Raw genomic sequence first — 144179 nt, forward strand, 5'->3', positions numbered from 1 at the left:
GTGGTTTTCTCAAACTATTCCTTGTTTGAGTTTAGAAAAAATTAGAAGTGTTGTCTTTGACCCTTCAGTTAAATATGAAGAAACTTGGAGACCATTTATTCAACATTTTCATATGAGCTAAACTGACTTTTCCTAAACCTTACTTTTATTATCCTTAATTATTCGGATGGATGTGCGGAGTTATTGACGCTACTGTGTATAATTGATATAATGCAATGGCCCATGTCGGTTAGGTTTTTTTCATTGGGGCGGGGTTCTTATTTTCTACATTTCTTGCAACCACTATGAGTTTGGGAGGTTTTTATCATCTATTTGTATTTATACCTTAACCTGTTAATTATGTACTCTCAAGCTCTTTGTATTCATGTTTCATTTATGTTTGTTTAAAATCAATAAAAAGATTTAAAAAGAAAGGACTATTCTGAGGAAAGGGTGGAATAGGCGCAACGGGCCGAATGGCCAGACACGCTCCTGTTACTTATTTTCTAAAGCACGAATTTACCTTTGCGCCTTGTTCTCCCTTGGTTTTCAGCCGTTCGGATTGCACAGGGGAGCGGTGAGAGCTCCGGAGATCCATCGGCAGCCGCTGCGGGGCAGCTCCCGTCTCCCAGCAGGAAGGGACGGGTTTGCGAGACAACTCCAGACAACAGGCCCCGATCCTCGGCGGGGAAAGGCCGGGCGCCCTCCGTGTAGCTGAAACATCTCACGGAATCTCCGCTGGTCTCTTCAGCTCTGCCTTCGAAAGGATTCACGACCCGCCGGTGGTGCAGCCGAAACCCGAGGCGCAGCTCCCGGTCTCCGGCCTCACTCGGTCCCGCTTCTAAACTGCAGCCCGGCCGGGCGCTCAGCGTCCCGCCCACTGACACCCCTCAGCCAATGAGAGCATCCCTCTCCCAGCGGTGATCACTGATTGGTTGTGAGTGTCTGAGGACGGGCTGCTGCTGGGAGCTGGAGATGTCAATCACAGTTTTTTTCTCAGAATCAAAGCAAGTTCCCCGAAACTCAAACTTAAAAGTAAATTTTATTATCAGAGTACAGATAAATCACCACATACAACCCCGAGAAGCATTTTCCTGCGGACATACTTAGAAAAAGTATAGAATAGTAACCATAACAGAAGCAGGCAGTGAAAGATCAGCCAGAGTGCTGAAGGTAACAAACTGTGCAAATGAAAATATGGAGAAACAGGATAAATAACAAGAGCATGAAATAACCGCAGCGGCTGCTGATGGATCTCCGGATCTGTCACCGCTCCCCTGTGCAATCCGACAGGCTGAAGGCCAAGGGAGAACAAGGTGCAAAGGTAAACTCGTGATTTAGAAAATAAGAATCAGGAGCGCATCAGGTTGGATTTGGCGCTAATAAATGTTGAACAATGGTTAATTTTAGTGACATTACTGCAACGCAGAAAAGAGAGACTTAGGAGGAGATGGTATGTACGACCATTGAACGGATTGAGGCAGAAGGAAGGTGAATTTTCTGTGCTTGTCCGGCCACTGAGAGACATGGACGAGGAAATGCATTTCAAGTGTTTTCGGATGTCGGGAGCAAGATTTGACGATTTGGTTCATCGTCCCCAACCATTTATTTCGCATCAGTGTCCACACAGTATGCATATAGACAGGAGGAAATGCGGTGCTACCAAGCGGACCAATCACAGTTGTTGTGGTCTGCGTTGCCGCGACGCGCAGTTACGTTATTGGAGAGGTGCCCGTCCGGCTATGGCGTAGGGTACAGTGTAGGATACGGGGCTACGCCGAACCTACGGTGTTCATTTAACGCAGAAGTATAAATCGGCCTTTAGACAGTCCATGACGCGTATTCTTATATGTTGCCCGTTTAATGTGTTTTTTGATCCCACACTAAACATAGAAATGGCCAGAATTTCCACTGAACACTTCCAGCAAAACCTTGTTCATTCCCCGAGTCTGCAGCGCGCGTAGTGGACAATCGTGGTACTGCAGGGGATCAGCAGCTCCCCGAAATAGAAAGCATTCTGAATCAGGAAGTGCAAACACGAGGAAATCTGCAGATGCTGGAAATTCAAACAACACACACAAAATGCTGGTGGAACTCTGGTGCTCCCCTCCCCCTCAACTTCTTTCTTTCTCCTGAGGCCTCCCGTCTCATGATCCTTTCCCTTCTCCAGCTCTGTATCATTTTCGCCAATCACCTTTCCAGCTCTTAGCTTCATCCCACCCCCTCCGGTCTTCTCCTATCATTTCACATTCCCCCCACCCCCATTACTTTCAAATCTCTTACTATCTTTCCTTCCGGTTAGTCCTGACGAAGGGTCTCGGCCCGAAACGTCGACAGTGCTTCTCACTATATATGCTGCCTGGCCGGCTGTGAAAGCATTCTGAATCAGGAAGTGCTGGGAGTTAACATGGCTTCAAAAGGACCGGTCGAGAGTTTGAGCGAGGAGGTAATTTGTCCCATCTGCCTGGATTTCTTCACCGATCCGGTTACACTAGAGTGTGGACACAACTTCTGTCGCTCTTGTATCACACAGTGTTGGGAAAGGGGGGAGAGAAACTCCTGCCCGGAATGTAGAGAGGTGTTTGCTGACCGCACCCTCAGGGTGAATCGGGCCTTAGGAAATCTGACACAAAAAGTTCGGAATCTAAACCTGAATCCGAAAGGGAAGGAAAGTAAACGTCACTGCGTGGAACATGAGGAAGAACTGAAGCTGTTTTGTGAAACGGACAAGACACTGATCTGTGTGGTCTGTGCAGTGGCGGAGGAACACAGAGAGCACCGCTTCAAGCCGATTAAAGAATCTGTTAACATCTACATGGTAAAAAAAAACTAACGTTAGTTTAATACTTAATACATTTCCTTTGTCCTACATAGCATCACACGAGCCTTCATAACCAACACATCATTCTTTGCAACTTGCGCCATCTCCAACGGGATTCTAACATCTCCGTCCCACAGCCCACCGCCGCACCCCGCAACTCTCCGCTCTCTATACGGATCGCGCACTATGTGCTGTATCGCCCTGATCCACTCGCTCCTCCCCACTGATCTCCCTCCTGACACTGATACCAGCAAGCGGGACAAGTGCTACACCTGACTCCTAACCTCCTCCCTCGTCACCATTCAGGGTTCCAAACAGTCCCAGTTCCTCCCGTTTCTTTCATGGTCGATTGTCCTCTCGTATTCACTCCTTCTTCTCCAGCCATTTACCTCTTCGACCTGTCCCCTCTCAGCTTCTCACTTCATCACCCTTCCCCACGTCCCCCTTCATGTTGTCTCACCCGTCACCTGTCAGCTGGTTCTCATCCCCAACCTTTTTATTCTGGCTTCTGTCCCATTCCTTCCTAGTCCCAATGAAGGGTCTCATCTCGAAACACCGTCTGTTTATTTCCCTTGAATAGATGCTGCCTGACTCATTGAGTTCCTCTGGCATTTTGTGTGATAATCGGGTTTAATCACCTGTTTCTTATGATGCATCTTTGTTTCTATTTCCTTCACTCTCTGACTTCCAGGATCAGCTAAAATCTTCCTTAGACTCTCTCACAAAAAAGAAATCAGACTTCCAGGAAAAGGAGCAGCAACAGAAAAAGAAGATTTCTGGAGTTCGGGTGAGGCTTCCTGAGCGGAATTTCTGATATTACTGTCGCGTTTTACTCCATTTAATGCAGAATAGCCGAGTATCTCAGCTCCAGTGACCTGGGTTCGATTCTGACCTCTGTTGCTGTCTGTGTGGAGTTTGCATGTTCTCCCTGTGGCCATGACATTTTCAGACACATCCCAAGGACGTGCTGGATGAATGGTTAATTAAAGTTAACCCTGTGAGGGTGGGGGAGGGTGATGTGAATCAGGTGGGAGTAAATGTGTCAATGGGGAGAATAGGTTTCAGGAAAACGTGATGGGATTGTTTCAGAGCTGGCATGGACATTAATGGATCAAATGGTCTCCTTAATGTCATCAGGAAATACGCACAGCAATACAGTAAATTAATCTTCACCTTTCATTCGACAGGAACAGTCACACAGCCTTCAGTCCCACATCACATCCCAGTTTGCCGAACTGCGCCAGATTATCACTGAAAAAGAGCAGAGCTTACTCAAGGATCTCAGGAAAGAAGAGAAGAGGATTCTCGACACAATGGAGAAAAATCTTCTAGCTCTTCAAAAGAATATAAGGGTTATTCAGGAGGAAATCAGTAAGTTAAAGGAACCGATGGATCAAAAAGACAGTGTGATATCTCACAAGGTGAGGGATTATATTTCAATTTGTTCCTGTCAAAGGGCACTAAATGAACAGTGGTATATTTGAAATAAACACAGCACAGCGGCCAATTCTAACAAATCAATTGCCGCTGCTGGTGTCCTCACACAGATTGTTCGACCTGTATGACGCACACGTCAATCACACGAATAATCACCTTCCAAAATCTCGAAGATTTGTATTCGATCCTTTATCTGCAACAGACAATCATGAAGCAATGAAACTTCAGCGTAATTAATCGTAAATTAATCAGCAACTAAGCGGTTAACAAACGATATGATATCCATCCGTCCTCAGCTCAAAACTGCCCAGAACAAAGCACGAATATGTAACTTATTCCCTTCACTATTACCACACAACCCCCACACGTGACTAGTTACCATAACAATCACGTGCCACGGAATACAATGCAGACAATACTACCAAAGATAGAAAACAGATGCGTTGATCCTACACACAGCATTTACAAATGGCAGTAAACTGTTTTTCACCAGACAATTGATGCAACTATTCAGGGTTGTTGTTGTCCCAAAACTGGACTTCCACAACTTCTGTACATCCCAGGACAGAATGTAATCTTTTTGAAATCATTTACTCTGATTATAACACAGAGCTACTAATTGTGTCCTTAATTATCACATTCAATATCCTCTAAAAATCCCATTAACACCCAGTTCCAGTCACAGGCTGTGAGTGTGTCTGGTGTGGTGGGGTCTCTCTGTCAATCCGTGAGAACAAAGAATGTGACCCACACATCAAATATCCTGTATATCAGGTTTTTGTAAGATTAGGGAAACTTTCAATGTTTCTTTAAATTTTCAGATAAGTTTCACATTAGAAACGTGGAAATATAAACATTGAAAACCTACAGCACAATACAGGCCCTTCAGTGCACAATTCTGTGCCGAACATGTCCTTACTTTTGGAATTACCCAGGGTTCCCCATCGTCCTCTATCTTTCTGAACACAATATACCTATCCAGGAGTGTCTTAAAAGACCCTATCATATCTGCATCCTTTACTGTTGCCGGCAGCCCATTCCACTCACTCACTCAGCACTTTCTGCGTAAAATTATTACCCTGACATCTTCTCTGTACCTGCTTCCAAGCACATTAAAATTGCGACCTCTCGTGTTAGCCATTTCAGCCCTGGGAAAAAGCCTCTGACTCTGATCAATCTTCTCACCATCTTATACAGCTCTGTCAGGTCACCTCTCATCCTTTGTCGCTCCAAGGAGAAACGGCCGAGTTCACTCAACCTACTCTCATAAGGCATGCTCCCCAATCCAGGCAACATCATTATAAATCTCCTCTGCACCCCTTCTATGGTCTCCACATCCTTCCTGTCGTGACTCAACCAGAACTGAGCACAATACTCCAAGTGCGGTCTGACCAGGGTCCGATATAGCTGTAACATTACCTCTCGACTCCAAAACTCAATCCCATGGTTGATGAAGGCCAATGCACCGTATGCCTTCTTAACCACTGAGTCCACTTGTGCAGCAGCTTGAGTGTCCTATGGACTCGGACCTCAATGTCCCTCTGATCATCCACACTGCCAAGAGTCATACCATTAATACCATAGTCTGCCATCATATTTCACCTGCCAAAGTGAACAACTTCACACTTATCTGGGTAAAACTCCATCGGCTACTTCTCAGACCAGTTTTACATCCAATCAATGTCCTGCTGTATACTCTGACAGCCCCCCACACTATCCACAATACCCCCAACATTTGTGTCATCAGCAAGGTTATTAACCCATCCTTCCATTTCCTCATCCAGCTCATTTACAATAATCACAAAGAGAAGAGGTCCCACAACAGATTCCTGAGGCACATCACTGGTCACCAACCTCCATGTAGAATATGACCCGTCTACAAACACAATTTGTCTTCTGTGGGGAAGCAAATTCTGGTTGAACAACTCAATGTCCCCTTGGATCCCTAGCTAAATTCCATATACACTACATCTACTGCTCTACCTTCATCAATATGCTTTGTCTGATACTCAAAAAAATTCAATCAGGATCGTAAGGCACGACGTGCCTTTGACAAAGCCATGCTGACTATACCTGATCATATTATGCCTCTCCAAATGTTCATAAATCCTGCCTCTCAGGATCTTCTCCATCAACTTACCAATCACTGAAGTAACACTCACTGGTCTATAATATACTGGGCTATCTCTACTCCCTTTCTTGAATAAGCGAATGACATCTGCATCCCTCCAATCCACTGAAACCTCTCCAGTTCCCATTGATGATGCAGAGATAATCGCCAGAGGCTCAGCAATCTCCTCCCACAGTGGCCTGGGGTACATCTCGTCCGGTCTCCATCAGAAACAGTCTCCTCCCACAGTGGCCCGAGGTACATCTCGTCCGGTCTCCATCAGAAACAGTCTCCTCCCACAGTGGCCCGGGGTACATCTCGTCCGGTCTCCATCAGAAACAATCTCCTCCCACAGTGGCCTGGGGTACATCTCGTCTGATCTCCATCAGAAACAATCTCCTCCCACAGTGGCCTGGGGTACATCTCGTCCGGTCTCCATCAGAAACAATCTCCTCCCACAGTGGCCTGGGGTACATCTCGTCCAGTCTCCATCAGAAACAATCTCCTCCCACAGTGGCCTGGGGTACATCTCGTTCGGTCTCCATCGGAAACAGGCCATTCGGTCCATCATCTTCTATCAATTTCCTTGCTTCAGAATTCTCCTCTCACCTACTCACCACACCCAGCAACAGAGTCCCGAACTCGATGGTCCCTCAAGTGTTTATCCAGTTTCCCCATTACATTCAATCTCTGCTGTTCTGCTTCAACCACTCCTGTGGCAGCGAGTTCCTCTTCACTAAATTTCTTATGGGAATTATTAAAATCCATCTGGAATTTCATCTCCCACAATTCTTCCCATAAATACAGGTACATCACCCCCACCTCTCACAATTAAATCCATCACTGATCTTAAATTCCTACATCTTATCACCCTGATGTCGTATCCAGATGAAAATGGACAACCTGTCCTGTCTTCCCTGTAAGTTTCATCCTCTCAGTAATGGTCTGACATTCAGAAACTTTCCCTGTAATTTACCCCGTGGTTCTGTATTGTCCGTGTCTGTGAGAGTGACTGCAGGAGTGGGAATTTTCAACACCCTGTAATGATTTGGATGAAATACAGAATATGGACAATAAGTCCAAGTCTAATCAGATTTGTGTTTGATTTATTTCAGGAGGAAGCTCGTCGAAACAGGAGGTAGGACATGTTCTTTATTGAAAACCTGTATAGTTCAAAATTGCAGTTTATAACCAGCAGTTTAATATTTACAGGATTAATGACGATGTCCAGGAATTGTCAGTGACAGATGAGGCCCTACCGGTTGAAAAATTCGATCACCTTTATTTGTTGAACACAGTGCTGAGAGAAACACTTGATGCCATTAATCGAGGTAAAACTTACAAAGATTCATTTCTCCTTGTGCAATTAAGTTCCAAGTTGAAGCAAAGATTGGCTGTGATAATGGACTGAAGGGGAACTGAAGTTTATTTCACATCAACCGCACCGACTGGGAGGCATCACTGTCACATGGTCAGCTGGAGATGTCAGACCCCTGGACACGCCAGCACAGGGTCACAATACAACCAATACACGGGACTGTCAAATGAACCACTGTGTTCCAATCCCAAGCAAATGCACTAACACGCCAAGACATGAATTTGAATCCTACCACAGGAGCTGGGAATTTAATACTGACTTGATGATATTGTAGGGAATAAAAGCGGGTATCAGTGCGGTGACCGGGATTGTCAGGAAAATACACAAGTCCTTCGTGCGGTGTGAGTGCAGACTCTGACTGACACAGGTCGTCACCCCACCCCTCCTGAACCCGCAACTCTCACTGATGTTAGATGGAGAAGTGGGGAGCTGTAGTGACAGGGGACTCATTCATCAGGGGACTGGACAGGACAATCTGTGGACGTGAACGGGACACCCGAATGGTATGTTGCTTCCCAGGTGCCAGGGTGGGACGACTCGGATCATGTCCACAGCATTTCCGAGAGGAAGAGAAAACAGCCGGATATCTTGGTACATATTGGTACTAGTGACACAGGAATTAAAAGCAAATTGGTCCTGAAGAGAGAATTTAGAGAGCTCAGTAGAAAGCTGAGAAGCAGTACCTCCAGGGTTGTAATTTCTGGAATGTTGTCTGCCCCACGTGCCGGTGTGGGTAGGAACAGGACGTTTTGGCAGATAAATGTGTGGCTGAGAAGCTGGTGCAGGGGGCAGAGCTTCAGCTTCTTGGATCATTGGGATCTCTTCTGGGGGAAGTACGACCTGTTCAAAAGTGACGGGTTGCACCTGAACCCGGGGGGGGGAACAATATTCTCTCAGAGAGGTTCGATACAGCTGTTGGGGAGGGTTTCAACTAATTTGGTGGGGTGGTGGGAACGAGAGTGAAGGAACGCTGGGTAGGACTGATGGTAAAAATACAAAGATAGCGTGCAGTTAGACTGTCAGATAGGGCGGACAGATGCGAGTACAGAATTGCAGTCAGCAGGGTGAATATCAGTGCATTAGGGACACAGAATCAAAAAGGGTAGCAAATACAGAACTCAAAGTGTTAGATCTCAATGCATGGAGTATAAAAATAAGGTTACAGATTGTCGGGTGTGATGTTGTAGCCATCACGGAATCGTGGCTGAAGGATGGTTGCAGTCGGGAGCTGAATGACCAAGGTTACACAATGTATCGGTGGTACAGGAAAGTAGGCAGAGGGGGGTGACATGGCTCTGCTGGTAAATCAGTAGAAAGTTGTGACATAAGATATGAAGATGTTGAATCCTTGTGGGTTGAGTTATCAAGCTACAAATGTAAAAGGACCCTGATGGCAGTTATATACAGTCACCCCAACAGTAGCTGGGATGTGGACCACAGGTTACAACTGGAAATAGAAAAGGCATGTCAGAAGACAATGTTATGTAAGTCATGAGAGATTTGAACATGCAGGCCAACTGGGAACATCAGGTTGGTAATGGATCTCAGGAGAGTGAATTTGTTCAATGCCTAAGAGATGGCCTTTTAGAGCAGTTTGTCCCTGAGCCGACAAGGGAGAAGGTGCTCAAAAAGCTGAAAGACCTAAAGGTACGTAAGTCACCCGGACCAGATGAACTGCACCCTAGTGTTCTGAAAGAGGTAGTGGTAAACAATGTGGAGGCGTTTGAAATGATCTTTCAAAAATCATTGGTGCCAGAGGACTGGAAAATTGCAAATGTCACTCTACTCTTTTAGTAAGGAGGAAGGCAGCAGGATGACAATTATAGACCAGTTAGCCTCACCTCTGTGGTTGGGAAGAAGTTAGTGTCAATTGTTAAGTCTGAGGTTATGGAATACTTGGTGACACTGGACAAGATAGGACAAGTCAGCATGGCTTCGTTAAGAGAATATCTTGCCTGACAAACCTTTTGGAATTCTCCCACCTCCGACTCTGTGGGAATGTTACCCCATAGATCACTCATAATTGGTACATTATGACAGGCTTTCGGGTACATGGAGGCACATGACTAAATAGGGTAAAGACAGCATGCCTTCCCTTAAAGGGAAATCTTGCCTGACAAATCTGTTGGAATTCTTCGAGGAACACAAAGCCAAGATAGACAAAGAATGATTTGGATGACAGAATTGTTGCCTTTGTGGCCAAGCTTGCAGACGATATGAAGATAGGTGAAGGGGCAAGTAGTGCTGCAGAAGCTCGGAATCTGGGGAAGGACAGAGACAGATCAGGAAATGGGCAAATAAGTGATAGATGGATTATCGGGTAGGGAAGTTGTGCATGCTCTTTGGTAGAAGGAATAAAGGCATAGACAATTTTGTAAACAGGGAGAAAATTCAATTATCAGAAATGCAAAGGGACTTGGGGCTTCAGTTGCAGGATTCCCTGAAGATTATCTTGCAGTTTGTGTCAGTGGTGAGATTGGCAAACTCAATGTTTGCTTTCATTTTGAGAGGATTAGAATACAAGGGCAAGGATGTAATGCTGAGGTTTTATAAGGCATTGGTCAGACCACACTTGGAGTATTGTGAGCACTTTTGGATCCTTTCTGTCGGAAGAGATGTGGTGGCATTGGAGGGGGTCCAGGAGGATCACAAGAATGATTCCGGGAATGAAAGAGTTAACACATGAGGAGTGTTTGATGGTTCTGGGCCTGTACTCACCGGAGTTTAGAAGAGTGGCTGATTTATTATTTCCATCAATCCTATTCTCCCGCCTCCTCCCCATAACTTTTGAGACTCTGACTAATCAAGAAGTTTACTTACCAACTTCTGCTTTAAAAATCAAACAGGAGAAAATCTGCAGATGCTGGTAACCCAAGCTACACAGGTCCTGATGAAGGGTCTCGCCAGATCTCCCTGACACCTGTCTGGAGAGAGTTGATGTTGGGAGGATGTGGGTGGGTCGAGAACGGTAAGCACAGCCTCCGACTATAGGGATGTCCATTTAGGATAGAGATGAGGAGGAATTCCTTTATCCACAGGATAGTGAATCTGCCACAGGCCAAATAATTGAGTATTTTTAAAGCGGAGTGACACATACACAAATTGTTGGGGAAACAGCTGGCCAGGAAGACTCTATGGAAAAGAGTAAACAGTCGACAGTTCAGACTGAAACACTTCATCAGGACCTGTGATGCTTAAGGGTCCCTGCAAATTCATCCCACTTCCTAATGAGGGGCTGCGGGAGATGGGGTTGTGGGAAAGGGGCAAAGTGATCCCCATCTCCCATCTTTGCCCCCTCCAGCTTCTCATTACGTCTACACACACAGTTCACCCACAGGCTTTCCACCCCTCCCCCTCCTGTTTCAATCTGCCATTCATCTCTCCCCTACTGGTTCCCATCATCACCTCCTTTGCTGTCTCTAACCTCCACACTCCCCCACTTCACACTCACAAATGAATGTGAACATTGAATGAAGGGTCTGTTCCTGTGCTGTACTGTTCTCTGTTCCCTGTTCAGAAGAATGAGAGGAGATCTCAGGAAAACACAAAATTCTTTCAGGGCTCGACAGGCAGGAGTCAGCGAGGATGTTTCCCGTGTCTGAGGAGTCAAGGGTCAGGAGTCACTGTTTGGAATTCTCAGCACCCGTGGGCGTGGAGGGGGTTTGGGGGTTCTTAGCCATTCAGTTCACGGAGCCATCGCTGTACAGCATAGAAATGTGCCCGTCGACTTATCACCTCTGTGCTGACCTATTTATCCATCTACATTCATCCCATTGGCCAGCATTAGGTCAGTCTCCCTCTGTGCCTTGCCTATTGAATCGTCTGTCCTTGTGTCTCTTACACACAGAGGACTGGAGGCCATTGACCTGCAGAGGTCGGTGCTGGGGCAGGGTTGTTTGTCATTCATATTAATGATTTCGATGAGAATGTAAGTGACAAAGTTGGTAGGTTTGTGGGAGACACTAAAAATCATGGTGTAGTGGAGAGAGAAGTGGATTATCTAAGTTTACAACGGGCCCTTGATCAACTGTAGAGGTGGGTACAGTGACAATGTTTTAAAATACATCTTGCCAGGGACGTGTATCGGAAGGTGGAAAGGAATAATGGGCAAATGGGACCAGCTCATTAAAGCAAGCTGGTCAGCACGAACAAGTTGGGCCGAAGAGCCTCTGTGACCTCCTGTTTAAATCCATTCACTCACCCCCTTCCCATCTTAATCCACCCCTTTCCCGCACTCGTTTCTGCTGTCCATCTCCCCTATTTATTTCTGCTCTTGAGGGAACATGTCGACCTGAAACGTAGACTGTCCATCTCTCTCCACACATGCTGCCTGACCCGCTCGGTCCCTCCAGCATTTTGTGTCTGTTTGATCGGGAAATCTCTGCCCTCCGTCCCGCGGAAAACCAACGGGGAGACATTAATTGTTCATCCGCTTTCGTCGGGTCAAACCACGGGAAAGGTTCGTGTCGGCAACCCGACTGCGCCTGAGGCCCAGCGGCCTTTCCCCGATCTCGGGGCCAAGCTGCCCGAGTCTCCCCACGGTCCACGGGGCCGCGCTGCCTATATCTTTCCCCGATCACCAGGTCGCGCTGCCCGAGTCTCCCCCCGATCCCCGGGTCGCGCTACCTGAGTCTCCCCACGATCCCCGGGGACTCTCTAATTCTCTGCTTCTCCCCCCAGTCTCTGTCACCCTGGATATGAAAACAGCGAATCCGCGGCTCGAGGTATCTGAGGATCGGAAGAGTGTGAGACGGACCGGGATCTGGAGGAATCTCCCTGACACCGGGGAGAGATTCACAAGCTGGGCTTGTGTGCTGGGATCGGAGGGATTCACATCGGGGAGACATTACTGGGAGGTGGACGTGACGGGGATTCGGGACTGGTGGCTGGGGGTCGCCGCAGAGTCTGTGCAGAGGAAGGGAGAGTTCAGTCTGAGACCGGAGTCCGGATATTGGATCATTAGGCGGTATAATGACGTCTTACATCGGGATTGTGATGTGTTCGGTGATCTCACCTTCCGCAAGTCCCGTCTCCCTGCTGGCCCCATCCCCGGGAGGGTGGGAGTTTATCTTAGTTACGAGTCCGGGGCAGTTTCATTTTACAATGCGGAGACCAAGTCCCATCTCCACACATTCACTGGGAATAAATTCACGGGGAAACTTCATCCTTTCTTTGCGACCTGGGATGGAAACCAGTGGCTGAGAATCTGCTCCGGTTCCGCTCCGGGTCTGTAAACGGGTCGGGTCCCGGGACCGGCATCAGGATTAAGTCCCAGTAACTATAAACGTGCGGAGAGTTCAGCTAAATACGTGGCTAAGGAGATGGTGCAGGAGGGAGGGCTTCATGTATCTGGACAATTGGGCTTTGCTCCCAGGAAGGTGGGACCTGTTCCGACGGGATGGTTTGCCCCTGAACTGGAGGGGAACTAACATCCTTGCGGGTAGATTTACTAGTGCTGCACCGGGGGGGGGGGGGGGTTAAACTAGATTTGGAGAGGGAGGGGAACCAGAGTGTTAGAGCAGATAGTGAGGTGGAGGAGGATAAAGGTCATGCGAGGACTGCATGTATAGACAGAAATCAAAGGTTTGTACATTAGGTTGTAAATTAATTTTCAGAGCTTTAGATATTGTAGAAAATAGATTTCCAAAAAGATTTTAATGAAGAACATGACCAGAACATATGTGAAAAAGTGGCTACTTCAGTTTTACACCTATCACAATAATTGTCTATGTTAGGAAATATTTTGGACAGTCTCTCCTTTGTTAAATAGTAACAGTGAACAATTTTGAATTGAATTAAACACTGATTGGCACATATTAAAGAAGAATTGACCATCTTCATTAACAAAGGTCATATTAAGTTCTCTCTCCCAAACTTGTTTAATCTTTAGTTATTAAGGGGATCTGTTTTTTTTTGCAGATTTATTTATTTTTATTTTCATTTATTTTGTGATGGTCGATTGATGACTTTTGAAGAGTTAATTAGCAAGTATTCTCTCTCTCATACTTACTGCAATATCTTCAGGTTAGACATTTTTTACAAAAATAATTATCTAAGTTTCCATATATGCAAGAATCTGATTTGTTGGATAATATTGTGAATGAGAATCCTTTAGTAAGAGGTTCCATTGGTAGAATTTATAATTTATTTTTAATACATTAATACAAAAAGATAACCTCCCACCTATGGTTTATTTATGATAGAAATATTTGTTGTTTCAGACATGATAGAGGGGGGGGGGGGATGAAAGGGGGAGGAGTGGCATTACGAGTCAGGGAAAACATCACAGCTGTGCGTAGACAGGACAGCCCGGAGGGCTTGTCTACAGAGGCCATATGGGTTGTGCTGAGGAACGGGAAAGGTGTGACCACACTAATAGGGGTGTATTATAGACCGCCCAATAGTCAGAGAGAATTGGAGGAGCAAATCTGTAGAGAGATAGAAGACTGGTGTAAGAAACAGGAAGTTTTAATAGCAGGGGATTTTGACGACTGGGACTTGCACAGTGTAAAGGGGCTAGATGGCTTGGATTAAATGTTTTCAGGAAAGTTTTCTAAATCAATATATAGAGGTACCTACAAGAGAGGATGTAATACTTGATCTCCTGTTAGGGAACCAGACAGGTCAGGTGACAGAAGTATGTGTAGGCGAACATTTTGTGTCCAGTGACCATAATGACATTAGTTTCAAGTTAATTATGGATAAGGATGGGTCTGGTCCTTGAGTTGAGGTTCTAAATTGGAGAAGGGCCAATTTTGTGGAAATGAAAAAGGATCTAGGAATAGTGGATTGTGATAAAAAAATTTCTGGCAAGGACGTGTTCAGTAAGTGTAAGGCCTCAAATGGCGAAATTTTGAGAGTGCAGTGTTTGCATGTTCCTGCCAGGATTAAAGACAAAGTTAACAGGCATAGGGAACCTTGGTTTTCAAGGGATATTGGCGATCTGGTTAAGAAAAAGAGAGAGGTGTATAGCAGGTAGAGGCAACAAAGAGCAAATGAGGTACTTGAAGAGTATAGAAAATGTAGGAAAATTCTAAAGAAGGAAATCAGGAAGGCAAAAAGAAGACATGAGGGTCTTCTATTTACTATTTACTATCCAGAGTAAAAGGATAGTAAGGGACAAAATTGGTCCCGTAGAAGATCAGAGTGGTCGTCTGTGTGTGGAGCCTTACGAGATGGGGGAGATCTTAAACAGTTTTTTTTTTGCATCAGTATTTACTCAGGAAACTGGCAGAGTGTATATGGAAGGAAAGGAAACAAGCAGTAGTGTCATGGAACATTTAGAGATTAAAGCGGAGGAGGTGCTTGCTGCCTTACAGCGAATAAAGGTAGATAAATCCCACGGGTCTGACGATCTTTCCACGGACCTTGAGAGAGACTAGTGTAGAATTTGCAGGGGCCCTGACAGAAATATTTAAAATGTCCTCAGCCACGGGTGCAGTGCAGGAGGATTGGAGGGGAGCTCATGTTATTCTGTTGTTTAAAAAAGGCTCCATTAGTAAACCAGGTAATTACAGGCCGGTGAGCCTGACATCAGTAGCAGGTAAATTATTGGAAGGTGTTCTGAGAGATCAGATATACAAGTATTTGGACAGCCAAGGGCTGATTAAGGATAGTCAGTATGGCTTTGTGCGTGGTAGATCATGTTCAATGAAATTTCGAGGAGGTTATCAAGAAATTAGTTGAAGGAAAGGCTGTGGATGTAAACTACATGGACATCAGCAAGGACTTTGACAAGGTCCCACATGGGAGGTTAGTTCAGAAGATTCAGACACTAGGTATCCAGGGAGAGGTTGTAAACTGGATTTGAAATTGGCTGTGTGGGAGAAGACAGAGAGTGGCAGTGGGTGATTGCTTCTCAGACTGGAGGCCTGTGACTAGTGGTGCTTAAAGTACACCTGCACTTAGAGAGGTTAAATGGGACAAGTGGGGGCGGTGCTGACCGGAAAAGACAGTGAAGATTGTTCATTAAGTTCATCTGCCATTTCTTTGTCCCCCATTACTACTTCACCAGCATCATTTTCCAGTGGTCCAGTATCAACTCTCATCTCCCTTTCACTCTTCATGTAACTGAAAACTAAACTTTTAGTATCCTGATTTATATTATTGGCCAGTTTGCCCTCATATTTCGTCTTGACCATTCTTCTGGCTTTTTTCGTTGCCTTTTGTTGGATTTTAAGAGCATCCCAATAATCCAACATCCCACTCACCTTTGCTGCCTTATATGCCATTTTCTTAGGTTTAACACAGTCCTTAACTTCTTGTCAGCCACGGATGTCTAGCCTTGCCATTTGAGAACTTTTTCTGTGGGACACGTGTATTCTGCGCCTTGTAAACTATTCCCAGATACTTCAGACACCTCAGTTCAGCCATCATCCATGCAGAATTCTCCTCCAATTCACTCGGCAAGTTCCTCTCTGATGCCTCTGTAATTCCCTTTATTCCATTGCGAGACTGATACATGTGACTTTTCCAAATCATTTTGCATATTGAAGTCCCCGATACAATTGTGACACTACAATTATTACATCCGTTTTCCAGTTCAAACTGTGAATTAATTTAAAGTCAGTCCCATAATTTATTAAAGTTTTTATCTGAAAACTATCTACCCTCCCAAAGATTGTACTGAAGACTGCATTTGATTTTTCTTCAGCCTTATACACTTTACCTTGAAATGGTATGTGTTCCGACAGTTTCATAATGACAAAATATACACGACACAGAATGGTTTTCCAATTAGATACAAGGCATAATTAAGCATTGTGTGGGCATTTCTAAGTTGCGTCAATATCATTCCTTCCCTTGTTTTAAGCCCTTCTTCTTTAAACCCAACAGGTTTACGTATTCTGTAAAAGTGTCTGTCCTTATATCCATTATCCTACAAATCTTGCTGTAAGCCCCTAATTCTTAACAGTACCAACCCTTTAGGTTCTGATTTGCTAAGTGGAAGGTCTATATCCACAGCTTAACATTTATCAGCTTTTGTTGCTAAACAGTCAACCCCTTCATTTCCCTTAACAGTGTGATGTGCAGGATCCATAATGTGCAGACATATAAATCAAACTTTATATATGAAATACCGTTTGAAACAAACAAACAAACAGCAGGTGGATTTCGATCCTTCCAGTAGCTCTCCTAGCTAATAAAGTTGTAAAAGCTATCATACGTTGAGCGGAAGCAGGAATATTTCCAATTGCAATTGGAAATAAATTGGTAGTAAATAGCAATTACAACCTCTAATCTATAAAGCTATATCATCTGAATTTTGTCATTTACCCAGGGTATCCCATTTTCCCATCTCAGAAAATATCATTTACCATAATATTAAATAATGAAGAGCTACAAATACTGCCTTGTGGGATCCCATTCTCTATCTCATAGAAACACAGACATAACATGCTGACCCGTACTTACACAGTCCGTCGAAATAAAAAAAAACGCAGAAATCTTCCCCCTCACGCCTAATTTCCATAATTTAATCAAAAGTCCTTCCTTCCACAATATATCATTTCCCTTTTCAGTATCAAAAAATACTACTATTAAGGCATCTTTATTTAATTCTGTTTTCCTAATATCATCTTCCAAACCTAAAACTGAATCTAATGTCATCTCACCCTTCCGAAATCCACGCTAATAACACACTCTTTCCAAAATATAACTCAAGCGCTTGATTACCACACACTCCATCAGTTTACGTAAATAAGACATTCACGATATCGGCCCAAACTAGAAGGATCAGATGGAGATCTGCCAGGTTTTAGAATAGGCACGACTGCTGCCATTTTCCATTAGGAAAGTAGATGACGTAACCTCCAAGCATGATTCAAAAATTTAATATTTTCACAAAAGAGAATTATATACAATTACATTTACATATCTCACCCTTTCCTGGGGACATCTGACCTGCATTATTTATTTTAAACTTTTTTTTATTGCGTTTTCAAGTAATTACAGAAATAAAAGTATATGAACAAAATATATATATTACCCATCCCCCCTCCCCTTAACCCCTCCCCCCAACATCCCTATAGAAAAAAAAGAAGAAAGAAAGAAAAAAAAAGAAAGAGTGCCTGGATATTGGAAGATCCCCACATGCTCCACGGAGTTCGTAATAACTTTAGTATATATATTTATTTCTTTCCCCAAATAACCAATTATTTCATCTTCGGAGGACCTATATATTAATAGACTTCTTAAATTCATACAAAGAAATCGTACATCAGTGATACTATCATTGCTACAGCTGATAATTTACTTATTATTATTTAATTATTTATGGTATTATATTGCTAAATTTCCTATTCTTGGTTGGTGCAACTGTAACGAAACCCAGTTTCCGTGTGGATAAATAAAGTATGTCTGTCTGTCTGACTTCCAACACATCTGGGTATACACTGAAAAACATATCCCTACATTGTTTAACTTCTTCACTTAAATTATCCTGATTATGAATCTCAGCAAATGACACAGTCAGTAACACAAACTTCCCTGTTTCAGTAACAATCATTTTGCCCTCATTAATCAACACTGGAATATTATGATCCCCACAAATCCCCCCATTTTCCAAATCACATCCCAAACAATTCCAAGTTTGATATCCCTTCCAATATTATCTCCATATAACCTCCAGTAAATCACCTCCTTCCTCACCACGGCCTTTGCCCTTTTATTGTTAATAATGTAACTCGGAGTCTGATGCACCAACACATAAAAACTCACATTTCTCCCAATTTGCTTCTGGTCCCCGAAATAAATCCAAACTCAAACTCATAAAAACATGAAGCGTGACTGACGTTCACATAAAATAATCACCGTGTGAGTTCCCCTTTGACCGACAGCCACGTCAGCCAATGATGGAATTTTGAACACAAAATATAATATTAATGATAAGACTCTTGGCAGTGTGGGGGTCAGAGAGATCTTGGGGTCCGTGTCCATACGACGCTCAAAGCTGCTGTGGAGGTTGGCAGTGTTGTTAAGAAGGCGTCTGGTGTGATGGCCTTCATCAACCGTGGGATTGAGTTCAAGAGCTGTGAGGTGATGTTGAAGCTATATTTCTCCAAACCTGTACATAAGTAATTGTACCCCAACACAGCAGGGCTGTGGGCTTAGTTGGACCCCACTTGGGAGTCCTGTGTTCAGTTCTGGTGGCCTCACTACAGGAAGGATGTGGATACTATAGAGAGTGTAGAGTAGATTTACAGGGATGTTGCTCTTGGATTGGAGAGCATGCCTTATGAGAATAAACTGAGTGAGCTTGGCCTTTCCTTCTTGGAGCGACGGAGGATGAGAGGTGACCTGACAGAGGAGTATAAGATGATGAGAGGCTTTGACCATGTGGATAGCCAGAGGCATTTTCCCAGGCATGAAGTGACTAACACGAGGGGACGTAGTTTAACGCTGCTTGGAAGTCGGTATCGAGGGAATGTCAGGGGTAAGTTTCTTACACACAGAGTGGTGGGTGCTGGAATGGACTGCTGGCAACGGTGGTGGAGGTGGATACAATAGGATATTTTAAGAGATTCTTAGATAGGTACATGGAACTTAGAAACATAGAGGTTTAAACTTTGGAGAAATCCTAGGCAGTTTCTGGAGCAGGTTAAGTGGTCGGTACAACATTGTGGGCTGAAGAGCCTGTTACGTGCTGTGGATTTCTGCGTTCTGTGTCAAAGGCAGGCAGAGGGATTAGTTTAAATGAAACCTGGGACAGAATGGATAGGTTGGGCCGAAAGGCCTGTGTTAGTGCCGTAAGGGAGGGGTTCTGCCCCAAACATCGACTCTATTCCCCTCAATAGATGTTGCCTGACTTGCCAACATTCTTGAAAACTTTCATTCATTTCTGCTAAGCATTCTATACAAAGGATGTTTTGTGTTGGAAGAGTGCAGAGGAGATTCATCGTGACTGACGGAGCTTGTGTCCAGGGACCTTCAGTGATAGGAGCAGAATTAGGCCATTCAGCCCATCGAGTCTGCCGCCTTTCCATCATGGCTGATCCCAGATCACACTCACTTCCAGATATCTGACCTCCTGCCATATCCTTTGATGCCCTGACCGATCAGGAAACGATCAACTGCCGCCTTGAATATACCCACACACTCGGCCTCCACCGCAGTCTGTGGCAGAGCATTCCACAGATCCAATACTCCTTGGCTAATAATAAAAAAAAGCTGCTTACCTCTGTTTGAAAAGGTGGCCCCTCAACTTTGTGGCTGTGCCCCACCACAGGAAATACCTTCTCCACATCCACCTTATCCAGTCCTTTCAACATTCGGTAGGTTTCAATGAGATGCCCCCGCATTTTTCTGAGTTCCAGTGAGCACAGGGTCAACGCTGCCAAGTGCTCCTCATATTTTAACTCCTTCATTCCCAAAATCATCCTCGTGAACCTCCTCTGGACTCTCACCAATGACGACACATCCTGTCTGAGATGTGGGGCCCAACACTGTTGACAATACTCCAAGTGCGGCCTGACTAGTGTCTTATAAAGCCTCAGCATTTTCTTTTTGCTGTTACATTCATGGGGCGAGATTGGACTGTGTTGATCGACAGGGGGATCTTGGAATCCGAGTTCATAACTCCCAGATAGTGGTTCCAGTGTCAGGCAGTTATGTTGCATCTGGAGAATTGCATTCGAATACAGGAATAATGCGGAGGTTTTGGATGGTGAGTGGAAGAGGCTTAAGAGGATGCTGCCTGGATAAAGTGAGATCAGACAATCTAAGGTAACTTTCTCCGGAGTGGCTGAGGCTGAGGGAGGTCTGACAGACGTTTACAGGAATGTGAGAGGCACAGACAGAGTGGACAGCCGGGCTTTTTTCTCTAAGGAGGAAATGTCCAATGCCAGTGGGCATGCACTTCAGGAGAAAGGGGGAACACATCCTCATTGGACCTTTTTGCACTATTTAACTATTTTGTAATTTAGTGTAATTTTGTATCTTTTCTCTGCATAGCTGCTGTTGAAAAAAATTAGAAAAGTCAATGATGTTAAAAACCTGACTCTGAATGTTTAAAGGAGATTTGCGTTTCAAGTTTTGTTTTTCATTCCCATAGTGGTGGGTGTCTGGAGTGAATATCGGGTGGTGGTGGAGGCAGATGTGATAGAGGCTATTAGATACCACGTGAATGTGTGGAGAATGGAGGGATGTGTTCCTTGTGTAGGCAGAAGGGATTGGTTTAGTAAGGCATGAAGTGACCAGTTCAATTGGTTCAGAACAACACAGTGAGCAGAAGGACCTGTTCAAGGACAAGTACTGCAAGCAGAGCAGGAAAACTGGATAAAGTGATCCCACTCAGAGAACAGACTGTGACGTCAGTGAATATACGTCGTCATCACAGTTCTCTCACCAAAGACACTTCACTGCTGGATAAAATGAAGTTTGTGATGTTTATAACCAATGTGGTGAATTGTACTGCTCAGACATCTCATCCTGCTGAGGAAATTAAAATTATTGTGAAAACTGCAGAAAGGTATCTCGGTGTAACTGGTGTTTTGTGGGAAGCTGTAAATGAAGTTTTGTTGGGTGGGGTATCTGTATCGCAGTCTACTTGTGAACATACATAATATTATTAAAATATGTCAAGGAAATGCAATGAATCTGATTTATAATGGTCAAGACTTTAAGAATTTTATTTCTGATTTGTCAGATTCTTCTGATGTTATATCTGTTCAGGAAACCTGCACATTTTAAGTTTTTATTCCTGTGCAGGATTATATTGTCGTTTGGCTTGACAGGTTAGTTGGTAGAGGGGTGGTGTTGCCAGTTCTATAAGGAAAGGGGCAGGGTATAGAGTTGTGAATGGGACTAAAATGTATGACGCACTTGTAGGAGAAATTCTTGATTCAACAGGTATGTATGTAATTTTCTTGTGTGGAAATATTAACTTTTCTTTACTCATGGAAAATGGTTGTTGTAGTACCCATTCTAAAACCTGGAGCTCCCCGCCTGATGCTCCTTGTTATAGGTCAATATCATTAACATCTCATTGATGAAAACTTCTGGAATGTATGTTAATCGAGAGTTTGAATTATATTTTTTGATAAAAGAGGTGATTTCACGTTTTATCAGAGGGGAATCCGGAAGGGTAGAACAACATTCTAATCAGTTTTGTGGTTGGAAGATCACATTAGGAAAGCACGGTTAAATAAAGGTGTTGTAATAGCAATATTTTGTGATATTGAAAAGGCAAAATGATATTTATTGCAGGACGGCCTTCTGATTAATTTTTGAAAATGCAATTGAGGGGGCTATTGTACTTTTTTCTGATTTTATTTGGACGTCTTGTAAAGGTATGGGTGGGGAAGCATGACATTAAATTGATTTTTATCTTTGGAAGATGATATTAGGAAAGCACAGTTAAAGATAAATGTAGCAGCAGTATTTTTACTGTTCAAAAAGTCCGATGGTATTTATGGAAGGAAATAATTTTTATGAAATTGTGGAAATGAGGATGGAGGAGGTGATTATCTAATTGTGTAATTGGATGTATTGTGTCAGTTATGGGTGGGCAAGTTATAGTCAGGTCGTTATGAGATAGAGATTGGGATCTCACAAGGCAGTATTTATTACTTAATTTTATAATTAGTGATATTTTTCTCTGAGATAAGTTTTGGAGTATTGAAATCACTATTTGCAGATGATGGCGGTTTATGGATTAGAGGGAGAAATTTCAATTTTACTGGATATAGGATGCACTCGCAATTAATAAGGTCGAACAGTTGGCAAATAGATGGGACAAGTTATGTGTTTTACAAACAGGATTAATGAACCTGCATTTGATTGGAAATGATAGGAACTGATATGGTCAAACTCTTTAAAAGGTGTCAGTGGTAAGATTTCCAGGTATGTGGATGGATAATAAGCTGACATGGAAGCACCGGATCAGAAAATAATTGATATATATAAAGAATCGTTAAATATTCTCAGTTATCCCTGTGGGTATGCTGGGGTGTTACATGAAAATATTTGTTGACCAATCTTGTTTGTTTAATTGGATCTGTTCTTCATTATGGTTGTGGTTTATCGATCAGATTCATCTTCAACTTTAAATTGTTTGGGTGTGATACAAGCACAGGCTTTGAGATTGTGTTGTGGTGTATTCAGGTCTGTTTCAGCTTTACTGGTTGAAATTGTGGAGTTTGAATTTAATGTTAACATACTGGATTAATTTAAGGGGGAAAAATTATCATGCTGTTAAAGGTGTGTTGGAGGACTGTTGGGAACTTCAGAAGAAGAGTGTTTTTAGTTTTGCGTGCCTGGGTTCTTATCACATTTGAAATATGTGTTCGTTGGGTTGTGCAAAATGTCCCACAGTCACATTCTCGGTAAACCCACCTTGTTTCTTTCAATGCCTTTAGTTGATTATAGGATACACGATTTAATGAAGTCTAACAATTCTGATATTCCTGAGAATTTCAATATATATTAAGGACATTATTTAAATAGCTTAACCATTTTTCCAGAAGGATCAAAAGATAATTTAACTGGGAATGTTGGTGTTGCTGCGTTATGCGTGTATTATTGATAACAATAAAGAAACGACCTACCAGCCATTTATCAGGATTTACAACAGAATCGCTTGCCATCATTTCGTGCTTACAGTGGGTGGAGGAAATTTGTCCATGTAAAGTTTTAATTTGTTAAGAGTCCCTTTCGGTTTTGAAGAGTCTTAAAGAGTCTTAAAGAGTCTCGCAGCAGGTCAAATTTACTGCTGGAAACTCATCAAACATTGTTTCGTATTCGAAGGATTGGATTCGGGATCTGCACTGATTTGGGGTGCATGAAGACACGGTGAGCAGTCGGGTCCGGAGGAGTCGGTGGACCAGAGGGATCTGGGAACACAGATTCATAATTACTTGAAAGTGGCGTCACAGGTAGACAGCGTCGAAATGAGAGCTTTTGGCACATTGGACTTCATGAATCAAAGTATTGAGTACAGGAGATGGGATGTTATGTTGAAGTTGTATAAGACGTTGGTCAGGCCTAATCTGGAGTATTGTGTGTAGTTTTTGTTACCGGCCTGAAGGAAAATTATCAACAAAATTGAAAGAGTGGAGAGAAATTTACAATGCGTTTGCTGGGACTTGAGGACTCGAGCTTTAGGGAAAGGTAAGGACTTTATTCCCTTTAGTGTTGGAAAATGAAGGGGGATTTTGCAGATTTGTACACAATTATGAGTGTTGTTGACAGGGTAAATTGCAGACAGGATTTTTCCTCTGAGGTTGGGTGAGATGGGAACTAGAGGTCGCAGTTTAAGGGTGAAAGGTGAAATGTTTGTGAGGAACCTGAGTGGGATTTCCTTCACTCAGAGGGCGGTGAGGGGGTGGGAAGAGCTGTCAGTGGAAGTTATGGATTTCACTGCAGAGAAGTTTGGATCAGTACATGGACGGGAGGGGTATTGAGGGCCATGGTCCAGCTTCGTTTATAACAAATTCGGTACGGACTAAATGGGCAAAAGGGTTTGTTTGTTTGTTGTAGTGCTCTCTGACTCTGGCGGTGTGCTGTAATGGGAGAGATCCCGCACATCTGCCATCCCCACCACCCCACTCGGGATACGGTTCCCTTGTCCTCACCTACCACCCCACCATCCTCCTGGTTCAACGTATAATTCTCCGTAACTTCCGCCACCTTCAACAGGATCCCACTACCAAGCACATTTTTCCCTCCCCGCCTTTTTGCTTTCCGCAGGGATCCCTCCCTACGCAACTCTCTTGTCCACTCACCACCCCCCCCCCCCATCCCTTCCCACCGATCTCCTTCCTGGCGGAACAAGTGCTACACCTGCCCTTACGCTTCCTCCCTCACCACCATTCAGGGCCCCAGATAGTCCTTCCAGGTGAGGCGACACTTCACCTGTGAGTCGGCTGGTGTGGTATACTGCGTCCGGTGCTCCCGGTGTGGCCTTTTATATATTGGTGAGACCCGACGCAGACTGGGAGACTGTTTCGGTGAACACCTACGCTCTGTCCGCCAGAGAAAGCAGGATCTCCCAGTGGCCACACATTTTAATTCCACGTCCCATTCCCATTCTGATATGTCTATCCATGGCCTCCTCTACTGTCAAGATGAATCCACACTCAGGTTGGAGGAACAACGCATGATACACCGGCTGGGTAGCCTCCAACCTGATGGCATGAACATTGACTTCTCTAACTTCAGTTAATGCCCCTCCTCCACTTCGTACCCCATCCCTGACTTATTTAGATTTTTTTTCTCTCTCTCTCTGCCCATCTGTCTACCTGTTCTCCATCTCCCTCTGGTGCTCCCCTCCCCCTTTCTTTCTTGCCTGGCCTGCTGTGTTCCACCAGCATTGCGTGTGTGTTGCTTGAATTTCCAGCATCTGCAGATTTCCTCGTGTTTGCCATAACTTAAGAAAGCTTTTAAATGAAAACAACACGATCCAGCGTAATTTTTTCCAACATGAACGAATAGTGGCACAGTGTGCCAAATTCTAAGTCATATCACTGTAATAGATAGATAGATAAATACTTTATTCATCCCCATGGGGAAATTCAACATTTTTTCCAATGTCCCATACACTTGTTGTAGCAAAACTAATTGCATACAATACTTAACTCAGTAAAAATATGATATGCATCTAAATCACTCTCTCAAAAAGCATTAATAATAGCTTTTAAAAAGTTCTTAAGTAGTTTACTTAAATACATTAAATACAATCGACCCCGGCACTTTAACATATCTTACTCCTGGCGGTTGAATTGTAAAGCCTAATGGCATTGGGGAGTATTGACCTCTTCATCCTGTCTGAGGAGCATTGCATCGATAGCAACCTGTCGCTGAAACTGCTTCTCTGTCTCTGGATGGTGCTATGTAGAGGATGTTCAGGGTTTTCCATAATTGACCGTAGCCTACTCAGCGCCCTTCGCTCAGCTACCGATGTTATATTCTCCAGTACTTTGCCCACGACAGAGCCCGCCTTCCTTACCAGCTTATTAAGACGTGAGGCGTCCCTCTTCTTAATGCTGCCTCCCCAACACGCCACCACAAAGAAGAGGGCGCTCTCCACAACTGACCTATAGAACATCTTCAGCATCTCACTACAAACATTGAATGACGCCAACCTTCTAAGGAAGTACAGTCGACTCTGTGCCTTCCTTCACAAGGCATCTGTGTTGGCAGTCCGGTCTAGCTTCTCGTCTAACTGTACTCCCAGATACTTGAAGGTCTTAACCTGCTCCACACATTCTCCATTAATGATCACTGGCTCCATATGAGGCCTAGATCTCCTAAAGTCCACCACCATCTCCTTGGTCTTGGTGATATTGAGACGCAGGTAGTTTGAGTTGCACCATATCACAAAGTCCTGTATCAGTTTCCTATACTCCTCCTCTTGTCCATTCCTGACACACCCCACTATGGCCGTGTCGTCAGCGAACTTCTGCACATGGCAGGACTCCGAGTTATATTGGAAGTCTGATGTGTACAGGGTGAACAGGACCGGAGAGAGCACGGTCCCCTGCGGCGCTCCTGTGCTGCTGACCACCGTGTCAGACCTACAGTCTCCCAACCGCACATACTGAGGTCTATCTGTCAAGTAGTCCACTATCCAGTCCACCATGTGAGAGTCTACTCCCATCTCCGTTAGTTTGTGCCTTAAGATCTTGGGCTGGATGGTGTTAAAGGCACTAGAGAAGTCCAGGAATGTAATCCTCACAGCACCACTCCCACCTTCTCCTTATACGCAAACTGAAGAGGATCCCGGGCGTGCCTGGTTTCTGGCCTCAGATTCTGTATTATCAGCTGTTCCATGGTCTTCATCACGTGCGACGTCAAGGCAACAGGTCTGAAGTCATTCAACTCCTTTGGTTGTGGTTTCTTCGGTACTGGGACAATACAGGATGTTTTCCACTGTCTGGGTACTCTTCTCTGCTCCAGGCTCATGTTGAAGATGCGCTGTAGTGGTTCTCCCAGCTCAGTCGCACAGGCCCTCAGTAATCGTGGGGAAACTCCATCCGGTCCCGCCACCTTGCTGGTACAGATCTTCCTCAGTTGACCTTCCACCTGTGCAGCCGTAATCCTGGGCGTGGGCAAGGTCTCCTGTGAGTGGCTATTTTCCTGTGAGGGAAGTAAGCCTGGTGTGGAGTTCTGCGGTGAGGATGAGATTGTGCTGTCCAACCTATTGAAGAAGTTGTTCAGCTGGTTCGCTTTCACCACATCTCCACTTATGTTTGCCCCCCGCTTTGCACCGCATCCGGTGATGATCTTCATCCCATCCCACACCTCCTTCATGCTTTTGTTCTGCAGCTTTTGTTCTAGCTTCCTCCTATACTGCTACAACAAGTGTATGGGACATTGGAAAAAATGTTGAATTTCCCCATGGGGATGAATAAAGTATCTATCTATCTATCTATCATTCTATCTAATTTGCAGGTTGAGTCGCTTGTCAGGAAGGCAAATACGGTGTTAACATTCACTTCGAGAGGACGAGAATATAAAACCAAGGATGTAATATTGAAGCTTTATAAAGCACTGGTGAGGCCTCACTTGGAGTATTCTGATCAATTTTAGACCTCTTATCTTAGAAAGGGTGTGCTGACATTGGAGAGGGTTCACAAGAGGTTCGCATAAATGATTCCTGGATTGAAAGCCTTGTCATATTAAGAGCCAATGTGGCTCTTCATCTGGTTTAAATCATGTGTAGAATCGCGTGATCTTGTGAACACACACACACACACACACACACACACACACACACACACACACACACACACACACACACACACACACACACACACACACACACACACACACACACACACACACACTGTCACATCTGCCTCCCCAGGTCTCCACTCTATTATGTGTTAGTTCAATATTCGGTTGGTTTCAATGTGATTTCATCCTTATTTTTCTAAACTTAACGAGTACAGGCCGAGAGTCATCAAACGCTCCTCATATGTTCATTCTTTTATTCCCTGTTCAACCTCCTCAAATGTATTGAGCAGTGTTACCAAATGTAACGTTTAAGAAAGAACCAGCAGCAATAGATTACACCTGGAGTCTGGTTTTGATGTTAAAACCATTATCTTTATTAGTAACCACTTGTAATATAGTAACTCAACCAAGATAAACAAAAGTTCACAATGTTGTGTGTGTGTATGTGTAAATATAACTCCCAGCTATTGAGCTTGGGGGAATAAGGCTCAGAGTCTTGAGATGGTAAAGTAGGAAAGTTCAGTCATCCACGGAATAAATGATGGGGAAGAGATATTCGAAATGCACATTGTACTGGAGAGAGAAGGCAAGTACAAAGTATTCCACAGGTTCCACGCTGGGGAAACGAGATAACAGCCGCCGTAGATCTTGTCCGTCATCGTTCCAAACCCACATACGAATTATCACCGAAAACGACCTGTCACAGGAATATCGTCTTCCAGAGGTTACCACACAACATACCCAGGCAAGGGTTAACACGTAAGTGGTCCCACAAGATATCCCAAAATCTACTCCTGTGGATTATACGAAGTGACAATCACACATTCTGGAGGAAACTTGCCCCGGTAGTTCGTAATTCCAAGTCTTGCGAAGACTGCCAGAGTAGCTGTTTTTTTTCTCTCTCTCCCTCCCTCCCTCTCTCTCTCTCTCTCTCTCTCTCTCTCTCTCTCTCTCTCTCTCTCTCTCTCTCTCTCTCTCTCTCTCTCTCTCTCTCTCTCTCTCTCTCTCTCTCTCTCTGTCCGTCTCTGTATTTTAATCTGCACACACCGCGACAGCCTGTCACTGACGTCATAGTCCCGCCTCACTCAAGCGCTTACAGCGACAGTCCACAGTAAACGAAACCTGCTGGTTGGTAACAGCAGAGACTCTCCGAGATCTCCCCTCTTCAGAATAAATCCCATGATATTGTGTATCCCTTACAAACAATGCAATGTTGTATAATTCCAACAATAACACAACATTTATTGAATTGTGATTTATTGTATTGTGTTTCACACAGCTTGTTGTCCAGGGACTGGGTTCTAATCACGCTGGGAATATGGGTTCGTTGGATTATGCAATATGTCCCACTGTCGCGTTCTTTGTAAACCCACATTGATTTTCTCAATGCCTTTAGTTGATTTAAGGATACACAATTCAATGAAGTCTAAGGATTCTGTTCTGGTTGAGAATCTTGATTCGTCAATATATTGTGGAAAATTATTATGATATCAAAACCGAACAGGCATCTGAACAAATTACAACTTCACATGAACAAATTTCCACCACCCACTCTAAGCCTAAATTGAGGGAAACAGATTCTACTATATATACTGATAAATGGTTGGTAAGTTGTTTCTTTATCATTACCTGTAATTCATGCATAAAAACAATCCCAGTTAAGTTGTAATTTGTTCAGATGCCTGTTCGGTTTTGATGAGTCTTAAAACAGGTAATTCTTGCAGTAGGACAGATTTACTGTTGGAAACTCATCAAACATTATTTAAGACGCAGAGTATTGATTTATATTTCCACTTCTTATGGGTCCCTGCACACAGCGGTTCAGTTACAAAAACTGTTAAAATTTCAACTAGCATATCAGAAGCTAAGCGGTTGGTGGGTTAATAATTATATCGAGACTGGTAGGATAAAGGACATCAACTGAGACACCCTTACGGAATACATACCTGTTGGGTTTATGGGAGATCGGGGGTAAAACAAGAAGGTAAGTAATCACGTTGACACGACTTAGAATTTGGCACACTATGCATCATTATTCCTTCGTTCGTGTTGGAAAACATTACTCTCTGTCGTTTAGTTTTCATTTAAAAGTTTTCTTAAGTAATGGCAGTAATTTTAATTTAATTCACGGTATTGTGTCTCGTTACGTACAATCTATAGGACTTTTGAGGGGTTATTTAGGTTTCATTTGTAAAAGGAAGCAGTGAGGGATTTATGTCCCAATTCTCTACACCACACTCCAGTACAGTTAGTGGAGTGTCAACCGTCGTTTATTCAAACCCGGCCCTCGTTCTTCACTTTAGCCAATCATTCAAGGGGAAGGCGGAGACTGCTGTGATTGACAGTAGATTAGCCATCCAGCATCCGAATAGACCGTTGCCATTTTGTGGCGTCAGGCAGTGAGTTCCGTGAGCGGGAATTGGAATATATTGACATATGTACAGACCAATGAGCGAGGGGCATCCGGAGTAGTTGTTTGACTGACATCTGACGGACCCAGTGAGGTATCGACACTCCAGGACAATCCATTTACACTCCCCACCCCCTCCACCCACACGATCCCAATGTTCCGCCGCTGCTGGTCAAAGGGACAATCCGCCCGGTTATAACACCTGGGAGATGAGGCGGTGAATGTGATGAGCTGGAGCCCGAACCGGAGACACTGCGGCCGCCTCTGCCGTGTGCTCAGGACGCGGCTTTATTAATGAACTGAAGCCCCGAGGTGACCGGATATTTCACCGGCTCATCACCTGATAACGTCTGATCGGCGCAATCCCCACGGTGACAGATTGTGATTACATTAATGAATTAATATTTAACCGTATGTGGGAGTCAGCTGTCTCAACAAAGGTGACTGATCAATTGAATATGCTGCCAGTGTAAATTTGCCTTGAGACTCGTCACAGCTCCAAATCTGCACACAGCCCCACATACACATCAAGTGCGAGAATCATTTCACGGAATGGCTGTCTCCATGAAAAAAAATCAAAAACAGAGGTCAAAGTTCATATTGCATTTATTATTGAAGTCTGTATAAAGGGAAAAACCATGAGATTTGTAACACCTCGAAATCCACCGGTTCCCCCAAGTCAGTGTTCAGCCCCGAATCCGCCAACACACCCACTCTTCACATATCTGCAAATCGGTGTGCACCCACAAATCTGTGCTCACCGAAAAAACCCCACATTCAACCCTCCAGTCAGTGTGCACCCCAAAGCAACCGACACACCTGTTACCAGCTCCTGTTTCCTTAACTCTGAGTGTCACTTTCAGAGGCTGGAGCTGGTTTCTGAGTGACAGCCGAAGAGAGAGAGAATATTTAAGAACTGTGTTCACAAAACAGCTGCCTTCTCCTGAAAAGTAGCAAGAACAAAGTTTAAATTTCAAACACACGTCCACATGCATAGTCCCCATATTCTAGTTGACATCCCCTTAAATCTACGCTCCTCCCCAAACCATCCTCACCCCGGTGTCAGTGGGTGCCCGCAATTCCACCAACACCCCCATATTCACTGACAAACCCCTATGTCTGCGCAAATCCCTGTGCGCCCCATATTCTCCAAAACGTTTCTAAGTCAGCACAATCCTCAAATCCGTGTGCAACCCCAAATCCGCTGAGACACTCAAATCTGTGCGCAGCCCTAAATACTCTCAAATCCCCGTGCACCCTCAAATGCCCAAAGCAGTGTGACCCCCAAATTCACCGACACTCCAAAATTCATATTCACCAACATACCCTGAAACCTTCGCACATCCGCAAATCAATGTGCAGACCCATTTCCATGTGAACCCCCAAACCTGCTGACATCCCCACAAGCACACTAGATTATCCCAGAGAAAGAATCATTTCAAACAGTTCACAAAATAGCTCTCTCCATCTTAAAACGATGAAAATGCAAACTGCATTCATTTTTAAAGTATTTCTGTATGTCTGCTTCTCTGTGTGTTCATATGCGTCCTCGTTTGTGTCTGCCTGTCTTTTCATGTGTCTGTGTGTGTTTGTGTCAGAGACCAGCTCGCAGACAGCGCTCGGTCTTTGTCGTGACGGCGTAGCTACTGAGAACACACGGCTATCCCGTCTACTCCACATCCCCTCCCCCGCCTATTCTGTAGCGCACAGAAAGGGAACAAACTGGCCTCTCCCGGAAACCACAAGCCTTCATCTCTGAGAGAACATTGCCGCTTTCCAAATAATGAAGAATTACACAACATCTATAATTCACTGTGAATGTCAACCGTCATCACAGTACGGGGTTGGGGGGGGATGTGGGGACGGGAGGGTGGCCGGGAAAGCGGGCGACAGAAAAGGGGGAAGATTAGGGAGGAATCTGTGGAGGAAAGAGTGGGGCAGTGTGGATGAGAACGGATGAAGAGAGGAAGAGAGGGAGAAAGAGATTGAGGCTATATATATTTAGTCTCTCTCTCTCTCTTTCCCTCCTCTCTCCTCCACACTCCCTTCCCCCGCCTATTCTGTAGCACACAAAAAGGGAACAGACTGGCCTCTCCCGGAAACCACAAGCCTTCATCTTCCGAGAAAACACTGTCACTGTCCAAAAAACGAAGAATTGCACAACATCAGACAATTCACTGTGCGAGTCAACCGTCATCACAGTGCGGGGTGGGGGATGTGGGGACGGGACGGTGGCCCGGAAAACGAGCTGTAGTAAAGGAGGAATTGGGGAGAGTGTGAGAGGCAGGGGAAGCTTTGGGTAGAAAGGGAGTAAGAGACAACAAGGTAAAGGAGGAGTGAGTGAGTGGGTAGGATAGGGAGGAATGTGCTGAGGACAAGGGTGTGTCAGTGGGGAAAGGAACGTATGAAGAGAGGAGAGAGACAGAGAGTGTGTGGAACAGAGGGAAATAGGTGAGGGGAGAGGAGGAAGAGAAAGAATGAGGGAGTGGGAGACAAGAGATGGAGAGAAAGAGACAGTGAGGGAACGGGGGAAGCAGAAGTGGCAAAAGTGGGAAGGGGTGAAGATGGGGGCAGGAGAGTGGGGAGAGTTTGAGCCAAAGAGGAGGAACGAGATATTTTTGGGAAGTGGGGTGAACGCCAATGTGAAGTTGAAGGGAGCGTGCGTGTGTGTGTGTGTGTGTGTGTGTGTGTGTGTGTGTGTGTGTGTGTGTGTGTGTGTGTGTGTGTGTGTGTGTGTGTGTGTGTGTGTGTGTGAGTGTGTGTGTGTGTGTGAGAGTGTGAGTGTGAGTGTGTGTGTGTGTGTGTGTGTGTGTGTGAGAGAGAGAGAGAGAGAGAGAGAGAGAGAGAGAGAGAGAGAGAGAGAGAGAGAGAGAGAGAGAGTGTGGGGGGGGGTGTATGTGTTTGTTTGTTTTCAACAACTTTACAATCCCTGGCTTTGATCGCCACACTTTGACCATGGATATCCAGTATCAATTCACTTCTATTCCCAGCAGGAAATCCTGAAAGCACATCGTTTGCTTCCCGACAACAGCCCCAACCAATTCCCCTTCATCTACACTTTATTTGGAGTCAGAGAGCACTATAACAAACAAACAAACCCCTTTTCTCATTTAGTCCGTACCGAATTGTTATTCTGCCGAGTCCCATAACCGCAGCTGGACCATGGCCCTCAATACCCCTCCCGTCCATGTACTGATCCAAACTTCTCTGCAATGAAATCCATAACTTCCACTGACAGCTCTTCCCACACCCTCACCACCCTCTGAGTGAAGGAAATCCCACTCAGGTTCCTCTTAAATATTTCACCTTTCACCCTTAAACTGCGACCTCCAGTTCCCATCTCACCCAAACTCAGAGGAAAAATCCTGCCTGCATTTACCCTCTCAACAACACTCATAATTTTGTATAAATCTGCAAAATCCCCCTTCATTTTCCAACACTAAAGGGAATAAAGTCCTCAGCTTTTCCTAAAGCTCGAGTCCTCAAGTCCCAGCAAATGTATTGTAAATTTTCTCTGCACTCTTTTAATGTTGTTGATAACTTTCCTTCAGGCCAGTAACAAAAACTACACACAATACTCCAGATTAGGCCTGACCAATGCAGTAAAGCCGAAACAGGGGATAACTTTACTGCACCACAACACAATCTCAAAGCCTGTGCTTGTATCACACCCAAACATAATAAAGTTGAAGCTGAAGCTGATCTATAAACCACAACTATAATCAAGAACAGATCCAATTAAACAAATGAGATTGGTCAACAAATACTTTCATGTAACACCCTAGAATACCCGCAGGGATAACTGAGAATATTTAATGTTTCTTTATATTTATCAATTATTTTCTTATCCGGTGCTTCCATGTCAGCTTATTATCCGTCCACATGCCTGGAAATCTTACCACTGACACCTTTTAAGGAGTTTGACCATATCAGTTCCTATCATTTCCAATCAAGTGCAGGTTCATTAATCCTGTCTGTAAAACACATAATTGTCCCATCTATTTGCCAACTGTTCGACCTTATTAATTGCGAATGCATCCTATATACAGTAAAATTGTAATTTCTACCTCTAATCAATAAACCTCCATCTTCTGCATATAGAGATTTACACAACGAAAAACCTATCTCAGAATTTTTTTTAAATTATAATATAAAATAATAAATACTGCCTGTGGGATCCCAGCTTCTATCTCATAACAACCTGAATATAACTTTACCACCCATACCTGACACAAAACGTTCAATTAAAACAACTCAAAGTTAGATAACAGCCCCTCCATCCTCATTTCCACAATTTCATAAAAATTCTTTCCTTCCATAAATACCATCTGCCTTTTGAATAGTAAAAATACTGCTGTTACAACATCTATATTTAACTGGCTTTCCTAATATCATCTTCCAAATATAAAAATGAATTCAATGTCATACTTGCCCACCCATACCTTTACAAGACGTACAAATAGAAACAATCAGAAAAAATTATACAATAGCCCTCTCAATTTCATTTCCAAAAATTTATCAAAAGTCCATCCTTCAATAAATATTATTTGCCTTTTCAATATCAAAAATATTGCTGTTACAACATCTTTATTTAACTGTACTTTCCTAATATGATCTTCCAAACCCAAACTGATTCCAATGTTATTTAAGGCAGAGATTGCTGGGTATCTGAGTAGCCAGGTGAGGAGGTGGGGGTGTGGGACTAAATGGGAGAATGGATCAGCTCATGATAAAATGGCAGAGCAGACTCGATGGGCCGAATGACCGACTTCTGCTCCTTTGTCTTATGGTCTTATTCTACCGTTCCAAATTCCCCTCTGATAAAACGTGAAATTACCTCTTTTATCGAAAATATAATTCAAACACTCGATTACCATACATTCCACAAGTTTACATGAATGAGACTTTAATGATATTGGCCTACAAGAAGGAGGATCAGACGGGGAGATCCAGGTTTTAGAATGGGAACTACTACAACCATTTTCCATGAGAAAAGTAGATGGCCAAACCTCCAAATACGATTCAGAAAGTTCATATTTTCACAAAAGAAAATTACACATACCTGTTGAATCAAGATTTTCTACAAGTTCCTGATACATTTTATTTCCATTCACAACACTATACTCTGCTCCTTTCCTTATAAAACTGACAACACCACCCCTCTACCAACTAACCTGTCAAGCCAAATGACAATATAATCCTGCACAGGAATAAAACTTAAAATGTGCAGGTTTACTGAACAGATATAACATCGGAAAAATCTGACAAATCAGAAATAAACTGCTGAAAGTGTTGACCATGTAAAATCAGGCTTCTTGCATTTCACTTCAATATTTCAATCCCATTACATATCTTCACAAGTAGACTGGGATGCAGGAACCCCCACAAATCAGAGCTTCATTTACAGCTTCCCACAAAACACCAGTTACACCAAGATACCTTTCTGCAACTTTCACAATAATTTTAATTTCCTCAGTAGGATGAGATGTCTGATCAGTACAATTCACCACATTGGTTATAAACATCACAAACTTCATTTTATCCCGCAGTGAAGTATCTTTGGAGAGAGAACTGTGATGCCGGCATATATCCACTGACGTCACAGTCTGTTCTCTGAGTGGGGTCACTTTATCCAGTTCACCTGCTCTGCTTGCTGTACTTGTCCTTGAACAGGCCCTTCTGCTCACTGTGTTGTTCTGAACCAATTGAGCTGATCATTTCATGCCTTACTAAACCAATCCCTTCTGCCTACACAAGGAACACATCCCTCCATTCTCCACACATTCACGTGGTATCTAATAGCCTCTTTCACATCTGTCTCCACCACCACCCGATATTCACGCCAAACACCCACCACTATGGGAATGAAAAACAAAACTTGAAACGCAAATCTCCTTTAAATATCCTGAGTCAGGTTTTTAACGTCATTGTCTTTTCTAGTCGTTTTGTTTTTCAACAGCAGCAGTGCAGAGAAAAGATACAAAATGCACTAATTACAAAATACTTCAATAGTGCAAAAAGGACCAATGAGGATGTGTTCCCCCTTTCTCCTGAAGAGCATGCCCACTGGCATTGGACATTTCCTCCTTAGGGAAAAAATCCCGACTGTCCACTCTGTCTGTGCCTCTCACATTCCTGTAAACGTCTGTCAGACCTTCCTCAGCCTCTGCCACTTCAAAGAAAATTACCCGAGATTGTCCAGTCTCACTTTATCCAGGCAGCATCCGGTTAAGCCTCTTCCACTCACCATCCAAGACCTCCGCATTACTCCTGTACTCGAATGTAATTCTCCAGATGTGGTTAAACTAGAGATTTATACAACTGCAGCATAACTGTCCGACAATGGAACCACTATCTGGGAGTTATGAACTCGGATTCCAAGATCTCCCTGTAGATCAACACAGTCCAATCTCGCCCCATGAATATAACAGCAAAGAGATAATGCTGAGGCTTTATAAGACACTAGGCAGGCCGCACTTGGAGTATTGTCAACAGCGTTAGGCCGCATATCTCAGACAGGATGTGTTGTCATTGGAGAGAGTCCACAGGAGGTTCAGAAAGATGATTTTGGGAATGAAGGGGTTAAAATATGAGGAGCGCTTGGCAGCTTTGACCCTGTGCTCAGTGGAACTCAGAAAAATGCGGGGCATCTCATTGAAACCTACCGAGTGTTGAAAGGACTGGATAAGGAGGATGTGGAGAAGGTATTTCCTGTGGTGGGGCACAGCCACAAAGTCGAGGGGCCACCTTTTCAAACAGAGGTAAGCAGCTTATTTTTTTTATTAGCCGAGGTGTATTGGATCTGTGGAATGCTCTGCCACAGACTGCGGTGGAGGCCGAGTGTGGGGGTATATTCAAGGCGGAAGTTGATCGTTTCCTGATCAGTCAGGGCATCAAAGGATATGGCGAGGGGTCAGATATCTGGAATTGAGTGTGATCTGGGATCAGCCATGATGGGAAGGTGGCTGACTCAATGGGCTGAATGGCCTAATTCTGTTCCTATGCTTTATGGACTTATGAACACAAGCCCCCTCAATCATGATGAATCTCCTCTGCACTCTTCCAGCACAAAACATCCTTTGTACAGAATGCTAAGCGGAACTGAATGTAACTTTTCAAGAACGTTGTCAAGTCAGGCAGCATCTGTTGAGGGGAATAGAATCGATGGTTGGGACAGAACCCCTCCCTTACGGCACTAACACAGGCCCTTTGGCCCAACCTTTCCATGCTGTCCTCCTGTCCATTTAAACTAATCCCTCTGCCTGCCTTTGACACAGAACACAGAAATCTACAGCACATTACAGGCTCTTCAGCCCACAATGTTGTACCGACCATGTAACCTACTCTAGAGACTGCCTAGGTTTCCTGATCGTATATCCCTCTACGTTTCTAAGCTCCATGAACCTATCTAAGAGTCTCTTAAAATATCCTATTGTATCCACCTCCAGCATCGCTGCAGGCAGTGCATTCCATGCACCCACCACTCTCTGTATAAGAAACATACCCCTGACATTCCCTCGGTACCGACTTCCAAGCAGCTTAAAACTACGTCCCCTCGTGTTAGTCACTTCAAGCCTGAGAAAATGCCTCTGGCTATCCACATGGTCAAAGCCTCTCATCATCTTATACACCTCTATCAGGTCACCTCTCATCCTCCGTCGCTCCAAGAAGGAAAGGCCAAGTTCACTCAATCTATTCTCATAAGGCATGCTCTCCAATCCAAGAGCAACATCCTTGTAAATCTACTCTACACTGTCTATAGTGTCCACATCCTTCCTTTAGTGAGGCCACCAGAACTGAACGCAGGACTCCCAAGTGGGGTCCAACTAAGCCCACAGCCCTGCCGTGTTGGGGTACAAGTACTTATGTACAGGTTAGGAGAAATATAGCTTCAACATCACCTCACAGCTCTTGAACTCAATCCCATGGTTGATGAAGGCCATCACACCAGACGCCTTCCTAACAACACTGCCAACCCCCTCAGCAGCTTTGAATGTCGTATGGACATGGACCCTAAGATCTCTCTGATCCTCCACACTGCCAAGAGTCTTGCCATTAATATTATATTCTGTGTTCAAATTTGACCTGCAGAAATGGATCTCTTCATCTGTGTTGAACTCCATCTGCCACTTCACAGTTCTGCATCCGAGGCGAGGAAATAGATTGCTGAGCCTCTGGCTAGGATCATTATGTCCTCATTGTCCACGGGAATGGTACCGGAGGATTGGAGGGAGGCAAATGTTCTCCCCTTGTTCAAAAAGGGTGGTAGGGATAGGCCGGATAATTATAGACCACTGAGCCTTACATCTGGGGTGGGAAAGCTGTTGGAAAAGATTCACAATGATAGGATTTATTGGCATTTGGAGAATCATGGTCTGATCAGTGACAGTCAGCATGGCTTTCTGAAGGGCAGATCGTGTCTAACAAGCCTGATGGAGTTCTTTTAGGAGGTGACCAGGCATATAGATGAGGGTCGTGCAGTGGATGTGATCTGCATGGATTTTAGTAATGCATTTGATAAGGTTCCACATGGTAGGCTTATTCAGAAAGTCAGAAGGCATGGGATCCAGGGATGTTTGACCAGGTGGATTCAGAATTGGCTTGCCTGCAGAAAGCAGGGAGTTGTGGTGGAGGGAGTACATTCGGATTGGAGGGTTGTGACTAGTGGTGTCCCACAAGGATCAGTTCTGGGACCCCTACTTTTCGTGATTTTTATTAACGACCTGGATGTGGGAGTAGAAGGATGGGTTGGCAAGTTTGCAGAAGACACAAAGGTTGGTGGTGTTGTGGATAGTGCAGAGGATTGTCAAAGATTGCAGAGAGACATTGATATGATGCAGGAGTGGGCTGAAAAGTGGCAGATAGAGTTCAACCTGGAGAAGTGTGAGATGGTACACTTTGGAAGGACAAACTCCAAGGCAGAGTACAAAGTAAATGGCAGGATACTTGGAAGTGTGGAGAAGCAGAGGGATCTGGGGCTACATGTCCACACAGTAGACAGAGTAGTTAAGAAAACTTATGGGGTGTTAGCTTTCATTAGTCGAAGGATAGAGTTTAAGATTCGCGATGTAATGTTGCAGCTCTATAAAACTCTGGTTGGGCCACACTTGGAGTACTCTGTCCAGTTCTGGTCACCTCACTATAAGAAGGATGTGGAAGCATTGGAAAGGGTACAGAGGAGATTTATTAGAATGCTGCCTGGTTTAGAGAGTATGGATTATGATCAGAGATTAAGGGAGCTAGGGCTTTACTCTCTGGAGAGAAGATGAGAGGAGAAATGATAGAGGTATAGTTGATATTAAGGGGAATAGATAGAGTGGACAGCCAGCGCCTCTTCCCCAGGGCACCACTGCTCAATACAAGAGGACATGGCTTTAAGGTAAGGGGAGGGAAGTTAAAGGGGGATATTAGAGGAAGATTTTATACTCAGAGAGTGGTTGGTGCGTGGAATGCACTGCCCGAGTCAGTGGTGGAGGCAGATACACTAGTGAAGTTTAAGAGACTACTAGACAGGTATCTGTAGGAATTTAAGCTTAGGGAGGCAGAGTTTAAGGATCGGCACAACATTGTGGGCCGAAGGGCCTGTACTGTGCTGTATTGTCCTATGTTCTATCTATTTCTCGCTGGAATCTCTCTTTTAATTTAATTTTTTATTGAAGGCACGACACAGTACAGAAAACGTAATGCATTACATTTTCCTCCATTTTGCTTTTATACCTTACCCCTAAACACCACAACGTCATCAGTGGGGCCTTCTGGGAGTTGTAGGCATTTCCTCGCACGCTCCCTGTCAAAGCATGTTCCGTCAGCCACCACAGACGTCACCGAAACAGACCCACCGAGGCGCGAAGGGGAATCACACCCGTCCTTATGGGCGCCGAGGCCGGCGACACCGACAGAAGCAATCATCCACTACCACTCTCTGTCTTCTCCCACACAGCCAATTTCGAATCCAGTTTACAACCTCTCCATGGAGACCTCATGTCTGAACCTTCTGAACTAACTTCCCATGTGGACCTTGTCAAAGGCCTTACTAAAGTTCATGCAGACAACAGCCACAGCCTTTCCTTCATCTACTTTCTTGGTAACCTCTTCGAAAAATTCTACAAGATTTGTTAAACATGATCTACCAGGTACAAAGCCATACTAACTATCCTTAATCAGCCCTTGGCTGTCCAAATACTTGTATATCCGATCTCTCAGAACACCTTCCAATAACTGACCTACTACTGATGTCAGGCTCACTGGCCTGTAATTACCTGGTTTACTTTTGGAGCCTTTTTTAAACAACGGAACAACATGAGCTACCCTCCAATCCTCCGGCACTGCACCCGTAGCTGAGGACATTTTAAATATTTCTGCCAGGTCCCCTGCAAATTCTACACTAGTCTCTCTCAAGGTCCGAGGAAATACCTCCTCCCCTTTAATCTCTAATTGTTCCATGACACTACTGCTTGTTTCCCTTCCTTCCATATACACTATGCCAGTTTCCTGAGTAAATACTGATGCAAAAAAACTGTTTAAGATCTCCGCCATCTCGTGAGGCCCCACACATAGACGACCACACTGATCTTCTCGGGGACCAATTTTGTCCATTACCATACTTTATCGCTTAATATACTTGTAGAAACCCCTCGGGTTTACCTTCACATTATCTGCCAAAGCCACCTCATGTCTTTATGCCTTCCTGATTTCCTTCTTTAGTATTTTCTTACATTATCTATACTCTTCAAGTAACTCATTTGTTCTTTGTTGCCTCTACCTGCTATACACCTCTCTCTTTTTCTTAACCAGATCACCAATATCCCTTGAAAACCAAGGTTCCCTATGCCTGTAACTTTGCCTTTAATCCTGGCAGGAACATGCAAACTCTGCACTCTCAAAATTTCGCCTTTGAAGGCCTTCCACTTACTGAACACATCCTCGCCAGAAAAAAAATTATTCCAATCCACTCTTCCTAGATCCTTTTTCATTTCCACAAAATTGGCCCTTCTCCAATTTAGAACCTCAACTCGAGGACCAGACCCATCCTTATCCATGATTAACTTGAAACTAATGACATTATGGTCACTGGACCCAAAATGTTCGCCTACACATATTTCTGTCACCTGACTGTCTGGTTTCCTAATAGATCAAATATTGCATCCTCTCTCGTAGGTACCTCTATATATTGATTCAGAAAACTTTCCTGAAAACATTTCACAAACTCCAAGCCATCTAGCCCTTTTACAGTTTGGGAGTCCCAGTCAATATGAGGAAAGGTAAAATCCCCTACTATTACAACTTCCTATTTCTTACATCGCTCTACTATCTTTATACAGCTTTGCTCCTCCAATTCTCTCTGACTATTGGGAGGTCTATAATACACCCCTATTAGTGTGGTCACACCTTTCCCGTTCCTCAGCTCCACCCACATGGCCTCTGTAGACAAACCCTCCGGGCTGTCCTGTCTACGCACAGCTGTGATACTTTCCCTGGCTAGTAATGTCACTCCTCCCCCTTTCATCCCTCCCCCTCTATCACGTCTGAAACAACGAATATTTCTACCATGTATAAACCTTAGGTGGGAGGTTATATTTTTGTATTAATGTATTAAAAATATATTATAAATTCTACCAATGGAACCTCTTACTAAAGGATTCATATTCAAAACAGTAAACAACAAATCAGATTCTTGCATATATGGAAACTTAGATAATTATTTTTGTAAAAAATGTCTAACATGAAGATATTGCAGTAAGTGTGTATGAGAGAGAGAATATTTGCTAATTAACTCTTCAAAAGTCATCAATCGACCATCACAAAATAAAGGAAAATAAAAATAAATAAATGCAAAAAACAGATCCCCTTAATCACTAAAAATTAAACAACATTGGGAGAGAGAACTTAATATGACCTTTGTTAATGAAGATGGTCAATTCTGCTTTGATATGTGCCAATCAGTGTTTAATTCAATTTAAGTTTGTTCACTGTTACTATTTAACAAAGGAGAGACTGTAGTGGTGTGGCTACACGCAGCGCTGCAATAAACGACACGGAGTCGATAAGCTGCAGTTGCAAAAGCGGTTTATTCAAACCGCAGCCTCGCTTTAAAGCCTTCCTGATCACGCCCTCCCCGGTAAAGCATCGACCCAATTAAGTTTAGTATCTGCACAAATTTTGTTCAGTTTGGCTTTCAGGGTTCCATTAATTCTCTCTACCAAGCCCTGCGACTGAGGGTGGTATACACATCCAAATCTTTGCTTTATCCTCAGCGCCTGTAGTACCAGTTTGACCACTTTCTGGATAAAAGCTGAACCGTTGTCTGAACTAACTTCTGTAGGTATTCCAAACCTTGGGATCACTTCATTTGTCCGGAATTTTACCACTGTCTTTGCCCCTTGATCTCTTGAAGGTACCGCCTCCACCTATCTGCTAAATCGATCAATTACTACCAGCATGTATCTTTTCCCTCTCACTGTCTTTATCATGTCTACGTAATCGATCACTAGATGTTTAAATGGTCCTTCAGGTACAGGAATGTGACCTATTGGGGTTGTAATTCCCTTCCGAACATTATTCTGTGCGCATACCTCGCACTGTGACAAAACAAAGTCCACTGAAGCCTGTAAATAAGGTGACCAAAAACCATCCTTCTTTATTTTCCTTATCACTTCCCCCCTTGCACAATGGTCCATCCCATGCGCTTCTGAAATCAGAATCGTCAGTAGAGGGGTGGGTGCTACCAACAAACCATCTTCCATGCTCCACAAGCCTTCCGGGTTCTGCTTGGCCCCCCTTTTTCTCCACATTGTCTGTTCTGCCAAAGTTGCCTTACCTTGTATTTCAATCAGGTTCTGGAGTTAGGCTTACCTGGGGGGCAATGACAGCTGATGTACATCCAGACGCTTTTCTGGCTGCCTCGTCTGCAGCTTGATTTCCCTTTGTTATTACATCGTTTCCCTTTTTATGTGCCTGGCATTTGACTATAGCCAATGCTTTAGGTTTCATTATGGCTTTTATTAAGTCTAGAATTTGCTGACAATGTTGTAAGGGATCTCCACTACTTTTTTAAAACCTCTCTGCTTCCACACTGCCCCGAACAAATGGCATACTCCGTGAGCATATGCTGAATGAGTATAGATGTCTACTTTCTCACCTTCCATCATTTCACACGCAGCTGTCAGGGCTTTGAGTTCTGCTAGTTGGGCGGAACACGGTTGGGGACAGGACTCCATCCTAATAATCTTATAGCGCGACTGATCCTGCTGCACCACTGAGAATCCTGCGTGATTTCCATCATAATCCCTATAACAAGAGCCATCTACGAACAGAACCTTTTTATCTATATCCTCTAGTGGTTCTGACCGTAAATCTGCTCTCAATTTGGCAAATGCCATCGTCTTCCCTATACAATCATGGGGTTCTCCTTCATAGTCTAAAGGGATAAAATCGGCTATATTACTGGTAGTGCATCTCTGTATAGTTATGTCAGGAAATGTCAATAGCATCTGATACGCTGCTATCCTGGCTGGCGTCAGCACAAATTTCCCTTTTTCCAGCAATTCTGCTACTTTGTGGTGTGTGTACAGAGTTGCAGGATAGCCCAGGGTTACCGATGATGCCTTTTCATATGCATAATACAGCGCCGCCAATCCCTGATAACAGGGTGGATACCCCTGAGCCACCTCATCTAGTCTCATACTGTAGTATGCTATCGGCTGCTTTGCTTTTCCTGTGCCTGTCTCTTGTGTTAGAACCGCTGTGACATAACCCTCCTGTCGGTTGGGTACATACAAATAAAAAACCTTCTCGTAGTCAGGCAAAGTTGCTGTGGCCGAGGATCGGGGGGGGGGGGGGGGGGAGGCAATCAGCGACTAGTTCAATGACTGTCTCAGCTTTGATTTGCAAATTAAAGTTTAACCCTTCTTGAAGAATCTTCTGCGTCTCCTTGTCATTTGTAAGGCACGAAAAACCACGACACCCTGTAGATCAACACAGTCCAATATCACCCCACGAATATAACAGCAACGAGATAATGCTGAGGCTTTATAAGACACGAGTCAGGCTGCCCCTGGAGTATTGTCAACAGTGCTGGGCCCCATATCTCAGACAGGATGTGTTATCATTGGAGAGAATCAAGAGGAAGTTCAGAAAGATGATTTTGGGAATGAAGGGGTTAAAATATGAGGAGCACTTGGCAGCTTTGACCCTGTGCTCACTGGAACTCAGAAAAATGCAGGGGCATCTCATTGAAACCTACCGAATGTTGAAAGGATTGGATAAGGTGGATGTGGAGAAGGTATTTCCTGTGGTTGGCCACAGCCACAAAGTCGAGGGGCCACCTTTTCAAACAGAGGTAAGCAGCTTATTTTTTTATGAGCCAAGGTGTATTGGATCTGTGGAATTCTCTGCCACAGACTGTGGTAGAGGCCGAGTGTGTGGGTATATTCAAGGCGGAAGTTGATCGTTTCCCGATCAGTCAGGGCATCAAAGGATATGGCGAGAGGTCAGATATCTGGAATTGAGTGCGATCTGGGATCAGCCATGATGGAAAGGTGGCTGACTCAATGGACTGAATGGACTAATTCTGTTCCTATGCCTTATGGACTTATGAACAGAAGCCCCCTCAATCATGATGAATCTCCTCTGCACTCCTCCAGCACAAAACATCCTTTGTACAGAATGCTAAGCGGAACTGAATGCAACTTTTGAAGAACGTTGTCAAGTCAGGCGGCATCTGTTGAGGGGAATAGAGTCGATGGTTGGGACAGAACCCCTCCCTTACGGCACTGACACAGGTCCTTCGGCCCAACCTTTCCATGCTGTCCTCCTGTTCATTTAAACTAATCCCTCTGCCTGTCTTTGACACAGAACACAGAAATCTACAGCACATTACAGGCTCTTCAGCCCACAATGTTGTACCGACCATGTAACCTACTCTAGAGACTGCCTAGGATTTCCTGATCGTATATCCCTCTATGTTTCTAAGCTCCATGAACCTATCTAAGAATCTCTTAAAATATCCTATTGTATCCACCTCCACCATCGCTGCCGGCAGTGCATTCCATGCACCCACCACTCTCTGTGTAAGAAACTTATCCCTGACATTCCCTCAGTACCGAATTCCAAGCAGCTTAAAACTACGTCCCCTCGTGTTAGTCACTTCAAGCCTGGGAAAATGCCTCTGGCTATCCACATGGTCAAAGCCTCTAATCATCTTATTACAATTACTTATGTACAGGATAGGAGAAATATAGCTTCAACATCACCTCACAGCTCTTGAACTCAATCCCATGGTTGATGAAGCCCGTCACACCAGACGCCTTCCTAACAACACTGCCAACCTCCACAGCAGCTTTGAATGTCATATGGACATGGACCCCAAGATCTCTCTGACCCTCCACACTGCCAAGAGTCTTACCATTAATATTATATTCTGTGTTCAAATTTGACCTGCAGAAATGAACCTCTTCATCTGTGTTGAACTCCATCTGCCACTTCCCAGTTCTGCATCCGAGGCGAGGAAATAGATTGCTGAGCCTCTAGCTAGGATCATTATGTCCTCATTATCCACGGGAATGGTACCGGAGGATTGGAGGGAGGCGAATGTTGTCCCCTTGTTCAAAAAGGGTATTAGGGATAGTCCGGATAATTATAGACAATTGAACGTTACATTTGTGGTGGAAAAGCTGTTGGAAAAGATTCACAAAGATAGGATCTATTGGCATTTGGAGAATCATGGTCTGATCAGTGACAGACAGCATGGCTTTCTGAAGGGCAGATCGTATCTAACAAGCCTGATGGAGTTCTTTTAAGAGGTGATCAGGTATATAGATGAGGGTAGTGCAGTGGATGTGATCTACATGTATTTTAGAAATGCATTTGATAAGATTCCACACGGTAGGCTTATTCAGAAAGTCAGAAGGCATGGGATCCAGGGATGTTTGACCAGGTGGATTCAGAATTGGCTTGTCTGCAGAAAGCAGAGAGTTGTGGTGGAGTGAGTACATTCGGATTGGAGGGTTGTGATTAGTGTTGTCCCACAAGGATCAATTCTGGGATCCCTACTTTTCGTGATTTTTATTAACGACCTGGATGTGGGGGTAGAAGGATGGGTTGGCAAGTTTGCAGAAGACACAAAGGTTGGTGGTGTTGTGGATAGTGCAGAGAATTGTCAAAGATTGCAGAGAGATATTGATAGGATGCAGGAGTGGGTTGAGAAGTTGCAGATAGAGTTCAACCTGGAGAAGTGTGAGGTGGTACACTTTAGAAGGACAAACTCCAAGGCAGAGTACAAAGTAAATGGCAGGATACTTGGAAGTGTGGAGGAGCAGAGGGATCGTGTGCTACATGTCCACAGATCCCTGAAAGTTACCTCACTGGTAGACAGAGTAGTTAAGAAAGCTTATGGCGTGTTAGCTTTCATAAGTCGAGGGATAGACTTTAAGAGTCGCGATGTAATGATGAAGCTCTCTAAAACTCTGGTTGGGCCACACGTGGAGTACTATGTCCAGTTCTGGTCACCTCACTATAAGAAGGATGTGGAAGCATTGGAAAGGGTACAGAGGAGATTCAACAGAATGCTGCCTGGTTTAGAGAGTATGGATTATGATCAGAGATTAAGGGAGCTAGGGCTTTACTCTCTAAGGAAAGGAGGATGATGAGAGGAGAAATGATAGAGGTATAGTTGATATTAAGGGGAATAGATAGAGTGGACAGCCAGCGCCTCTTGCCCAGGGCACCACTGCTCAATATAAGAGGACATGGCTTTAAGGTAAGGGGAGAGAAGTTCAACGGGGATATTAGAGGAAGATTTTATACTCAGAGAGTGGTTGGTGCGGGGAATGCACTGCCCGAGTCAGTGGTGGAGGCAGATACACTAGTGAAGTTTAAGAGACTATTTAACAGGTATACGGAGGAATTTAAGTATTGTGGGCCGAAGGGGCTGTACTGTGCTGTATTGTTCTATGTTCTATCTTTTTCTCGCTGGAATCTCTCTTTTAATTTAATTTTTTATTGAATGCACGACACAGTACAGAAAACGTAATGCATTACATTTTCCTCCATTTTGCTTTTATACCTTACCCCTAAACAACGCCACACCGTCATCAGTGGGGCCTTCTGGGAGTTGTAGTCATTAATCTCGCTCGATCCCTGTCAATGCATGTTTCGTCATCCACCACAGAGGTCACCGAAACAGACCCACCGAGGCGCGAAGGGGAATCACACCCGTCCTTGTGGGCGCAGAGGCCGGCGACACCGACAGAAGCTACACGCTGATCTCCGCCATGGCGATGGAGCGGAAGAGGAGGGGCTGATCATGGACCGATTTCATCCAGCCTATCATAACTCAGGCTTAACACAGACCCCTGCTGTCATTGGCTGCAGTGCCTGTGGCTCAAATGGGAACTCAAAGGGTGATTAGTTTATGTGAACGTCAGTCAGTCTTCCTGTCTTTATGAGTTTGGATTTGGATTGAAAACTGGACAGGAAGCAAATTGGGAGACATGTGAGTTTTTATGTGATGGTGCATCCGTCTCCGAGTGACATTATTAACAATAAAAGGGCAAAGGCCGTGGTGAGGAAGGAGGTGATTTACTGGAGCTTATATGGAGATAATATTGGAAGGGATATCAAACTTGGAATTGTTTGGGATATGATTTAGAAAATGGGGGGATTTTTGGGGATCATAATATTCCAGTGATGATTAATGAGGGCAAAATGATTGCTACTGAAACAGGGAAGGTTGTGTTACTGGCTGGGTTATTTGCTGAGATTCACAATCAGGATAATTTAAGTGAAGAAATTAAACAATGTAGGGATACGTTTTTCAGTGAATACCCTGATGTGCTGGAAGTCAGCTGTAGCAATGATAGTATCACATATGGAGAGATTTATTTGTATGAATATAAGAAGTCTATTAATAATGCTGGTCAGGTGTCCCCAGGAAAGAGTGATATTTGAAATTGTAATTGTGTATAATTCTCTTTTGTGAAAATATTGAATGTTTGAATTGTGCATCTACTTTCCTCATGGAAAATGGAAATAGTAGTGCCAATTCTAAAACCTGGCATATCCCCATTTGATCCTTCTAGTTAAGCGCCGATATCGTGAATGTCTCATTTATGTAAACATTTGGAATGTATGGTAATCAAGCGCTTGAGTTATATTTTGGAAAGAGTGATGATGAAGTGTTTTATTAGAGTGGATTTTGGAAGGGTGAAATTACATTAGATTCAGTTTTAGGTTTGGAAGATTATATTCGGATAGAACAATTAAATAAAGATGTTGTAATAGCAGTATTTCTTGATACTCAAAAGGGAAATGATATGGAAGAAAGGACTTTTGATTAAATTAGGAGTGAGGGGGACATTGTATAATTTTTCTGAGTTTTTTTTGATGGACTGTCCAAGTACCGGTCGGCATGTTATGTTTGTGTTTCTATGAGATAGAGAATGGGATCCCACAAGGCAGTATTTGTAGCCCTTCATTATTTAATATTATGATTAATGATATTTTCTCTGAGATGGGAAAATGGGATACCCTGGGTAAATCACAATATACAGATGACGTAGCTTTATAGATTAGAGGTATTAATTGCAATTTACCATTAATTGGTCAAACAGTGGGCAGATCGATGAGGATTTTAAGCTTTCAGTCGATAAAACACATTACGTGGTTTACAAACAGCATTAATAGACTTGCACTTGATTTTAAATTACATGATCAATGCCTTGAGGAAGTGTCAGTGGTAAGATTTTTCAGTATGTGGATGGATAATAAGCTGACATGGAAGCACCTATCAGTAAAATAATTGATAAATGTAAAGGAGCTTTAAATCTCCTTAGAAATCTATGTGGGTATTCTTTGGTGCAACATGAAAATCTTTGCTGACCAATTATATTTGTTTAATTTGATCTGTTCTTGATTATGTCTGTGTGGCTTATGGATCAGCCTCGTCTTCAAATTAAAAATGTTTGTATGCGGTACAATTACAGACTTTCAGATTATTTTCTGGGGCAGTAATGTTGTCTCCTGTTTTGGCTATACTGATTGCAATGGGACAATTGCCCTCAAAGTAACAGTGGTTCAAGTTGCTGTCAACATACTGGATTAATTTGCGGGGGCAAGGAAATGTTCATCCTGTTAAAGGTGTGCTGGAGGACGGTTGGGGACATCACAAGAAGAGTGTTTTTTGTTTTGGGTGGCTGGGTTCTTATCACGCTGGGAATACGGGTGTATTTGATGATACAATATGTCCCACTGTAGCTTTCTCTGTAACCACACCTTGTTTTTTCCAATGACTTCAGTTGAGTTTAGGTTACACGATCGGATTCGGTTCTGCCTGAGAGTCTGTTGGTTCATCAGTAAATTAATGAAAATTATTATCATACAGTAACCCTTTTTACAGATGGATCAGAAGATAATTTAACTGGGGATGTTGGTGTGGCTGTTTTTGTGTGCCTGCATTGCAGGTAATGATAAAGAAATGACTTATAATCATTTGTCAGCATAGAAAGCAGAATTCTTTGGCAACAGTTTCGGCTTACAGTGGGTGGAGGAAATTGGTCCTTATAATTTGCTTAGAATGCATTTCGGTTTTGATGTGTCTTAAACAGGTCATTCTGGCAGTAGGTCAGATTGACTGTTGGAAACTTGTCAAACGGTATTTCATATATAAAGTTTGATTTATATGTCTGCACATTATGGGCCCTGCACATCACACTGTTGAGGGAAATGATGGGGTTGACTGTTTTGCACCAAAAGCTGTTAAATGTTAAGCTGTGGATATAGACCTTCCACTTAGCAAATTAGAAGCTAAAGGGTTGGTAGTTTTAAGAATTAGGGGCTTATGGCAAGACTTAGGATAATGGACATAAGGACAGACACCTTTATAGAATACATAAACCTGTTGGGTTTATAGAAGAAGGGCTTAAAACAAGGGAAGGAATGATATTGACATGACATAGAAATGTCCACACTATGCTTAATTTATGTCTTGTATCTAATTGGAAAACTTCATTCTGTGTCGTGTACATTTTGTCATTATGAAACTGTCGGAACACATATATTTCAATGTGAAGCGTATAAGGCTGAAGAAAAATCAAATGCAGTCTTCAGTACAATCTTTGCAAGGGTAGATAGTTTTCAGATAAAAACTTTATTAAATTGTGGGATTGACTTTAATTTAATTCACAGTTTGAGCTGGAAAAGGCATGTAATAATTGTGTTAAACCTAAGGAAATGGCATATAAGGTAGCAAAGTTGAGTGGGATGTTGGATTATTGGGATGCTCTTAAAATCCAACAAAATGCAACGAAAAAAGCCATAAGAATGGACAAGACAAAATATGAGGGCAAACTGGCCAATAATATAAATCAGGATACTAAAAGTTTAGTTTTCAGTTACATGAAGAGTGAAAGGGAGATGAGAGTTGATACTGGACCACAGGAAAATGATGCTGGTGAAGTGGTAATGGGGGACAAAGAAATGGCAGATGAACTTAATGAACAATCTTCACTGTCTTTTCCAGTCAGTACCGCCCCCACTTGTCCCATTTAACCTGTCTCATTACGAGTGGACTTTAGGACCCGGGGCAGCTCAGGACCCGCCGCCCGCAGCTGCTGCTGAATCCCCGGTGTTTCTGTTCAGTTGACGGATGCGGTGAACGAGTTAAAATTAATCGATCGATAATTCTTATGTCGTGTTTATTTCACTCCATGGAACCCAGGCCGTAACGCTCCAAACCTCTCCCATCCATGTATCTATCCAATTTATTCTTAAATCTCCAATCTTAGTGTCATCAGCAAAATTGCTGATCCAATTGACCACATCTATATCATTGATATCGACAACAAACAGCAATAGTCCCAGCACAGATCCCTGAGACACACCACTAGTCACAGGCCTCCAGTCTGAGAAGCAATCATCAATTACCACTCTCTGTCTTCTCCCACACAGCCAATTTCGAATCCAGTTTCCAACCTCTCTATGGATACCTAGTGTCTGAACCTTCTGAACTAACCTCCCATGTGGGACCTTGTCAAAGACCTTACTAAAGTTCATGCAGACAACATCCAAAGCCTTTCCTTCATCTACTTTCTTGGTCACCTCCTCGAAAAACTCTGCAACATTCATTAAACACGATCTACCATGCACAAAGCCATACTGACTATCCTTAATCAGCCCTTGGCTGTCCAAATACTTGTATAACCGATCTCTCAGAACACCTTCCAATAATTTACCTACTACTGATGTCAGGCTGACTGGCCTGTAGTTACCTGGTTTACTATTGGAGCCTTTTTTAAAGAACGGAACAACATGAGCTATCCTCCAATCCTCCGGCACTGCACCCTTGGCTACGGACATTTTAAATATTTGTGTCAGGTCCCCTGCCTTTTTGTACACTAGTCTCACTCAAGGTCCGAAAAAATAACAAGTCAGGCCCGGGGGATTTATCTACCTTTATGCGCTGTAAGGCAGCAAGCACCTCCTCCCCTTTAATCTCTATATGTTCCATGACACTACTGCTTGTTTCCCTTCCTTCCATATACACTATGCCAGTTTCCTGAGTAAATACTGATGCAAAAAAAAAAAACTGATTAAGATCTCCCCCATCTCGTGAGGCTCCACATTTTGATCTTCTAGGGGACAATTTTGTCACTTACTATCCACTTACTCTCAATATATTTGTAGAAATCCTTTGGGTTTGCCTTCACATTATCTGCCAAAGCAACCTCATGTCTTTTTGCCTTCCTGATTTCCTTTTTAGTATTTTCTAACATTTTCTATACTCTTCAGGTATCTCATTTATTCTTTGTTGCCGATACCTGCTATACACTTCTCCCTTTTTCTTAACCAGATCGCCAATACCCCTTGAAAACTAAGGTTCCCTATGCCTGTTAAATTTGCCTTTAATCCTGGGAGGAACTTTCAAACTCTGCACTCTCAGAATTTCGCCTTTGAACTTACTGAACACATACTTGCCAGAAAAAAATGTTTCCCAATCCACTTTTCCGAGATACTTGTTCATTTCCACAAAATTGGCCCTTCTCCAATTTTACCGGAACATTAAGCTGCCAGTTCTGCCCCTCCTGCCACCAAGTCTCACTAATAGCAGTAATGTCGTAATCCCACGTGTCAGCCCACGCCCTAAACTCATCTGTTTTACCTACAATACTCCGTGCATTGAAATAGATGCACCTGAGAATATTTATATCATGCGTAAAGCATTTTTATTTCATTTCTGTCAATACATGCAGTCCTCTCATGTTCCTTATCCTCCTCCATCTCATTATCTGCTCTAACACTCTGGTTCCCCTCCCGCTGCAAATCTAGATTAAATCCCCCGGAGCAACACTGGCAAATCTACCCGCAAGAATGTTAGTCCCCCTCCAGTTCAGGGGCAAACCGTCCCGTCGGAACAGGCCCCACCTTCCCGGGAACAAAGCCCAATTGTCCAGAAACATGAAGCCCTCCCTCCTGCACCATCTCCTTAGCCACGTATTTAGCTGCACTCCCCGCACATTTATATTTACAGGGACTTTACTCCTGACGCCGGTCCGGGACCCGACCCGTTTACAGACCCGGAGCGGAACCAGAGCAGATTCTCAGCCACTGGTTTTCATCCCCAGTCCGGAAGAGAGGATAAAGTTTCCCCGTGAATTTATTCCCAGTGAAGGTGTGGAGATGGGACTTGGTCTCCGCTTTGTAAAATGTAACTGTCCCGGACTCGTGACTGAGATAAACTCCCACCCTCCCGGGGATGGGACCGGCAGGGAGACGGGACTCGGAGGAGGGGAGACCATGGGACACGTCATAATCCCGATGTAACACGTCATAATGCCGCCCGATGATCCAAAATCCGGTCTCCGAACTGAGACTGAACCATCCCTTCCTCTCCACAGACTCTGCGGCGACTCCCAGCCACCAGACCCGATTCCCCGTCACCTCCACCTCCCAGTAATGTCTCCCCGATGTGAATCCCTCCGATCCCAGCACACAAGCCCAGTCTGTGAATCGCTTCTCGGTGTCAGGGAGATTCCTCCCGGTCCCGGTATATCTCACACTCTTCCGATCCACAGACACCTCGAGATACGGATTCGCCGTTTCCACATCCAGGGTGGCAGAGACTGGGGGGAGAAGCAGAAAATTAGAGAGTCCCCTGGGATCGGGGGAAGACTCGGACAGCGCGGCCCCGGAGATCAGGGGGATACTCGGGCAGCGCGGCCCGGGACCGGTGGAAAGGCCGCTGGGCCTCAGGCGCAGTCGAGTGGACGACACAAACCTTCACCGTGGTTTGACCCGACGGAAGCGGACGGACAGCTAATGTTTCCCCGTGGGTTTTACGCCGGACAGGGGAAATATCCTCCCTCACTCCTACCTGTTGACCCCTGAAAGAAGTTTGTGTTTCCATGAGATCTCCTCTCATTCTTCGAAACTGGGAACAGAGAACATAGAGCAGTACAGCACAGGAACAGGCTGTACAATGTTCACTTTCATTTGTGAGTGTGAAGTGGGGGAGTGTGATGGTTTGAAACAATAAAGGAGGTGAGAATGGGAACCAGTAGGGGAGAGATGAATGGCAGATTGAACCAGGAGGGGGAGGGGTGGAAAGCCTGTGGGTGAACTGAGTGTGTAGACGTAATGAGAAGCGAGAGGTGGCAAAGATGGCAGATGAGGATGACTTTGTCCCCTTTCCCACAACCCCATTCCCCGTAGCCCCTCATTAGGACAGGGGATGAATTTGCAGGGACCTTTAAGCAACACAGGTCTTGATGAAGTGTTTCAGTCTGAACCGTCGACTGTTTATTCTTTTCCTTAGAAACTTCCCGGCCTGCTGTTCCCCCAACAATTTGTGTGTGTTACTCTGCTTTAAATATACTCAATTATTTGGTCTCCACAGCTGCCTGTGGCAGATTCACTATCCTGTGGATAAAGGAATTCCTCCTCATCTCTGTCCTAAATGGACATCCCTATAGTCAGAGGTTGTGCTTACCGTTCTCGACCCACCCACATCCTCCCAACGTCAAATCTCTCCAGACAGGTGTCAGCGAGATCTGGCGAGACCCTTCATCAGGACCTGTGTAGCTTGGATTACCAGCATCTGCAGATTTTCTCCTGTTTGCTTTTTAAAGCAGAACTTAATAAGTAAACTTCCTGATTGATCAGAGTCTCCAAAGTTATGGGGAGGAGGCGGGAGAATAGGTTTGATGGGAATAATAGATAGATAGATAGATAGATAGATAGATAGATAGATAGATAGATAGATAGATAGATAGATACTTTATTCATCCCCATGGGGAAATTCAACATTTTTTCCAATGTCCCATACACTTATTGTAGCTATCATAAATCAGCTATTCTGCTAAACTCCCGTGAGTACAGGCCCAGAACCATCAAACACTCCTCATCTGTTAACTCTTTCATTCCCGGAATCATTCTTGTGAATCTTCTGGACCCCCTCCAATACTCCAAGTGTGGTCTGACCAATGCCTTATAAAACCTCAGAATTACATCCTTGCTCTTGTACTCTAATCCTCTCGAAATGAAAGCAAACATTGAGTTTGCCAATCTTACCACTGACACAAACTGCAAGTTAGCCCTCAGGGAATCCTGCGCAAGGACACCCATGTCCCTTTGCACCTCTGATTTTTGAATTTCGCCCTGTTTACAGAATTGTCTCTGCCTTTATTCCTTCGACCACAAAGTCGTACCTGCCTAAGTTTGTACATGCCAACCTCTACCTGCGCTACAAGATCCTTATTACGTATACTGTTGCATTCAAATAAGACCATAAGACAAAGCAGCAGAAGTCGGCCGTTCGGTCCTTCGAGTCTGCTCCGCCATTTTATCATCAGCTAATCCATTCTCCCATTTAGTCCCACTCCCCCACCTTCTCACCATGACCTTTCATGCCCTGGCAACTCACATACCTATCAATCTCTGTTTTAAATACACCCAATGACCTGGCCTCCACTTCCGCAAGAAATTCACAGATTCACCACCCTCTGGCTAAAAAAAATTCTTCGCATCTCCGTTCTGAATGGGCGCCCTTCAATCTTTAAGTCATGCTCTCTCGTACTAGAATCCTCCACCATGAGAAACAACTTTGCCACATCCACTCTGTCCATGCCTGTTAAAATTCGACATGTTTCTGTAAGTTTCCCCCCATTCTTCTAAACTCCAAGGAGTACAATCCAAGAGCGGTCAAATGTTCCTCACATGTTAACACTCTCATTCCCGGAATCGTTCTAGTCAATCTTCTCTGAACCCTCTCCAATGTCAGAAAATCCTTTCTTAAATAAGGAGCCCAAAACTGCACACAGTATTCCAAGTGAGGTCTTATCAGTGCTTTTTTAGAGCCTCAATATCACATCCCTGCTCTTATGTTCTATTCCTCTAGAAATGAATGCCAACATTGCATTCACCTTCTTCACCACCGACTAAACCTGGAGGTTAACCTTAAGGGTATCCTGCACGAGCACTCCCAAGTCCCATTGCATCTCAGAACTTTGAATTCTCTCTCCATTTAAATAATAGTCTGCCCGTTTATTTCTTCTACCAACGTGCATGACCATACACTTTTCAACATTGTATTTCATTTGCCACTTCTTTGCCCATTCTCCCAATCTATCCAAGTCTCTCTGCAGACTCTCTTTCTGCTCAGCACTACCGTCCCCTCCAGTTATCTTTGTATCATCAGCAAACTTAGCCACAAATCCATCGATTACATAATCCAAATTGTTGATATACAACGTAAAAAGAAGTGGCCCCATCACGGACCCCTGTGGAACACCACGGGTAACTGGCAGACAACCAGAATGGGATCCTTTATTCTCACTCTCTGTTTCCTGCCAATCAACCAACGCTCTAGCGACGTATGTAACTTCCCTGTAATTCCATGGGCTCTTATCTTGTTCAGCGGCCTCATGTGTGGCACCTTGTCAAAGGCCTTCTGAAAATCCAAATACACAACATCCACTGCATCTCCCTTGTCTAGCCTACTTGTAATTACCTCAAAAAATTTCAATGGGTTTGTCAGGCAGGATTTCCCTTTAAGGAAACCTTGATAAGAGTTTGGTCTATCTTGTCACATGCCTCCAGATACTCGGTAACCTCATCATTGACAATTAACTCCGACAACCTCCCAACCATGTCAAGCGAATAGGTCTATAATTTACTTTTTGCTTCCTTGCACCTTTCTTAAATACCAGAGTGGCATTTACAATCTTCCACTCCTCCGGAACGATGCCAGATTCTATTGACTTTTGAAAGATCATTGCTAATGCGTCCACGATCTCCACAGCTACTTCCTTCAAAACACAAGGGTGCATTCCATCTGGTACTGGAGATTTAACCACCCTTAGACTATTCAGCTTCCTGAGTACTTTCTCTGTAGTAATTGTGACTGCACACACTTCTCTTCCCTGACACCCTTGAGTGTCCGGTATACTGCTGATATCTTCCTCAGTGAGGACTGATGCAAATACTCGTTCAGTTCCTCAGCCATCTCCTTATCTCCCATTACAATTTCTCCAGCATCATTTTCTATCTGTCCTATATCCACTCTCACCTGTTTTTTTATTCTTTATATAGTTGAAAAAGCTTTTAGTATCTTCTTTCATATTATTTGCCCCATCACCTGCCTGTCCTTCTTGACATCTTTACTGACCACTATCTTAGATTTATTTCTGTTTTCCCCCTCCTCCACTCTATCATTCCGGTTTCCCATTCCCCTGCCAAATTAGTTTAAACCCTCCCTAACAGCTCTATTAAACATTCCCGCTAAGGTTCAGGTGTAACCCGTCCTTTTTGAACAGGTAATACTTCCCCTAGAAGAGATCCCAATGATCCAAGAATCTGAAGCCCTGCCCCCTGCACCAGTCTCTCAGCCACGCATTCATCAGCCTGATCCTACTATTCTTGCCCTCGCTAGCACGTGGCACAGGTAGCAATACTGAGATTACTACCCTGGAGGTCCTGCTTCTCAGCTTAATTCCTATCTCCCGGAAATCTCTCCTCAGGACCTCCTCCCTTTTCCTCTCTATGTCATTGGTACCAACATGTACCAAGACAGCTGGCTGCTCGCCCTCTCCCTTCAGAATATTCTGGACCCGATCCGAGACATCCCGTACCCTGGCACCTGGGAGGCAGCACACCATGCGGGTATCTCTACCAGGCTCACAAATCTCCTGACTGTTCCCCTGACTATAGAATCCCCTATGACTACCGCATTCCTCTTCTCCCTCCTTCCCTCCTGCACAACAGCGCCAGGCTCAGTGCCAGAGACCCGGTCACCGTGGCCGTCCCGTCAGGTCATCCCCCTCAACAGCATCCGAGACGATATACTTGTTGCTGATGGGGGCAGCCACAGGGGTGCTCTCCACTATCCGGGCATTTCCCTTCCCTCTCCTGACAGTCACCCAGTTTTCTGACCCCTGTAGCCTAGGGATGACAACCTCCCTGTAGCTGCTGTCTATCACCTCTTCATTTTCTCTAATAAGCAGTAGGTCATCAAGCTGCAGCTCCACATCCCTAACACGGTCTCCGAGGAGTTGAATCTCGGTTCACCTGGTGCAGATGTGGCTATCAGTGAGGCTGGAGGTCTCCCAGGATTCCCACATCTGACACCCTGAGCAAAGCACTAACCCTGCAGACATGCTGCCTAATTCTACAAGAATGAAACAAAGAAAGATAGGTCTACTCACCCACTTACTTCGCCAAACACACGGACTTTTTAAACCGTTAGCTAATGTGCCCTGCTGTTCCCCCGACCGCCCAGGCCGATTTGCCAAGGGGAGAAAAAGAGTCGGTGCCTCGCTCTCGCCTCTTCCCGTTACCGCCTAAGCCCGTTGAGCCAAAGCCCTACACTCTGCTGCCACCCACTCCGCTGCCCGCTGTACAGGGTGGTCATCTTTTTAAACTCTCCGCGCTGTCCTGCGCAGTCTCGCCATTCTTGTACGCGAGGTTTTTATTTAAAAAACTGCCTTCCTTCAGAATTTAGCTCCCACGTCGCCCTTCTTGTTCCAATCTAATAAAACACCTTCAGTCCTGTACTCATCACCCTATTCCACACTGTCCACATGAAATTCAGCAAGGCCTTTGATGTCGATGATAGACCACACTTGGAGTATTGTCTGCATTCCCGGTTCCCGAATATGGGGAGGATGTCATTACACTGGACAGGAGGCTTCAGGAGGATGTTACCAGGACTGGAGGCTTGGGTTAAAAGCAGAGAGTGTATAAGCTTGGGCTATTCAGTTGTAGTGTCGGATGTTCAGGTCCCTTATCAAGGTACATAATTCATAAGGAGCTTAAATAACGTTTCTTTGTCCAAGAAACGGGAGTACAGAACCAGAGGCCTCAGATTGAAAGTGAGATGGGAATTTTTTCTGAGTGGTCTATCGGGTAACATTCTCATAGAGAGGGAGGTTGGTAAATGGAATTTGCCCTCAGACGCTGTAGAAACAGGTAAAAATAAAATATTTTAAAATAAATTGGGGCAGGTACACAGATGGGAAATGGTTAGCGGGATGGGGGGGGGGGGCAAACACACACAAATGGGCCATGCTCAAGAAGACATCTTAGTCTTGCAGATTGATGAAGTGGGTCGTGAGTTCAACATCCATCAAACCCTCCCAGATCATCCTCCTGAGGAATCTCACCCCGGAGTCTGTCTGTGAAGTGTTGATGTGACGTCACGTCAGAGGGCAGCTCAGTGCCACAGAACAGACAGACTGGGTAAGGACGGCAGAGTTCAATCCTAAATGGGACTTTGTGCCTATTTCTGTGGACGTGTGTCACACTCTGATAGTATATCCGCGTGTGTGTGTGTGTGTGTGTGTGTGTGTGTGTGTGTGTGTGTGTGTGTGTGTGTGTGTGTGTGTGTGTGTGTGTGTGTGTGTGTGTGTGTGTGTGTGTGTGTGGAATGTGGTAAATATCCGTGCGGTGTGAATACACATTGAAGGAGAGTGTGCACATTGAAGAATTTGTATGTTACAGTGTGTCATCACATGTCTGGTGTGTGTTGACAATGTGTGACGTGTTTGAGTTGTTTGAATGAATAAGTGACTGTTTCTGAAGAGATTGGTTTCCAAGTTACTGACGGGAATAACGACGTACATTGCTGAGGCTCTGACTACAATCTTCCAGTCCTTCCTGTGTATGTGTGTGAGGGAGCTTTGCCAGGCCGGTTATGCTGTGTGTGCTTCTCCCGAGATGAAATCTTCACCCATGTCAATGCTTGTTGGTGTGTCCGAGCTCATTCTCACAATCCTTCAATGTAGTGGTCTGATCAACATAAGACATAGGAGCAGAATTAGGCCATTGGCCTATCGAGTCTTCTCCGCCATTCAATCATGGCTGATCCTTTTTTTCCCTCCTCAGCCCCACTCCCTGGTCTTCTCCCCGTAACCTTTGATGCTGTGTCCAATCTAGAACCTATCAAGCTCTGCCTTATATACACACAACAAGTTCCACAAATTCACCAGCTGCTGGCTCAAGTTTCTCCGCCTCTGTTTTAAATAGACCCCCCTCTAGTTTGAAGCTGTGCCCTCTTGTCCTAAACTCACCATCATGGGAAACATGCTTTCCACATCTACTCTGTCTAGGACTTTCAACATTCGAAAGGTTTCAATGAGATCCCCCCTCATCTTTCTAAATTCCAGCGAGTACAGACACAGAGCTATCAAACGTTCCTCGTATGATAACCCTTTCATTCCTGGAATCGTCCTTATGAAATGAACCTTCTGCAATGCCAGCACATCTTTTCTTAGATGAGGAGCCCAAGTTCACAATACTCGAGGTGAGGCTTCACCAGTGCCTTATCAAGCCTCAGCATCACATCCCTGCTCTTGAATTGAATGCTATCTAAACCCCTTGAATTGAATGCTAACATTGGATTTGCCTTCCTCACCACTGACTCTACCTGCAAGTTAACCTTTAGGGTGTTCTGCAGAATGACTGCTAAGTCCATTTTCATCTCAGCTTTTTGGGTTTTCTCCCCATTTGAAAAAAAAACTGCACATTATTTCTACTATCACAGTGCATGGCCGTGCATTTTCCAACATTGTATATCATTTGCCACTTTCCTTCCCATTCTCATTCAAGTCCTTGTCCAGCCTAACTGTTTCCTCAACACTACCGGCCCCTCCGCCAATCTTTGTATCATATGAAAACTTGGCAACAAAGCCATCTTCTCTAGGACAAGAGGGTATGAATTCAGGATTGAAGGACGTCCTTTTAGAACTGAGATGTGGAGAAATTACTTTAGTCAGTGTGTCGAAAATCTGTGGAATTTGTTGACACAAGTGGATGTTAAGACAAGTTATATTTAAGGCAGAGATAGATAGGATCTTGTTTAGCCTGGGCATCAAAGGGTATGGGGTGAAAGCAGGGGAGTGGGGACGACTGGAAGAATTGGATCTGCCCATGACTGAATGGTGGAGCAGACTAGATGGGCCGAATGGCTCCTATAACTTATGGTCTATTCTATCAGCAAAATCTTGATATACAGCATAAAATAATGGTGTCCTAACACTGACCTCTGTGAAACACGAGTCACTGGTAGCAAACCAGAAAAGGATCCCTTTACTCTCATTCGCTGTTTCCTACCAGTCAGCCAATATTCTAACCATGCCTGTAACTTTTCTGTAATACCATGGCCTCTTAACCTGGTTGCCACCTTCATGTGTGGCACCTTGTCAAAGGCCTTCTGAGATTCCAAATATACAACATCTCCTTTATCTATCCTACTTGTAATCTCCTCAAAGAATCCCAACAGGTTTGTCAGGCAAGATATTCCCTTAATGAAGCCATGCTGACTTGTCCTATCTTGTCCAGTGTCACCACGTATTTCATAACCTCATACTATCACCATATAACCATATAACAATTACAGCATGGAAACAGGCCATCTTGGCCCTCCTAGTCCGTGCTGAACGCTTACTCTCACCTAGTCTCACTGACCCGCACTCAGCCCATAACCCTCCATTCCTTTCCTGTCCATATACCTATCCAATTTTACTTTAAGTGACAATATCGAACTTACCTCTACCACTTCCTCTGAGTAAAGAAGTTCCCCCTCGTGTTACCGCTAAGTTTTTGCCCCCAACTCTCAACTCATGTCCTCTTGTTTGAATCTCCCCTACTCTCAATTGAAAAAAGCCTCCACGTCAACTCTATCTATCCCCCTCATAATTTTAAGTACCTCGATCAAGTTCTCCCGCAATCTTCTACATTCCAAAGAATAAAGACCTAACTTGCTCAACCTTTCTCTGTAACTTACGTGCTGAAACCCAGGTAACATTCTAGTAAATCTTCTCTGTACTCTCTCTATTTTGTTGACACCTTTCCTATAATTCGGTGACCAGAACTGTACACAATACTCCAAGTTTGGCCTTACCAATGCCTTGTACAATTTTAACATTACATCCCAACTCCTATACTCAATGCTCTGATTTATAAAGGCCAGCATACCAAAAGCTTTCTTCACCACCCTATCCACATGAAATTCCACTTTCAGGGAACTATGCACCATTATTCGTAGATCACTCTGTTCTACTGCGTTCTTCAATGCCCGACCATTAACCATGTATGTCCTATTTTGCTTTGTCCTACTGTTACATACCCGTGGGTGTCTTGTACCTGTCGCATGACCATGCTGTAATTGAGGCTATGCTGGGCATGATGTAATGGTCTTATGCTGGTGGAGTGACGTTATTTTTCCCGCCAGTGGGAGGTCATGTGATAGTTTTTTTCAACAGGGTATAAAAGGAGAACCCCTCCTTGTGAGGTGGGGCAGTTCGTGGCTGAATTCGCCACTGACTCCATGTTGCTGCGTGGTCGATGTTATGATGCAGTTTTGTTTAAAAGTGTAGTTTTACTTTCTGTGTTAACCCTCAACGGTTATTGCCAGCAGTTTTGCTACAATACTGCCAGTTAAAATCAAGTCGGAGAGTGAAGATTCAAAGTTCGGGAAGCTGAAAGATCGAGGAAAGTTGATGTCGGCTGTAAAGCAGGTTCGACCGTTATTTAATCTTCGTACGAAGAATTAGTAACTTGTGTCCAAGATAACTCCTACTTTGCCCCAAAAGAGCAGAAAGAGTTGGATGCAGAGTTTCGCCAAGGAAAGGTCAGTGCCTTTAAGCCGTTTTATTTCCTTCAATCGTAAATCCCTCGGCAAAGCCCACTTCAGCTAGGATCAGCAGTAACGTCACGAAAGAGAATTTATTATCTCAAGGAAAGCCTCTCCTAAGTGACTGTATAAACATTTGGACTTTCGCATTCCTACTTCTAAGAACTGTTTTTGCATTATCACTTTAAGAACTGAGTTCGCGTTTCTCGCTTTAAGAACTGTTCGAGCTGCCGTATCGCAGCCGACTTCCGGTTAAGTTAGTCTTTTGTTTACTTTTGGTTTTTTTTTTAGCAGTGTTTAATAATTTTTTTTAATTTGTTAACAAAAACCTGTCTCAATTATATATTAATCGTTGCTGGATCGTAACACTACCAAAATGTAGCACCTCACACTTATCAGCATTAAACTCCATCTGCCATCATTCAGCCCACTCATCTAATTGGCCTAAATCTCTCTGCAAGCTTTGAAAACCTACTTCATTATCCACAATGCCACCCACCTTAGTATCATATGCATACTTACTAATCCAATTTACCACCCCATCATCCAGATCATTAATGTATATGACAAACAACATTGGACCCAGTACAGATCCCTGAGGCACACCACTAGTCACCGGCCTCCAACCTGACAAACAGTTGCCCACCACTACTCTCTGGCATCTCCCATCCAGCCACTGTTGAATCCATTTTACTACTTCAATATTACTACCTAACGATTGAACCTTCCTAAATAAACTCCCGTGTGGAACCTTGTCAAGGGACTTACTGAAGTCCATATAGACATCATCCACTGCTTTACCCTCGTGATTGTGCAATGTGCAATTTATAGTAATTTGTGATAAATAATATGTGCAACATGCTAGTCAATATAACATAGAAATACAGTTGTGTCAACATGAGTTAATCAGTCTGATGGCCCGGTTGAAGAACCTGTCCCGGAGCCTATTGCTCCTGGCTTTTATGCTGCGGTACCGTATTCCGGATGGTAGCAACTGGTACAGCTTGTGGTTGGGGTGACTCAGGTCTCCAATGATCCTTCTGGCCTTTTTAACACACCTGTCTTTGTAAAACAAGCTGGCAAATTGTTTTTCAAGTATTGTAAAAAAGTAAAACAGATGAGAGTGTTAATGAGGCCGGATATATAATAACGGGGGATAAAGGGATGGCAGATAAAATAAATATTTTGCATCAGTCTTAACCGTGGAAGACACCAGCGCTATGCCATATCATGAACAGTGTGAGGGAAGTGAAGTGAGTGCAGTTACTGTTACAAGGGAGAAGGTGATCAAAAAGCTGAAAGACTTAAAGGTACATAAGTCACCGGGACCATCTTAACAATTGACACTAACTTCTTCCCAACCACAGAGGTGAGGCTAACTGGCCTATAATTTCCTTTCGGTTGCCTTCCTCCTTACTTAAAGAGTTCAGTGACATTTGCCATTTTCCAGTCCTCTGGTTCCATGCCACGGTCCAATGATTTTTGGGAGATCATTTGAAATTCCTCCACGATGTCTATTGCTACCTCTTTCAGAACCCTAGGGTGCAGTTCATCTGGTCCGGGTGACTTATGTTGAATTCAGTCATGTTGTGAGCACTGCCTCCCAAGGTTTCTTTTAACTACTCACCTTTGGTTCAATACATAACACCCAATCCAGTAGAGCTGTTCCCCGAGTAGGCTCAACGACAAACTGCTCTAGAAAGCCATCACATTGCATTCAACAAACTCACTCTCTTGAGATCCTTTACCAACCTGATTTTCCCAATTGACCTGCATGTTGAAATCTCCCATGATTATCATAACATTGTCCTTTTCATCAGCCTTTTCTATTTCCAGTTGTAATCTGTGGGCCTCAACCCACTGACTGTTGGGAGGCCTGTATATGACTGCTGTCAGAATCATTTTTACTTTTGCAGTTCCTTACCTCAACCCACAAGATTCAACATCTTCCAATCCTATGTCACATCTTGCTGCTGATTTACCAGCAGAGCCACGCCACCCCATCGGCCTTCCTTCCTTCCTCCGATATATTGTGTAATCTTGGACATTCAGCTCCCAACTACAACCATCCTTCAGCCACGATTCCGTGATGGCCACAACATCATACCTGACAATCGGTAATAGTGCAACAAGATCATCCACCTTATTTCTCATACTCCATGCATTGAGATATAACACTTTGTCTACTGTATCTGCTATCCTTTTTGAATCTGCATCCTTAATGCACTGATACACCCTGCTGGCTGCAATTTTGTCCTTGCAAATGGCCCTATCCGACATTCTGACTGCATATGTCCTTACATTGTTACCATCAGTCCTATCCTTTCACTGCTGTTCCAACACCCCACTAAATTAGTTTAAACCCTCCCCAACAGCTCTATCAAACCTCTCTGAGAATATTGTTCTCCCTCGGGTCCAGGTGAAACCCGTCCCTTTTGAGCAGGTCATTCCTCCACCAGATGAGATCACACTGATCCAAGAACCTGAATCCCTGTCCCCAGCACCATCTTCTCAGCCATGTTTATCGGTCAAATTATCCTGTTTCTACCCTTACCAGCACGTGGCACAGGCAGCAATCCAGAAATTACAACCCTGGGTGTGCTGCTTCTGAACTTTCTACCAAGCTCTCCAAATTCAATTTTCAGGACCTCTTTGCCTTCACTTCCAATGTAATTGGTCCCAAAATGCACGAAGATATCTGACTGTTTTCCCTCCCACTCTAAAATGCTGCAGACACGATCCGAGACGTCCCTGACCCTGGCACCTGGGAGGCAACGTACCATTCAGGTGTCCCGTTCACATCAATAGATCCTCCTGTCTGTTCCTCTGATGATTGAGTCACCTATCGCTACTGCTCCCCTCTTCTCCATCTAACAACAGTGAGAGTTGCCGATCCAGAAGAGGAAAGACCATGAAGAAAGAATTTATGTCTTGGCGTGTTAGTGCAGTGTGCCTGGGATCAGGACACAGCGGTTCATCTGCCAGTCCCGTGTATTGGTTGTATTGTGACCCTGTGCTGGTGTGTTCAGGGGTCTGACATCTCCAGCTGACCATGTGACAGTGATCCCTCCCAGTCTGTGGAGTTGATGTGGAATAAATTTCAGTTCCACTTCATTCCATTATCACAGCCAATCCTGCAGCAACATAAAACTTAATTGTGTTTCATGAACAAGGAGAAATGAATCTTTGTAAGTTTTACCTCGCTTAATAGCATCAAGTGTTTCTTTCAGCACTGTGTTCAACAAATAGGGATGATAGAATTTTTCAACCGGTAGGGCTTCATCTGTCACTGACAATTCCTGGACATCATCACTGATTCTGTAAATAATAAATTGCTGGTTATAAACTGGAATTTTGAAGTATTTTACAAATACATACAGGGTTTCAGTAAAGAGCATGTCCTACCTCCTGTTCCGATGAGCTTCCTCCTGAAATAAATAAAAAAGCACCAATCTGATTAGACTTGGACTTACTGTCCAAATCCTGAATTTCATCCAAATCATTACAAGGTGTTGAAAATTCCCACTCCCACAGTCACAAACACACACCAGCAATACGGAACTACGGGGTAAATGACAGGGGAAGTTTCTGAATGTCAGACCATTACTGAGAGGATGAAACTTACAGGAAAGACAGGACAGGCTGCGCATTATCATCTGGATAAGATATCAGAATGATAAAATGGAACAATTGAAGATTGGTGAAGGATTTGATTGCGCGAAGGTGGAAAAAGTACCTCATTGTGGCGAACATGAGAGGACACAGGTGTTTGGAAGTAGTACGGAGGAGATGTCAGGGGTACGTGTTTGGAATGGGTGGAATGCGCTGCCGGCAACGAAGGTGGAGGTGGATGCGACAGGGTCTTTCAAATGACTCAAACATAGGTACATGGAACTTAGAAAAATGGAGAGCTATGGCTAACTCGAGGTAATTTCTAAAGTAGGTAGATGTTCGGCACAGCATTGTGGGCCAAAGAGACTGTATTATGCTGTAGGTTTTCTTTGTTAAACATAGAAACATAGAAAATATGTGCACGGGTAGGCTATTCAGCCCTTCGAGCCTGCACCGACATTCAGAATGATCATGGCTGATCATCCAACTCAGAACACTGTACCTGCTTTCTCTCCATACCCCCGATCCCTTTAGCCACAAGGGCCACATCTAATTTCCCCTTAAATATAGCCAATGAACCGGCCTCAGCTGTTTCCTGTGGCAGAGAACAGGAAACAGAATCACCACTCTCTGTGTAAAAAAGTTTTCCCTCATCTCGGTCCTAAAAGGCTTCCGCTTTATCCTTAAACTGTGAACCCTCGTTCTGGACTCCCCCAACATTGGAAACAATCTTCCTGCATCGAGCCTATCCAATCCCTTTAGAATTTTATACGTTTCAATAAGATCCCCCCTCAATCTTCCAAATTCCAGTGAGTATAAGCCTAGTCGATCCAGTCTTTCTTCATACGAAAGTCCTGCCATCCCAGGAATCAATCTGGTGAACCTTCTCTGTACTCCCTCTATGGCAAGAATGTATTTCCTCAGATAAGGGGACCAAAACTGCACACAATATTCTAGGTGCAGTCTCACCAAGGCCTTGTACAACTGCAGTAGAACCGCCCTGCTCCTGTACTCAAATCCTTTTGCTATGAATGCCAACATACCATTTGCCTTTTTCACCACCTGCTGTACCTGCATGCCCACCTTCAATGACTGGTGTACAATGACACCCAGGTCTCGTTGCATCTCCCCTTTTCCTAATCTGCCACCTTTCAGATAATAATCTGTTTTCCTGTTCTTGCAACCAAAGTGGATAGCCTCACATTTATCCAAATTAAATTGCATCTGCCATGAATTTACCCACTCTCCTAACCTATCCAAGTCACCCTGCATCCTCTTAGTATCCTCCTCACAGCTAACACCGACGCCCAGCTTCGTGTCATCCACAAACTTGGAGATGCTGCATTTAATTCCCTCATCTTAATCATTAATATATATTGTAAACAACTGGGGTCCCAGCACTGAACCTTGCGGTACCCCACTAGTCACTGCCTGCCATTCTGAAAAGGTCCCGTTTACTCCCACTCTGCTTCCTCTCTGCCATCCAATTCTCTATCCACATCAATACCATACCCCCAATACCGTCTGCTTTAAGTTTGTACACTAATCGCCTGTGTGGAACCTTGTCAAAAGCCTTTTGAAAATCTAAATATATCACATCCACTGGCTCTCCCCATCCACTCTACTAGTTACATCTTCAAAAAATTCTATAACATTCGTCAGACATGATTTTCCTTTCACAAATCCATGCTGACTTTGCCCGATGATTTCACCTCTTTCCAAATCTGCTGTTCTCACATCTTTGATAGCCGACTCTAGCATTTTCCCCACCACCGATGTCAGACTAACCGGTCTATAATTCCCCGGTTTCTCTCTCCCTCCTTTTTTAAAAAGTGGGGTTACATTAGCCACCCTCCAATCCGCAGGAACTAATCCAGAATCTAAGGAGTTTTGAAAAATTATCACTAATGCATCCACTATTTCTTGGGCTACTTCCTTAAGCACTCTGGGATGCAGACCATCTGGCCCTGGGAATTTATCTGCCTTTAATTCCTTTAATTTACCTAACACCACTTCCCTACTAACATGCATTTCCCTCAGTTCCTCCATCTCACTAGACCCTCGGCCCCTTACTATTTCCGGAAGATTATTTATGTCCTCCTTAGTGAAGACAGAATCAAAGTAGTTATTCAATTGGTCTGTCATGTCTTTGTTCCCTATGATCAATTCACCTGTTTCTGACTGTAAAGGACCCACATTTGTCTTGACAAATCTTTGCTTATTTTCACGTATCTATAAAAGCTTTTACAATCAGTTTTTATGTTCCCTGCCAACTTTCTCTCATTATCTTTTTTCGCTTTCCTAATTAAGCCCTTTGTCCTCCTCTGCTGGTCTCTGAATTTCTCCCAGTCCTCCCGTGTGCCGATTTTTTTTTTTGCTAATTTATATGTTTCTTCTTTGGATTTGATACTATCCCTAATTTCCCTTGTCAGCCACGGGTGCACTACCTTCCCTGGTTTATTATTTTTGCCAAATTTGGATAAACAATTGTTGTAGTTCATCCATGCGATATTTAAATGCTTGCCATTGCATATCCACCGTCAACCCTTTAAGTATCATTTGCCAGTCTGTCTCAGCTAATTCACGTCTCATACCTTCAAATTACCCTTCTTTAAGTTCAGAACCTTTGTTTCTGAATTAAATATGTCACTCTCCATCTTAATGAAGAATTCCACCATATTATAGTCACTCTTACCCAAGGGGCCTCGCACGACAAGATTGCTAACCAACCCTTCCTCGTTGCTCAATACCCAATCTAGAATGGCCTGCTCTCCAGTTGGTTCCTTGACATGTTGGTTCAGAAAACCATTCCGCATGCATTCCAAGAAATCCTCTTCCTCAGCACCATTACCAATTTGGTTCACCCAATCTATATGTAGATTGAAGTCACCCATTATAACTACTGTTCCTTTAGTGCACGCATTTCTAATTTCCTGTTTAATGTCATCCCCAACCTCATTACTACTGTTAGGTGGCCTGTACACAACTCCCACTAGTGTTTTCTGCCCCTTAGTGTTATGCAACTCTACCCATAGCCATTCCACATCCTCCAGGCTAATGTCCTTCCTTTCTATTGCGTTAATCTCCTCTCTAACCAGCAATGCTACCCCACCCCCTTTTCTTTCCTGTCTATCCCTCCTGAATATTGAATATCCCTGGATGTTGAGCTCCCATCCTTGGTCACCCTGGAGCCATGTCTCTGTGATCCCAACTATATCATATTCATTAATAACTGCCTGCACATTCAATTCACCCACCTTGTTACGAATGCTCCAGGCATTGACACACAAAGCCTTTCGGCTTGTCTTTACAACACTCTTAGCCCTTATACAATTATGTTGAAAAGTGACATTTTTTGCTTTTTGCCCTGGATTTGCCTGCCTGCCACTTTTACTTTTCACCTTACTACTTTTTGCTTCTACCCTTATTTTACACCCCTCTGTCTCTCTGCACTTGTTCCCATCACCCTGCCACATTAGTTTAAAGCTTCCTGAACAGCGGTAGCAAACGCTCCCCCTAGGACATTGGTTCCAGTCCAGCCCAGGTACAGACCCTCCTGTTTATACCGGTCCCACATCCCCCAGAACTGGTTCCAATGCCCCAGAAATTTGAATCTATGTTTCTATGTTTCTATTTATGGAGAGACCTTCAGTCAAAGATGAAATGCCAAGAGGTTTTTAATAAATCCCACAACAAATTTAGTGAAGAGGATGTGGAACTCAGTGCCACAGGAGTGGTTGAAATGGAACAGCAGAGATTGAATTTAATGGGGAGGCTGGATAAACACGTGAGGGACCAGGGAGTTTGGGGCACTGTTGCTGGTTGTGGTGTACAGGTGGCAGGAGGATTCTGACAGAGGGGAAATTGATAGAAGATGGACCGAATGGCTTTCTCACGATGGAGAATGGGACACAATCCCATGTAAAACTTATCCGAAAAAGAAGAGACTGTGTAAGTTTGCATAATCTGCCCGAAACCGAATATGGAGGATAAGTCTGATGTGCGGGTCACATTCTTTGTTCTCACTGATTGACAGAGAGAACCACACTGCACCAGACACACTCACAGCCTGTGACCGGAACTGGGTGTTAATGGGAGTTTTAGAGGATATTTAATGTGGTAATTAAGGACACAATCAGCAGCTTTGTGTTATGGTCAAAGTAAATCATTTCAGAGAAGATTGCATTCTGTCCTGGGATGTACAGAAGCTGTGGAAGTCCAGTTTTGGGACAACAACAACCCTGAATAGTTGCATCAATTGTCTGGTGAGAAACAGTTTACTGCCATTTGTAAATGCTGTGTGTAGGATCAACACATCTGTTTTCTGTCTGCATTGTATTCTGTGTTACGTGATTATTACGATAAGCAGTCACGTGAGTGGGGATGTGGTAATTACGAAGGGAATAAGTTGCATATTCGTACTTTGTTCTGGGCTGTTTTGATCCTGGGACTGGCCGATGCCATATCATTTGTTGACCAATTCATTGCAGTTTAATTTATGATTAATAATGCTGGAATTTGATTGCTTAAGTTTTTTATGTTGCTGATAAAGGATCAAATATTTATCTCCGACATTTTAGAATGTCATTAGCGGAGTGATTGGAGGTTCGTCCTGCAAGGAGAACACTCTGTGTGAGGACACCAGAAGCGGCAATTGATTTGCTAGAATTGGCCGCTTAGTTCATTTAGTTCAATTTGACAGAAATAAATTGAAATATAATCCCTCACCTTGAGAAATATCACACCATCTTTTTGATCCATCTGTTTCTTTAACTGAGTGATTTCCTCCTGAATAATCCTTATATTCTCTTGAAGAGCTAGAAGATTTTTCTCCATTGAATTTAGAATCCTCTTCTCTTCTTCCCTGAGATCCCTGAGGAAGCTTTGCTCTTTCTCAGTGATAATCTGACGCAGTTCAGCAAACTGGGATGTGATGTGGGACTGAAGGCTGAGTGACTGTTTCTGTCGAATGAAAGGTGAAGATTAGTTTACTGCATTGCTGTGTTGTATTTCCTTATGACATTAAGGAGACCATTCGGTCCATTGGGGTCCATACTACTTCTGAACGAGTACAACGAGATCTAGGTGTTCTTGTTCATCAGTCAATGAAAGCAAGCTTGCAGGTACAGCAGAAAGCTAATGGCATGCTGGCCTTTGTAACAAGAGGAATTGAGTATAGGAGTAAAGAGGTCCTTCTGCAGCTGTACAGGGCCCTGGTGAGACCCCACCTGGAGTATTGTGTGCAGTTTTGGTCTCCAAATTTGAGGAAGGACATTCTTGCTATTGAGAGAGTGCAGCGTAGGTTCACAAGGTTAATTCCCGTAACAGCGGAACTGTCATGTTAAAAGATTGGAGCGATTGGGATTTAGAAGGATGAGAGGGGATCTGATTGAGACATATAAGATTATTAAGGGATTGGACACGCTGGAGTCAGGAAGCATGTTCCCGCTGATGGGTGAGTCCAGAACTAGAGGTCACTTTTTAAGAATAAGGGGTAGGCCATTTAGAACTGAGATGCGGAAAAACTTTTTCACCCAGAGAGTGGTGGATATGTGGAATGCTCTGCCCCAGAAGGCAGTGGAAGCCAAGTCTCTGGATGCATTCAAGAGAGAGTTAGATAGAGCTCATAGATAGTGCGGTCAAAGCATATGGGGAGAGGGCAGGAACGAGGTACTGATTGTGTATGATCAGCCATGATCACAGTGAATGGCGGTGCTGGCTAGAAGGGCCGAATGGCCTACTCCTGCACCTATTGTCTATTGTCTATTGAAACATTACCATCAACCCCATTCCCTCACATTTTCCTGAAACCTATTCTCCCGCATTGACCCATTGACTCCCAACTGATTCACATACACCCTCCCCACCTTCACAGGGTTAATTGTAATTAACCATTCATCCAGCATGTCCTTGGGATCTGTCTGAAATTGTCATGATCACAGGGAGAGCATGCAAACTCCACACGGACAGAAGCCGAGGTCAGGATCGAACCCGGGTCACTGGAGCTGAGAAACCCGGCTATTCTGCATTAAATGGAGCAAAACTCGACAGTAATATCAGAAATTCCGCTCAGGAAGCCTCACCCGAACTCCGGAAATCTTCTCTTTCTGTTGCTGCTCCTTTTCCTGGAAGTCTGATTTCTTTTTTGTGAGAGAGTCTAAGGAAAATTTTAGCTGGTCCTGGACGTCAGAGAGCGAAGGAAATAGAAACAAAGATGCATCAAAAGAAACAGGTGATCAAACCCGATTATCACACAAAATGCCGGAGGAACTCAGTGAGTCAGGCAGCATCTATTCTGGGGAAATAAACAGTCGGTGTTCCGGGCTGAGACCCTTTATTAGGACTGGGAAGGAATGGGGCAGAAGCCAGAATAAAAAGGTTTGGGGATGAGAACCAGCTGACAGCTGACGGATGAGACAACGTGAGGGGGATCGTGGGGGAGGGTGATGAAGTGAGAAGCTGGGAGGGGACAGGTGGAAGAGGTAAAGAGCTGGAGAAGAAGGAATGTAATACGAGAGGACAATCGACCATGGAAGAAACGGGAGGAACTGGGCTGTTTGAGGCCCTGAATGGTGACGAGGGAGGTTAGGAGTCAGGTGTAGCACTTGTCCCGCTTGCAGGTGTCGGTGCCAGGAGGGAGATCAGCGGGCAGGAGCGACTGGATAAGGGCGATCGATACAGTACGTAGAGCGCGATCCGTATACAGAGTGGAGAGTTGCGGGGTGCGGAGGTGGGCTGTGGGACGGAGAGATGCTAGAATCCCGTTGGAGATGGCGGAAGTTGCAAACAATGATGTGTTGGTTATGGAGGATCGTGTGATTGTATGTAGGACAAAGGCAATGTGTGAAGTATTAAATTAACGTTAGTTTTACCGTGTAGATTTTAACAGCTTCTTTAATCAGCATGAAGCGGTGCTCTCTGTGTTCCTGCGCACCTGCACAGATCACACAGATCAGTGTCTTGTCCGTTTCACAAAACAGCTTCAGTTCTTCCTCATGTTCCTCGCAGTGAAGTTTACTTTCCTTCCCTTTCGGATTCAGGTTTAGATTTCGAGCTTTTTCAGCCAGATTTGCTAAGGCCCGATTCACCCTGAGGGCACCGTCAGCAAACACCTCTCTACATTCCGGGCAGGAGTTTCTCTCCTCTCTTTCCCAACACCGTGTGATACAAGAGCGACAGAAGTTGTGTCCACACTCCAGTATAACCGGATCGGTGAAGAAATCCAGGCAGACGGGACAAATTACCTCCTCGGTCCAACTCTCGGCCGGTCCTTTCGAAGCCATGTTAACTCCCAGCACTTCCTGATTCAGAATGCTTTCACGTTCGGGGAGCTGCTGATCCCCTGCAATACCGGGATTGTCCACTACGCGCGCTGCAGTCTCAGGGAGTGAACATTCTGCTGCTGGATGTGTTCAATGGCAAGTAATAGTGGTAATTTCCATCGCAGGGTGGGATCAGCAACACATTAAACAGATCTGAACAGAAATGAAAACTCGGCCACGGACTGTCTAAGCACGGCTGCGAAAGGAGCGGTGCTGGACACGGGTTTTGCAACCTCATCCCGAAAAGTGGCAGTGCGCAAAAATGTCAAATGAACCTCCAAAGGCCTCATCCGTGGGATCAGAAGGTCCTTCCACTGGACGATTATTGAGTCATGTGGTGAAAGGAGAAGCCACAGGGCCAGTACCCTTCGCCCTGGACAGGGGGACTCTGACGAGCTGCTGTTGGCGGCCTGTGCTCCATAGGAGTGATTGGCTAAAGAAGAAGCAGAACAGAAATGAAGCCGGAGAGAAGAGCCTGGTTCAGTCTGAGGTCGGACTGAAAGGGACAAGTTCTGAACAGAGAGGCACATGCTGGAATCTCGAGTAAGAAACTCGAGGGACTGAGCGGGTCAGGCAGCATCTGTGGAGAGAAATGTAAAATCGACTTTCATGTCGAGATCCTTCAGCTGGACTGTCTCAACCAGAAATCTCGATCGCTACTTCCCTTGGATGATGCCTGACCCGTTGAGTTCTTCCAGCAGCTTATTTTTTTTTTATTTTCAGGCTTCAGGTTTGTAGATAATTGGGCTTTGTTCCAGGGAAGGTGGGATCTGTAACGAAGGGACGGTTTACACCTGAACTGGAGCGGTACTAATATTATTGCAGAGAAGTTTGCTAGTGCTTCTTGGGGTGGGGGGGTTTAAACTAAATTTGCAGGGGGCGGGGATACAGAATGTGAGAGAGGATAGCGAGAGGAAGAATAAAGGACAGGTGGGGACTACACGGTTCCAGAATATTAAGTGTGTAGTTGAGGAAGGTGGGGCGGAACAAGTGATAGGGAGGACTCATGTACAGAGGGATGGTCTGACGGAACATGGAGTTAAATGTGTTGAAAGAATAAGTAAATTTAGGAAGGACAACAAAATTCAAGGGGCGTATAGCCCGATGGGAGTTCGGGGAGCTGGGTTAAGCACAATAGGCAGCGATTCAAACAGAGAGAGGAGAAATGGGCTAAAAATTCTATATCTGAATGCACGAAGTGTCAGAAATAAGGCGGATGAGCTTGAAGCCCAGGTGCGAATGGGTAAATATGATGTTGTTGGGATAACGGAGACATGGCTGCAGGGAGATCAGACCTGGGAAATGAATGTACAAGGGTATTCGTGCTATCGTAGGGACAGAAATGTAGGCAGAGGGGGTGGGGTTTGAGATTCAGTCCTTTGCAAGGGGTGACACAGGGTCAGGAGAAGTAGAGTCTGTGTGGATAGAATTGAGGACCAGTCAGGGCAAAAGGACCCAAATGGGTGTTGTCTACAGGCCACCAAACAGTAGCATGGATATTGGGTGCAAGTTGAATAGGGAGTTAACATTGGCATGTGGCAAAGGTAATGTCGCAGTAGTTATGGGGGATTTCAACATGCAGGTGAACTGGGAGAATCAGGTTGGTGCTGGACAACAGGATAGGGAGTTTGTAGAGTGCCTACGGGATGCATTCTTGGAACAGCTTGTACGAGAGCCGACCAGGGACAAGACTATTCTGGATTTAGTGTTATGATATGAACAGGATTTGATAAGCGATCTCGCAGTAAAGGAGCCATTAGGAGGTAGTGATCACAGTATGATAAGCTTTTATCTGCAATTTGAGAAGGAAGTGTCAGTGTTGCAGATGAACAGGGGTAACTATGGAGCCATGAGGGAGGAGCTGGCCAAAGTCGACTGGACGGATAGCCTAGCAGAAAAGACAGTGGAACAGCAATGGCAGGTATTCTTGGGAATAATGCACAAGGTGCAAAATCAGTTCATCCTCCACAGAAGGAAGGATTCAAAGGGGGAAAGGGGGCACAGTGGTTGACAAAGGAAGTCAGAGATTGCATAGCATTAAAAAAAGGAAATATGACAGAGCTAAGGTGAGTGGGAGGACAGATGATTGGGAAGTGTTTAAGGAACAACAGAACTTAACTAAAAAGACAATACGGGGAGAAAAAATGAGGTACGAACGCAAGATAGCAAAAGCTTTTTTAGGTATGTGAAGGGAAAGAAGATAGTTACGAACAACGTTGGGCCCTTGAAGAATGAATTGGGTGAAATTGTTATGGGAAACAGAGAAATGGCAGAAGAATTTAATGAGTACTTTAGATCTGTTTTCACTAAGGAAGACACAAGCAATCTCCCAGATATATGGATGGGCCAAGGAATTGGGTAACAGAGGAAATGAAACAGATTGACGTTCGGAAGTAAACGGTGATGAGAAGACTGATGGGACTGAAGGCTGACAAATCCCCAGGTCCAGATGGTCTGCACCCTAGCGTACTAAAGGAGGTGGCCCTGGAAATTGCGGATGCATTGGTAAACATTTTCCAATGTTCCTTAGATTCAGGATCAGTCCCTGAGGATTGGAGAATGACTAATGTTATCCCACTTTTTAAGAAAGGAGGGAGGGAGAAAACAGAGAACTATCGACCTGTCAGCCTGACATTGGTGGTGGGAAAGATGCTAGAGTCCATTATTAAGGATGAAATAGTGGCATATCTAGATAGCAGTGATAGGATTGGGCCGAGCCAGCATGGATTTACCAAGGGTAAATCATGCTTGACTAATCTGTTGGAGTTTTTCGAGGATGTAACCAGGAAGTTAGACGGGGGAGATCCAGTGTACCTCGATTTTCAGAACGCATTTGATAAGGGCCCACATAAAAGATTGGTGGGTAAAATCAAAGCTCAGGGCATCGGGGGGAAGGCATTGACATGGATAGAAAACTGTTTGGCAGATAGAAAGCAAAGGGTAGCGGTGAATGGGTGTTTCTCGGAATGGCAGGTGGTGACTAGTGGGGTGCCACAGGGCTCGGTATTGGGACCACAGCTGTTTACCATTTACGTTAGCGATTTGGATGAAGGCATAGAAAATAACATCAGCAAATTTGCTGATGATACTAAGCTGGTTGCAGTGTGACATGTGATGAGGATGTTAGGAGAATTCAGGGTGACTTGGATAGGCTGGGTGAGTGAGCAGATACTTGGCAGATGGCGTTTAATGTGAATAAGTGTGAGGTTATCCACTTTGGGAGTAAGAACAGGAAGGCAGATTATTATCTGAACGGTGTAGAGTTAGGTAAGGGAGAAATACAAAGAGATCTCGGAGTCATTGTTCATCAGTCACTGAAGGTGAATGAGCAAGTGCAGCAGACAGTGAAGAAGGCTAATGGAATGTTGGCCTTTATTACAAAGGGAATTGAGTACAAGAGCAAGGAAATCCTCTTGCATTTGTACAGGGCCCTGGTGAGAGCACACCTGGAGTATTGTGTACAGTTTTGGTCTCCAGGGTTAAGGAAGGACATCCTGGCTGTAGAAGAAGTGCAGCGTAGATTCACGAGGTTAATTCCTGGGATGTCTGGACTGTCTTACGCAGAGAGGTTAGAGAGACTGGACTTGTACACGCTGGAATTAAGGAGATTGAGAGGGGATCTGATTGAAACATAAAAGATTATTAAGGGATTGGACAAGATAGAGGCAGGAAATATGTTCCAGATGATGGGTCCAGTAACAGAGGGCATGGTTTGAGAATAAGGGGTAGGTCATTTAGGGCAGAGTTAAGGAAAAACATCTTCTCCCAGAGAGTTGTGGGGGTCTGGAATGCACTGCCTCGGAAGGTAGTGGAGGCCAATTCTCTGGATGCTTTCAAGAAAGAGCTAGATAGGTATCTTATGGATAGGGGAATCAAGGGATATAGGGACAAGGCAGGAACCGGGTATTGATAGTAATTGATCAGCCATGATCTCAAAATGGCGGTGCAGGCTCGAAGGGCCGAATGATCTACTTCTGCACCTATTGTCTATTATCTTCGCCAATCCACAGTCCGCAAAGAGGTGAATGACCGTCTCGTCTCCACTGCAGTAATCTCGGGGCAGCGCACTGTGGGAGTGATCTCCGGGCATGCAGCAAGGATCAGACTGGGAGGGCCCCTCTCCCCCAGCAAGTTACAGTTTGACCTGATGAACCGACACAATCAGCCCAACCAGCCACTGAACACATCGACATGAAACGCTGTCGGAGTAGAGCAGCTTCCATCATCAGAGATGCTCACCACCCAGGCCAGGCTCTTTTCTCGCTGCTGCAATCAGGGAGAAGGTACAAGAACCTCAGGTCTCGCAACACCAGGTTCAAGAACAATTGCTATCCCTCAACCATCAGGCTCGGGAACAACACAGGATGACTACACTCATTTACCGTCCATTGAGATGCTCCCACAACCAATCATCTTATCAAAATGAGTGAAATCGGAGGTGGTTTGACTGAGATTGATCCCAGAATTAGAGAAGTAAAAGGTACAACAACAATCTCACAGGATATTGACAGGGTTGGGGCAGGAAAGATGTTTTCCCTGGCTGGGCTGTGGAACCAGTGTTCACAGACTGAATATCACAGTTCACCTCAGCAGGACTGAGATGAGGAGAAATTTCCTCACCACTGTAGCGAATCTTTGGAATCTCCTCCACGGGGTTTCTAAATTTAATAGACATATTTTGGGACTCTGCTCTGATGGAGACATTGCAGGAAAGTTGTGCTGAGGTCAAAGGTCAGACATGGAGCGGTTTCAGATGAATTTTCACAAGGATGATTCCAGGTATGAAAGGGACGTTTGATGGCTCTGGGTCTGTACTCGGTTGTATTCAAAATGGTAAGGGGAATCTGACTGAAAACTTTTGCATTTTAACAGGTAGACAGAGTAGATGTGGAAAGGATGTTACCCATGGTGTGAGAGTCCCGGACAAGAGGCACAGCCTCAGGACAGAGGGGTGCCCTTTCAAAACTGAGAATCGGAGAAATGTCTTCAGACAAAGCGAGATAAATGTGTGGAATTTGTTGCCACATGCAGCTGTGGAGGCTACCTCGTTGGGTGTATTTAAGGCAAGGATTTATAGGTTCTTGATTGAACACAGCATCAAAGGTTACGGGGAGAAGGCCAGGAACTAGGGTTGAGGAGGGGAAAAAAGGATCAGCTGTGATTGAATGGCGGATCAGATTCGATGGGGCAGATGGCCTAATTCTGCCCCGATGTCTTATGTTCTTATAGTGTTATGTTCCGAGTGAAGGGCAGAACAGGCGCAAGGGGCCGAATAGTCACACCTCCTCCTGTTTCTTATTTTCTAATTCACGAGTTTACCTTTGCGCCTTGTTCTCCCTTGGCCTTCAGCCTGTCAGAATGCACAGGGGAGCGGTGAGAGCTCCGGAGTTCCATCGGCAGCCGCTGCGGTTATTTCATGTTCCTATTATTTATTGCTATTTATTTATATTTGCATTTTCACAGTTTGTTGTCGTCTGCACTCTGGCTGGTCTTTCACTGATCCAGTTATAGTTACTATCCTGCAGATTTTCTCATTATTTCCGCAGCAAAGTGCTTCTCGGGGTTGTATGTGGTGACTTATCTGCTCTCTGATAATAACATTTACTTTGAACTTTGAGTTTCGGGGAACTTGCTTTGATTCGGAGAACAGACTGTGACTGATATCGCCAGCTCCCGGTAGCAGCCCGTCCTCAGACACACTCACAGCCAATCAACGGCACCGCTGGGAGAGTCCTGCTCCTATTGGTTGAGGAGTGTCAGTAGGCGGGATACTGAATGTTCGGAGAGGTCCGAGGTTTGGAACTGAGAGCGAGTGGACCCGAAGAGAGGACGGAGATTGGGAGCTAAATTTCGGGTAAAGGCTGCAACACCGGCCGGGTGAATCCTTCCCATGACAGAGGTGTCATAGCTGCCCCCACCCTGTTAATGCACTGTGAGACTGTGTCGGTCTCAGTCAGAGCAGAATTTTGAGACAGGCCCAGTCAGTGTAATCTCTCTGAGGACACCAAATCACCTCTCTTCATTCCCTTCATCCCACAGGCGGACTCCGGGAGGGAGACCAGACCTGTGCACAGTGTTCCATGTACGCTCTCACCAGGACCCCATACACCTTCAGAGGAGATCCTTATTCTGCTATTCATACCTTCCTTCCCATTCAATGCTCTTCCTTTATAATCGAACTCAAACAGTGAGCAGACACAACACAGCCTCAGCCATGAATTTAAAGGGCAGGTGTTGCAACAGTTTGAGCTTCATACCGGGGGCCACGGAGCAAGCAGGGTGTCACAAAGGGAGGAATGTGGGAGTGTTGTATGTCTGAGCCCAGCTGTGTGTGTTTGTGTATCAGAATCAGGTTTAATATCACCGGCATATGTGGTGAAATTTTTGTCAGCAGTACATTGCAATATCTAGAAATAAAAACTACAAATTACAGTAAGTATGTATAAAATTATATTTTAAATGTAGTGCAAAAAGAGAAGGAAAATCTCGAGGAAGGGTTTTATCGGCACATTGTCCATTCAGAAATCTGATGGTGGGGATGAAGCTGTTCCTGAACCGCTGAGTGTGTCTCCAGGGTCCTGTACATCCTCCTTGATGGTAGCAATGAGACGAAGGCATGTCCTGGGTGATGGGGGTCCTTAATGATGGATGCCACCTTTTTGTGGCATCATCTTTTGAATGTGTCCTGGATGCTGTGGAGTCCAGTGCCCATGAAGGAGCTGGCTGAGTTTACAACTTTCTGCAGCTTTTTTCGATCCTGTGCAGTGGCCTCTCCACACCAGGCAGTGATGCAACCAGTTAGAATGCTCTCCACAGTACATCTGTAGAAATTCGCAAGTGTCTTTAGTGACAGACCGATTCCCCTCAATCTCCAAATGAAATATAGCCGATGTTGTGCCTTCATTGTAACTGCATCAATATGTTGGGCCCAGGATAGTTCCTCAGAGATGTTGACAGGCAGGAAATGGAAACTGCTCACCCTTTTCACTTCTGATCCCACGATGAGGACTGGTGTGTGTTCCCTCGACTTCCCCTTCCTGAATCCACAATGAATTCCTTTGTCTTCATGATGCTGAGTGCAAGGTTGTTGCTGTGACACCACTCAGCTTGCTGATCTATCTCACTCCTGTACTCCTCCCCGTCACCGTCTGAAATTCCACCAACAATAGTTGTGTCGTCGGCAAGTTTATAGATGTGTCTAGCCACACAGATGTGGGTTTAAAGAGAGCAGAGCAGTGGGCTGAGCACGCATCGTTGAGGTGTGCCGGTGTTGATTGTCAGCTAGGAGGAGATGTTATTTCTGATTCACACAGACTGTGGTCTCCTGGTGAGGATCCAGTTGCAGAAGGAGGTACAGAGGCCCAGGTTTTGGAGCTTGTTGATTACAATTGAGGATCTAACTGTGTTGAACGCTGAGCTGCAATCAGCAGCCAGACTGGGGATGTGTGTGTGTGTGTGTGTGTGTCTGTGTGTCCGTCCCCTTGAAACAGGGAGCCAGAGAATCCGAGGCTCAGTTCGATTCAAGAATATTCCTTTTAACAGGGTTGCCTCAAAAGAGGGGTCACAGGGATGGACGACCATTCAGGTCAGAACAAAATCATTTACTCAGCTGATGGCGAACCTTTGGAGCTCGCAACCCACTCTTGTGTTTGAGAGAGACATTTGCAAATTTGAATGTACAATTTAAAATGAACGCAGTAAATTTATTATTTTTATAGTTTTAGTTTTTTGTGAGCATGCTCAGTAAATGCAAGTATCATAATGGAAACAATGAAAGACCACACCCAACAAGACGGACCGAAAAAAACACAACAATGTGCAAAGGACAACGAACTGTGCGAATTGAAATGAGAAAACAATATAATAATAAACAAGAAATAAATATCAACAACGTGAGATGGAGTCCTTGAATGTGTCCATTGCTTGTTGGGAATTGTTCAGTCTTGGCGTGAGAGAATTTCTGTAAATTTATCCCCTTTGGTTCAGGATCATGAATCACTCCAGTAAAACGCTCTATCATTTCTCTTTTCCAAAATATAACTCAAGCGCTCGATTACCAGACATTCCATCAGTTTACATAAATGAGGCATTAACGATATAACACGAGGAAATATGAAGATGCTGGAAATTCAAACAACACACAAAAAGTGCTGGTGGAACACATCAGGACAGGCAGCATCTATAAGGAGAAGCACTGTCGACGTTTCAGGCCGAGACACTTCGTCAGCACTAACTGAAGGGAAAGATACTAAGAGATCTGAAAGTAGTCGGGGGGGGGGGGGGTGGAGGGTGGAGTGGGAAATGCAAAATGATCGGAGAAGACCGGATGGGGTGGGATGAAGCTAAGAGCTGGAAAGGTGATTGGCGAAAGTGATACAGAGCTGGAGAAGGGAAAGGATCATGGGACGGGAGGCCTCGGGAGAAAGAAAGGGGGAGGGGAGCACAGAGGGAGATGGAGGACAGCAGAGTGATGGGCAGAGAGAGAGAAAAAATAACTAAATATGTCATGGATGGGGTAAGAAGGGAAGGAGGGGCATTAATGGAAGTTAGAGGAGTCAATGTTCATGCCAATATTCAATGATATAAACCCACAACTGGAAGGATCTGATGGGCATCTCACAGATTTTATAATAGGCAGTACTGCTGCCAGTTCCATGGGGCCGGAAGATAATCTAACCTCTAAATACGATTCAAAACTGTGAATATTTTCTGAAGAGAGCTGTCAGTCATACGTCTGGTCATACGATCATCCTTTCATGGGGATGCCTAACCTGCATTAATAATATTCTTAAATTCACACAAGAATACTCGACGTCAGTGATACTATCATTGCTACAGCTGACTTCCAACACATCAGGGTATTCACTTAGAAACAGATCCCGACATTGTTTAACTTCTTCACTTAAATTATCGTGATTACGAATCGCAGCAAATGACCCAGTCAGTAACACAACCGTCTCCATTTCTGTAACAATAATTTTGCCCACATTAATCAGTACTGGAATATTATGATCCCTTCACATTCTCCAATTTTCTCTATCATTCCTCAAACATCTTCCAGAATTATCTCAATACGATTCCAGTAAATCACCGCCTTCCCCACCATGGCCTGTGCCGTTCTATTCTAAATAATGTCACCTAGAGACTGAGACACCATCACAGAAAACCTTTAACTTCTCTCAATTTGTTTTACCAGAAATTCCACCTCCTACAACTGGCTCCCTGTCCCGGATATATATCCAAACTCAGGCTTATAAAGACAGGAAAATGATCACTCCCCAATGTTTCATCATCCATAACATCCCACATACAGACTCCAGCAAGTATGTTCGAAACGACTGTTAAATCTTCTACCGTTTCAGAATTATTATGGACACTAAATCTGGTGGTAGCAACCGGGATACCTGCATCCATATAACATCCGGAGGTTTAACAAATCAGAAATTTGTTCTTCATTTCAACTCCCTTGTACCTGCACTCAGGATCTGTGAGAGGGAGGTGAGTCAGCTGTTCCGGAGGCAGAAGACCAGGAAAGCGCCAGGCCCAGACGGTGCGTCGCCCTCCTGCCTGAAGACCTGCGCTGATCAGCTGGCCCCCATCTACACACGGATCTTCAGTAGATCACTGGAGCTGTGTGAAATCCCTCATTGCTTCAAGCGCTCCATTATCATTCCAGTCCCTAAGAAACCCACTATCCAGGGATTAAATGACTACAGACCTCTGCTTTTGCTCTTGCTTTGGCATCTGTGGTCATGACGTCCTTTGCGAGACGAGTGTCGGCTCACCTGAAGGACATCATGGGCCCCCTGCTGGACTCCCTGCAGTTGGCTTATCAGGTAAATAGGTCAGTGGATGATGCGGTCAACATGGGACTGCATTACATTCTACAACACCTCGACAACCAGGAACTTCTGTGACGGTCCTGTTTGTTGACTTCAGCTCGGCGTTTAACACCATTGTCCCAGAAATCCTCCACTCCAAACTCACCCAATTTACTGTCTCCCCTGCCATCTGTCAGTGGATCACAAGCTTCCTGACTGCAGCAAGTTAGCCTGGGGAGAATCATCTCTAGCACCCGGACAATCAGTACCGGATCCCCCCAGGGATGTGTGCTCTCCCCACTGTTCTTCTCCCTTTACACTAATGACTGCACCTCACAGGATCCATCTGTTAAACTCCTGAAATCTGCAGACGACACAACTGTCATTGGCCTTATCCAAGACGGTGATGAGTCTGCATACAGACGGGAGGTGGAACGGCTGGTCCTCTGGAGTGGTCAGAACAATCTGGAGCTAAGTACGCTCAAGATTGTGGAGATGACAGTGGCCTTCTGGAGGAGCCCCCCAGTAACTTCGCCCCCCCACTCTCTATACTCAACAGTGCTGTGTCTGTCGTGGAGACCTTCAGAATTCTGGGTGTCACAATCTCCCAGGACCTGAAGTGGACACTGTGGTAAGCTACATATACCTGTCTGGACACGCCCCTCTGCTGACTGCTCCTGTGGCTCCTCCCACAGACCCCTGTATAAAGGCGGTTGGAGGCACTGCTCCTCCCTCAGTCTCCAGGATGTTGTGTCTCTTGCTACTAATCGTGGTCTCTTGCAGCTAATAAAAGCCTATCCTTCGCCTCCCGTCTCCGAGAATTGTTGATGGTGCATCAGACACCCAACGCTCTTATCAAAAAGGCTCAGTAGAGGTTGTATTTGCTCCGTCAACTCAGGAAGTACAACCTCCCTCAGGAGCTGCTGATTCAATTCTATTCACGAATAATCCAGTCTGATCTCTGTTCGTCCATCACTGTCTGGTTTGGATCAGCCACCAAACAAGACAAGAATAGACTCCAAAGAACCGTCAGGGCTGCGGAAAGGATTATTGGTGTGAAGCTGCCCTCGATCCAGGACTTATATGCATCTAGAGTCAGGAAGCGAGCAAGCAGCATTATTGTAGACCCATCACACGCTGGACATCACCTGTTCCAACTCCTTCCTTCTGGTAGGCGCTTTAGATCACTGTATGCCAGGACAAATAGGTACAAGAACAGTTTTTTTTTCCGTATGCCATCAGTCTTATAAACACTTGAATTTTAGTCTATTATAAATCAAGTCCACCTGTACATTCAATGAGGTGGACCTCATTGTATATAGTTTATGATTATTTGCACTGTTGTTTTGTTTGTTTTTAATTCTGTACAGTGAGAGCTCAGTGAAACCGGCATCAAATTCCCTGTATGTGTCCTCATACTCGGCGATAATAAAGGATTCTGATTCGGAAATAAACTTCTTAAAGTATTAACCTTTAGAAATTAGGATTCTCACACTCCACTGCAATATTTTTAATCCCATTATGTACCTTCACAAGCAGACTGGGATACAGATACCCCGCCCATCAGAGCTTCATTTACAGCTTCCCGTGTAACACTAATGACTTAGCAATAATTTTAATTTCCTCAGCATGACGAGATATCTGATCAGTACAATTCACCACATCCGTTATAAACATCACAAACTTCATTTTATCCACAAGTGAAGTATCTTTATTGAGAGAACTGTGATGACGACATATATCCACTGACGTCAGTCTGTTCTCCGGTTCTCTGGAACACCGAATCGACATTCCCTTTAACTGTTTGCAAGGCTGACTGACGTTCATCTTAATAAATCATCGTGTGAGCTCTCATTTGACCGACAGGCATCTCAACCACTAAAAGCAGGGAACAGAGGTAAGTCTGAGCTACGATAGGCCGGGTTGAAATCTGCACCATACACTACCCTTCCTCTTCCGCTCCGTGCCCATGGCAGAGTTCACCGATGGTCACCGACGTTGCTGGCCTTCGACGCCTCAGTGAGTCCATCCGGCGTTGTTTGTGGTGGCTGAGGAGGAGTGTTTCTGAAGGAAAAGTCCCGGCGAGCGAGGAGGCGACATATTGAACAGTAGTAGATGGCTTCGCGGTCCCTTCAGATCGGCAGCTTCCGCCGACTGAGCGTGAGGCCCTACGGGAGTTGTAGTTCATATCCAAGCGCGTCTTTATGCATTACGTACACCAGATTTTGTCACCCTTTGCATTACCCGACAATTGCACCGTGACAGTGGTGGCGGAGAGCAGAATCAGTGTTGCATCACTCAGATTTGTGATCAGTGCACGATCACTATCCAATCAACACACACGAAATGTTGGAGGAACTCAGCAGGCCAGGCAGCCTCTATGGAAAATGCACAATCGACGTTTGGGGCCGAAACCCTTCGGCAGGACTGGAGAAAAAAAACTGAGGAGTAGATTTAAAAAGTGAGGGGAGGGGAGAGCCTACACTAGACGATATGTAAAAATGGGAGGGGGAGGTTCATTGGAAAGTTGATTAGTGAAAGAGACAGAAGGCAATGAAAGAAAGAAAAAGAGGAAGGAGGAGCAGAGAGAGGGCTGATGGAGACGTGCGTGAATTGGAACAGATGCGGTTGACGGCAGCTTTTCTGGCAGAAAGGTAGCCTCTTGCTTTGAAAAAGGAGGATACCTCCTTGATTACTGCAGAAATTTCTCTTGTCTGCGACAGTCACTGTCCAGTCTCCTTCTGACTCGAGTCCTGCAGTTCCGGCGGCAAAAGCCGTGAATCCCTACTCCGCCGTTCCGGGCGAATCACGTCCTTCCAGAGGTGACCAACCAGAGGTGCGCACGGTCCTACAGCTGTGATCTCACCAACATGGAGCAGTACGAGCCCTTCTGCTCACTGTGTTGTTCTGAACCAATTGAACTGGTCATTGCCTTACTAAATCAAACCCTCCTGCCCGCACAAGGTCCACATCCCTCCATTCGCCTCACACTCACGTGGTATATAATAGCCTCTATCGCGTCTGATGCCTCCACCACCTCCCCAGGCATTCATTCCAGGCACCCACCACTATGAGTGTGAAAAGAAAACTCGCACGCACATCTCCTTTAAACATTCCGAGTCAAGTTAAATGTTATCTTATTACTCGGTGGTTTGTAGTCGATTATTAAGTAGGTGATTTCGGGGTTCCTAGAGGCACATGATAAAATACGCTGCAGTCAGCATGGTTGTGTTCGAATTCTTTGAAGAAATAACAATCAGGGTAGACGAAAGAGAAACAGAGGATGTTGTCTGCTTGGATTTTCAAAAGGCCTTTGACAAGGTGCCACCCATGAGGCTGCATAACAAATTAATAGCACATGGTATTACACAAAAGCTGCTGGTATGTGGAAAGCATTGGCTGTTTGGCGGGTTACGAAGCGTAGGAATAAAGGGAACCTTTTCTGGTTGGCTGCCGGTAACTAGTGGTGTTCCACAGCGGGCTGTGTTGGGACCTCTTCTTTTTACATTATATGTCAATGGCTTGGATGGCGGAATTGAGTGATTTGTGGCCAAGTTTGCGGAAGATACAAAGATAGGTGAAAGCACAGATAGATTTGAGGAAGTAGAGAGGCTACAGAAGGTGTTAGGCATATTACAAGAAAGGGCAGAATGTAACAGATGGAATATATTGTCAAGCAGTTTATGGTCATGTACTTTGGTAGAATAAATAAAAGGTAGACTATTTATTAGGTGATAGATTTTTTTTTAAATGAGGCGCAAAGGGTCTTGGAGTCTTTCTTCAGGTTGACATGAAGACTAATTTGCAGGTTGAGTCGGTGATGAGGAAGGCAAGTGCGGTGTTGGCATTCACCTCGAGAAGACGAGAATATAAAAGCGAGGTGGGAATGTTGAGACTTTATAAACCACTGGTGAAGCCTCACTTGGAGTATTGTGAGCAGTTTTGTGCCCCTTATCTTCGGAAGGATGGGCTGACGTTGGAGAGGGCTCACAGGATGTTCACATAAATGGTTCCTGGATTGATCCCCTCGTCGTATTAAGAGCCAATGTGGATCTTCATTTGGTTTTACCACGTGTAGAATCATCTGCACTTATGATGGTCAATGTGACGGAAGCTCAATTTATGACCCAATCGATGTCCTGCCTGGGAATTATGGACCTGTATTCCCAGATTCCTCTATTCTCCCGTACTCCTCAATTCCCTACCATCCACTCCGTATGTGCTTCTCTGCTTCGTCCTCCCAAAGTGCAACACCTCACACTAATCTGCATTAAATTCCTTCTATGATATTTAAAAAATTTTCCAGCTGCTTAATTCATGCTGAAAGTTTTGATCACCTACTTCGCTGCCCACACACGCTCTGAATTTAGGTGTCATCTGCAAAAGCAGTTTACCAGAATACTATTGATATTCAGAAGTTTCTCTATCCTGTCCCTTAAAACGTCTTCCAATAAGTTACCCACGACTGATGTCAGGCTCCCTTCCCTCTAATTTCCAGGCTTATTCTTAGAACATTCCTTGACCATCGGAAGCTAATCTCCAGCATCTCACCCGTGGCTGAGGACATTTGAAATCCCTCTGCCAAGGTCCCTGTAATTTCCGCATTAGCCACCGACATGAACCGGGGAGGACACCCTATCTGGACCTGGGCATTCATCCACCATAATTTGTCGCAAGTCCGCAAACTCCCCTTTCCCCATAATCCATATATGGTCCATGACCTCAGTGCTGTTCTGCCCCATTTCCTTTGTCCATGTACCTGTTTCTGAAGCACCTACAGACACAAAACATTTAAAATATCTTCCCCGTCTCTCTTGGAAGACTGTTTGTCCCTTGCATATCTCTAGAGACCCTTGGCATTCTCGTTCAGCTTGTCTGCTCGAGAAAACCTTCTTTGATTCCTGCTGATTCCTTCTTTGATTCTCTGTGAAGTAGTTCATGTTTTCTTATGCTTCCCGAGTGACTCATTTCATCCGAGCTGTCTATGCCTCTTTCGTCGTCTTAATCAGACTCTCAGTATGTCTCTAAAATCAAGATCCCTGAAGCCTTGGCCTTCACTCCAACAGGAACATATAAACTCTGCACTGCTGAATGTTTTCAACTTAGAAAGCATTGTAACCCAATCTACACCGGCCTGAACTCTGCTGATGACATCAAAATTGTAGTGTTTCCGAACTACAGTCAGATTCCGAGGATCAGTTATATCAATCTTCACAATTATCTTGAAACTGATAGAATTATGATCACTAGAACAGAGTTTTCCCGGACACACATTTCTGTCACTTGTAAACTACGACCTCCAGCATCTCATCCACTCACTGAGGAACACTACTTCCTCGATCCGAGGTGCTTCTCACCCTGGCTTGTGAGATTCAACATTCCTTTCCGAAGTCTCATTCTCGTCAACAGAACCCACAGCCTGTCCCCCTAACTGGTGAATCCCCGCTTAGTACTGCTGAAAGGATGTGTAACCATTTGTAATGATTTGGCACCGTATGGCCTAATTAGGGACAGAAAGTAGAATTAGAATCATAGAGAAGTACCGCAAAGAATCAGGCCATTTGCAACGTGCAGGCCACGCTGAACCATTAAATAGTCCAATATACCCCTACCATATTTGTACCTATCCACACTTCGCTTAAACCTTGTAATCGAGCTCACAATGACCAGCTGCTGGCAACTATTTTAACTATTGAGCGAAGAGGGTACTTGCCATGTTCCGCTTAGGCTTTTCACCTTTCACCATTAGCCCATGACTTTTGGTTGTAGTCCCACACAACGTCAGCAGAAAAATCTTGCCGATCTATGCCCCCATAATTCTGTACACCTCTATCAAACTTACTCTCAATCTTGCACTTTGCAAGGATAAAGTTTTAAGCTATTCAATCTTTAACTCAGATAATCCAGACCTGGCAACATCCTTGTAAATTTCCCCTGTGCTCTTTCAACCTTAGTTACAGCTTTCCTGTAGCTAGGTGACGATAACTGAACACAGATCTCGTAGCAAGGCCTCATCAGTATCTCACACGTTACATACCATCTCCTATAATCGATGCATTGATTTATGAAGGCCAATGTTCCAAACAATCTGTATACTTTTGAAGCCACTTTGAATGAATTATAGACCTGTATTGCCAGATCCGTTTGATCTTCTACGCTCCTCAGTGCCCTTCCGTTCACTTGGTAAAACCGACCCTGTTTGGTTCTATGGAAGAGCAACACCTCCCTCTTGTCTGCACTGAATTCGATCTGCTATTTTCAGCCCGTTTTTCCAGCTGGATCAGATCATGCTGAAAAAACAGGAAAGCCTTCTTCACTGTTGACTACACCCCGAATCTTGGTGGCATTCAGAAATTTTCTGATGTACTGTATCATATTATCATCCAGATCGTTGATATAGATGGTAAACAACAACGGACCCAGCACCGATCGCTGCGGCACTCCACAGGTCACAGGCCTTTATTCAGAGAGGAGACCATCTAATACCACACTCTGGCTTCTCACACAAAGCAAATGTGGTAGTGTCGGCGGATCTGAGGGTATGACGAATCTCAGGTTGTTACATTTATAGATACCTTAATAATGAATACACTTCGAAGTTTGAACTTTGTTCTTGCTATTTTTTAGGGTGGGGCAGCTATTTGTGAAGTGTTTGAAATTATTCTTGCTCTGGGATAATCTAATGAGCATGTGGAGAGTGTCAGCGGGTTTGGGGTGCGCACGGATTCGGCAGTGCACATAGATTTGGAGGTGCACACTGATATGTGGGTGCACACGGATTCGGCAGTGCACATAGATTTGGAGGTGTTCACTGATATGTGGGTGCACACGGATTCGGCAGTGCACATAGATTTGGAGGTGCACACTGATATGTGGGTGCACACGGATTCGGCAGTGCACATAGATTTGGAGGTGTTCACTGATATGTGGGTGCACACTGATTCGGCAGTGCACATAGATTTGGAGGTGCTCAGTGATATGTGGGTGCACACGGATTCGGCAGTGCACATAGATTTGGAGGTGCACACTGATATGTGGGTGCACACGGATTCGGCAGTGCACATAGATTTGGAGGTGTTCACTGATATGTGGGTGCACACTGATTCGGCAGTGCACATAGATTTGGAGGTGCTCAGTGATATGTGGGTGCACACGGATTCGGCAGTGCACATAGATTTGGAGGTGCACACTGATATGTGGGTGCACACGGATTCGGCAGTGCACATAGATTTGGAGGTGTTCACTGATATGTGGGTGCACACTGATTCGGCAGTGCACATAGATTTGGAGGTGCTCAGTGATATGTGGGTGCACACGGATTCGGCAGTGCACATAGATTTGGAGGTGCTCACTGATATGTGGGTGCACACGGATTCGGCAGTGCACATAGATTTGGAGGTGCTCACTGATATGTGGGTACACACGGATTCGGCAGTGCACATAGATTTGGAGGTGCACACTGATATGTGGGTGCACACGGATTCGGCAGTGCACATAGATTTGGAGGTGCTCACTGATATGTGGGTGCACACTGATTCGGCAGTGCACATAGATTTGGAGTTGCTCACTGATATGTGGGTGCACACGGATTCGGCAGTGCACATAGATTTGGAGGTGCTCGCTGATATGTAGGTGCACACGGATTCGGCGTGTCTGTGCAATTGGTACTTTGACAAAACACAAGATTGTTCCATTTTTGAATAATTTAATGATAAATGCACCTTGAACTTTGCTCTTGCTGTTAGTTTAAGGTGGAGGCCGCTATTAACTGAACAGTTTGGCATGATTATTGCTCTGAGATAATATCCCATGTTTGAGGGGTGTTACTGGGTTGAGGAGTGCGCTCAGATTTGGGGATAAGCGCAGATTCAGGGGGGTGTCAGCAAACATGGGGAAGTAGGGGGGTGTAGGTCGATTCGGGGTGTGACGAATCTCAAGGTTGTTTCATTCGAAGATATTTTACTGATAAATACAGTCTGAATTCTGAACTTTGTTCTTGCTGTTTTTGTCAGGTGGAGGCAGGTATTTTGTAAACGGTTTGAAATTGTTCTTGCTTTGGGGTAATCTAATGTGCAGGTGGGGTGTCAGCGTGTTGGGGCTGTACACTGATTTGGGACTGCAGATAGATTTTGTGCACACAGGCTTAGGGGTGTCCCTAAACAGGGGCTGCACACTGATTTAGGGGTGCAGATCGATCTTGTGCACACAGGTTTAGGGGTGTCCCTAAACAGGGGCTGCACACTGATTTAGGGGTGCAGATCGATCTTGTGCACACAGGTTTAGGGGTGCCCCTAAACAGGGGCTGCACACTGTTTTGCGGGTGTCGGTAGATTTCACTCTGCTCAGTGACGTGTGGGGTGCATTGACATTTAGGGGTGCATATGGATTTTGGGATGCACACAGATCTAGGAGTGTGTCGGCCAGTTTGTGGGCACTCACTGATATGGGGTTTGTTCTCAATGTGAGGGTGCACACGAATGTGGGAGAGCGCACAGATTTGTGTGCCTCGTTTTATTTGGAGTATACACACGGATTTGTGGGTGTAGGTCGATTTGGGATGTTATGAATCTCAAGGTACTTTATGAATAAATAAATATTGAAGTTGGACTTCGTTCTTTTTTTGCTATTTTTGTAAAGCGGAGGCAGCTATTTGGTGAACTGTGTGAAATGATACCTGCTCTGGGATAATCTGATGTGCATTTGGGGCGTCACACTTCGCTATCAGGCGTGGGGAGAGAACCCGACGAGGTCACCATTTGAAAGTCAAACCGATGGACGGCAAGCCGCAACAGCAAGGAGTTTTATTTAGTGCCAGAGGGAAAAGTACAAAAGCTGCCGAAAAAGTTGTGTCGAGAAAAATATATTTATAAAGAAACAAATGAAAACAAAAGCCCATGCACAAAAAGTACAAATATACAGATGCTTTCTCAAAGACAAACTTTGTCTTTTAACTTTCCCTTATAAATATTTACCAACCGTCAAATCCAACCTCGCAACGAAAGACGGGGGGTTTAAATCTGCCTCCGCCTGGCTGAGATTCTAACATGCTAGCGTTCTATTTCACAACATATGCCACTGTTAAATCCATAGATCAGTGTACATATGCTCAGATGAATATAAAGTAATAATGCCCTCCCCACCAGTGGTGTTGCCTGTTCAGGGTGTGGGTCACCTGACCCCACAAACCCAGGTGTTATTTCAGGACCCCTCAAACCTTCTGGTCTTTTGGGGCCGTTCTGCTGTCTACAAGCCCCTGTAACGGTATGAGTGAAAACAAATGAAAGTGTCTGTAATGATTGTGTCTAGAATCCTTATTTTTATGAGTTATAGACCAGCAGTGCAAGTTAAATGAAAGGATCGTTTTGATTAGCCAAGCTAGCCATTGTTTCACTATGCGGTGTGTAAACGGTGAACTCCCAAGAGCTGCGGCACGGGAGGGAAAAGGGCGTGAAACAGTGGGGAAACTAGACCATGGACAGAACGAGGGGGAGTGACTAACCGGGCAAAGGGTCAAGGTTAGGGGAGAATTATCATTACCAACCTGTTCAGTCACAGTCTGTTTCGTTGCTGTACTGTGTCTGTGACTGACACAAACATGACAGAAACAACAGGAAAATGGGCCGGAGAGTTTGTTTCGATGCCGTTGTGTCCATGACTGACTCGAATGGAGGAGATGCGGCAGGAAGATGGGCCAAAATGCCTCTCCCTGTGCTACAGTGTCTGTAGCCAATGGTATAGAACGAGCAGGAAGATGGGCTGAAAGAGTGTTTCTGTGCTGTCGAGTCTGTGATTCGCTGTAATGGGACAGAATCTGCATGATGATGGGCAGAATGGCCTTTGCTTCGCTCTCTCACGTCTATGTCGGACTCTAATGTGACACGAGCAGCAGGATAATGGACCTAACGGTCTATGTGGTGTTGTGTCTGTAATTCACTCTCACAGGCAGGATGATGTACGAAGGGTCTGTTTCTGAGTACAGAGTCCGCAGCTGTTAAAAATATTCCTTATCACGCACACACTCTGATAAGTGACACTGTGCAGCTTCTCATGCAACAAGCACTTCTTTGTTCATACTTTATTCTCTCAGCACGACTTGTCAGGCTGCCAATAACTCAGTTAGGCTTTAACCCTTTTAATTCTGCGTATAATTTCCCAACGTTAGAGTCAGTCACAAACACGACAGCACATAGACTACCCTTCGGCCCGTCACCCTGTTGTTCCTCTCACGCGAGAGACAAAGAAACCGCAGTGCAGAAACAAACGCTTTGACCTATCATCTTGTCGTTCCTGTCCCGTTAGAGTGAGGTTGTTATTCACAGATACTTATTTATAAATACTTTAATAATAAATACATTTCGAAGTTTGAACTTTGTTCTTGATTTTTTTTTGAGGTGGGGTATGTATTTGGGAAATGTTTGAAATGATTCTTGCTCTGGTATAATATAATGTGCATTTAAAAGGTGTCAGTGGGTTTGGAGTGAGCACGGATTTGGGAATGTACACAGATTTGAGGGATGCGCATAGTTAAGTGGGTGCACACCGATTTGGGGGTGCTCACAGATTTGGGGTCGAGATGAAAAAGAACGCTTTTAATTTTTCATACCTTAACAACAAATGCACTTTGAACTTTGTTCTTAATGTTAGTTTAACTCGGAGGCAGATATTTACTGAACAGTTTTGAATGATTCTTGCTGTGGGTTAATCTAAAGTGTAAGTGGGGTGTCAGTGGGTTTAGGAGTGCGCACAGGTTTGGGGAAGTCTACAGACGTAGGGGTGTGGCAGCGAATGTGGAGGATTGGGGTGCAGGTCGATTTGAGGTGTGATGAATCTCAGCGTTGTTTCATTCATAGATACTTCACTGATAAATACATTTTGAACGTTGAACTTTGTTCTTGCTACTTTTGCAAGGTGGAGCCAGCTATATTGTGAACTGTTTGATACTGTTCATGCTCTGGATAATCTAATTTTCACGTGGTGCTGGGCTGCACACGGATTTGAGGGTGCAGATGGCTTTGTGTTTGCACACAGATTTAGGGATGTCGGTAGATTTGACGGTGCACACTGATTGGTGGGATGCATTGGGATTTGGAGCTGCACATGGATCTTGTGAAGGGTTCCGATCTAGGGATGAGTCGGCTAATATGGGGGTATACACTGATATGGGGATGTGCGTAAATTTATGGGTGTATTATCGAATAAGCGCGTACACTCGAATTTGATTGTCTGGACAGATATGGTGTTTGGGTAGATTTGGGGATGTGTCTGTACATTTGGGGTACACACGGATTGGGGTGTGATGAATCTCAGGGTACTTTTCTAATAAATACAGTTTGAATTTTGTACTTTAGTTTTGCTATTCTGTAAGGTGGAGGCAGCTAATTTGTGAACTGTTTGAAATGTTTTTTGCTCTGGGAAAATCTAATGTGTATTTTGGAGGTGTCACACTTCGCTATCAGGTGTGGGGAAGTGTACAGGACGAGGGTCACCAGTTGAAAATCAAACCGATATAAGTTCGCACCAGCAAGTTAGTGCAACGGGTTTTATTTAATGCAAGATGGAAAAAGTACAAAAGCTGCCAAAAGTTTGTGCTGAAGCAAAGTATTTACAAAGAAACAAATGAAAACATTCTTATGTAAAAAAAATTACAAATATACAGTGGCTTACACCACAATAACAACTTTGTTTTATTTTTGACTTTCCCATATAACTTTCTCTAGACTCCAAAGGTGGTCACAGTCGAAGGGTGGTAGTGGGGACGAGTTCCCACTGCTAAACAAATGCTCTTCTTGGCGCGCGTTTCAAACAGTTTCTGACAACCAGATCCGACTCCTGGCCTTCACGTGGCGGAGCTGTTCTCACCGACAGGAGAAGAGTCAAAGGAGGGCCACTGGCGCCTTGAAACCAGTTGCCCCGGGCGGATGGGGTTCGGATGATAGCTCATCTGGGAGAGGGAAAACTCCGATTTCAAACCTCCGCTTCCACTAGCGGTGTTACCTGTGCAAGGTGTGGGTCACCTGACCCCACTAACCCAGGTGTTATTTCAGGACACCCCAGACGGTCCCTCGTATCTCTGGGAGCCATTGTACTGTCTACAAACTGCGGTAACCGTGTGAGTGAAAATAAATGAAAGCATTAGAAATGACTGTGACTAGAATCATATTTTTATCATTTATAGACCAGTAGAGCAGATTAACTGAAGGCCTGTGTCTCTTTTGTCTCTGCTGCGTTGTTTATACCGGGTCATGTCGCCTTCGGACCAGCCTCGGCGTTCTCAGCCGATTCAGCCTGAGAAGTATCGGAGGACAGTGTTGAAGTCAGTCCCTGATGATTCTGGCCATTTGGGGTTTGAAAAGACCAATCGATTGCTCAGAGATTGGTTCTACTGGCCGCTAATGAAGCTGGAGGGCGAAGAATACAGCAAGTCGTGCATTCGATCCATAAGACGGAAGAGACTGTCTACGCGGGCAGCTCCCTTGTCACATTTGCAGAGTGCAGGGCCTCTGGACCTGGTGTGTATGGATTTCCTGTTGATAGACCCCGATGCAGCAACGCGGCCAATGTATTAGTCATCACGGACCACTACACCAGATATGCGCAGGCTTTCCCTACCAAGGATCAGAGGGCGTCCACGGTGGACAAATTTTCATGGGAGCGGTATTTCATTTATTATGGCCTCCTCAGGCTGATCCATAGTGATCAGGTTGGAATTTTGAGAGTAGGCTTATGAGCATACACTGCTACAACTGTACAAGTAAAGAAACTACCGGGACTCGCCATGTTATCTGATGTCGGGCATGATCAGGAACAGTCAACATGGATTTGTGCGTGGAAGGTTAGGTTTGACAGACCTTATTGAACTTTTTGAAGAGGTTACTAGGAAACTTGACGATGGTAAAGCAGTGGATGTTGGCTATATGGACTTCAGCAAGGCCTTTGACAAGGTTCCGCACGGAAGGTTAGTTAGGAAGGTTCAACCGTTAGGTATTAATATTGAAGTAGTAAAATGGATTCAACAGTGGCTGCTAACACGAGGAAAGCTGCAGATGCTGGAAATTCAAACAACACACACAAAATGCTGGTGGAACACAGCAGGCCAGGCAGCGTCTATAGAGAGAAGCACTGTCGATGTTTCGGGCCGAGACCATTCGTCAGGACTAACCGAAAGGAAAGATAGTAGGAGATTTGAAAGTAGTGGGGGGGGGGGGGGGGAGGGAGAAATGCGAAATGATAGGAGAAGACGGGAGGGGGTGGGATGAAGCTAAGAGCTGGAAAGGTGATTGGTGAAAGTGATACCGAGCTGGAGAAGGGAAATGATCATGGGGCAGGAGGCCTCGGGAGAAAGAAAGGTGGGGGGAAGCACCAGAGGGAGATGGAGAACAGGCAAACAGCTAAATATGTCAGGGATGGGGTAAGAAGGGGATGAGGGGCATTAACGGAAGTTAGAGAAGTCAATGTTAATGCCTTCAGGTTGGAGGCTACTCAGCTGGTATATAAGGTGCTGTTACTCCAACCTGAGTTTGAATTCATTTTGACAGTAGAGGAGGCCATGGATAGACATATCAGAATGGGAACGGGACGTGAAATTAAAATGTGTGGCCACTGGGAGATACTGCTTTTACTGGCGGACCGAGCGTAGGTGTTCAGCAAAACGGTCTCCCAGTGTGCGTCGGGTCTCAACAATATACGAAAGGCCCCACCGGGAGCATCGGACACAGTATACCACACCAGCTGACTCACAGGTGAAGTGTCGCCTCACCTGGAAGGACTATCTGGGGCTCTGAATGGTGGTGAGGGAGAAAGTGTAAGGACAGGTGTAGCACTTGTTCTGCTTACGAGGATAAGCGCCAGGAAGGAGATCGGTAGGAAGGGATGGGGGAGGCGGGTGAGTGGGCAAGGGAGTCGCGTAGGGAGCGATCCCTGCGGAAAGTAGAAAGAGGGAGGAGGGAAAGATGTGCTTGGTCGTAGGATCCCGTTGGAGGTGGCGGAAGTTACAGAGAATTATACGTTGGGCCTGGAGGCTGGTGGGCTGGTAGGTGAGGACAAGGGGAACCCTATCACAAGTGGGGTGACGAGCGGATGTGATGAGGGCAGATGTGCGGGAAATGGGAGAGATGCGTTTGAGAGCAGATTTGATGGTGGAAGAAGGGAAGCCCCTTTGTTTAAAAAAGGAAGACATCTCCTTCGTCCTGGAATGAAAAGCCTCAACCTGAGAGCAGATGCGGCGGATACGGAGGAATTGTGAGAAGGGGATAGCATTTTTGCGAGAGACAGGGTGGGAAGAGGAATAGTCCAGGTAGCTATGAGAGTCTATAGGCTTATAGTAGATATCAGTAGATAAGCCGTCTCCAGAGATGGAGACAGTAAGATTAACAAAGTGGAGGGAGGTGTCAGAAATGGACCAGGTAAATTTGAGGGCAGGGTGAAAGTTGGAGGCAAAGTTAATGAAGTCGACGAGCTCAGCATGCGTGCAGGAGGCAGCACCAATGCAGTCGTCGATGTAGCGAAGGAAAAGAGGGGGACAGATAGCCGTATAGACTTGGAACATGGACTGTTCCACAAAGCCAACAAAAAGGCAGGCATAACCTGGACCCATACGGGTGCCCATGGCTACACCCTTGGTTTGGAAGAAGTGGGAGGAGCCGAAGGAGGAATTATTGAGAGTAAGAACTAATTCCACTAGACGGAGGAGAGTGGTGGTAGAGGGGAATTGGTTATGTCTGGAATCCAAAAAGAAGCGAAGAGCTTCGAGACCATCTCGGTGGGGGATGGAGGTTTATAGAGACTGGACGTCCATGGTGAAAATAAGGCGGTGGGGGCCAGGGAACTTAAAATCATTGAAAAAATTCAAAGCATGAGAAGTGTCACGAACATAGGTGGGAAGAGATAGAACAAGGGGGGATAAGACAGTGTCATGGTATGCAGAAATTAGTTCAGTGGGGCAGGAGCATTTTGAGGCAATAGGTCTGCATGGACAGGCAGGTTTGTGGATCTTGGGTAGGAGGTAGAAACGGGAAGTGCGGGGTGTGGGAACTATGAGGTTGGTGGCAGTGGATGGGAGATCCCCAGAGCTGATAAGGTTGCTGATGGTATAGGAGACAATGGTCTGGTGCTCCTTTGTGGGGTCATGATCAAGGGGTAAATAAGAGGAGGTATCAGAGAGTTGTCGCTGTGCCTCGGCCAGGTAGAGGTCAGTACGCCAGACAACAACAGCTCCCCCCTTATCAGCAGGTTTTATAGTGAGGTTGGGATTGGTGCGGAGGGAGCAGAGAGCAGAGCATTCGGAAGGAGTTAGGTTGGAATTGGAGCAGGGTGTGGTGAAGTCGAGACGGTTGATGTCCCGTCGGGAATTAGATCAGGCAGAAGGCCAGAGCGGGGTGTCCATGAGGAGGATGAGGGTTGAAGACAAGAGAAGGGGTCATCGGTGGGAGCAGAGAATCCTTGTCAAAGAAGTAAGCTCGGAGATGGAGCCGGTAGAAGAGTTCGGCGTCATGGCGTACGCGGAACTCGCTGAGGTGTGAGCGAAGGGGGACAAAGGTCAGGCCCTTACTGAGGACAGAGCGCTCTGCCTCAGAGAGTTGAAGGTCGGAGGGAATGGTAAAGACCCGGCACGGATGAGAGATGGGATCAGAGGGGGGAGGGAGGCTGGTAGTGTCAGTGGAGAGGGAAGGGTTGGGGTGAGAGGAAGATGGAGCCTCTGAGGGCCCAGGATCTGACGATGGGATCTGAGGGACAGGGGAGTGCATCGTGGTGGTGGGGGATGGATCTGGATGGGAGGTACAAGGGAGTAGTGGTGGATAACTGTTTGTCAGGTTGGAGGCCGGTGACTAGTGGTGTGCCTCAGGGATCTGTACTGGGTCAAATGTTGTTTGTCATATACGTTAATAATCTGGATGATGGTTAGTACATTGGATTAGTAAGTACGTAGATGATACTAAGATAGGTGGCGTTGTGGATAATGAAGTAGATTTTCAAAGATTTCAGAGAGATTTAGGCCAGTTAGAAGAGTGAGCTGAAAGATGGCAGGTCATCTTTCTGAAATCTGAAATGTCATCTGAAAGATGTCATTGGAGAGAGTCCAGAGGAGGGTCACAAGGATGATATCGGGAACGAAGGGGTTAAATATGAGGAGCACTTGGCAGCTTTGACCCTGTGCTCATTGGAACTCAGAAAAATGCGGGGCATCTCATTGAAACCTACCGAATGTTGAAAGGACTGGATAAGGTGGATGTGGAGAAGGTATTTCCTGTGGTGGGGCACAGCCATGAAGTTGAGGGTCCACCTTTTCAAACAGAGGTAAGCAGGATATATATATATTTTTTATTATTAGCCAGGGAGTAATGGATCTGTGGAATGCTCTGCCACAGACTGCGGCAGAGGCCAAGCGTGTGGGTATATTCAAGCAGGAATGTGATCATTTCCTGATCAGTCAAGTCATCAAAGGATATGGTGATAATGCAGGTGTATGGGGTTGAGTGCCATCCGGGATCAGCCATGATGGAAAGGCGGCAGACTCGATGGGCTGAATGGCCTGAGCCTGTTCCCATCAATGAAGGTCTCTGGACACAAGCCCCCTCATTGATGATGAATCTCCTCTGCTGTCTTCCAGCACAAAACATCCTTCGTACAGAATGCTCAGCAGAACTGAATGCAACTTGTCAAGAATGTTGGCAAGTCAGGCAGCATCTATTGAGGGGAATAGAGCCGAAGTTTGGGACAGAACCCATCCCTTACGGCACTAACACAGGCCCTTCGGCCCAACCTTTCCAACCTGTCCCGGTGTCTATTTAAACTAATCACTTTGCCTGCCCTTGATTTAGAACATAGAAATGTACAGCACATTACAGGCCCCTCGAGCCACAATGTTGGGCCGACCATGTAACCTACTCCAGAAACTGCCTGTGCTCTTCATTTAATATCGAACTCAAACAGTGAACAGACACAACACAGCCTCAGACATGAATTTAAAGGGCAGGTGTTGCAACAGTTTGAGCTTCATACCGGGGGCCACGGAGCAAGCCGGGTGTCACAAAGGGAGGAATGTGGGAGTGTTGTATGTCTGAGCCCAGCTGTGTGTGTTTGTGTATCAGAATCAGGTTTAATATCACCCGCGTATGTGGTGGAATTTGTTGTTTTGTGACAGCAGTACATTGAAATGCATAGTAACAAAAATTATAAATTACAGTAAGTATGTATAAAATTAAATTTAAATGTTAGTGCAAAATGAGAGGGAAAATACTGAGGAATGTTCGTGGGTTCATTGTCCATTCAGAAACCTGATGGTGGGGAAGAAGCTGTTCCTGAACCGGTGAGTGTGTCTCCAGTGTCCTGTACATCCTCCTTGATGGTAGCAATGAGACGAAGGCATGTCCTGGGTGATGGGGGTCCTTAATGATGAAAGCCGTCTTTTTCTGGCATCATCTTTTGAATGTGTCCTGGATGCTGTGGAGTCCATTGCCCATGAAGGAGCTGGCTGAGTTTACAACCTTCTGCAGCATTTTCCGATCCTGTGCAGTGGCCTCTCCACACCAGGCAGTGATGCAACCGGTTAGAATGCTCTCTACAGTACATCTGTAGAAATCTGCAAGTGCCTTTAGTGACAGACCGATTCCCCTCAATCTCCGAATGAAATATAGCCGATGTTGTGTCTTCATTGTAACTGCATCAATATGTTGGGCCCAGGATAGTTCCTCAGAGATGTTGACAGGCAGGAAATGGAAACTGCTCACCCTTTTCACTTCTGATCCCACGATGAGGACTGGTGTGTGTTCCCTCGGCTTCCCCTTCCTGAATCCACAATCAATTCCTTTGTCTTCATGATGCTGAGTGCAAGGTTGTTGCTGTGACACCACTCAACTTGCTGATCTATCTCACTCCTGTACTCCTCCTCGTCACCATCTGCAATTCCAGCAACAATAGTTGTGTCATAGACAAGTTTATAGATGTGCCTAGACACACAGACGTGGTGTAGAGAGAGTAGAGCAGTGGGCTGAGCACAGATCGTTGAGGTGAGCCAGTGTTGATTGTCAGCAAGGAGGAGATGTTATTTCTGATCCACACAGACTGTGGTCTCCTGGTGAGGATCCAGTTGCAGAAGGAGGTACAGGGGCCCAGGATTTGGAGCTTGTTGATTACAATTGAGGGTCTGATTGTGTCGAACCCAATCAGCAGCCTGACTTGTGTATTGCTATTGTCCGAGAGATCTAAGGCTAAGTGGAGAGCCCTCATGTTCGACGACTCAACCCCTTTTTCTACGCACACCCCCAAATCCATATGCATCCCCCAAAGTCATGTGCCTACAAACCACCAATCCATAGCTCAATCACCAACTCAGTGCGCACCCACATATGCTGACATCCCCCGCAAACGTAACACTCAGAGCACGAATTATTTCAAACAGTTCAGGAAATGGCGGTCTCAGTATTAAAAATCCCCACTCCAGATCGGCCGACACATCCAATTCTGGGTGTCACTCAAAATCCGTGTACAGCCGCATGTGAACCTGCATAACAGCCCTAAGTTTGCACAATTAGCGAATCAGTGTGCACCGCCATATTGGAGAATGAATACACCCTGTGTCCGTGCGCAACCCCCAATCCCTAATTGTGCGCTATCCTCATTTCAGTGCGCACCCCAAATCCCTAAATGTGCGCTATCCCCATTTCAGTGCGCAACCCCAAATCCCTAAATGTGCGCACCCCAAATCCGCTGACACCCCAGATGCACTTTAGATTATCTCAGAAGCAGAATCGTGTCACAGTTCAGAAAATGGCTGCCTCGACAATGAAATTCCAATTCAATCCATACTCGCCATGCCCATCCCCAAATCTTTGTGCATCCCTCAAAGCCGAGGGCTTCACTACATGCACAACAGTTTACAATCATTTCAAACAGTTCACAAAATATCTTCCTCCGCATGAAACAATAGGAAAAACAAAGTTCAACGTGCAAAGAGCAAAGACTTGCTGTACATTCCCAAACCAAAAACTGTGGATGCACCATGAGGTATATCGTCTGCTGAAGCCTAAATCTGTGGCATTCAAATCCGCCGACACAGGTCTGTACCAGAAAACCGGGTATGACTTGCGCAGGGCTACTTAAAGCGAGAAGAGACTATTTCGAACGAGAATGGAGGTGACATCGGATGTACAGCAGCTCTGACAGGGTTTACTTCCTGCAAAGCGAAACCCAATAGTATGCAAACACGAGGAAATCTGCAGATGCTAGAAAATTAATCAACACCCACAAAATGCTGGTGGAGCACAGCAGGTCAGGCAGCATCTATAAGGAGAAGCATTGTCGACGTTTCGGGCCGAGACCATTCGTCAGGACTAACTGAAAGGAAAGATAGTAGGAGATTTGAAAGTAGGAGGGGAGGGGAAAATGCGAAATGATAGGAGAAGACCGGAGGGGGTGGGGGGAAGCTGAGAGCCAGACAGGTGATTGGCAAAAGGGATACAGAGGTAGAGAAGGGAAAGGATCATGGGATGGGAGGCCTAGGGAGAAAGAAAGGGGGAGGGGAGCACCAGAGGGAGATGGAGAACAGGCAGAGTGATGTGTAGAGAGAGAGAAAAGAAAACCAACTGAATTGTCAGGGATGGAGTAAGAAGGGGAGGAGGGTCATTAACGGAAGTTAGAGAATTCAATGTTCATGCCATCAGGTTGGAGGCTACCCAGCCGGTATATAAGGTGTTGTTCCCCCAACCTGAGTGTGGCTTCATCTTGACAGTAGAGGAGGCCATGGATAGACATATCAGAATGGGAATGGGACATGGAATTAAAATGTCCGGCCACTGTGAGATCCTGCTTTCTCTGGCGGACCGAGCGTGGGTGTTCAACGAAACGGTCTCCCAGTCTGTGTCGGGTCTGACCAATATATGAAAAGCCACACCGGGAGCACCGGACGCAGTATAGCACACCAGCCGACTCACAGGTGAAGTGTCGCCTCACCTGGAAGGACTGTCTGGGGCCCTGAATGGTGGTGAGGGAGGAAGTGTAAGGGCAGGTGAGGCACTTGTTCCGCTTACAAGGATAAGTGCCAGGAGGGAGATCGGTGGGAAGGGATGGGGGGGGGAGGGGACGAGTAGACAAGGGAGTCGCGTAGGGAGCGAACATTGCGGAAAGCAGAAAGGTGGGGAGGGAAAGATGTGCTTGGTAGTGGGATCCCGTTGGAGGTGGTGGAAGTTACGCAGAATTATACGTTGGATCTGGAGGCTGGTGGGGTGATAGGTGCGTACAAGGGGAGTGGGGTGTAGGGCGGATGGGGTGAGGGCAGATGTGCGGGAAATGGGCGAGATGCGTTTCAGTACAGAGTTGATGGTGGAAGAAAGGAAGCCCCTTTGTTTAAAAAAGGAAGACATCTCCTTCGTCCTGGAATGAAAAGCAGATGCGGCGGAGACGGAGGAATTGTGAGAAGGCGATAGCATTCTTGCGAGAGACAGGGTAGGAAGAGGAATAGTCCAGGTAGCTGTGAGAGTCTGTAGGCTTATAGTAGGTATCAGTAGTTATCCAGAGATAGAGACAGAAAGATCAAGAAAGGGTAGGGAGGTGTCGGAAATAGACCAGGTAAATTCGAGAGCAGGGTGAAAGTTGGAGGCAAAGTTAATGAAGTCGACGAGCTCAGCATGCGTGCAGGAGGCAGCGCCAATGCAGTCGTCGATGTAGCGAAGGAAAAGAGGGGGACGGATACCCGTATATACTTGGAACATGGACTGTTCCACAAAACCAACAAAAAGGCAGACATAACTGGGACCCATACGGGTGCCCATGGCTACACCGCTGGTTTGGAGGAACTGGGAGGAACCAAAGGAGGAATTATTGACAGTAAGAACTAATTCCGCTGGACGGAGGAGAGTGGTGGTAGCGGGAGTTGGTTAGGTCTGGAATCCAAAAAGAAGCGAAGAGCTTTGAGACCGTCCGGGCGGAGGATGGAGGTGTATAGCGACTGGACGTCCATGGTGAAAATAAGGCGGTGGGGTCCAGGAAACTTAAAATCATTGAAAAAATTCAAAGCGTGAGAAGTGTCACGAACATTGGTGGAAAGAGATTGAACAAGGGGGGATAAGACAGTGTCAAGGTATGCAGAAATGAATTTGGTGGGGCAGGAGCAAGCTGAGACAATAGGTCTACCTGGGCAGGCAGGTTTGTGGATCTTGGGTAGGAGGTAGAAACGGAAAGTGCGGGGTGTGGGAACTATGAGGTTGGTGGCAGTGGATGGGAGATCCCCAGAGCTGATAAGGTTGGTGATGGTATAGGAGACAGTGGCCTGGTGCTCCTTAGTGGGGTCATGATCAAAGGGTAAAAAAGAGGAGGTATCAGAGAGTTGTCGCTGTACCTCGGCCAGGTAGAGGTCAGTCCGCCAGACGACAACAGCTCCCCTCTTATCAGTGGGTTTTATAGTGAGTTTGGGATTGGTGCGGAGAGCAGAGCGTTCGGAAGGAGTTAGGTTGGAATTGGAACAGGGTGTGGTGCAGTCAAAACGGTTGATGTCCAGTCGGCAATTAGCAATAAAGAGATCCAGGGCAGGCAGAAGACCAGAGCGGGGTGTCCATGAAGAGAAGGAGGGTTGAAGACGGGAGAAGGGGTCATCGGTGGGGGTAGGAGAGTCCTTGCCAAAGAAATAAGCTCGGAGACGGAGCCGGCGGAAGGTGAGTTCAGCGTCATGGCGTACGCGGAACTCGCTGAGGTGTGGGCGAAGAGGGATAAAGCTGAGGCCCTTACTGAGGACAGAGAGTTGAAGGTCGGAGGGAATGGTAAAGACCCGAAACGGATGAGAGATCGGATCAGAGGGAGGAGGGAGGCTGGTCGTGTCAGTGGAGAGGGAAGGGTTGGGGTGAGAGGAAGATGGAGCCTCTGAGGGCCCAGGAGCTGACGATGGGATCTGAGGGAGAAGGGATTGCAGAGTGGTGGTGGGGGAACGGGAGAACGGCCTTTAATAAAGCCCGTTTGATTGATAGAGATGATTTTAGTTAAAATATTTTCAGGATAAAGGGATCGAAAATGGCGGAGATGAACAACAATAAAAATAATCCGGGATTCCATAATGGGGGGTAAAAAAATCACCCAAATTACAAAGCCCGGAAAAAAAAGTCGATATCTATCGACGCAAGCCCCAGGAAAAGCATCAATGCTGTTATAGCTCCGCCTACGTGAATAATAAAAAAAGTAATCTCTGTCTCCCTCTCCCGGACATAAATCTCATTACAGTCGACATATATCTCAGTATAGTGTTTTTCCTATAAAACAAAACGACCTTCAATTGAAAGTAACCTTCATAGTATTAGATAAGGAAAGAAAAACATCCAAAACAATTCTTGAAATATTTACACAAAACAAAAACAATCGCCATCTTTAAAGTATGCAATGTGTCTTTATAACACAAGTAAAACCAAATAATTACTTAAGAAATCTTCAATAAAGCACACAGAATAACAAAAAATCAATTCATTTAAATGCTGCAAAAAGAAGAAGAAGTTCTAGATAGTACAAACTTAACTACAGCCTATCAACTGTTCTCCCACTATATCTTCTGAGGTTAAAACCGTCCAAACCAGTCTTTTTCAGAAATAAAAAAGAATTTTAAGCTAAAAACATTCTGTGGCCACCGGATCTTCAAGTCTTATCAGTCTTTACACCGCGGGACACTCAAGCCATTATAAATCATTCAAACTTCAGGCTTCAGACTCGTCGTGAATGAAGTATTTGCACAATAGGAAAAACAATCGCCATCTTTGAATTATCCAGTCGTTCTTTAAAACATACAGAAATCCAAGCAATTACTGAACAATAAACTTTAAAAAAGCATGCAGAACAAAAAAAAACAGTTGGTTCATTTAAATGCTGCAGAGAAAAAAAAAACTAGATGGTTCAGAATTATCTACATTCTTTCAACAGTTCTCCTGCTATATCTTCGAAGGTTAAAACCATCCGAACCAGTCTTTTTCGAAGCTGAGAATACATTTTAAGGTAAAAACTTTCCATTACCGTCAAATCTTCCAATTTCATCGCTTTACACCACGAGACATTCAAATTATTATAAATTATTCAAACTTCCGATTCGCCATCGGACTCGTCAGACAAAGAGTTAATAAAACGCAATGCTTCGGCTGGGTCATCAAAAATACAAACTCCAGATTTTTTACCAAAAAGCCTTAACTTGGCTGGCTATTGTAATAATGGAAAGAGCATTATTTGAAACGCTAATTTCATAGAAGAGACAAATGCAGCACGTTTCTTAACAATTTCACGTGGAAAATCTTGAAAATAAACGAACTTCTGAACTTTGAAATTGAAATAATCTTTGTTTTCTTGCAAGCTTAATAATGCGGTCCTTGTCTCTAAGACGGAGAAAACGCACAACAACATGCCTGTTTTTACCTTCATCCAAAGATTTTAAAGCACCGGTTCTGTGAGCCGATTCAAGCTCCGGGGGTTGCGAACAAACCTCCGGAAGTAAAGACTGAAAGATTTTAGCAAAATAATCCAGTGTGTCGGCAGATTCTGACTTCTCTTTTAATCCAACAATTCGAATATTATTCCGACGCGATCGAGCTTCCAAATCCACGATCCGTTGTTGAGCCTTATCCAAACGAGGAGAAAGGTCAGCCTCATTTCGATTAACTTCTTTAAGATCGAGGTTCAGAGAGTCAATTTTTTCTTCAAGTTTCTCTTTTAGTTCAGTTATTTCAGTGCAGATACCGGTGATTCGAGATTCCAATCTCTTGACCCAAGGGGCTTCTTCCGAGAACTCGTCAGCTTTGTTTAGATTTTCCATTAGAGGGGTCGGGATTTCGTCTGGTGCTCTTCGAAGTAGCCATAATTATAACTATTGTGATACAAATTCGACTGAATAAGTTAAAATTTCAAAGTTTAAATCGGAAAAGGGAGGGATTAAAGGCGGACAATAAGCAACTGGGTCTTCCATGTCCGTAGCGGGAGGCGGAGTCCGGAAGTACTTTGGATTGAATTATGGAAAGGATGTTTCCCATGGTGGGAGAGTTTAGGATAAGAGGGTATAGCCTCAGGAGAGAGGGGCGCCCTTTCAAAACAGAGATGCGGGGAATCTTTCAGACAAAGGGTGGTAAATTTGTGGAATTTCTTGCCACATGCCGCTGCAGAGCTCACGGCGTTGGGTGCATTTAAGGCAGACATTGATAGTTTCTTGATTGGACATGGCATCAAAGGTTCAGGGGAGAAGGCCGGTAGCTGGGGTTGAGGAGGACGGAAAGAAAGGATCAACCATGAGTGAATGGTGGAGCAGACTCGATGGGCCGGATGGCCTAACTCTGCTTCCATGTCTTATGGCTTTATGGAAATGAGGATTGAGCAGGAGACTGCGAGACTTTGTCTGAGTTTTATATTTGGACGGTCGGTGCTGGTACGGCTGGTACGGGTTTCGCTACAATAAGTGTATGGGACATTGGAAAAAATGTTGAATTTCCCCATGGGGATGAATAAAGTATCTATCTATCTATCTATCTATCTATCTATCTATCTATCTATCTATCTATCTATCTATCTATCTATCTATCTATTATCTGATGTTATGATTAATGATATTCTCTCTGAGACAGGCACTGAGGTGTGTAAATCTCTATATGCAGATGGAGCTTTATGGCTTAAAGGCATAAATTGCAAGTATACTGTATATTTGATCAAATTAGAAGCTAATAATTTTGAACAGTCGGCAAATATATGAGAATATAAGCTTTCAGTCGCTCATGAACAAGTTCTATGTTTTATAAATGTAATTAATAGGCATGCAGTTGATTTGAAATGATCTGGTGAAACTCTTAAAGACGTGACAGCGGTAAGATTTTCAGGCATGTGGATGGATAATCAGCTGGCATGGATGCGCCATTTCAGAAAATAATAACATTAAATATTCTCAGTTGTCTATATGGGTATTCTGAGGAGCTACATGAATATCATTGTGGACCATGTTCATTTATTTAATTGGATCTGTTCTTGATTATGGCTGTGTGACTTGTAGATCAGCGTCATTTTCAATTTTAAAGTGTTCAGAAGTGTTCTGGCGCAATAAGGTGGTCCCCTGTTTCAGCTTTACTGGTTGAAATGAGCCAAGTATAATTGCGGAGATTGCAGTTGATATTAACGAACTGGATTCATTAGACGGGACAAATAAATTACCATCCTGTTGAAGTTGTGTTCGAGGACGGTTGGCAACATCACACGAAGAGTGTTTTCACGTTTAGGAGGCTGGGATCTTATCGCGCTGGGAAGATGGGATTGTGGGATTACGCAATGTTCCCCAATGTCACGTTCTCTGAAACCCCATCTTGTTCTGCCTCTGACTAGCTGATTTTAAGTCACAGAGCTTAATAAGTCTAAGAATTCTGCAATGTCCGAGAGTCTGTTGGTTCATCAGTGTATTTTGGAAAACTATTATGATATATTAACTGTTGCAGAAGAATCAAAAGATAACAACTGAAATGTTTCTCTGGCTGTTTCTGTGCCTTAATTACTGAAAACGACAAATAAACAACTTACTAACCATTACATCAGTACATAGAGAAGAATGTGTTGCCATCATTTTAAGCTTACATTGGGTGGAGGAAATTTGTCCGTGTAAAGCTCTCATTTGTTCACATGCCTTTTCGGTTTTGCTGATTCTTAACACAATTTATTCTAGCGGTCGGTCAGATTTACTGTTGGAAACTCTTTGGCCCACTTCTTATGAGTTTTATAGGTCTTCTTCTGGGTCTCAACCTGCACGGAGAGGTTGAGTTACAAAAGCTGATACAATTCCAGCTGTGGATAAAGACCTTCCACCCGGCAAATCAGAAGCTAAGGGGTTGGTGGGATTGACAATTATAGCAAGACTGTTGGGATAATGAGCATAAAGGAAACACCACTGCAGAATGCGTAACTGTTAGCTTTATGGGGGAACGGAGTAAAACAAGAAGGGAGAGAATTTTATTCAAAAAGGAAGCAGTGAAGGTTTTATTTTCTAATTTCCTGCACCACACTCCAGTCCAGTTAGTGGCGGGAATGCGACTTTAATTTGATCTGTCAAACGCCTTTTAACCAAAACCCGCCCCATTTCGTTACATTAGCAAATCATTCAAGGGGAAGCCGGAGAGTAGTGTGATTGACTTTGGATAAGGCAGCCAGTAATCGACTAGATCCCCGCCGTTTTGTGGTCTGTAAGGTTGATTGGCCGCAAAGGGAATAGATGGACATACGCACAGACCAATGGCTGGACAGCTTTTCGGTGCAGGTTTTTGACTGTCATCTGGCAGGTCCAATGCGGTACTGAATCTCCAGGACGGTGCCTTTCCCCTCACAAAACATACACTATCCTAACGTTCCAGAGCTGCCGGTCGATGCGACAACCTGCCGGGAATAACACCTGGGTGATCAGGGGGTGAATGTGAGGAGCTAGAACCCTCACTGCAACCGCCTTTGGCTTGTGCTCAGGTCGCGGCTTTATTGATGAACTGAAACACCGAGGTGACCGGATATTTCACCGCGCTGATCACCTGCTCCCTGAATTTCGACTGAGTCACCGCGTAAATAAATGTGTTTGTGCAGCAGCTGAAATTCCTCAGTAAAACCCCGACGTAGATGAAGATCCATTCAGAATCATTGAATTCGAATCCTTTCCCTAAGACCTGATAATATATGGCATTTACAAACTGAGTCATCCACAGGAGGATGAAGCTGCCGGAGAGGGTGAAGAGTAAAACCACAGACCTCCTCCTGCTCTCCATCTCCGGGTCACTGCGGTTCTCCCCCTTGCTCTGACCCTTCAGCCCCTTACGGACCCGACTGGCCACTAAAATGTGCCTGACTGTCAGAGGGTTGAGCAGCAGGATCCCAGCGAAAGGGAGAAACGGGGTTAAAACCGTATCGAGCCAGTCATATCCCACCCACCCGGGGTCAGTGAAATAATTGTCCTTGGTAACACAGCGCCAGGGTACATTGTCGATTATCATCCGGGGTTCCCATGTGAAGTATCGGGGAACGTTTTTCAGACACGACAGTACGCTGGTTGTTATTAGAACCACAGCCGCAGTTTTCCCGGTGCAATATTTTGTTTTCAGTTTCTGGCAGCAAATGGCGACAAACCGATCAAAGGTGAATGTGACGGTGAACCAGACAGAACAGTGTCCGGCTGTGAAGCTCAGTACATCGATAACACTGCACACAGGGGTGATATCCAGAAAACTCCTCGGGAAGTAATCCCATCTGATTTCAGTCAAAATTGACGCGGTGACAACGGTCAGTAGATCGGCCGCTGCCATGGGCACCAGGTAGCGAGTGGTGCAGGTAGAGAGGCCGCACTTTCCCCGAGACAGGATCACAATCGCCACTACATTCACTGGAGAGAGAGAGGGAGAGAAACAGACACTGGGCATTACCTGACACATTCTCCGGGAATTAACACCGGATCGAGTTGCAGCTAAAGATGTCTGTGAACGGCTGCTAATCTTGCACCAGACGGGTCACAATATCTCTGGACGGTTCTCTTCAGTGTGGAGATAAAGCAATCGTCGGCGATATAAACGAGCTGAATGAGCAACAACGATTGGTGCTGATCCCGATTCCAGTCGCTGATGGGGCCAGTTTCACAGACTTAACCGTGACTGACCAGGACTCTGGAAAATCAGCATCTGATGTTTCCAAGATGAGATACAAAGGGGAGAAACACACTGAAAACACTGGAAACACGATTAGCAAACAGAGATTGAGTGGTTAGGGTAACGGATTAATTCTACACCGCAGATCAATTCGATAACACACGTGAGCAGATCCCTGGACACCGAATCGGGTGATCAGAACAAATTATTGACCAAATGGCAGCGGGATACGATTGAGACAGACTCCACAGGGAGGCGCGAAACACAGCACCAGGGGCTGTCTTTGATCAGTAACTCATAAACAGTGAACCTGACAATGAACCCCCCACCCCCCGTCACACCTTCCCGGAGAGCTACCTGTCCTCAGCACTGGACAAATCTGGACAAGGTATCATTGAAGGCAAAAACAGCGTTTGAGTCGATCCCGTGAGTTAGAGGAGAGACAGGGGTTTAGTTCCCTTTGTCATTGAATATGAAAAATCGGAAAGTGAAATTGACAGGATCGATATCTCTGACGGATATTTGTGCAATGATCATCAAGTTGGAAGATTGTAAAATGATCATGAATAGGTTTACACCGGTAACAATCAGAAATTCCAAACATGAATCCCTCTGCTCACTCACCGGGAACTCCAACAACGGCAATGAACACGTACATTACTTTCTGCACTCTCATGTACATATCGAACAATGCAGACATTTTCTCTGTCCAGTGATTTGGCCCCCCTGTGTTACACGCGATCTCTCGGAATGAAATGCTGAGGCAGCACATGCCTCGGGTTTTTAATACAATTCAGTGACTCCACAGGGAAAGATTTCAACAGATTTAAAAATAAAGATTTTAAATTATTTACAAATCGATTACATCAGACAAGTGAAATTTCCGCGGTGACGGATTGCGATTAAACTATTCAATTAATATGAAGACCATTGGGAGCTAATTTGTCCCAACGCAGGTGACTGAACCGTCCGAGTTATCTTACCAATTAAATGTGCTTCCAGTGTAAATATGTATTTTAAAGTAACCATTTACCAGACACAGAATATTGAAGTAAATTATGCCATTGTAGCTTGTGAAATTGTATTGAATCACGAACACTACGCCGGCTGTTGTTGTCGTGGGATCAGCGCCGGACTTCGGAGCGAAGGTTCCCGAGTTCGAATCCAGCCGGCTCCAATAAAACCTTTGTGTGTCTGTGTGTGGGTAGACCGACTGTCTCTGCCTGACCCTGCCGGACTGTACACGTGTCCATCTCCAATTCACTTTATCCCCTTGGTTTAGTCCCTTCTCATCTGTCTCCCCAAATTGCACAGTTCCAACCCTTCACAAAATGGCTGCCTGAACAATAATTAAAATTGCATTTATTAGTAATGTATGTACAAATGAAATAACTTCGAGACTTGTTGCAGTTTTCCAGAAGCGTTGTAAACCATAATCAGTTTTATACAACTACCTGCTGAATCAAATATTTCTACAGCAAATCCCACATACGGTTCATTCACATTCACAACTCTACACCCTGCCTTCTTCCTTATAAAACTGTCAGCACTACCTCTCTATCAGATGACCAATCACGCCAAATGACAAGATAATCCTGCACAGAAAAACTTAACTGTGAAAATAATCTCTTTTCCTGAACACTCAAAGCATCGAGGGAATCTGACAAATGAGAAGCAGACTTCTCAATGTGTTGACGATGAAAAATCAGGCTGGGATAGACTAGGATGCAGATACTCCACCCATCAGATCTTCATTTACAGCTTCCAACATAACACCGGTTACACCGAGATACCTTTCTGCAGCTTTCACAATCATTTTATGTTTTTGCCAGTAGGACGAGATGTCTGATCAGTGCAATTCACCACATCCATTATTAACATCACAAACTCCATTGTATCCATTGTACAGTATCTTTACTGAGAGAACTGTGATGCGGACATATATCCACTGACCCTCTAGTCTATTCTCTGACTCGGAACACTTTATTAAGTTTAGCAGTCAGAGTCAGGTTTAACTTTTTGCAAGGTCTCTGCATAAGACACACCCAACTGTACTTTAACCTGTTGAACTGATACGCCTCTATTTTCCTAAGGCAACATAGTTGCTGTTTTCACATTCCCACCTCTCTCCATGACTGAAATTCACATTAACTAATCATCTCATTTGACCGACAGGTTCGTCTGCCAGTGACAGCAGGGGACAGTGAAGGGTCTGAACTACGATAGGCCTGGTGGAAATCTGCCCAAAACTCAGACCCTCCTTGTCTGCTCTATCGCTATGGGGGAGTTCAGCGATACTGCTGTCGGTGGTCGTCGGCCACGGCATCTACAGGGACGGGCGTGGCTCTCCGTCCACACCTCCGAGTGTCTGTTCCGGCGATGTTTGTCAGACCTCCCTCAGCCTCCGCCGATGCAGAGAAAATTGCGCCACCAGCCGGCAGCAGGCACTCTGGGAGTTATGAACTACGATCCTCCACACTCCTGGTGAATCTCCTGTGGAGACCTCCTGCACAAAATATACTTTGTATAGAATGCAACAGTTTAAGAAACATACCAGGTCAGGCACAATCTCCTGAGAGGAATACTGTCGAAGTTTCGGATGAAACCCTCCAGTTTCAGCATTGAGAGTGGCCCTTCCAGGCTGCACTGGTGTACACCAAAATTATCCCATCTGCCTGCGTGTGAGCCATTTCCTCTGGGCATGAGTTAGCTTGAATAGTCACATGGGCACAGGTGCTGAAAGTTTATTTTCCCTGCTGCAGGAGTCTTTAACTAAACCTTTCTTATCCTGTACTTAATCACAATGCCTTTTATATTTGTATCAGTACAGGACCACAAAGAAGGTAGTGTTTAGATTCTTATCGAGCAGTAAGGTGGATTATTTACTCAGAGCCTGGTAGGATATACTGCAGATTATTGAGCGAGGCGGGAAATGACATCACTAGTGACTTGACCAATATATTTGTGTTCTCTGTAACACGAGTAAGATCTCAGAAAAGCGCTGATCGATCTTATTCTGTTATTTAAAACGGGGATGGATAATCCTGGAAAATATAGAGTCACATTAGGGGTAGACACGTTTCTGGAGAAGATTCTTAGGGATTCGATGTAGAGGTATCAAACTCCGCACACATCAACATACCAATCATCTCCTCCAGAGTGTGATAGTCTGTTTCCCGACGGCCCCTTCGGCCGGCACCAGGACCATCCCTCCCGTCCATGTACCTGTCCAAGTGTCTCAATGGAACCTCGTTTCTCCACTTCCACTGGCGTCTCATTCCACACTCACACTGTCCTCTGAGTAAAGAAGTTCCTTCACGTTTTACACTTAAACCTTTTTCCTTTTACCCGGAACTTATGACGTCTTATTCAGGCCTCACTCAGCCTGAGGGGGAAAAACCTCAGCTTCGGTGCGACAAAACCCTTTGAATCTTTCTCTCCAACTCAGGTCCTCACCTCCTGGAAACATCATTATAAATGTTCGCTCTAATCGTTCAAGGTTCTTGATACTTCTTATGTGTAGATGGGTGACCCTGGATAGATGCACGGAGCTTAGAAAAATAGAGGGTTATGGGTAAGCCTGGATAGCTCCATTGTAAGGATAGGTTGAGCTCAGCTATGTGGGCCGAAGGACCTGTATTGTACTGTAGGGTCATACCTTCTATGATCCAAACTGCACACAATACTCCAGGAGGATTGCCCTCAGTATCGTCCTTTACAACTTCAACATAACATTGCAATTCGTGTGCTCAGTACTTTGATTCATGAAGGCCAATGTGCCAAAGGCTCTCTTCATGACCCTGCCCTGAACTATGGAACTGTATTCCCGGATCCCTCTGCTCTCCGCAGACCACAATCCCGGACCAGTCACTGCCTGAGTCCGACCCTGTTGTTCCCGGCAAAGCGCAACACCTCACATCGGTCCTCATTACATTCCAGCTGCAAAACCGTCAGCCCATTTATCCAGCTGCTAAACTCATCTCCAAGTTTTGATAATCTGCCTCATTTGCACTCATGCTCTGTATCCAGGTGTCATCTGCAAATCCAGTTTACCATATTCCCATTGAAATCCCAAGTTACGTGGAGCTGAGGAGGACGATGGCGCCTAACGGCGACTCTTTGTTTGCAACTTCGGAAAGAGCTCTAGTTCTATTTTAATATCTCTATTTTTCCCTTTCATATTTCTTTTGAAGACCCCGACCTGGAATTACAAACTGACTTTGGTTCTTTGCGGAAATGGGACCCGTTCTCGGAGTCTGACGACTGGCCGTTATTCGATATACCAAGGACGAGGGCTAAAACACCAGCGCGCCTTCAGTATTCCGGGATTTCGTGGCTCTGGAGGCGGGTGGAGTCGAGGTCGGTGCCGTTGCAGGAAATCAGTGCGTCGTGGGAGACGGAAGATCGAAAGCAGCGAGCTGGCTGCTGGCCGTGTGCCCGGAGACCCGAGTTCCTCGGGCACAGAGCTCGGAACAAGCGACACCACAGACATTTAACATTTTAAATCAGCGAGCTGTTTGTTATGTGTCCTCTGTCGCTATGAAACGGGGACACCCTTTTTTCATTTATTAGAGAGGGAGAGAGAGAGGGAGAGAGAGAGAGAGAGAGAGAGAGAGAGAGAGAGAGAGAGAGGAGAGAGAGAGAGAGAGAGAGAGAGAGAGAGAGAGAGAGAGAGAGAGAGAGAGAGAGAGAGAGAGAGAGAGAGAGAGAGAGAGAGAGAGAGAGAGAGAGAGGAGAGAGAGAGAGAGAGAGAGTATTACCGGATATGTTGAATTACCGGGTGAACGTGTAGTCTTTGGGATTTTGAAAGTCTGTTTCTCTGTTGATGCTTTGCTGCAGGTTTCAGTGCTCGGTGGAGGGCGCCGATGCTTTCTTTAACTGGTGGGTGGGGAGGAGATGGTTACTTTGCTACTACCTATGCGTGGGTGGGGTGATCTAGGAGGAATTTGGGGTACTAGCATTTAACTGTCATTCATTCTTTGGGGCTCTCCTCGATTTTCGTGGATGGTTGCAAAGAGTAGAATTTCAGGCTGTATATTGTATACATTTCTCTTACATTAACTACACATTTGAAACATTTGATACATTTGAAATACTTCTATATCCTGTTCCTCAGAATATCTGACAATAAGTTAACCCCTGGTGTCAGGCTCATCCGCCTCTACTTTCCCGGCTCATCGTCAGAGCCTTTCTTGAACAATGGAAGCTAATCTACAGCACCTCACAGGTGTCTAAAGACATTTTAAATACTCCTGGAGGCAGGCTAAGGCCCCTGCAGTTTCCGTACTCGACTTCCACAAGGGTAGATGCGATGTCTTGTCACTAATTGAAAATTGATCTGCCCTGATTGAGACCATTAATCTATAAGATACAGGAGCACATTTAGGCCATTTGTCCCATCGCGTCTGCTCCGCCATTTCATCATGGCTGATCCATTTACTGTTCGCCACTGGCCCCCATCTCCATCCTTCTCTCCATATCCGTTCATGCCCTGAGCAGTCGAGAATCTGTCAACCTCTCCCTTAAATATACGTAAGGACTGCACCCACTGCTGCCTGTGACAACGAGCGAATTCCACAGATTCGCCATTCTCCAGCTAAAGATATTCCTCTTGCTTTCAATCTAAATAGATGTCCCTCCAATCTGAGACTGCCCTCTAGTCTTACACTCTCCCACCAGAGGTATGATCCTCTCCACTACAACTCTGTCAGAGGCATTCACCATTCGGTAGGTTTCAATCGGGCCAACCCTCATTCTACAGACCACAAGAACCTTTGAATAACTCCAGTCCGCCGAACGCTTGAATTCCCGCCAGGCCCGGGGTCCGGGGTCCAAAAACGGGAAGCCCGATGCTCTCTCCTGTCAATACGTTTCCGTTTTCCCAGCCCCGAGTCCATCCTTCCACCATCCTGTGTAGTGGCTGCCCTCGCCTGGGAGATCGAGTCCAGAGTCACGGAGGCCCAACGGACTCAACCTGACCCAGGCATCGGATCTCCCAATCGCCTCTTTGTACTCGATTCTGCTCGATCGCAGGTTCTCCAGTGGGGGCACACTTCTCGATTCGCCTGCCATCCCGGGATCGATCGGACTCTGACCCTCCTGAAGAGACATTTCTGATGGCCCTCCATGGACGCCGACACCCGTTCCTGTGTCTCTGCATGTTCCGTCTGCGCCCGGGGAAAAGCCTCGGTCCAGGCCCATATACAAGGTGCCGAAAGATCTGGGAAGACACACGCACGGCCCTGCCTCGCTCAGCTAACCGTAACCGAAAAATTGCCGAACGCCATCGTACCCCTGCTCCTGAGTATCGAACTGGGCATATGGTGTGGCTCTCGGCTAGAGACATTCCTCTCAAGAACGAGCCCAAGAAGCTCGCCACCTGCTTCCTGGGACCCTTCGAGTTTGAGAGCATTAGCAATCCCACGGCAATCCGGCTCAAACTACCTACGTCAATGCAGATCCACCCTATAGTTCACGTCTCCCAGTTAAAACCGGTTTCTGTCAGCCTGTTATGCCATCCGACCGAACCCCCTCTAACCCCACCTACCCTCCGATCATCGACGACCATCCGGCGTACACCTTCAGGCAGTTATTGGATGTTCGCCGTAGAGGGAGGGTCTCCAGTACCTGGTCGACTGGGAGGGGTACGGCCCGGAAGAACGTTCCTGGATTCCCCTCTCCTTTATCCTGGACCCTTCTGTCATCTCGGATCCCAATTGGGACCATGCAAACGAGCCTGGGGGGTCGCCTGGAGCCTCCCGTTGAGGGAGGAGTACTGTCATGTTTCCGTTTGGTTATTCACCTTTACCGCTCCTTTATCCCTGATTTATGCCCTAATATCACTCATTAGATTTCCAATTGCTCTAGTTTACTTTATTACAGTACACCTGGTTTTTATCAGAGACTGTGAAATAATAACGATGGCGTCACTATTATAGGCTGCCAGTTTGTTGGTTTATTCTCGTTTGATACTTCGTTCCCTTGTCCAATTAGAACTGTTAGTTCTATGTTCCGCTCTAGTTTCAAGACAGTCCCTGTAAATCCCGTCTCCTTGTCAAGATTCCTCCGGTTTGCTGTTCTTCGTTCACGTCTAAGCCAGCATCCTCAACTCAGTCGACGTGCTGGTGTCCCGCACTTGGGTTTTCCTCAGTCGCCGCATGCAACAGTGAATTGTACTGATCAAACACCTCGTCCTACTGGGGGAATTAAAATTATTGTGACAGCTGCAGGAAGATATCTTGGTGTAACTGGTGTTACCAGTTTTATAAGGAAAAGGTCAGAGTATAGAGTTAGAATGTTAGTTAAACGTATGTGGCATATGTAGTAGAAATACATCATTCAACAGGTGGGGTGTTAAAGTGGTTCATTTTTACAACTTGTGGAAAATGACTTGTATTGCCTATTCTAAACTCGGAGCTCCTCGTCTGATCCTTCCAGTTATGGACCAATATGGTTAACCTCTCATTTATGTAAACTTATGGACGTATAGTACTGAAACGGTTGAATTATATTTTTGAAGGGGGAGGCAATTTATCATTTTATCAGAGTATATTGTGGAAGGGGAGAATGATATTGGATTCAGTTTTGTATTTGGAATACGATATTACGAAAGCACAGTTAAAATAAGTTGTTGCAAAGACAGAACTTTTGATATTGAAAAGGCATGTAATATTTATGGAAGGAAGGACTTTTGGAAATTAGGAGAGGGGAGATTGCAGCATTTTTTTCTGTTTTTTTTTGTCATTTGGAAAGTCCCTGCAAGTAAGGGTGGGAAAGATATATCCTGGTGTGTATGAGATAGCGACTGGGACCGCACAAGGCAGTATTTGTAACCCTTTATTATTTAATAATATGATTAATGATATTTCCCGAGATAGCGTCGGTAAATTACTATGTACAGATGAAGGAGCTTTCCGGATTAGAGGCAGAAATTTGAATTTTAGTGTATGGAGTTGCAATTATCTATTAATATGTTTGAAAAAAGGAAATAGATGACGATGTAAGCTTTCGGTAGCTAAACATAAGTTATGTGTTTTACAAATAAGATTAATTGATCTGCAGATAATTTGAACTTATACGGTCAAACTCTTGAAGACGTGCCAGAACAAAGATTTACAAGCATATGGGTGGACAATAAGCTGACATGGAAGCACTACATCGATATAATAACTGATCAATAAAAAGGAGCATTAAATATTCTCAGCTGTCCATGTGGATAATCTTGGGTGTTACACGAAAATCTTTGTTAATCATTTAGAATTGTTTAATTAAATCTGTTCTAGATTCTGACTGTGTGGCTTATGCATCAGCTTCATCTTCAACTTTAAAATGCTTGGATGTGATGCAAGCATAGACTTTAAGATTGTGTTGTTATGCAGTACAGTCGTCCCATGTTTCGGTTTTACTGGGTGAAATGGGATAATCACCCTGACAATTGCGGCCGCTGAAATTGATATTAACATACCCGATTAATTTCAGGGGGCCGAGACATTATCATGCTGTTGAAAGTGTGTTAGCGGACGGGTGGGAACACTCAGGAAGAGTGTTTTTAGTTTTGGATATCTGGGCTCTTATCACGCTTGGAGTATGGGCTTGTTGGATTATGCAATATGTCCCAGTGTCGCGTTTTCAGTAACTCTACTTTGTTTTTTTTTCCCAATCACATTAGTCGATTTTAGATTGAACAGTTCAATACAATGTAAATATTCTGTTCTGCCGGAGAATCTGTTGTCTCATCAGAATATAAAGGAAAATTATTATGGTATGTTAACCATCAATCGTTTCTAATCACGTCAAGTTTTGAAGCATTTTTACAGATGGAACGAAAGATAAGTTAACTGGGAATCCCGGAGTAGCCCATGTTTGTGCCTGAAGTATTGACAATGACAGAGAAATTACTTTGCAGCCATTTATCAGCAAATACAGCAGAATTGGTTGCTATCATTTTAGGCTGAAGTTTGGTGGAGAAATTTCTTCCCTCGTAACGTTACATTTGTTCAGATTACTTTTATGTTTTGATGACACTTAAACACGTTATTCTAGCAGTCGGTCAGATTTACTGTTGGAAACTCACCAGGCATTAATTCATATTGTCATGACCTCGGCCCCCTCCTTTGTGAGAATCGCAAGAGAGAGAGAGAGCCTTACGATTTGGAATGTGGGCTGGTCGCTCAACAAGACAAAAGCCTCGGACATGGCCATTGTCTTGGGAGACACCTTTGTGGGATAAGGAACTGGCCTACGTGCAAAATCTCAGGGCAATGTGAGATGGGTGATGGGGGAAGGATTGCCTCGCCCCCCCACCCTGATGGACATCTACAACCCTGCCAGTCCAGATAAAAGGTGGGCTGCCGAGGCGGGGCGCCAGACGCACCAGAAGACGCGCTTGAGATCCTGTGACAGCGTTTTTATAGCGACAGCCGGTGGTGGGGTTCGTGTGCGTCTTTTCCTTGCCTGGGATTGGCGACCCCACAACGGAAGAACGGCTTAGCTACAAGGGAGGCCACAGATGAGCGTTCATTCCCCCAACGAGGCTCCGAGAAACCGAACTCCTCCAGGTTGGAAAACCTGTCGGGTAACTCTTTCATCCCCCCTCTCTCTCTCTTTCTAACAAAAGTACACCAACGCGACACCACAACGACGGCAGCGGGTGGAACTTCAGTGACCGCAAAAAGACATTTAAATATCCAGTAAACAATATATATCTACATTACCCCTAGACAACGATAGAGCTTATTTCTGATTGATTATTACTATACCTGTGCTTTAGATTGAGTTGTGACGACGTATATGATCTGAATGTTTTGTATTAGCCATACGTTTGTGCCCCTTTATAAATAAAAACGTTTGAAAATAGCAGCATCAGGCTACAGCGGACCTATCTATCTTTGCTGGTAAGTCACCCGGTTACTGGGGAACTTAACAAGTGGGTTGCTCGTCCGGGATTTGAAACCAAAGGGGAGGGTCAGTGAATCGGGCTGTAAGTCCAAACTTAAATCTGGTTACGCAGGGAGCCAGACAGGAAACCAGCAAAGATGGATGTGGGTGAATTTATGAGAAATCCGACTGTGGAGGCGCTAGGGACGGCTACCAAATCAGACTTGGTAAATCTGGCAAAGGGGTTAGGCCTCGCAGAGGTGAGGTCATCAATGAAAAAGCAGGAAGTGCGAGGGGTCATAAATCAGCATTACATTGAAAAGGAGGTGTTTGCAGCTGAGGATTTGGAAAATATCCCCGAAAAGAGATTAGCGAGTGGGACAGATCAGGCAGAGTTGGATATAGCAAGGTTGGACCATGATCTTAAAGTAAAGCAGCTAGAAGCAGCTGAAAAGGAAAAGGCTGAGGAACGGGCTGCAAAGGAAAAGGCTGAGGAAAGGGAGCAGGTGTTCAAACTAAAGGAATTAGAGATGAAACGGGGTCATGAGCTCCAGCTAAAGCAGCTAGAAGCAGAAGCAGAAGAGAAAGAGAGACAAAGGAGCCATGAATTGGAGCTGGACAGGCGAAAGCAAGAGCGAAGAGCTCAAGGGCAAGAGAGAGAGGAGGGGTTTGATGTTAGTCGGGCGTTGAGATTGGTCGAGGAGACGGATGTTGATAGTTATTTCTTGCTTTTTGAAAAGGTGGCAGTGAATCAGAAGTGGCCCAGAGAGCAGTGGGTGGCGTTGTTACAAAGTGTGTTACAAGGGAAAGCACAGCGGGCATATGCCGCGTTGCCCCCAGGAGGGGAAGGGAATTATGATCAAGTAAAGGAGGCCTTTCTCCGAGGTTACGAGTTAGTACCTGAGGCGTATAGACAAAGGTGCCGAAATTTAAGGAAAGGGTGGAATCAAACGTATACCGAGCTAACCCATGAGAAGGGTGTGCGCTTGGACCGTTGGTGCACCGCGGAAAAGGTGGCCGAGAATTATGGGCGTATCAGGGAGTTATTTTTGATTGAGGAATTTAAAGGTTGTGTTCCGGAAGAGATCCGAATGTATTTAAATGAGAGGACTAATCAGTCCATCTCAGAGATGGCGAGGTTCGCAGATGAATATGCCCTAACCCACAAGACAAAGTTTTCCTTGCCAAAAAGTTACCAGACAGACCGTGGGAACGGTAGAGAAAGTCCGCCGGCTGAGGCGGAGATCCCGCTGGGAGCTAGTGGTAAAATTGAGGAGGAGAGGCAAGACGGCAGGAGAGGTCCTGGCTTGACCTGTTTTAATTGTGGAAAGGTGGGACATATTGCATCTAAATGCTTTGCTCCGAGAAAGGAGCCAGAGAGAGGGAAAGCAGCGATCCCTATCGGGTGTGCAGTGGTAAACAGAAAATCGGCAAGAGGGTCCCAGGGGAGCAGAGAGCGCGAGGGGTCGGAGATTTATATGTCACACGGAACCGTGTCTGTGAGGAAAGGGGACCCGCCAATTCCCGTACGGAGTTGGAGAGACACGGGGGCGGAGCTATCATTAATTAGCAGTAACGTATTACAATTCGGACCTCCGACGGGCGAGGTAGCCCTGAGAGGAATAGGAAAAGGGACAGAAAGGGTGTATTTGCGTCGGGTCATTTTGGATTGTGAGCTGGTGTATGGGTCAGTTGAAATGGGGGTGCCATCAGAATTCCCGAGAACTGACGTGGATGTCCTCCTTGGGAACGATTTAGCAGGAGGAAAAGTTTGGTCGGCCATGACTATGACCCGCCGACCGGTGCGTGTTGAGGCCCCGCCCATAGAGTCCCCGAGCTATACCGCATGCGCGGACACTCGCAGCCTGTCGAGAGCGGCAGCTGAGAACGGGAGCAGTTTAAAATTGGCCAGTTTTGATTTGGCCAAGACGTCTTTACCGACCCTGTGCCACGAGGGCTTCGAGGGTGGTAAAATGAGGAATAGTAACGTAAAAGGGGGTAAGGGAGAGAAGGTAGATCAACCCTTAGCGAAGAAAAAGGTCCTAGAGGTAGGAAATAAAGATGAGAAACAGATAAAGCTGTTAAAAGGTCCAGGGTTGGACATGGATGATCTGTCTGGTTTGGCAGGACTGTTTGAAGAAGTTGAAAATTCTAAAGGTGTTCCCGATAATGAAATGAGGGCAGTCCTAGATGAAAAGGATGCCATTACCTTGAAGAAGTCTGCTGGGTTGGCAGATGGGTTTGTTTCAGCCCGCGGGGTTGAGTTTACTCCGGAAGTGAGTTGTCCAGAGAGTAACTGGGAGGATCAGGGGAATTTAGAATTTGAAAAGGGTACGGGTATTGAAAGCCTGGAAGAGGCCAATGCCCCGTTTGAGTGTGTCCAAGATGGGGATGCACGTGGTCCTGAACCTAGTCACGGAGCTCAGAAAAAGTCTGAGGTATTTGACTCAGCTGGACGAGACGGCCGTCCTTTTGGAGCAGATAGACTTGGTTCGGGGAAGAAAGGGTTAACCTTGGGAAGTGTGAGTTCCCAGGTGGTTGTGCTGAAGGGGGTGTTCAGAGTTAATGTGGAGTTTACGAATGGGGAGATAACTGTTGTTGTGGAGGAGAACGGTAAATCTGTAGCTCCCAAATCAAATGAAAAAAAGTTAAAGTCTAGATTGATGCCTGCGCATCGATTACAGGTTGATTTGGAATGTAAAGGGGCCTCACACGCTATTGTTATTCAAGAAAGCGCTGTGAGGAAGCCAAAATTTAAATGCGGCCGGAGAAAAAGGTTCGAACTGAAACACATCAGCCTGCATGGTCTTGACAAAAGGGTTAACTACCTGTAGAGCATTAAAGAATTGGGTGGAAAATTCCCATGATGGACTAGGTTGGGGACACGGAGTTAAGAGAATAACCCTCGTGGAAAGGAAAGGCGGGAGAGTACCTCGCCAAATTACTCAAGTTCCCCAAGGGGGGAATCTCCGGAAAAGAGGCGATGGTTAATAGTAAATGCCATTTTTAAACAGCAACGCCGGTTGTACGGGTTTGCGCCAAAGCCTGTGACTAATAAAGACAACCCCTTTGGAGACCTGCCGGTGAAATAACACGACCGAAAAGATTAGTATTTGTATAAACTTTTGTAGATGCACCTAAGCTAAGATCACACCTCCTTAGTTTTGTTGTTGAAGAAAATAAATAAATAGGTGGTTATTGAGCTGAAGTTTGATGCTACCAGACTTTAGTACGGTACGCAATGTTAAGATTTTAAAGAAAGGGACACTGTAATTGTTAACTGTTTAGATACTGACTTGAATGTATAACGGTAGTACTCTGTGAACAGAGGAGCTTCTGTATTGTGTTAGAAAAAAAAAATCCTATATGACTCTGTACCAACTTATTTTTAACCGCTGGTAAAAAACTTTTAAGAGGGGAGATGTTATGACCCCAGCCCCCTCCTTTGTGAGATTCGCAAGAGCCCTAGTCAAGGGGGGGTCAAATGACCCAAGAGAGAGAGGGAGACGTGCTGAAGACCTCGTTCCCCCGGGAAGCAGAATAAAGCGACTCTTTGACTATTGTCTCATGAAGACCACGTGTAAAGCCCTCGGGCAAAGTGGGCTGGTTGAGAGGGGGATTGACACCGGCGATCCCGTGAGGAAGTATAAAGGAGGCTCTGGGGGGAGGACCCCTTGAGACGCACCAGAAGACGCGCTTGAGATCCTGTGACAGCGTTTTGATAGCGACAGCCGGTGGTGGGGTTCGTGTGCGTCTTTTCCTTTCCTGGGATTAACGACCCCACAACGGAAGAATGGCTTAGCTACAGGGGAGGCCACAGATGAGCGTTCATTCCCCCAACGAGGCTCCGACAAACCGAACGCCTCCAGGTTGGAAAACCGGTCGGGTAACTGTTTAATCCCATCTCTCTCTCTCTTTCTAACAAAAGTACACCAACGCGACACCACAACGACGGCAGCTGGTGGAACTGCAGTGACCGCAAAGACTTTTAGATATCCAGTAAACAATATATATCTACATTACCCCTAGACAACGATAGAGCTTATTTCTGATTGATTATTACTATACCTGTGCTTTAGATTGAGTTGTGACGACGTATATGATCTGAATGTTTTGTATTAACCATACGTTTTTGCCCCTTTATAAATAAAAACGTTTGAAAATAGTAGCATCAGGCTTCAACTGACGTATCTATCTTTGCTGATAAGTTACCCGGTTACTGGGGAACATAACAAGTGTAAAAACCAACGGTCCCAAAACTGAGCACTGTGGAACTCCACTGGTAAAGGGCAGCCAGCCAGAACAAGGATCACTTTACTCCCAAGCTCTGCTTTCTGCTGATCAGCCAAAGCTCCATCCATGCTGTTTACTCCCTTGTAATACCATAGGCTCTAATATTGCTAAGCAGCCTCATGTGCTGCACTTTGTCAAAGGCTTTCTGAAAATTCAAATACACAACATCTACTGCATCTCCTTTGTCCACCCTGCTTGGAAACTGTAGTACGTTAGTCAAGAAGGATTTTTCTTCCAGGAAACCATGCTGACTTTGGGCTATCTTGTGTGCCTCCAGGTATTCCATAACCTCATCCCTAACAACGGATTCCAAAATCTTCCCAATCACTGATGTCAGGCTAAAAGTCCATAGTTGCCTTTCTGCTTTTTGCCTTCTTAACTGGCAGAGTAACATTTGCAATTTTCCAGAAATCCGGTACAATGCCAGAATCCATCGGAATCCATCCCTCCGCAATCTCCAAATGACCAAAGCATATCAACTGTCAATGACCAAAGCATGACAATTGGCAAGCAGCTCGCATTAATGTATTTCAAAGCGTCAGCATTACTTAAGTACAAAGACCAAGCCCCTGCTGATCACGCCACATTCGTGACTGGTAGGTATAAAGGGATCCTTGTTACGTCGCGATTCCGGACTATTCTGGCACGGAAATGTTACTGAGATGAGGAGAACATCTAAATCATTCTACAACTAGTATATTGCATTTACCGTCTGACGTTGATATTCAGAGACAATAATATGAAACATAAATGCTGTAGAAGCCGAGGCAATAATGATGAATTTCGGATTATGCAATAATATATTTTTTATATATTATGTATGTTTTAATACAATGCAGAGATTTTGTCAACAGTTTGCCCACTGCACGAATCAGTTTAATTCCTGTTCACATACTCAGATACCTTGTAATCAGCCATAGTTTATTGAATTTTTATGACATCCCAGTCAGAAGTCTTTCCATGAAGATATTAATAAGTTGATCCCTGTTCCTTAATACCCGCTGATGACTGGAGAGTGAGATTCTGAAATAGCAATCGCTTGAAACTCAAATCAAATACTCTTCCAAATCGGTGAGATTCATTCCTGTTCGTATGTTTAGATACGGTGTAATCAAATACATTGGATTGAAATTTCATGATATCCGAGTGAATTACATTCCTTGATGATAATAATAATTTAAACCCTGTTGCCTTACTTCCGCAAGTCGTTTGAACAGTGAGATACCAAAACATGGTCGCGTGAAGCTCAAATAAAATACTATTCTAAGTAATCGTTTTGAAGTTTTGAAGTTGCAAGAAGGAATAATTGTGTTTGCATTTTATTTGCAAATCTTTCCCGTTGCTACAAGCAGATACTTTACGCCATTCTTCAGCTCCTCTCTGAATTTTCTCTGTGTCAGGCCATAGATATACGTGTTGCTGCAGCAACTGAGAGAAGACAACATAAACCCACATACCTGCAGGATGAATGACGGTGTACTGAAATATCTGTCGGTGTAGAAATAATTTTCGGATTGCCAGTTCACAGAATACACAGCATAGGGCATCCAAAATAATATGAAATTGGCTGAAAGTGCGAACAACAGTATCATTGACTTTCTCCGGTTTGCTATCTCCGGATCATTACAATTTTCACTGTTTTTTCGAAGTACCTGGCGAACTCTATTTGTCGCTATGATACGTTTGACGGTTGAAACATTAAAGAGCACAATTAAACATATTGGTAGTAACGGTGTTAAGATGGTGTCAAATACCTCGTAGGCTTTCCACAGGGGTGATGTGAAATATTCAGCTGTACCAACACAACGCCATCGATCCATTGAAAAGTAATATGGAATGGCCGGGGCACAACACGCCGCACTCACTGTTGCTACCACCACAGTCGCTGTTCTCTTGGTGCAATATCGGTTCCGCAGCTTCTCACAGCAAATGGCGACGCACCGATCAAAAGTGAAAGCCACCGTCAACCAAACAGAACAGTCCAAGCTTGCGAGACCCAGGATCAGTAGCAGAGAACACGTCGGAGTTACAAGCAAGAAATTAGCAAATAAATACATATAATTTATCCTCTGTAGTATAATAACAATGATAACCACCATCAGATCGGCCACCGCCATGGCCACAAGGTAGAGAGTGATGCATTTGGACAGACCGCACTTCCCGCCGGACAGGATCACAATCGCCGTTAAATTAACTGAAACAAATTATTAAAACATACCATCGGTAACCGCAGAATGATTCGTGTGACTTAATTTGCCTACTGTGAGTAATAGTCGAACAGGCCATAGTTTGGTGTCAGGGTATCATTCCACTTAATACACGATTTACATCTCGCCAGTTTCGCATCCAGCAGTTAACCCTCAGGCGGCTCTGTTATGTAGTTAGTAACGGGCCGTATCCCAGTCAGGGAAGGCGAGGTTATCAAGAACTGTCCCTAATAGGAAAGCGTCTTGCGGAGAGCGGCACGGATGGCGGACAGAGTGATTTTAATTTCAGACGATATGACGTAATTACAATTCTTTAAAAGCGATCATTTAATTGGCTTCATAATTACATCGAATAAAGATCAAGAATACATTTTAAATCCACATTCACACGCTACGCTCTCTGTCAGAACAAGGGACGTACCAGCGATGTGTCCTGAATACTAGATACCCAGGAAAAGAGAGATGCCAAACTTGCGAAGGGGCACCACGGGTGAGCTGAACAGAGCTTTCCCGAGACAGTTGTGATCAGTGAATTAATCGTGGGCAATGCGCATGCTCATAAAAAACCAAATGATTTTGAAAGCAATGCCCGAAAATTAAATTCGGCACATCCAATAATAATTGGTGGGATCGTTAAAAAGAAAATGAGAAAGGGGGAAGCCACTGAACGGGAGCTTAATACAACAGGACAGACATGATACTCCTCACTTCAGCAGACAGTCGCGCTGGAAAGGACAAAGTGATGGAGTAATGGCCGCAGCCGCTGGTTTGAGGAGAATCCTATTCTTCTTTGGAGAAACAGATAAATAATTGTCCGACGGACTACTCTGAAAAATCATATTTCATCTGCATGGCTGCCTTTTCTCCGCTATCGAGGGGGGGGGGGGACCCATGAGAAAGACTCACGTTCGCTGATTGAACATCAATGGCAGATACCAAGGTAACTCCACTGAAACATTCAGGATCGAGGTACCTCGGAGGGTTGGCCACATTTAATGTAATTTCAGAACAAATAGAAAAGGGCGCGGGACCGTTCTACCATTTAATTATTTCACTGAATAATACTGCAGAGGTTATGAATTAATTTGGATTTTAAACCTAAACCATGTGGAGCATAAATAGACGATATATATATAAAATTCCTTCAGCTTATGATGACAGGGGAGGAAGAAGTAATTTAACATGGGGAGATGCAGGAACAGCTGATAGTACTTTGGGATTTAATAACTGAGGTGCATCGCGTCTCCTCGTCCCTACAGTGAACTTTGAGGATTTTATGAGAGGAATCGTGCCGGGAAAGCCGGACGTCAGAGGAAGATATTACGTCACAGGGCGGGCTCAGCGTTGACCGGATCTGGTAAGTCAGTACTGTCGCTATCAGGATGTTACGCGAAGTGGTATCTTTGCAAACTGATCTGATGAAGTCCTGCTGAAGGGTTTCCTCGAACATTTCTTCCTCTACATAAATACTGCTTGTTCGACTGAGTTTCGCCGGCATTGTGGGTGCGGTACTTCCGGTCTGCGCGTTTTGTAAGCATGCTTAAATATTTCTGGCATACAGTTGTGTCCACGATAGTATAAAACTGTATCAAACACCTAAATAATATATCAGTGTAAGATTAAACATATTAATTAACGAGAATTACAAGTAGAATTATAATTAGAGTGAAGGTTTCTTTTCACCGTCATAGATAAAATGCACTGGACTGCAAATGCAACAATGAATCAAGATTCATTTAGTCTACGATACCCCGAGAGTAACACAAACACATAACATTACCCGGAATTCCGAGTGCAGCAACCACCGGGCAGTAAATTCTGACGATGTTGTAAATTGCGGAGTATCCCATTTTCTACGTGAAGCAGCGATCGGTTGCACAACATGTCCCAAATGCCTGCATGCTCTGATCCAAAGAGTTCTTATACACCAGTCGTAACCGCGCTTAAATCACTTAGTGCTCCCAGTCGTCTGATTAGACACAATCCAATGAACAAACACACAGTGTTATGACTCTTATTGAGTCATTGCCGTTTATATTTAGCTCTTCAAAGAGAATTAGAATGAATTCATTTAATCCAGTTTCGAAACATATTCCGTGGAGAGGGTTAGTGCAGCTCTGTTTTGCAATGCTCGAATCGTGCATGGAAAGACATAAAAGCAACAGAGTAACCGCAGTGGCGACTTTCATTTTCCCTGGGACTACATTAGTGCCCAACACATGTCCTTTGAATTTACCGGTCTGACCTCAAACTCATGGCCTGTGATATGAAACCCTTTATCTCTCGGAGAATGACAGCTATTCGCTCCCCAATCTATGACTCTCAGGGTCTCATAAACTGGTATCAGGAGCTTCCCTCAGCTTTCCCTGCTCCAGAGCCCGTCATGGTATGTGCTTTCTCAGTCACTCCATCAACATGGGAGTCAGTTTCAGTAAGATACAGAGTTGGACCCGAAGGTTTCTCTGTACGTCAAATTGTTTAAAGTCGTATCATTAGCGGTGTTTTGTCTCTTATCATTTGTTTTTCAAAGATGCAATGACACAGACTTGTTCTCAATAAACCCATCTGGTGATTCTCTCTCCACATCCGCAAGGGAAATATATCCCGCTGTATCCCTTCTAAACAATCCATAATGCCACCAATCTTTGTATCATCCACAGACAGAGCATTCCACCCACACACAGGGCAGGAGAACATCTGCAGCTTCTGGAAATCCAACCAACACACACACACAATGCTGGAGGAACTCAGCAGGCCAGGCAGTGTCTACAGAAAAGAGAAAACATTGAACGTTACTGTCAGGACAGAAGTGCAACCATCCATATCTCCATGCAAGTCACAGACATGCAGAGCGAATATCTCCAATCAAGTATTATACTCTCGATTGAATGGAAAAAAAAGACATTTTTGAAACCTAACAAGTTTTGAGCGCATGTTGTTACATGAAGTACAATAGCATGGGTGAAGCAGTGGCTGATTTGCAGGAATCAAAGAGCAGGAACACAGGGAGCATTTCTGGCTGATGCCGGTGACTGTTGGTATCCGACACGGGCTCGTGTTACGATCGTTTCTTTTCACAGTATATGTCAATAATGTGGATGAAGTCACTGATGGTTTTGTGGTCAAGTAGGTAGACTTTAGAAAGATAGAAGGAGGGCCAGGTAAGTTGGAGGAGGCAGAAAGCCGCGGAAGAATGGATACCATGAAGAGAATGGAGATTACAGCACAGTAAGGGATCACTCCTACATAGATCCATTTTGCTATCATCTATTTCCGTGTGCTAAGTGTGATAAATGTCCCGAAAGTATCTTGACCTATCGCCGTCCGTTGGAGAATGCTCCACGCAGACAGTACTCTGCACAAACTGCTTTACTCTGACACCCATTATTATACATAATTCCCATTACCTTAAAATAATGCCCTCTTATATTGGCTATTTCCGCAATGGGAAAAATAACTGGGTATATATTCCATCAATAGCTGTCATTATCTAGTATATCTGTAACAATTCACCCCTCATCCTCCTTTGCTCGAAAAGAAAAGTTTTAGCTCGGTTAACTGAGCTTCAAAGTCGAAACAGCATCCTGGTAAATCCCTTCTGCACCCTCTCTAAAGTTGACAAGTCCTTCCTGTAATAAGCTTCTATGAACGCAGTAATAATATCGGCAATACATCGCTGTTTGTTCCAGTTTCCGATCGTAATTAAACTGAAGATGCAACCTTCGGCGGATGTAAGAGGACGATAATGGACAAGAGATGCCTTCATGAATTTATATATTTACGTTGGAAATGGACAGGAAATATGGTGCGTTCAGCTTATAGCGATGCCCGGAAATATGTCAACACTACGATTTATCATGCTAAGAAGATAAGTATTTCAATAGAAGCATTGGTGAATTGATGAAACGAACTGACAGAACCGGCAGAGATATGTAAAACTGTAATCATTAATAGACATTTGGATAATTATATGGGTAGAATAGGTTTATCTAGATAAGGCAGACAAGCCGCCTTGAGATTAGTGTAAACAGATGTTTTGGCTATAAAGACCAGTTGGGCGAAAGGGCCTATTTCAGCCTTTATAAACCCACAAATCTATGATTCATGAATAAATGGCAGACCTGCGAAACGCCATCCTAACTGAAGTAATGATGAAACCTTCGTCGGATCTAAATGTTTCCCAAAGGCCAAGCGGATGCCTTCATGAATTAACTTATTTACTTTGTATTGAGACAGGAAATATGGTGCGTTCCGCTTATAGCGATGCTCTGAAATATGTCAACACTATGAGTTAACATGTTGAAAAGAAAATTATTTTCACACAAAAGTTGTTGGATTATTGAACGAACCGGTAAAGATATGTAAAATTGAAATGATTAACAAACATTTAGATAGTTTTGTTCCCTATGGCTGACAAGCAAGCATGGGATTAACGAAGATTGGCGTCTTGACCATAAAGACCAATTGGGCGGAAGTGTTTATTTCAGTCTCTGTAATCCCATGAATCTCTGATTCAATGAATAAATGGCAGACCTGCCAAATGCACTAATGTTTCACAGCTTTTGACCCCACACTCTGCCACCGTGCGACAGGAGTCGCGCGTTATCTGTCCAACAGCCGACTGAATGTAAACATGTACTTCATTCCATTCTTCAACTCTTCCCTGAACTTTGCCTGCATTAGTACAAAGATACACGTGTTGGCCCCCATACTCATCATTTGCAACATACAGGCGAGCTGTTGTTTGGTAACTGCCAGATGATGGAAGATACTAACTAGGTTTGTTGAATTTGGCTGACAGAACGAACGACATCATCATTATAACCACAATGGTTGTTCTCCTGATGCAGTTTCGTTCCCGCAGCGTTTGTCAACAAGCTGCGATAGAGCAATTGAAAGTGAAGCCCACTGTTACTCAAACGCCACTGTCTCTACTTACAACTCCTGGTGCAATGGCCTGAGCGAAAATATAAACAATCATAAAAGATCGAAACAAATTGATTTGTTTTTCTCAACAAATTCTACAGCAGAGATCTCTGGTGGAATTTTATGGGACACTTTTAAAGCATTTATTCGTGGACAGATTATTTCATACTCTGCTGGAGTTAGGAAACGAACTAATTCTAAAATATTAACATTGGTTGATAAAACCAAAGCAATTGATAAGATTTATTCAGTGACCCCCAGCAAAGAACTTTATAAAGAAAGAATGGACCTTAAAATGGAGCATAGTTTGTTATTATCCTCTTCGATTGAAAATCAGTTAATTAAATCTAGAACCCAGTTTTATGTAAATGGAGATAAGTCTGGCAAATTATTGGCTAATCAATTGAAAACTGCTTCGGTTAAACGACAGATTACTAGGATTTGTAAACAAGATGGCACTCTGACGATCGACCATAAAGAGATAAATAAAGCCTTTCAAGATTTTTATAATTCCTTGTATCAATCAGAATTTGTTGAGGATTCTTCTATAATCAATGAATTTTTAAGAAAATTGAATATCCCAAAATTAACAGTAAAGGATAGTGTAATACTAGATACACCGATTATGGAAACGGAAATTAAAAAAAAGCTATTTTTTCAATGAATTCCGGTAAAGCTCCTGGTCCGGATGGTTATACTGTAGAATTTTTAAAATCCTTTTCCTCTATACTTTCTCCTTGGCTTTGTAAAATTTTTAAAGATGGGTTAACTATAGGTAAATTACCACAATCTTTTTATGAAGCCTCTATTTCTTTAATTCTTAAAAAAGCTAAAGTCCCTACTGAATGTGCATCCTATCGGCTTATATCCTTGCTGAATACGGATTTTAAGATTTTTAGTAAAATTTTGGCCACTAGATTAGAAAATATATTACCTCGAATTATTTCTGAAGATCAGACTGGATTTATTAAAAACCGCTAATCATCTTTTAACATTAGAAAATTAAGTAATATTATTTATACTCCTTCACCCAAAATACCAGAATGTGTCATTTCCTTAGATGCTGAAAAAACATTTGATAGAGTTGAATGACTATATTTATTTAATACGTTGCAATATTTTAATTTTAGTTCGAAATTTATATCATGGATTAAATTAATATACTATAAACCCTTGGCTTCGTTCTTTACCAATAATCAAAGATCTCCTTTTTTCAGTTATTCCGTGGTACAAGTCAAGACTGTCCTTTAAGTCCTTTACTATTTGACATTGTTTTGGAACCTTTAGCTATAGCCATTCGTGAATCACCTAATATTTTGGGTATTACTCGTGGGGAAGGGACGTATAAGTTATCATTATATGCTGATGATTTGTTACTGTACATATCCGACCCTGAGAGATCTATTCTTGCTATTTCGTCCTTGCTTGCTCGGTTTAGTAACTTCTCTGGTGATAAATTGAATTTTAATAAGAGCGAATTATTTCCATTAAATATGCAAGTTCCAATTTATAAACATTTAGCATTAAAAGTTGTCACAGATTATTTTAATTATTTGGGTATTAAAATTACCAAAAAACACAAAGATTTGTTTAACGTTAATGTCTTACCATTAATTGACCAAATTAAGCAACTTGTTACCAGGTGGTCTCCATTATCATTGTCATTGGTTGGTCGAATTAATGCTATTAAGATTATGGTACTACCCAAATTCTTATATTTATTTCAAGCATTACCAATTTTTATTCCTAAATCTTTTTTTGATATTATTGACTCCAAAATATATTCCTATCTGTGGCAGAATAAAAATTCTAGACTAGGCAAAAAATATTTACAGAGGCCTAAGAAGGAGGGTGGTTTGGCCTTGCCAAACTTGAGATTTTACTCTTGGGCAGTTAAGATACGATATTTAATATTTTGGACACAAGAATCGTCTATAGCAGCTTGCCCACAATGGGTAAATTTGGAATGTAAATCTGTACAAGACTTTTCATTGTTTTCAAGATTTGCGTAGTAGGGGGGTTAAGGGTTATTGTGGAAGGGCAGGTAGTTGGACATGAATACAGGGTCAGATCAGTCACAATCTTATTGAATGACGAAGCAGGCTCAGACGGCCAGGAGTCCTACTCCTGCTGCTATTTCCCATGGACTCATGCTGTTCTTTGGAGAACATGACCGGCCGTACGGTGTTTCATGTGGATATAATCAAGGCGTGAGACGTTCAATAGGAAGTTCCCCTGTGGTGGGACAGTCTACATCCAGGGGGCACAGCCTCAAAATAGAAGGGCGTCCTTTTGAATGGGGGTGAAAATGTATTTCTCTGGCCAAATCTGTGGGCTTCTTTGCCTCATGCAGTTGTTGAAGTCAACTCGTTTGGTTTATGAGAAGCTCAGTTTGATTGCTCAGGGCAGGAGGTTGGCGCTGAGAGGAAAATTGGATCAGCCTTGCTGAAATGGCGGAGAAGACGCGATGGGACAAATGGCCAAATCCTGCCCCTAAATCCCATGTCTTTTGGTCTGAATATTGAAACATGTGAAAGAACCCGAGAGGGGAAAATTTCTTTATCAACAACGAATTTGAAGCGAGGTTTGGACACGAGTTCTCATTTGTGATGGAAAGACCTGCCTGTCCGAAGTCAAAAGCAGAGTTCACCGATAATATAAAAACTTGTAGAGTTGTCGTTGATGTTATACAGCCCCAAATTGTTCGAACGATGCAAGCTGCGACATAGACACTATCGACGGTAATCGTACTTTCATTACAGAGCATGACTGGCCGTACAGTGTTTCTTTTAGATATAATCAAGGCGTGGGAATGGAGACAACAAAACCGCTCCGACATGATTTATTGGATATATAATGAAAGAATGGGACTTCCATGCACACAGGCACAGCGCGGGTATAAGCTATTGTTACTTTAGTCACTTTGTTGTGGCGGATATTAAATCATTAGACTTAAATGCAACGTGTCTGAATCCATTGAGGAAAATATGGAGCCCGCGTCACCTATGCGTAAAGCACAGTCTGAGATGTTATTTGCCTTCCCACATGAGACACCTCGAGCTGTGTACAATTTGCAAGTTAAAAAAACAGAATGCAGTGAACAATGTATGAAAATATCATACCTACAAGAAATGGCACAAAATATCAACGGAGAAATGGATGTATGTTACAACCACTTCATGTTAAACAATGCAGTTCTGTGCAAAAAATGACATTCAATTTCTCCATGTTTAAAGATAGTTTCATGAAACAGACCTCTTACATAAATGATAGATGACCCCACTACTCCCATATCAGGTTAGATGTCAAGATGACCTTAGAGATACGTAACTAATCTAATCGTTTACTAAATTAGTTCTCATCCAGATTGACAACTATTGTGGCACCAAACCAATCTGAAAGCAAGAAGGAGGTGTGAACATTCCCCTTTTGGAATTGATTGAATTCCAGATTGAATTTGAATTGATTGAATTTGATTGAATTGATCTATCAAACTAAATCCCCTCCCTTAACCTCAGAATCGCAATGCGCTTCGACTATTGTTATAATTGATGATTATTTGAGATTAAAATAATTGTTATTTTTGTGATTCCTTCGAGGGAGAGATTTTAATTGCACGATGTCTCAATTAATATAAATGAAAATAATCCTGAACTGTTTGTTTAGCTGGCTGTCACTAATGTGGCTAAACACGTGGTATGATTAAATGTCAGAGTGCACATTCCTCTCCTGTATAAGAGCTGGCAAAGCAATCAACAGTAGATATCAGCAGTTAGACTATTTTGAACTGATCACCGATTCACACAGAAAATGGGATATCCAGCAATTTTCTACATCGCGTGTATTTACTATCCTGTACTGGCAGCGATTGGTATCCCTGGTCAGTAACTGGAATTGGTTACTGCTGTATGTGTGTGTTTTGTTCTTGTAGCATTTGTTACAAATGGTGCTTCATCTGATGAGTGTTTTAAGACTGTTCAGGTTTAAGTATATAGTTTATTTTTTATTATTTATTATTTTATTATTAATTCGCTCTCGTCCGACCAATTTTGTCAATATAATCAATTGATTGAATGTTAAGATTGAAACTGTTCTAGCATTTTACCTTACTCGGCCTTCCATCACACATTGTTCCAAACCTGATTCTGCATCAATGTGGAACTCAAATGTTTACTAAAATGAAAACAAAATCTTTAGTATCGCTGCTGCTCTCTCTGCGGGCTCCCCGGGTTTTCGGGAGCAAACAGTCCTTTCCGCTCCGTCTTAGTGCAACTCAAGAGACTTGTTTTTCTGTACTTATTTGTCGAAATGTCTCTGAATTTGCCACAGTCCCGCGCGGAACTTTTCCGTTTTAGCGTGTTCTTCTTCTCTGGACAGTTTTAATTGAGATAAGATCAGATAAGGTGAGATTTATTTTAACTCTTACATCCATCTCACGCCATGAGAGGGTAAAAGCCTTTATGTTGCGTTTCCGTGGCAATGTACAAGATTCAAGTTGATTTGCCACCTGTACATCGAAACATTCATTTAGCTCTGCCGATCTTCCACTCCAAAATGTTATCGCCGAAGAAACAGTCTCCGAGTCCATTTTATTCCCGCAATATATAAAACCCTCAGCATTCTCCGCTACAATGATGGGTCTGTCTAGATGAGTGGATGAGTCTAACCCTTTCTTTGCTTCCTTGCAGTTAATTTAATGGCGATTGTGATCCTGTCTCTGAGAAACTGCGGACTCTCTAAATGCATCTCCCGTTACCTGGTGGGAATGGCAGCAGCTGACTTACTGGTTGTTATTATTTCTGTTGTAATCGATCAGATCAATAATATTTATGTTTATGCCCTTCCATTGCACATTACACCAGCTTGCGCCGTGACGCTTGTCCTGAGGGCCGCAACCGTGGGCTGCTCTGTTTGGCTCACGGTGGCTTTCACGTTCGATCGCTTCATTGCAATCTGCAGTCAAAAGCTGCGGGAACGATACTGCACCGAGAGGACAGCGACTATTGTGATAGCCATTGTGTGTTTAGGATGTTGTGCGAAAAGTGTTCCATTCTACTTTGCGGTAGAACCTTACCGTATCATTGACAACATACCCTGGCGATGCATTGTGACAATGGATTACCGAACTTTACCAGCATGGAAAGCATTCCAGTTGTTTAACACCATCAATACACCCTTATTGCCGATCGGTTTGATTCTACTTTTTAATGCTTTAACAGTCAGTCATATTATCGCGGCAAACAGAGTTCGCCGGGGGCTCAGGAACAGCGGAGAGAAAAAGAATGATCCAGAGGTGGAGAACCGGAGAAAGTCAATAACTTTGTTGTTCGCTCTGTCAGCCAATTTCATATTGTTGTGGATTCCCCACATTGTATACACTACGAACTGGCAAGTTGAGAATTACTCTTACACTGACAGATATTTGAACACCCCGACGTATATCCTGCAACAGTTTGGGTTCATGTTGCAATTTCTCTCCACCTGCACCAACACGTGTATTTACACACTGTCACAGAGGAAATTCAGGGAGGAGCTGAAATGTGGAGTCAAACATCTGGTTACGGTATGTGTTCGGCTCTGTAGATGAAACCAAATCGAGTTGTAAACTTTGAAGGAAGTTCAAAAGCATTTTCACGTCACTTTTATGTCTGGTAAAATTTCCTGCAGCCAGGTGAGCGAATGTTAGTAGTTTGAAGTAATTGAAAAATTACTTCAATCGTGCGGCGCAAGAAACAACAAAAATCAGAGATGTGATCTCTCCACCGACAGAAATTGTATTCAGAATTTACATCAATGCCAGAATACGGTCCAACGATTTTCCTTACACGGGTAGAATTCTATTCTAATTCACTGAACTATGGATCATTCCAGGGATTTATGTGACAATTGGAGAAATATTCCTGAAACCTAGAAAACTGGTGTCCGATAAAGTGAGCTCAGTTACCTACAATCACCATTGTAACAGTGCAAAATATATGACTACTGCCTTTTCATTCAAAAAGCAGGCGGTCCCTTCCTAAATGGGAAGTTAAAACTGCACGACGCCCCAGTCTGTCCCATCAATGGAGATGTGTAGCATCCCCTCAGACTGAGAGGGGATGGTATCAGAAAGGCAGCTGTGGCGTGCAAAACAATTCTTCCCAACTCTTCGCCGGTAATGTTGTCAAAGGCTACTGAGAGGAGTTTGTATCAGAAATGCAGCTGTAGATTTTCTTTTTGTGTTACTTTTCCCCGTCATTAAAACGCGAACTGCACAGAAACGGTGAATCGAATGTATTATGTCTACTAATATTCCGAATTAAAGCATGACGTCGGGTTGGAGGCAACCCAGATGGGTCCACTGCACGGTCTGGCCTCTCCTTTCCCTCGGCCTGCGCGGTGAAAGAAAACTGACACGTGCCCTTCACCCCGGATGCAGTAACGCTCTCCCACTCCTCGTCCCTCTCCAGGTCCTCATGCCTCCGTCGAGACAAAGTGTCTTATCGTCATTTCGTCTCCCCGGCCGGCACTTCAGGCTAAAATCATATGCAGACAGTGCGGCCAACCACAGGCGACCGGTGGCGAGCAGTTTCGCCGAGGTCAGGCTGTGGGTAAGCGGGTTGTTGTCCGTCCGCACCTCAAACTTGGCCCCGTAGAGATAGTCACTCAGCTTATCCACCTCCGCCCATTTCAATGTCCGAAACTCCAAATTGTGGGTGGGACAGTTCCCCTCGGAAGGGTGACAAACTCCGGCTGACAAACGCTACCGGCCTCAGCCCGGCGCCCTGATCCTGATACAAGACGGCCCCTAACCCCACTGACTGGCATCGATGTGTACTACATAGGACAATCGGGGGTCCGCAGAAACCAGACACTGCACCTGAGTCAGCATCTCCTTCAGTGACTGAAAAGCCGCTTCACATTGGTCATCCCATCTCTGTCCGAAGGGCTCTGCCGGTCCAAATATTCTCCAGCCTCCCTTCCTCTTCTACTTTTCCCTTTCTGTCCCAGAGGAGGGTCGCCACGCAGAAGCTGGTTCAAGGGATGGCTCACCTTGGCGTAGCCCTTCACGAATCTCCGGTAATATCCACAGAACCCCAAGAACGAGCGCAGAGCGCTCACAGTCTGGGGCCTCGCCCAGGTGGCCACCGCTTCGATCTTAGCCGGGTCTGTAGCTACCCCGTTCCGCGAGATTATATATCGAGCATAGCTAACAGACGTCTGGCAAAACAGGCACTTGTCCAGGGAAAGTTTTAACCCTTCATCCTTCAGCCGGTTGAGCACCTTCATTAACCTCGCTTCGTGTTCTTCCAAGGTGGCTCCAAACACTCAGGTCGTCCAAACATACCAGCACTTCAAGCAGGTTCATATCCCCCACCTTCTTCTCCATGACCCTCTAGATAGATAGATAGATAGATAGATAGATAGATAGATAGATAGATAGATAGATATAGATAGATAGATAGATACTTTATTCACCCCATGGGGAAAATCAACTTTTTTTCCAATGTCCCATACACTTGTTGTAGCAAAACTAATTACATACAATACTTAACTCAGTAAAAAATACTTAACTCTAGAAGGTGGCAGGGCCCCCCATATGCCCTGGGGCATCCGTTCGAACTGGTAAAACCCCAGGGGGCATATAAAGGCTCGTCTCACTCATCGGGATCTGGTAATATCTACTCCTCAAATCCAACATGCTGAACCACTTCGCCCCACTCAGACATGCCAGCGAGTCTTCGACCCTGGGGACCGAATACTGGTCAGGGATGGTGCGGCTATTCAGGGTCCTATAGTCCACACACATACGAATCTTCCTATTTTTCTTCCTGGCCAAGACTATCGGGGACGCATAAGGGCTGTGGGACTCCGTAATGATCCCAGCTTCCTTCAGCTTACACAACTGCTGCCGCACATCCTCCACGTCTACAGGGGCCAGTCGCCGCGACCTTTCTCGAAACGGGGTGACTTCAGTTACCCGGATGGTATGGCGAGTGCTCCTGGAACAGCCCACGTCAAACTCATCTAGGGAAAAAACATCTTTCAGCATCAGCATCTTCTCCAACATCATCCGCTTCCAACTCGCCGGCACAGGCGAGGCCCCAAAGTTAAACGCCCCTGCGGTCAACTTATCCCTGTTTCCCAATGGTTCTCTCCCCGCGAGCCTCACGGGGAAACTATGCATCACCGTCACCGGGAACAAATGCGCCGGGGCATCCCTCGTTTAAAAGTGACCTCCGTTGCGTGGTGTTCCTGGTGTTCACCACCACCCGGCGTGTCCCCACCACCGAGAGCTTCTGCAGCTCCGGTCCCACCACCACCCGGCGTGTCCCTACCACCGAGAGCTTCTGCAGCTCCGGTCTCACCACACCCGGCGTGTCCCCCCCACCGAGAGCTTCTGCAGCTCCGGTCTCACCAGCAACCCAGCCGGGAATTTCGATTCCCCTCGAGATCGTTCGGGGTATCCACAGAAAAGGCTTCACCCTCAGGCACTCCGGAGTACCTGGGGATCCCCATCACTCTCTCTACATCACCGGGTCGTACCACCCTGGGCTTCAACTGGGCACACCATACAGTTCCTCCTTCCAATGCCGTGTCCCGCTTCATGCCACCACACACACCTCCTTAAAGGCAGCTTGAAACACTGGATGCACTATCAGGGTCTCCAAAAAGTCCTCACCCGCCTTCTCCTTGCAGGCCCCCAGGAGTCTCCGTACAAGAGGGGTGTTGGTCCCCACCAGAATTAATACACCTCTCGTCGCAACTGGGTCCGGGCAAACCAGCACTCAGACACTCCCACCTCGGCCTCTAGAAACTCCAGCCTCACGGACAAATACCCATCGTCTGGATAATCACCAGCACGGTTACCCCAGATTTCCAGGGCACTGAAGGGCGTCAAGGGTAAATGCGACAAATGCTGATCGTAGAATGACCGGTACAACAGCGTGACCTGTGACCCCGTGTCGAGTATGGCTTTTGCATCTATTCCCTCTATCAGGATTGACACGCTGGATCGGGGTCCCGCCAATCCTTCGCTGACAGGGTCCTCTCCTCTCCGGGGTCCCGCGGCACTTTGTGTTTTCCCAGAGACTCCAGGCCGTTCCCTCCCTGGGTCTCCTCTAAGTTTCCCGACCCCCCGCCTTACTGCTTGGACACCCGTGGAGTCTATCCTCGAGGGGCTCCCAGCCCGTCACATCCCCGGCTGAAGTGCCCCTCTTCCCCACAGTTATAACACACACCCGCTCTCGCGGGACCCCGGCCTCCCCCGGGCCTCTGTGCAGTCCGTCCCTTCAGGGAGGGGCCCTCTCTGCCAGTCCCCTCATGCGGAGGAACCTGCTCACTATCTCCCGATTGGAGCTGGCCCCGGTCACTTCACTACAAGGGGCTACCACGGAGGACGGCGCCGTACTGACGGAGCCCTCTTTCGATTCCAATGAGTCCTCCTCCTCCCTCACCTCTCTGAGCAACTGAACAAAGGATGGGTGGGGGCCGCGATCTACTGGACTGCCGGAGACTCGTAGCAATCACTTCATGCCTCTTGGCGCCCCGGGCTACCTGGACTATCCTGATCTGATTCACCCGCGTCTCCGGAATAACCCGCCGTCGCCTCAGACAATTTATCCTTCGCTCTACCCGGAAAAGATACTCAGAAAGCTTTTCGACTTTCTCTGACGTAGGTCCCGAAGCCCCCCTAAATGCTCCACCGTGCCCCCCGTCAGACCAAAAGCCTCCTCCAATGCTTCTAGATACTCCCTCCAGGTAGCCAAGGGGTTGCTGCCCTTCCCACCTTTCACTACCTCAGCTGCCACCCCTCACAAATTGTTAACCAATCTCTGCCCCTTCTATTCCTCAGAGCACTGCCACTCACCCAGCAGCCGAGAGACATGCTCTACCCAGGAGTCATAATCTTCATCCCCTTCCGGGTAGGGGTGCGCCCTGAGGAAATTCTAAATTCTAACGACGACACGCCGACTTGTTCACCAAGGAGTTAATGGCTGACGCCAACTCCGAACCCTCCCCCTTCAGTGGCAGAGGGGGACCAATGAGATTTTCCAAATCCGACCACACCCTTCCTTCATCCTTCAAAAACGATAGGACCCGGTCTCGGAAATCTCCGCCCCCAGCTGCTGGCAGCTTCTCTGGTGTCCCATCAGACCTGTCAAACCTTTCCTGTGTGACAATGTTCACGCCCCATGGACCCGCGTCACTGAGATCACCGATAGACGGTGGCAGTCCCACCGCCGAGACGTCAGCACCAATCCGCGCTAACACATAGCCTTTTGCCAATCTTTCTGCCTACGATTTCGACCCTACCGATAGCTCTGACCGTACTCAAGCATCAAATTAACACTCCGTCCGAGATACGCATGTCCACCCCACTTAATACGCAGGCATGAGTAACCGGTACTCCCTCGATCTCACACCAGAGTTAAGTCCTATCCGAATCCATCTCCCCTCGTTTAAACCGGAACGAATTACCCCGTATGTGACAAATTCAATCCCGAACGAGAAACCCCTCTCTTGTAGGGCGAGACGTACAAGTAGAGCGGGGACCCGAGATGCCGGATGCACCTAGTACCAGGACGCAAGGTCGAGGAAGAGCCCACACTGGGGGAGTCGGGCCGGCCCCAGACATGCCCCTGTGAGGGATACTGCTCGGATGGTTAGTACATGCTGCCGTTCTCTGATGCCCCCGTGCTGGAGGATGAGACTACTGGCACTTCCCCCATTGGGTTAGATGGGGTAAGGGGAGCTAGTGATGGGCTGTACAGAGTACCACCACAGGGCGTTGGCGGGGAGGAATTTGGGCCGGAGTAAGAGAGAGAGGGTGCCGAGGTGCAGGGCGGTTTGGTTGACCGCTCGCGGGAGGGTTCGCCTCGTGGTTTCCATGAGTCTTCTGTAGTGTCGGTGGTGGAGGAGTTAGAAGAGGGGATGCGAAGGTCCCAGAGAAGTAAACCCCCCAGCTAGGTTGGCTTATGTAGCACCAGGGGAACGGGGTTTGATCTCTGTTTTGGGGAGTTATGTCACTGCTTTCTGCACTTGGGTTGGGCTTTGCGGTTTGCAGGAGGTGTTGGCAAATTATCTGAGCGTCATGAGGGCATGTCTAAATTTGGTAGGGGGAGATTGTAGGTCTCTCGGTAACAGTAACAGTGGTGTTAACTTTTCAGGCTAACAAAATGGCTTCTCTGTATTGTTATAATGAAATGGCTTCTCTGAAACGTTATTTCATGCTGTAATGGGTTTCTGTGTCTGGTATGTTTGGGTTATGACTACTGTTACGTACCCGTGACACGTGACAGTGGTGTACTTGTCACGTGACAGGTGTTGAAGCTATACTGGACTTGAGGTAATGGCCTTGTGATGGTGGAGTGACATCATTTTCCCGCCAGTAGAGGTAATGTGACAGGTCCTTTTTACAGGGTATAAAAGGAGGACACGTCCCTGAGAAGAGGGACAGTTCGTGGATGGATTTGCCATGTTGACTTCATGCCACTGCGTGATTTAATGTTATGACGCAGTTTAGTTGAAAGATGGAGTTTTATTTAATGCCTGAAGTTTAAAAGGTCATTGCCAGCAGTGTCTTTATAATATTGCTAGTTGAAAATCAGTGGAGAGTGAAGATCGGAGTTCGGGAGTTAAAAGATCGAGGAAAGTCGATTTCGACAGTGAAACAGGTTCAACCTTGTTTGATCCTCATTCGGAAGAAATTCGTTGACTGTGCTCGTGTTAATCCCTGTGAAATAGCAGAAAGGATTGAGTACAGTGTTGTAAAGGAAACGTCAGTGCCTTTAAGCCGTTTCATTTTCCATCTTCGTAAATTCTTCGTGGGAAAAAGTGTAGTTCGACTGAGAATCGCAACAACACGAGGTGAAAGAGAATTTAAATCGTCTTAAAAAGTCTCTCCCTTAAATGGACTGTAAGCATTTTGAACTTTTGCAATACTATTTTGAAGAACTGTTTTTGCAACATCGCTTTAAGAACTGTTGAAGCTGCCGCACAGCAGCTAGTTTCCGGTTACGTGGTTTGTTTACTTTTGGGGGTTTGTTTTTCAGTGTTTAATAAACGTTTTATTTGTTATAAAAACCCCTGCCTCACTCATATATTTATTGTTGCTGAATCCATAACACTACCGATAAGGGGGAAAATGACCAATGGGGAATTGTTATGCTATCTTGTATATGTGGGCTGAGCGGGAGTTCACGGTCTTTTTCGGGAGGAGAGCGAGGAGGAGGAACTAGTGAGGAGCGGACAGCGGTTCCAGGGCGGAGGATACTGGACGTCGGCGGTTCGGACGGTGCCCGAAGGCTCGGAAAGTCGTTGAGGATGGAACCTGAGGCGTGAGCTCCAAAGTATTAAAATATTACGTGCACAAACTGATAAACTTATTTATTTGGCGCATTTAGGTTATCTGTTTCTACTAACCCACCACTAAGAAATGAGTTTGTTGATTCCGTTCGTCTGTGGGTGGAAGCCGGATGACAGGCTGACCGAGGGACCAAAGGCTTGACTGAAGGCCTTCCGTACCTGCGAGATGAATTGGGGACCTCGATCGGCGACATTGTCCGCGGGGATTCCGTGGAGGCTGAAAACGTGACGGACGAGAAGGTCTGCG

The 144179-nt window shown here is 44.9% G+C and overlaps 1 protein-coding gene across 1 annotated transcript; it reads right to left on the reverse strand.

Annotated features, from left to right (window-relative positions):
* Positions 1–4373: 4373 nt before the first annotated feature.
* Positions 4374–70379, reverse strand: LOC140722140 (E3 ubiquitin-protein ligase TRIM39-like). The gene is made up of 5 exons (XM_073036933.1): positions 70269–70379; positions 65334–65356; positions 65128–65246; positions 52742–52923; positions 4374–4430 (listed from the first exon to the last, which is right to left on the reverse strand). The coding sequence occupies exons 1-5, from the start codon at positions 70374–70376 to the stop codon at positions 4374–4376; spliced, it is 489 nt and encodes a 162-aa protein (XP_072893034.1). The 5' UTR covers positions 70377–70379.
* Between the last annotated feature and the right edge of the window lie 73800 nt (positions 70380–144179).

The sequence above is a fragment of the Hemitrygon akajei genome, unplaced genomic scaffold (genome assembly GCF_048418815.1).
Source record: "Hemitrygon akajei unplaced genomic scaffold, sHemAka1.3 Scf000070, whole genome shotgun sequence".
NCBI lineage: Eukaryota > Metazoa > Chordata > Chondrichthyes > Myliobatiformes > Dasyatidae > Hemitrygon > Hemitrygon akajei.

What these genes read in the sequence shown, in the direction of transcription:
- LOC140722140 (XM_073036933.1), bottom strand. Translation starts at nt 70,376, where the DNA reads ATGGAGAAAAATCTTCTAGCTCTTCAAGAGAATATAAGGATTATTCAG. An exon ending in GAAGCTCATCGGAACAGGAG is followed by an intron (nt 65,247 to 65,333) that starts GTAGGACATGCT and finishes TATTATTTACAG; the next exon opens with AATCAGTGATGATGTCCAGG. An exon ending in GACATTACTGGGAGGTGGAG is followed by an intron (nt 4,431 to 52,741) that starts GTGACGGGGAAT and finishes TGTCTGTTGCAG; the next exon opens with ATAAAGGATCGAATACAAAT.